Source organism: Thamnophis sirtalis, unplaced genomic scaffold (assembly GCF_051295495.1).
Source record: "Thamnophis sirtalis isolate CommonGarterSnake01/CBP01778 unplaced genomic scaffold, rThaSir2_p1.2 scaffold_3, whole genome shotgun sequence".
In the NCBI taxonomy this organism is placed as follows: Eukaryota; Metazoa; Chordata; class Lepidosauria; order Squamata; family Natricidae; genus Thamnophis; species Thamnophis sirtalis.
In genome coordinates this window covers 23,355,896-23,480,039 of record NW_028261383.1, presented here as the reverse complement: position 1 = coordinate 23,480,039, position 124,144 = coordinate 23,355,896, and the positions used below count along the sequence as shown (strand labels likewise).

At 43.4% G+C, this 124,144-nt stretch overlaps 7 protein-coding genes and 1 pseudogene across 7 annotated transcripts; all 8 read left to right on the top strand.

The window, feature by feature from the left end:
- The first annotated feature begins 10,996 nt into the window (after window positions 1–10,996).
- On the top strand, window positions 10,997–12,821 carry LOC148047603 (uncharacterized). Its single transcript, XM_087708411.1, has one exon. The coding sequence runs from the start codon at window positions 11,413–11,415 to the stop codon at window positions 12,520–12,522; it is 1,110 nt and encodes a 369-aa protein (XP_087564537.1). The 5' UTR covers window positions 10,997–11,412; the 3' UTR covers window positions 12,523–12,821.
- Window positions 12,822–26,322: 13,501 nt separating this feature from the next.
- LOC148047602 (uncharacterized) lies at window positions 26,323–28,025 on the top strand. Its single transcript, XM_087708413.1, is given in 2 exon segments — window positions 26,323–27,379; window positions 27,382–28,025. Coding segments are annotated over 2 exon segments (1,188 nt in total). The 5' UTR covers window positions 26,323–26,337; the 3' UTR covers window positions 27,528–28,025.
- A 2,077-nt stretch (window positions 28,026–30,102) lies between these two features.
- Window positions 30,103–42,580, top strand: LOC148047601 (uncharacterized). Its single transcript, XM_087708089.1, is given in 9 exon segments — window positions 30,103–30,416; window positions 34,215–34,464; window positions 34,466–34,589; window positions 37,654–38,548; window positions 38,550–38,845; window positions 38,848–39,416; window positions 39,418–39,783; window positions 39,844–39,961; window positions 42,393–42,580. Coding segments are annotated over 9 exon segments (3,120 nt in total).
- On the top strand, window positions 42,577–44,426 carry LOC148047600 (uncharacterized). Its single transcript, XM_087708088.1, is given in 4 exon segments — window positions 42,577–42,591; window positions 42,711–42,787; window positions 43,034–43,626; window positions 43,629–44,426. Coding segments are annotated over 4 exon segments (1,140 nt in total). The 3' UTR covers window positions 44,084–44,426.
- A 6,505-nt stretch (window positions 44,427–50,931) lies between these two features.
- Window positions 50,932–56,732, top strand: LOC148047599 (uncharacterized). Its single transcript, XM_087711139.1, has 3 exons — window positions 50,932–50,984; window positions 52,064–53,217; window positions 56,110–56,732. The coding sequence occupies exons 1-3, from the start codon at window positions 50,932–50,934 to the stop codon at window positions 56,730–56,732; spliced, it is 1,830 nt and encodes a 609-aa protein (XP_087567265.1).
- Window positions 56,733–66,137: 9,405 nt separating this feature from the next.
- On the top strand, window positions 66,138–77,642 carry LOC148047598 (uncharacterized). Its single transcript, XM_087708410.1, has 4 exons — window positions 66,138–67,121; window positions 68,838–69,415; window positions 76,358–76,860; window positions 76,945–77,642. Exons 1-4 carry the CDS (start codon window positions 66,306–66,308, stop codon window positions 77,343–77,345), a joined length of 2,298 nt encoding a protein of 765 aa, XP_087564536.1. The 5' UTR covers window positions 66,138–66,305; the 3' UTR covers window positions 77,346–77,642.
- Window positions 69,558–123,283, top strand: LOC106544773 (uncharacterized). Its single transcript, XM_087708087.1, is given in 8 exon segments — window positions 69,558–69,616; window positions 98,097–98,723; window positions 105,431–107,059; window positions 107,061–107,286; window positions 111,840–111,916; window positions 118,491–118,755; window positions 118,959–120,806; window positions 123,248–123,283. Coding segments are annotated over 6 exon segments (3,804 nt in total). The 5' UTR covers window positions 69,558–69,616; window positions 98,097–98,723; window positions 105,431–105,707.
- LOC148047597 (uncharacterized) lies at window positions 79,521–95,247 on the top strand (annotated as a pseudogene).
- Window positions 123,284–124,144: the final 861 nt, after the last annotated feature.

Sequence of the window (124,144 nt, the reverse complement as noted above, 5' to 3'; positions counted from 1 at the left end):
TCTCAAAGCCTCCAAATTTTTATGGTCAGTCCACACCTCAAACGGGTGTTTAGCGCCCTCCAGGAAATGGCGCCATGTGGCTAAAGCCCAACGAACAGCAAACGCTTCTTTCTCCCAGATCGCCCAACGTCTCTCAATGTCCGTGAGTTTATGAGAGGTGTATGCACAAGGTTGTAATTTAGTCTCCTTCTGGTAACTCCTGCATCCAATTCTTCAGAATCCTCTTTTTGCCCAACTCCCAAAGTCCATCGGGGGCGAACCACAGGCTCTTCCACTCTTAGGCCAGCCAGCCTTTCAGGTAAAGATGGGTCTGCAGTTACCCCTTCAGTCTCCTCTTCATCGCTCGCTCGCAATGACATTTTCTTCGTTCCTTCTTGTGAGTACACCCCCCACGGTAGGTTGAAACTCCTGGTGGGGTGTGTGTGAGACTTCGCTTATTGTCAGCACTTTTTCATTGGATAATCAGGAAAGAAAACCACAAGACTCCATTGATAGAAATCAAGTGTACTTTTACTAATTATAAATGAACAGAAGCGTAGCAAAGCGAAGTCTGATTATTTAGGCGTGAAAGCAAATGATATATAGATTAACCCATTCCCCACCCCTTGGCATCCCATGCACAGTCCAATCATAATTCTCCCAAGTGTCAGGTGTGAGATAACTTCGAAAGGCATCACCAAGATGGAATGTCGGTGCCTTTGGCCTTGGCGGGAACCCTCCTCCGCATGCGCAGTAAGACGGGCAGTAGAAACTCCAGAATCTTCCTCCAGCACAATTAGCAGTCCCCTCCCTAAATACCATGCCCTCCCTCCCCGTTTCAATGGCAGCCGCAGCAGCAGCAAAGCAGAGGCTGACAGGTTTTGATCTCCACTGAGAATCACCCATAAGAAAGCTGAAGTGTAATTCTAGAAAACCTTCATGAACTTTTAGGGCTTGGGACATAGCTAATCTTCGTAAGCTGAGCAGCATCCCATTTTAAGGCTAAGTTATGAAGATCAGTTGCTGGAAGTAAAAAACCACTTGATAGCATTTAATCAGTGGAAACCTTTTGCAAACGCCTTAGGTAGAAACTGAAGAAGGGTGTTTTTCTGCCTCCTATCTGGAGATGGTGCGCAGAGCGTCTTTTGTGCTTTTCCCATGGTTGAAGCAGCAGCTGGAAGGTGAGTTGAGGGCGGGTGGGAGGAGAGTCCTGGAAGCAGAGAAGCAACTGGGCTGAAGCATCTCAGCTGCTGCTCCTGCAGGTTCCTTCCCTCCCCGAATTTAAGCCCACTGGTGCTGCAAGCTGTGAAACTGGTGGCTGCAATTTTATTCCCGATGGGAAGATTGGAAAAGTCTCTTCCAAGTGAAGGTGGATTCTTTGGGAATGGCTTCCCTCCAGAGGTTGTGGGTGCTCCCATCACTGGAGGGTTTGTGACAGAGCTGGGAGGGATCTTGCAGGTGTTCTATTCCAACGCCCTGATCAAACAGGAGACCAAATATTTCAGACAAATGGCACAGTAGAAACAGATGTGCACATGGTCCACAACATTTGCGGTAATCCTAGCACTTGTTCCGTGACTACACTTCAATAGTGTGTGGTTTTGAAGGTGCAGGAAAGGGAGTTGCAACAATTCGGGTTCTGCCAAGAGTTGCACATATGTGGTGGCCGCAGCATCGCACACTCATGATCCCCATTTGTGACCTTCCCAGCTAGCTTCTGACAAGCAAAATCAGTGGATATATTGGCAGGAAATTGCAAATCACAGTCATATGAAATTGCCTTGAACAACCCACCGTAGTTTGCTTAACAACTACAGAGGAACAGATGTAAGTTAGCACTGTCATATGACATTATGCTTAATGATTGAGCTGCTTAGTGATGCAAATATCAGTTGCAATTGCAGTAGTTTAAGGACTACTTGAGTTGAGTTTCACCAGAGGGGTTGTAGATAGTATTTTCTTTTCTTATTTGCAGCTGAGGATTTCTATAAGCAAAATGGTCTATACTATTTTTCTTTTTTCACATCATCTCTAACAATTTTATAAACAATTAAAGTTACATTTTTATTTGAATCTTACAGACAAAAAGGATGGCGATGAACGCTCTGGACAACTGAAAATAACAAGCAACCTTTACAAGGGAAGAAAATCAAGCCAGAAATCAGAATATTTTCCATTCTGTCATAAAACCATACAATTCTGATCCTCCTCCAGCAGCTGATAGCCAAAAGAAGGAATAAGCAGATTATGCAGAACTCAGGGATACAATACATGAAAAACTGAAGGGAGAAACCTTATGAATATTCAGATTGTGGGAAAGGTTTCATTAAAAATTCCCATCTCCTGAGACACAAGACCATGCACAGAGGAGAAAAAAACTTTGAATGTCCTGATTGTATCTGTGGGAAAGGTTTCAGTCAGAATTCAAGCCTGGTGACTCATCAAAGGATTCACACCGGAGAGAAACCCTTTGAATGTCCTGATTGTGGGAAATGTTTTCGTGATAATTCCATCCTGGTGAGACACCAGAAGACTCACATAGGAGAGAAAGCCATTGAATGTCCTGATTGTGGGAAAGGTTTCAGTCACACTTCCAGGTTGGTTAGACAAAAGAAGACTCACACAGTAGAAAAACCCATTGAATGACCTGACTGTGGGAAAGGTTTCATTAAGAATTCCAGCCTGGTGAGACACCAGAGGATTCATACAGGAGAGAAACATTTTGAATACATGTCCCCCCTAGTCCTTCCCTTCACTAGACTAGACATACCCAATTCCTGCAACCCTTCTTTATATTTTAGCATCCGGGCCTCTAATCCTCTTTGTTGCTCTTTTCTGCATTCTTTCCAGAGTCTCAATAACTTTTTTATGATATGGTGACCAAACTGTCTGTAATTATCTAAGTGTGGTCTTACTCTTTATAAAGTGGTACTAGTACTTCACATGATCTTGATTCTATCTCTGTTAATGCAGCCTACTATTGTATTGCCTTTTTTGGACCACTGCTCGCCCATATCTAAATGATTGTCCACTAGACTTCAAGGTTTCTCTCATAGTTATTACCTGAGCCCAGTACTACCTATTCTGTACGAGTACATTTGGTTTTTCTTGAATAAGCGTAAAGCCCTTTCTTCCCCTTCATTGAATTTCATTTTGTTAGGTACGGCCCAGTGTGCAAATCTATCAAGATTCTCTATCTTGAGCTTCTGACGTGTTGACTATTCCTGCCAACTTGGTGTTGTTTGCAAATTTGATGTGTTCCGGTTCGACTCCCTCATCAAAGGCATTTATGAAGATATTAAAGAGTATTAAAGCAGAACCTTGGGGTACCCACTGCTTACTTCTCTCCATATAGATATAGCCCCATTAAGGAATACACTTTGAGTGTGATTTGTCAGCCAGTTATGAATCCATCTGTGTGGATTGATGTACCTATCCCACATTTTTCTAATTTACCAAGAAGTAGGTTACTACTTTGTCAACTGCCTTTCGAAATCCAATTATACAATGTATTTGATTGGTCTGCTAATTTAGGCACGTTGTGCAAGAATGATATAATATAGATTTGGAACGATCTGCTTTTGAAAAACCCATGTTGACTTCTGGTTATGTATTTGCTTGCTTCTAGGTGTTTGCAGTTCTTTTGCTTCATTTGCAGTTTTGGGGGCTTTACGGTTCTGGAGATTTTGTGATGATGCATGAGTGGCATTTCGTTTTTATATATATAGATTTTCCAGTATTTCCCACACTCCTTGCACTGTTTTCTCCTTTAGGATTTTAATCCATGAAATTTTGCTTAGGCTCTGAACTTCTTAAAATCAGCTCTTCTAAAGTTTAAGACACTTGTTGGATTATATTCTGTTGCTTGTGTTTGCATTATTTTGACTTCCAGTAAGACGTGGTCACTCTCCCAAGGTTCCAGCAACTTCAACTCCTTCTATCACTCCTCTATTAGTAAGAATTAGGTTGATATAGTTTTTCCTCTAGTTCCCTCCTCTTCTTTTTTGATGACAAACTTGTCAGCTAAGTTGGTTAGGAATCTATTCAATCTCCTACTTGCTGTAGACTTTGTCTCCCAGTTGATATCAGGGTAGTTAAAGTCTCCCATTATATCTTGAAGTTGCCCTCTTGATACAGCTTGTAATCCACACGTGTATTGAAAATGACAGATGAATAAAAGTTTTTTTTTTATTTCCGGGTCTTGCCAATAAATATGGTATTTCCTGCCCCGTCCATGTATTAACCAGGTTCAATTGTGCTTAATCCAGCACTTCCTAAAAAATAGCTATTGGCATCTTTGGTTGCACAGGGAGTCCTCATTTACCACTTTTTCCCTGAGCCTTCGAAGTTACTATGGCACAGTAGAAGCAGACGTGCACCTGGTCCACAAAATTTGCGGTAATCCTAGCACTTGTTCCGTGACTGTCCTTAGCCTCCTACTGCCCGGCTGCCAGCTTTTTGACATGGGAGAGATTGCTGGTTGGAGCAAGAAAACTGTTGTGCTCACCTCCCGTGACTGCTTATGCCAATGCATAGCTAGAATTGGAAGAAAAGTGGGTCGTTGTGGCGGAAAGAGTCAGTGCAATATCTGAGAGCTTGGATGAGAAGGTGCGAGTGAGGCGGCAGATGCTTTCCCTGTTAACTGAGTCCATTAAGCCATTTGGTGTAAGGAGAAAATCAGTGCGGTGGGTTCAGTTACCGCTGAGATCAGCTGCTGCCTCGCTTGGACCTTTTCATCCACGCTGCTTGGTGTTGCTCTGGGTTTTTCCGCCACAGCCACACAGCCATTTCTTCTACCTTTGCCTTGGCACTTGCAACCGTGGGAGCCCAGCTCTGCAGCTCCCTTGCTCCAACCAGCAGCCTCTGTTTGTTTCCAAACGTTTGTGGCCAGGCAGGAGGACGATAAGGATGGTTTCAAGGTGACATGCCACTTCCTTGCCAGTCCGGCTAGCGGGTGGGCAAGCAGGTTGGCTTCAAAGAAAAGTGCTGCACTGGGCGATGCATCCCCTAGTCGCGGGCTAGATGCGAGGCCCCAGGTAGACAGAAGGACAAGAGTGCGACAGATGGTCCAAGCCACCGTGGAAACCAAGAGGCCGGCCTGAAAGGCACAGGCTAAGACTCCAATGGCTTTCTGGCTCATCGAAGCAGAGATGGGCAAGAGGCTGGAGAGCACACAGTGCCCCAATGCAACATTCCCACAGGGGCTGCCTGTTTTCCCTCCACTCCAACCTCAGGCCCTGCATCCAGCCCGTGAGTGGCCAATGCATCACTTCCAGAGTCGTCTGGCTGGCGATCTTCCGCACACTTCCCTTGCAGGCCAGGCTGGCTTCAGAAAACACCAGGGAAGGGCTCCGATGCTGCAATCTCCCATGCCCTTCCCTCAGAAACCAGACTGGCTTGGGGAAACATCCAGGAAACGGTCCGATGGTGCAATCTGCCACACACTTCTTGTGCAGGTCAGGCTGGTTTTGGGGAACACCCATTGAAGGTTCCAATGCCACGGTCTCCCATGCAGGGCAGGGCAGTTTTAGGAAACACCTGGGAAGGGCTCCGAAGTCACGATTTCCTGCACGCTCCCCTACCACCCTGCACACGTCAATCCACCCACCGCATCACCCCTCTGCCAGCATGCCCTCTCCCACCTACCAATCCATGCCCTTTGGCCTTACATTTGCGAGCAGTAATGAGCAGAATTACGTAGATCTGTGGCCAGATTCTGCAAGGTCTATATAAGGCTGATGCCTGAAGGAAGGATGCTGAGGGTGGTGGGAAAAGCCGCCAACACAAGGAGTGGATGGAAAATGAGGGAGCGGGGCTTAATCCCACCACTGCGTGACCTGGATATATTGTGTTGACCGGCTGTGTCTCGCTCGCTGGCCCTAGTTTGAGGACCCCTGATATAAAGCTTCCCCTGGCTGGTTCTTGCTCTGTAGCACTAAGACCCAAGTAGTCCTACCCGGCTGCCAATTCCATGGAGTGGAAGAGCCCCCTCAGTCAATTTCCTCCCTAAAGAGGTAGCAGAAAAGAGATTTCAAAATCCCGTCCTGATTGTGACTCACAAATGATGCTGACCAGTTGCCCAGTAAAGCAAAATATTTTGCACTGGTTATCCACTGCATTAGTAGGAATCCCAGGACTCAGTGTGCAACGTCAAAAATATTCATAGCCTGGCTTGCACACTAGCTGATCTTAATTTGGCCTCACAAATCCTGGATGCAATAAACTAAGGCAGGATCAGAAAACAATCCTTGGGAATGGGCAGCCTTTGATTATGTACTAAGACACAATCATGGCTGCAAAGAATGTTGGGACATATGCTTGCTTTAAACCTGACTAAAAGCTCACAGAAGGTGACATCAGACATCTTAAAAGAATTGGCAAAGAAAATCACATTTCTATTTAAAAGAACTTCTGCCCTTCCTGAGTGGAAAACACTCCTTTTGGGGGCCACTGCCATAATCATGAGAATCCTCTGCTCCCTCCACCGTTGTCCCAGTAGCCTGCAAAATCACCTCCCATTTCAATAGACCCCAAGGAAAGATGCCAGGCAAATATCCCTCATGGTCTGCCAGGTATATAGAATGTACAGAGACCATTTTAATGGTTCATAGGTTGGGCAAAAGGGGGAAATTGTGGGAATTCCCCCCCAGAATGAAATATTTGAGGGATATTAAAAGAGGTAGAATATTATCTTTCTCCAAAGGAGAAATGGGGAAACACTTTCTTAGCGGCAGAAAGCACCCCCCCCCCTTCCTGTCTTTCTTAATAGCCTACAGCAGATGCTCATTAAGAAATCCTGGGCCAGCCTATTCACAAGAAAAATACCTTCACCTCCAGGTAATGGGATTAAGGACAGGACATCCCTTCTCCCCAGTCATGGAAAAAAGTGGAAACAATACAGTTCCATTAAGGAAGGAAGGCTAGAGGCAATAGATAGAAGGATAAAACCAATTACGCATGTCTGACAGGATTGGAAGTGCTAATTAAGACCCATCATGAGCCTTTGGAAAACAAGTAAAAATAATCAAATAATAAAACCCACAAAGGAAACCTCAACATTACAAAATACTGTAAACTGTATAAAAATCCTTGCACTCATCAAGCTAATTTGTCAGCTGTCCCAGAACTGCATGCTGTGCTTCTGCTCCTCAATAAACTGACCTTCTTTCCTAAGCAGCTAACCTCCATTTCATTTCCAGAGCCTCTTTCCTGGCTTGGAACTGAACCAGATGGATTTTTCTTTCAACATCCTGCGATTTTTTCTTCTTGGAGGTGCCTGCTTGTTACCCCGGTGGTAGCACCACCAACATGCTGACAAATTTGTTGCAACAGCCTTGGTTTTGGAGCTGTGAGACAAATTATACGGTGGAAAATGTTTCATTTCTAAAAAAGCATTGTGCTGCTCTTTAAATAGCTTTTGAGAATGAAAGAAATGGCTATTGGCAGCATTTCAATAAATGTGGGAGTGAGATAATGTAATTCTGTCTTCCCAACACATAGGAGATGTTTCAGTTTCTTTCATTCCTCTCAGGGCTTTTTTAAAATTTAAATTTATACATACACACAAGTATATTTCTAATGGGTCACAACGAGGAGCTAAGCTAAGCAGCATCCCATTTCACTAGGCTAAGTTGCAAAGGTCACTTGCTAAACGGATTGATAGCATTTAATCAGTGGAAACTTGTTGCAAGCGCCTTAGGTAGAAAATGGAGAAAGATTTTTTTTTTCTGCCTCCAATCTGGAGATGGTGGTCAAACAGGCATCATCTGTGCCCAGAAAGCGGATAATACCTGCGGTTGAGCTTAAAGGAGTTAAAACCATCGAGTACTGAATTGCTAGAAAGGTTGGAAAGCGACGGGAAGAGTAGAAAGAAAGTCGAATTGCCGTTTGAAAAAAGGACATTTGGGAACAGCTGAACTTCCTGTTCCGGATCAGATGAGGAGAGTGGTGTGCAGAGCGGCTTTTTTGCTCTTCCCATGGTCGAAGCAGCAGCTGGAAGGTGAGTTGAGGGCGGGTGGGAGGAGAGTCCTGGAAGCAGAGAAGCAACTGGGCTGAAGCATCTTAGCTGCTGCTGCTGCAGGTTCCTTCCCTCCCCGAATTTAAGCCCACTGGTGCTGCACGCTATGAAACTGGTGGCTGCAATTTTCCTTCCAGTGGGAAGATTGGAAAAGTCTCTTCCAAGTGAAGGGGGATTCTTTGGGAATGGCTTCCCTCCTGAGGTTGTGGGTATTCAGTGATGGAGCCCCCACAACCTCTGAAGGGAAAAACTTCCACTGGTTCACTGTTCTTAGTCTAAGGAAATTTCTCCTTAGTTCTAAGTTGCTTCTCTCCTTGATTAGTTTCCATCCAGTTTCTTGTCCTGCCTTCAGGGGCTTTGGAGAATAGGTTGACGCCCCTCCCTCTTTTGTGGTAACTTCTCAAGTATTGGAAGATGGCTATCATGTCTCCCCTAGTCCTTCCTTTCACTAGACTAGACATACCCAATTCCTGCAACCTCTTAATTATATTTTAGCCTCCAGCCCCCTAATCCTCTTTGTTGCTCTTTTCTGCCTTCTTTCCAGAGTCTTAACATCTTTTTTATGATATGATGACCAAACTGTCTGCAATTTTCTAAGTGTGGTCTTACACTTTATAAAGTGATACTAGTACTTCACATGATCATGATTCTATCTCTCTGTTAATGCAGCCTAGTACTGTATTGGCTTTTTTTTTGCCGCTGCAATACACAGTTGGCCCATATCTAAATTATTGTCCACTAAGACTTCAAGGTTCCTCTCATAATTATTACTTGAGCCAAGTGCTACCTATTCTATACCAGTACATTTGGTTTTCCTTGCACAAGTGTAAATCCCCTTTCCCCCCTCCATTGAATTTCATTTTGTTAGGTAGGGCCCAGTGTTCTAATCTATCGAGATTCTATTCTCCTGAGCCTAGCTTCTGAGGTGTTGACTATTCCTGCCAACTTTGTGTCATTTGATGCGTTCCTGTTCGATTCCTTCATGTACTATATTCTATTGCTTGTGTTTGGATTATATTGAATTCCAGTAAGAAATGGTCACTTGCCCAACGTTCCAACAACTTCAACTCCTTCTATCGCTTCTCTATTAGTAAGAATTAGGTTGAGTACAATTTTTCCCCTAGTTCCCTCCTCTACCTTTTGGATGATAAAATTGTTTTGTTAAGTAGATTAAGAATCTTTTCAATCTCCTACTAGCTGTAGTTGGTCTCCCAGTTGATATCAGGACAGTTAAAGTCTCCCATAACAACTTGATGTTGCCCTCTTGATATGGTTTGTAATCCATGTTACAGACGTGGATTTTGACTGAAAATGACAGATGAATAACATTTGCAAGTTTTCTTACTTCCATGTCTTACCAATAAATATGGTATTTTTTTCCCCATCCACGTATTAACCAGATTCAATTGTGCTTAATCCATCTTTGGTTGCGCAGGTTGTCCTCATTTACCACTTTTTCCCTGAGCTTTCAAAGTTACTATGGCACAGTAGAAGCAGATGTGCACCTGGTCCATAAAATTTGTGGTAATCCTAGGACTTGTTCCTTGACCGCATGTCAGCAGTGACTGTGGTTTTCAAGGTGCAGGAGAGGCAGTTGCAACAATCCGGGTTCTGCCAAAAGATGCACATTTATGATGGCGGCAGCATCCCACACTCATGATCCCCATTTGTGAACTTCCCAGCTACCTCCTGACAAGCAAAATCAGTAGTTATACTGGCAGGAAATTGCAAGTCACAGTCATATAAAATTGCCTTTAACAACCCACAGTAATTAGCTTAACAACTACAGAGAAGCAGATGTAATTTGGCACTGTCATGGGACATGATGCTTAAGGATTGAGCTGCTTAGTGACAGAAATATCCGTTCTAATTGCGGTAGGTTAAGTAAGGACTACTTGAGTGGGGATGTCACCAGAGGGGTAGTAGGCAGTATTTTCTCCTCTTATTTGCAGCTGAGGACTTCATGAGCAAAAGTGGTTTATACTTTTCGTCTTTTTTCACATCATTTCTAACCAATTAAAATTTATAAACAATTAAAGGTACACTAATTTGGCACTGTCATGGGACATGCTTAAAGATTGAGCTGCTTAGTGAAGAGCCGAGGTGGCGCAGTGGTTAAATGCAGCCCTGCAGGCTACTTCAGCTGACTGCAGTTCTGCAGTTCGGCTGTTCAAATCTCACCGGCTTAGGGTTGACTCAGCCTTCCATCCTTCCAAGGTGGGTAAAATGAGGACCCGGATTTTTGTTGGGGGCAATATGCTGACTCTGTAAACCGCTTAGAGAGGGCTGAAAGCCCTATGAAGCGGTATATAAGTCTAACTGCTATTGCTATTGTTATTGCTATTGCTATTAGTGACAGAAATATCAGTTCTAATTGCGGTAGGTTAAGTAAGGACTACTTGAGTGGGGATGTCACCAGAGGGGTGGTAGACAGTATTTTCTGCTCTTATTTGCAGCTGAGGACTTCATGAGCAAAAGTGTTTTATACTTTTCTTCTTTTTTAACATCATTTCTAACCAATTAAATTTTATAAACAATTAAAGGTACACTATTCTTTGATTCTTACAGACAAACTGGATGGAAATAAAAGCACTTGGAACAACTATAGATAACAATTAATGTTGAAAAGGGAAGAATATCAAGCCAGAAATCAAAATATTTTCCATTTCCTTCAGTAAACCATATAGTTCTGTTCCTCCTCCAGCAGCTTAGGACAAAGAGAAAAAATCAAGAAAGCAGTTATGCAGAACTCAAGGATACATTACATGAAAAGCGAAGGGAGGTTATGTATCATTCAGTAAAAGCGGCAAATATCTGGAAGTCTGTTGGGAGGAAAAGATCCATAGTAAAGCCACATAGAACAGACAGGCCTCTCCCTGTGAGGAAGAAGACGGCTTGAATGAAAGCACCCTAAACAAGGCATTGTCCATATTTTTGACTTCCTCAAGAATATCAGTTGTGCAAAAGTTCTATTGTGGAAAAAGCACAGATGGTAAATCACAGCTGATAATTCACAAGAGGCTCCACGAAGGAGAAAAGCCATACACATTACCTGAATGTGGCAAAAACTATGATCACAACAGCTCCCTTGTGGTTCATGGACGCATCTTCACACAAGAAGAAAGCCACAAAAGCTTCATTAGAAATTTCCATCTCATGAGACACCAGAAGAAGAAGAAAAACCCCTTGAATGTCCTCATTGTGAGAAAGTCACAATTCATGCCTGATGATACAACAGAAGACTCACATAGAGAAATGCTTTGGATGTCCGGATTGTTGGAAAACTTTCAGTCATAATTCCAACTTGGTGATACACCAGAGCAATCATCAATGAGAAAAACCCATTCAATATCCTGACTGTGGGAGAAGTTTCAGTCATAATTCTTCCCTGGTTAATACATCAGAGGATTCACTCAATGGAGAAATCTTATGTCTGTCAAGACTGTGGGAAATGTTTCATCAGAAATTCCCAACTCCTGAGACACAAGATCACGCACACAGGAGAGAAACCCTTTGAATGTCCTATCTGTGGAAAAAGCTTTTCTGCTAATTACAGCGTGGTGACACACCAGAGGATTCACACAGGAGAAAGGCCCTTTGAATGTCCTATCTGTGGGAAAGCTTTCAGTCATCATAGCAATCTGGTGACTCATCAGAGGACTCACACAGGAGAGAAACCCTTTGAATGTCCTGACTGTGGGAAACGTTTCATTACAAATTCCCGCCTCCTGAGACACAAGATCATGCACACAGGAGAGAAACCCTTTGAATGTCCTGACTGTGGGAAACGTTTCATTACACATTTCGACCTCCTGAGACACAAGATCACGCACACAGGAGAGAAACCCTTTGAATGTCCTGATTGTGGGAAAAGTTTCAGTCAAAATTCCCATCTGCTTCTTCATCAGAGGACTCACACAGGAGAGAAACCATTTGAATGTCCTGATTGTGGTAAATGTTTCATTGATAATTCCAAATTAGTTAGACACCAGAGGAGTCACACAGGAGAGAAACCTTTTGAATGTCTCTATTGTGGGAAAAGTTTCAGTCAGAGTTCCTACCTAGTGATACACCAGAAGACTCACACAGGAGAGAAAGCCATTGAATGTCCTGATTGTGGGAAAGGTTTCAGTAAGAAATCCAGATTGGTTAGACACCAGATGATTCACACAGGAGAAAGGCCCTTTAAATGTCCTGATTGTGGGAAAGGTTTCACTGAGAATTCAAGCCTGGTGACTCATCAGAGGATACACACAGGAGAGAAACCCTTTGAATGTCCTACCTGTGGGAAAAGCTTTAGTTATAATTCTAGCCTGGTGAAACACCAGAGGACTCACATAGGAGAGAAGCCTTTTGAATGTCCTATCTGTGGGAAAGGTTTCATTGAGAATTCAAGCCTAGTGACTCATCAGAGGATACACACAGGAGAGAAACCCTTTGAATGTCCTACCTGTGGGAAAAGCTTTAGTTATAATTCTAGCCTGGTGAAACACCAGAGGACTCACATAGGAGAGAAGCCATTTTAATGTCCTATCTGTGGGAAAAGCTTTAGTGATAATTCCAATGTGGTGATACACCAGAGGACTCACACCCGAGAGAAATCTTTCAGTTGGATAGTCTGTGGACATTACTTCAAGCATAAACCATCCCTTATTGCACACAAGGTAATCTATATTAGGAAAAAAGCTGAGTTTAGAGAATGCTTGAATTTCATTTGTGATCTACTGAAAGTATAGGTGAATAATCCCCTTTTGAGTTATTTTATTCTTTTATCTCCATACAACAGCGTCCAGAACCAAAATCCACTATCCTCCCCATCCATGCCTTATTAAATCTGCATTAAAAATGGCATTGCAGGGTGTCTTTCTAAAAAGATTAGCCTGGTGATGAGTTGGCCATGTGGTTTGATGGGCTATTCTATTTTTGCTTCTTTCTTTACATTTTTTTGGGGGGAGGGGAATATTTCTTCTACCATATGTAGGCAGTCAGACCATCCTTCTTAGGCTCCATTTTCTATGCCCTGCTGTATATGTCTCTCTGTGTGACCTAATGGGAGACTTCAGTGCAAGTAAATTTACAGAATTTACACCGGGCATTTAGCAGATATAAAATTTCCTCCTCCAAGAATGAAGCTTGATGTTTGATGCTCTTGGATGCAGCCCTGGCTAGCAGGAGTGAATCTCGATCCCCTGGAGTGTGTGGCCTGATGCTGCTGCCATGCCCTAAAACCCTGGGAGCCACAGGAAATCAGTCATAAAGTGTTGGGGTATTAGAAGAGAGGTTTTGTCAGCACTTCTTCATTGGATAATCAGGAAAGAAAACCACAAGACTCCATTGATAGAAATCAAGTGTACTTTTACTAATTATAAATGAACAGAAGCGTAGCAAAGCGAAGTCTATTTAGGCGCGAAAGCAAATGATATATAGAATAACCCATTCCCCACCCCTTGGCATCCCATGCACAGTCCAATCATAATTCTCCCAAGTGTCAGGTCTGAGATAATTTCGAAAGGCATCACCAAGATGGAATGTTGGTGCTGTTGGCCTTGGCGGGAACTTTCCTCCACATGCGCAGTAAGACGGGCAGTAGAAACTCCAGAATCTTCCTCCAGCACAATTAGCAGTCCCCTCCCAAATACCATGCCCTCCCTCCCCGTTTCAATGGCAGCTGAAGCAGCAGCAAAGCAGAGGCTGACATCCGGCCCTCCTCCGGAAAAAGGTGGTCAGATCTGGAAAACGACAAAACACAAACAAACAGACGAACAACAAAAACGGAGAAAGAAAAACGCGGGGGGGGGGGAGAGAAAAAAGTCAGGAAGTAGGGACAACTAGGGCTTGTCAGGATAAGCAGAATAGAACTGGCAGAGCAGCTGGGGGCCCCGGAGATGGGACTTATCCACCCACTCGGCATGAGACGAGGGAAAATGCTTCCAAGCCACCAGGTACTGAATTCGGTTCCGCCGTTTGTGAGAGTCCAAAATTTCTCGAACCTCAAAATGCTGTTCACCATCAATCAATAGGGGGGCAGGTGGCGGATCCACCGGTGGACGTAAAGACGAAAAACGAACAGGCTTAATGAGATTAAAGTGGAAAACAGGATACACACGGTTGAGGAGCTTGGGCAGCTGCAAGCGAACCGAAACAGGATTGATGACCTTGATGATGGGATATGGGCCCACATACTTAGGCCACAACTTCTTGGATTTTTGTGTAGTTTGAAGGAACTTTGTGGATAGATAAGCTTGATCTCCCACCTTGTATGCATAAGGTGCAGCACGTTTCTTATCAGCCTGCTTCTTATGCTTGCGATGCGCAGCGTCTAAAGCACGAAGCGCCAAAGGCCAAACACGCCGTAAACGCTCACTCCAGTCAGAGATCGAGGAAACCTGTGGCTGCTCAAGAGGAACTTCAGGAATAAGAACAAAGTCCTGGCCAAACACCACTTGGAAAGGGGTGAAACCAGTGCTGCTGTGTACAGAATTATTATAAGCCACCTCCGCGTGCAGCAACAAGTCCACCCAATCATCTTGCTGGTAGTTGATGAAATAACGTAAATATTGCTCCAGAACAGAATTAGTCCTCTCACAAGCCCCATTAGTCTGAGGGTGGTGGGCAGAGCTTAAGCCCTGGGCGGAGCCAATACGCTTAAGAAATTCTTTCCAGAACACAGAGGTGAATTGCACACCCCTATCCGAAATGATGCGCTCAGGCACTCCGTGCAACCGGTAAATGTGAGAAATGAATAGTTTGGCGAGGGCCTTCGCAGAAGGAATCCTTGGGCAAGGTACAAAATGAACTTGTTTGGAGAATAAGTCAGTAACCACCCATATGACTGTGTGCCCCTGGCTCTCAGGAGGTTTGACAATGAAGTCCATAGAAATCTCATTCCACGGAGCGACAGGGCAAGTTACAGTTTGGAGCAACCCCTGTGGTTTTCCAGGCAGGCGTTTAGTGGCCGCACAAACGGGACAGCTGGCAACATGAAGTTCAATGTCCTTTTTCAAAGAGGGCCATCAAAACTGCCGTTTGATAAGATGCAGCGTCTTCACGAATCCAAAGTGCCCCGCTAACTTGGAATCATGAGCCCGTTGGAGGACAACCAGACGAAGAGAGGTAGGGACGTAAAGTTTTGCCCCAATCCATGGCAAATCATCCCTCATGGTGCATTCACTTTGATGTTGCTGGAACCAATCATCCTGAGGAAGGGCCTTCTTGAGGTTGGAAAGAAAATCTTGAGACACGTCTACCTTAGAGCGTCTTTGCTGTCTAGTAACTACAGGAGCAGCGAAGCTTGACATGGGAACAACGGGCTGGACAACGCTGAGCTTAGAGCAGTTGTACTGAGGGAGTCTGGACAAAGCATCAGCCATGAAGTTCTTCCCCCCCGGGATGTATTTCAGGGTGAAATTAAAACGATTGAAATGTTGAGCCCAGCGCATCTGCTTAGGGGAGAGTCTCCTGGGAGTTCTCAAAGCCTCCAAATTTTTATGGTCAGTCCACACCTCAAACGGGTGTTTAGCGCCCTCCAGGAAATGGTGCCATGTGGCTAAAGCCCAACGAACAGCAAACGCTTCTTTCTCCCAGATCGCCCAACGTCTCTCAATGTCCGTGAGTTTATGAGAGGTGTATGCACAAGGTTGTAATTTAGTCTCCTTCTGGTAACTCCTGCATCCAATTCTTCAGAATCCTCTTTTTGCCCAACTCCCAAAGTCCATCGGGGGCGAACCACAGGCTCTTCCACTCTTAGGCCAGCCAGCCTTTCAGGTAAAGATGGGTCTGCAGTTACCCCTTCAGTCTCCTCTTTATCGCTCGCTCGCAATGACATTTTCTTCGTTCCTTCTTGTGAGTACACCCCCCACGGTAGGTTGAAACTCCTGGTGGGGTGTGTGTGAGACTTCGCTTATTGTCAGCACTTTTTCATTGGATAATCAGGAAAGAAAACCACAAGACTCCATTGATAGAAATCAAGTGTACTTTTACTAATTATAAATGAACAGAAGCGTAGCAAAGCGAAGTCTGATTATTTAGGCGTGAAAGCAAATGATATATAGATTAACCCATTCCCCACCCCTTGGCATCCCATGCACAGTCCAATCATAATTCTCCCAAGTGTCAGGTGTGAGATAACTTCGAAAGGCATCACCAAGATGGAATGTCGGTACCTTTGGCCTTGGCGGAAACCCTCCTCCGCATGCGCAGTAAGACGGGCAGTAGAAACTCCAGAATCTTCCTCCAGCACAATTAGCAGTCCCCTCCCAAATACCATGCCCTCCCTCCCCGTTTCAATGGCAGCCGCAGCAGCAGCAAAGCAGAGGCTGACAGGTTTTGATCTCCACTGAGAATCACCCCTAAGAAAGCTGAAGTGTAATTCTAGAAAACCTTCATGAACTTTTAGGGCTTGGCACATAGCTAATCTTCGTAAGCTGAGCAGCATCCCATTTTAAGGCTAAGTTATGAAGATCAGTTGCTGGAAGTAAAAAACCACTTGATAGCATTTAATCAGTGGAAACCTTTTGCAAACGCCTTAGGTAGAAACTGAAGAAGGGTGTTTTTCTGCCTCCTATCTGGAGATGGTGCTCAAACAGGGAAGACCTGTGCCTAGAAAGCGGATAATACCTGTGGTTGAGCTTAAAGGAGTTAAAACCATCGAGTACTGAATTGCTAGAAATGTTGGAAAGCGACTGGAAAAGTAGAAGAAAGAAAGTCCAGATGCCTTTTGAAAAAAGCACTTTTGGGAACAGCTGAACTTCCTCTTCCGGATCACTCATGGGAGAAGAGTGGTGCGCAGAGCGTCTTTTGTGCTTTTCCCATGGTTGAAGCAGCAGCTGGAAGGTGAGTTGAGGGCGGGTGGGAGGAGAGTCCTGGAAGCAGAGAAGCAACTGGGCTGAAGCATCTCAGCTGCTGCTCCTGCAGGTTCCTTCCCTCCCCGAATTTAAGCCCACTGGTGCTGCACGCTGTGAAACTGGTGGCTGCAATTTTATTCCCGGTGGGAAGATTGGAAAAGTCTCTTCCAAGTGAAGGTGGATTCTTTGGGAATGGCTTCCCTCCAGAGGTTGTGGGGGCTCCAATCACTGGAGGGTTTGTGACAGAGCTGGGAGGGACCTTGCAGGTCTTCTATTCCGACGCCCTGATCAAGCAGGAGACCGAATATCATTTCAGACAAATGACACAGTAGAAGCAGATGTGCACATGGTCCACAACATTTGCGGTAATCCTAGCACTTGTTCCGTGACTACACTTCAGTAGTGTGTGGTTTTGAAGGTGCAGGAAAGCGAGTTGCAACAATTCGGGTTCTGCCAAGAGTTGCACATATGTGGTGGCCGCAGCATCACACACTCATGATCCCCATTTGTGACCTTCCCAGCTAGCTTCTGATAAGCAAAATCAGTGGATATATTGGCAGGAAATTGCAAGTCACAGTCATATGAAATTGCCTTGAACAACCCACCGTAGTTTGCTTAACAACTACAGAGGAACAGATGTAAGTTAGCACTGTCATATGACATAATGCTTAATGATTGAGCTGCTTAGTGATGCAAATATCAGTTGCAATTGCAGTAGTTTAAGGACTACTTGAGTTGAGTTTCACCAGAGGGGTTGTAGATAGTATTTTCTTCTCTTATTTGCAGCTGAGGATTTCTATAAGCAAAATGGTCTATACTATTTTTCTTTTTTCACATCATCTCTAACAATTTTATAAACAATTAAAGTTACATTTTTATTTGAATCTTACAGACAAAAAGGATGGCGATGAACGCTCTGGACAACTGAAAATAACAAGCAACCTTGACAAGGGAAGAAAATCAAGCCAGAAATCAGAATATTTTCCATTCTGTCATAAAACCATACAATTCTGATCCTCCTCCAGCAGCTGATAGCCAAAAGAAGGAATAAGCAGATTATGCAGAACTCAGGGATACAATACATGAAAAACTGAAGGGAGAAACCTTATGAATATTCAGATTGTGGGAAAGGTTTCATTAAAAATTCCCATCTCCTGAGATACAAGACCATGCACGCAGAAGAAGAAAACTTTGAATGTCCTGATTGTATCTGTGGGAAAGGTTTCAGTCAGATTTCAAGCCTGGTGACTCATCAAAGGATTCACACCGGAGAGAAACCCTTTGAATGTCCTGATTGTGGGAAATGTTTTCGTGATAATTCCATCCTGGTGAGACACCAGAAGACTCACATAGGAGAGAAAGCCATTGAATGTCCTGATTGTGGGAAAGGTTTCAGTCACACTTCCAGGTTGGTTAGACAAAAGAAGACTCACACAGTAGAAAAACCCATTGAATGACCTGACTGTGGGAAAGGTTTCATTAAGAATTCCAGCCTGGTGAGACACCAGAGGATTCATACAGGAGAGAAACATTTTGAATACATGTCCCCCCTAGTCCTTCCCTTCACTAGACTAGACATACCCAATTCCTGCAACCCTTCTTTATATTTTAGCATCCGGGCCCCTAATCCTCTTTGTTGCTCTTTTCTGCATTCTTTCCAGAGTCTCAATAACTTTTTTATGATATGGTGACCAAACTGTCTGTAATTATCTAAGTGTGGTCTTACTCTTTATAAAGTGGTACTAGTACTTCACATGATCTTGATTCTATCTCTGTTAATGCAGCCTACTCTTGTATTGCCTTTTTTGGACCACTGCTCGCCCATATCTAAATGATTGTCCACTAGACTTCAAGGTTTCTCTCATAGTTATTACCTGAGCCCAGTACTACCTATTCTGTACCAGTACATTTGGTTTTTCTTGAATAAGCGTAAAGCCCTTTCTTCCCCTTCATTGAATTTCATTTTGTTAGGTACGGCCCAGTGTGCAAATCTATCAAGATTCTCTATCTTGAGCTTCTGACGTGTTGACTATTCCTGCCAACTTGGTGTTGTTTGCAAATTTGATGTGTTCCGGTTCGACTCCCTCATCAAAGGCATTTATGAAGATATTAAAGAGTATTAAAGCAGAACCTTGGGGTACCCACTGCTTACTTCTCTCCATATAGGTATAGCCCCATTAAGGAATACACTTTGAGTGTGATTTATCAGCCAGTTATGAATCCATATGTGTGGATTGATGTACCTATCCCACATTTTTCTAATTTACCAAGAAGTAGGTTACTACTTTGTCAACTGCCTTTCGAAATCCAATTATACAATGTATTTGATTAGTCTGCTAATTTAGGAACATTGTGCAAGAATGATATTATATAGGTTTGGAACGATCTGCTTTTGAAAAACCCATGTTGACTTCTGGTTATGTATTTGCTTGCTTCTAGGTGTTTGCAGTTCTTTTGCTTCATTTGCAGTTTTGGGGGCTTTACGGTTCTGGAGATTTTGTGATGATGCATGAGTGGCATTTCGTTTTTATATATATAGATTTTCCAGTATTTCCCACACTCCTTGCATTGTTTTCTCCTTTAGGATTTTTGTCCCATGAAATTTTGCTTAGGCTCTGAACTTCTTAAAATCAGCTCTTCTAAAGTTTAAGACACTTGTTGGATTATATTCTGTTGCTTGTGTTTGCATTATTTTGACTTCCAGTAAGACATGGTCACTCTCCCAAGGTTCCAGCAACTTCAACTCCTTCTATCACTCCTCTATTAGTAAGAATTAGGTTGATATAGTTTTTCCTCTAGTTCCCTCCTCTTCTTTTTTGATGACAAACTTGTCAGCTAAGTTGGTTAGGAATCTATTCAATCTCCTACTTGCTGTATACTTTGTCTCCCAGTTGATATCAGGGTAGTTAAAGTCTCCCATTATATCTTGAAGTAGCCCTCTTGATATAGCTTGTAATCCACACGTGTATTGAAAATGACAGATGAATAAAAGTTTTTTTTTTATTTCCGGGTCTTGCCAATAAATATGGTATTTCCTGCCCCGTCCATGTATTAACCAGGTTCAATTGTGCTTAATCCAGCACTTTCTAAAAAATAACTATTGGCATCTTTGGTTGCACAGGGAGTCCTCATTTACCACTTTTTCCCTGAGCCTTCGAAGTTACTATGGCACAGTAGAAGCAGACGTGCACCTGGTCCACAAAATTTGCAGTAATCCTAGCACTTGTTCCGTGACTGTCCTTAGCCTCCTCCTGCCCGGCTGCCAGCTTTTTGACATGGGAGAGATTGCTGGTTGGAGCAAGAAAACTGTTGTGCTCACCTCCCGTGACTGCTTATGCCAATGCATAGCTAGAATTGGAAGAAAAGTGTGTCGTTGTGGCGGAAAGAGTCAGTGCAACATCTGAGAGCTTGGATGAGAAGGTGCGAGCAAAGCGGCAGCTGCTTTCCCCGTTAACTGAGCTCATCAAGCCAATTGGTGTAAGGAGAAAATCAGTGCGGTGGGTTCAGTTACCGCTGAGATCAGCTGCCGCCTCGCACCTTTTCATCCACGCTGCTTGGTGTTGCTCTGGTTTTTTCCGCTACAGCCACACAGCCTTTTCTTCTCCCTTTCCCTTGGCACTTGCAACCGTGGGAGCCCAACTCTGCAGCTCCTTTGCTCCAGCAGCCTCTGTTTGTTTCCAAACGTTTGTGGCCAGGCAGCAGGAGGATAAGGATGGTTGCAAGGTTTCCCTCCACTCCAACCTCAGGCCCTGCATCCAGCCCGCGAGTGGCCAATGCATCACTTCCAGAGTCGTCTGGCTGGCGATCTTCTGCACACTTCCCTTGCAGGCCAGGCCGGCTTCGGAAAACACCACGGAAGGGGTCCAATGCTGCGATCTCCCACGGCCTTCCCTCACAAGCCAGACCGGCTTTGGGAAACATCCAGGAAAGGGTCCGATGGTGAAATCTGCCACACACTTCTTTTGCAGGTCAGGCTGGCTTTGGGAAACACCCGCTAAAGTTTCCAATGCCACGGTCTCCCATGCAGGTCAGGCCACTTTCAGGAAACACTCGGGAAGGGCTCCGAAGCCACGATCTCCTGCACGATCCCTACTACCCTGCACACGTCAATCCACCCACCGCATCACCCCTCTGCCAGCATGCCCTCCCCCACCCAACAGTCCATGCCCTTTGGCCTTATATTTGCGAGCAGTAATGAGCAGAAGTATGCAGATGTGTGGCCAGATTCTCCAAGGTCTATATAAGGCTGATGCCTGAAGGAGGGATGATGAGGGAGGTGGGAAAAGCTGCCAACGCAAGGAGTGGATGGAAAATGAGGGGGCGGGGCTTAATTTCACCACTGCGTGGCCTGGATATATTGTGTTGACCGGCTGTGTCTGGTTCGCTGGCCCTAGTTTGAGAACCCCTGATATAAAGCTTCCCCTGGCTGGTTCTTGCTCTGTAGCACTAAGACCCAAGTAGTCCTACCCCGCTGCCAATTCCATGGAGTGGAAGAGCCCCCTCAGTCAATTTCCTCCCTAAAGAGGTAGCAGAAAAGAGATTTCAAAATCCCGTCCTGATTGTGACTCACAAATGATGCTGATCAGTTGCCCAGTAAAGCAAAATATTTTGCACTGGTTATCCACTGCATTAGTAGGAATCCCAGGACTCAGTGTGCAAGGTCAAAAATATTCATAGCCTGGCTTGCACACTAGCTGATCTTAATTTGGCCTCACAAATCCTGGATGCAATAAACTAAGGCAGGATCAGAAAACAATCCTTGGGAATGGGCAGCCTTTGATTATGTGCTAAGGCACAATCATGGCTGCAAAGAATGTTGGGACATATGCTTGCTTTAAACTTGACTAAAAGCTCACAGAAGGTGACATCAGACATCTTAAAAGAATTGGCAAAGAAAATCACATTTCTATTTAAAAGAACTTCTGCCCTTCCTGAGTGGAAAACACTCCTTTTGGGGGCCACTGCCATAATCATGAGAATCCTCTGCTCCCTCCACCTTTGTCCCAGTAGCCTGCAAAATCACCTCCCATTTCAATAGACCCCTAGTAAGGATGCCAGGCAAATATCCCTCATGGTCTGCCAGGTATATAGAAAGTACAGAGACCCTTTTAATGGTTCATAGGTTGGGCAATATATGTAAATATATATAGCGCAAAAGGGGGAAATTGTGGGAATCCCACCCGCCCAGAATGAAATATTTGAGGGATATTAAAAGAGGTAGAATATTATATTTCTCCAAAGGAGAAATGGGGAAACACATTCTTAGGGGCAGAAAGCAGCCCCCCTTCCTGTCTTTCTTAATAGCCTACAGCAGATGCTCATTAAGAAATCCTGGGCCAGCCTATTCACAAGCAAAATACCTTCACCTCCAGGTAATGGGATTAAGGACAGGACATCCCTTCTCCCCAGTCATGGAAAAAAGTGGAAACAATACAGTTCCATTAAGGAAGGAAGGCTAGAGGCAATAGATAGCAGGATAAAATCAATTACACATGTCTGACAGGATTGGAAGTGCTAATTAAGACCCATCATGAGCCTTTGGAAAACAAGTAAAAATAATCAAATAATAAAAGCCCACAAAGGAAACCTCAACAGTTTTTGAGAATGAAAGAAATGGCTATTGGCAGCATTTCAATGAATGTGGGAGTGAGATAATATAATTCTGTCTTCCAAACACATAGGAGATGTTTCAGTTTCTTTCATTCCTCTCAGGGCTTTTTTAAAATTTAAATTTATACATACACACAAGTATATTTCTAATGGGTCACAACCAGGAGCTAAGCTAAGCAGCGTCCCATTTCACTAGGCTAAGTTGCAAAGATCACTTGCTAAACGGATTGATAGCATTTAATCAGTGGAAACTTGTTGCTAGCGCCTTAGGTAGAAACTGGAGAAAGATTTTTTTTTCTGCCTCCAATCTGGAGATGGTGGTCAAATAGGCAACATCTGCGCCCAGAAAGCGGATAATACCTGTGGTTGAGCTTAAAGGAGTTAAAACCATCGAGTACTGAATTGCTAGAAAGGTTGGAAGGTGACAGGAGGACAGGAAGAAAGAAAGTCCAGTTGCTTATTGAAAAAAAAGCACCTTTGGGAACAGCTGAACTTCCTCTTCCGGATCACTCATGGGAGGAAGATGGTGTGCAGAGCGGCTTTTCTGCTCTTCCCAGGGTCGAAGCAGCAGCTGGAAGGTGAGTTGAGGGCGGGTGGGAGGAGAGTCCTGGAAGCAGAGAAGCAACCGGGCTGAAGCATCTCAGCTGCTGCTGCTGCAGGTTCCTTCCCTCCCCGAATTTAAGCCCACTGGGGCTGCACGCTGTGAAACTGGTGGCTGCAGTTTTCCTTCCGGTGGGAAGATTGGAAAAGTCTCTTCCAAGTGAAGGTGGATTCTTTGGGAATGGTTTCCCTCCAGAGGTTGTGGGGGCTCCCATCACTGGAGGGTTTGTGACAGAGCTGGGAGGGACCTTGCAGGTCTTCTATTCCGACGCCCTGATCAAGCAGGAGAACCAATATCACTTCACACAAATGGTTGTCCTGTCTCTGATTAAAAGCCACCAGTGATGGAGCCCCCACAACCTCTGAAGGGAAAACCTTCCACTGGTTCACTGTTCTTAGTGTCAGGAAGTTTCTCCTTAGTTCGAAGTTGCTTCTCTCCTTGATTAGTTTCCATCCAGTTCCTTGTGCTGCCTTCAGGGGCTTTGGAGAATAGGTGGACGCCTCTCCCTCTTTTTGGCAACTTCTCAAGTATTGGAAGATGGCTATCATGTCTCCCCTAGTCCTTCCTTTCACTAGATGAGAAATACCCAATTCCTGCAACCTCTTAATTATATTTTAGCCTCCACCCCCTAATCCTCTTTGTTGGTCTTTTTCTGCATTCTTTCCAGAGTCTCAACATCTTTTTTATGATATGGTGACCAAACTGTCTGCAATTTTCTAAGTGTGGTCTTACACTTTATAAATTGATACTAGTACTCCACATGATCACGATTCTGTCTCTCTGTTAATGCGGCCTAGTACTTTTTTTTTTACCGCTGCAATATACAGTTGGCCCATATCTAAATGATTGTTCACTAAGACTTCAAGGTTCCTCTCATAGTTATTACTTGAGCCAAGTGCTACCTATTTTATACCAGTACATTTGGTTTTCATTGCATAAGTGTAAATCCCCTTTCCCCCCTCCATTGAATTTCATTTTGTTAGGTAGGGCCCTGTGTTCTAATCTATCGAGATTCTATTCTCCTGAGCCTAGCTTCTGAGGTGTTGACTATTCCTGCCAACTTTGTGTCATTTGATGCGATCCTGTTCGATTCCTTCATGGACTATATTCTATTGCTTGTGTTTGGATTATATTGAATTCCAGTAAGACATGGTCACTTGCCCAACGTTCCAAGAAATTCAACTCCTTCTATCGCTTCTCTATTAGTAAGAATTAGGTCGAGTACAATTTTTCCCCTAGTTCCCTCCTCCACCTTTTGGATGATAAAATTGTTTGTTAAGTAGGTTAAGAATCTTTTCAATCTCCTACTAGCTGTAGTTGGTCTCCCAGTTGATATCAGGACAGTTAAAGTCTCCCATTACAACTTGATGTTGCCCTCTTGATATGGTTTGTAATCCATGTTACAAACGTGGATTTTGACTGAAAATGACAGATGAATAACATTTGCAAGTTTTCTTACTTCCATGTCTTACCAATAAATATGGTATTTCTTTTCCCATCCACGTATTAACCAGATTCAATTGTGCTTAATCCATCTTTGGTTGCGCAGGTTGTCCTCATTTACCACTTTTTCCCTGAGCTTTCAAAGTTACTATGGCACAGTAGAAGCAGACGTGCACCTGGTCCATAAAATTTGTGGTAATCCTAGGACTTGTTCCTTGACCGCATGTCAGCAGTGACTGTGGTTTTCAAGGTGCAGGAAAAGAAGTTGCACCAATCCGGGTTCTGCCAAAAGTTGCACATTTATGATGGCAGCAGCATCCCACACTCATGATCCCCATTTGTGAACTTCCCAGCTAGCTCCTGACAATCAAAATCAGTGGGTATACTGGCAGGAAATTGCAAGTCACAGTCATATAAAATTGCCTTTAACAACCCACAGTAATTAGCTTAACAACTACAGAGGAGCAGATGTAATTTGGCACTGTCATGGGACATGATGCTTAAGGATTGAGCTGCTTAGTGAAGAGCCGAGGTGGCGCAGTGGTTAAATGCAGCACTGCAGGCTACTTCAGCTGACTGCAGTTCTGCAGTTCGGCTGTTCAAATCTCACCGGCTCAAGGTTGACTCAGCCTTCCATCCTTCCGAGGTGAGTAAAATGAGGAGCTGGATTGTTGGGGGCAATATGCTGACTCTGTAAACCGCTTAGAGAGGGCTGAAAGCCCTATGAAGCGGTATATAAGTCTAACTGCTATTGCTATTGCTATTAGTGACAGAAATATCAGTTCTAATTGCGGTAGGTTAAGTAAGGACTACTTGAGTGGGGATGTCACCAGAGGGGTGGTAGACAGTATTTTCTCCTCTTATTTGCAGCTGAGGACTTCATGAGCAAAAGTGATTTATACTTTTCTTCTTTTTTAACATCATTTCTAACCAATTAAATTTTATAAACAATTAAAAGTACACTATTCTTTGATTCTTACAGACAAACTGGATGGAAATAAAAGCACTTGGAACAACTATAGATAACAATTAATGTTGAAAAGGGAAGAATATCAAGCCAGAAATCAAAATATTTTCCATTTCCTTCAGTAAACCGTATAGTTCTGTTCCTCCTCCAGCAGCTGTTAGACCAAAGAGAGAAAATCAATAAAGAATAAGCAGTTATGCAGAACTCAAGGATACATTACATGAAAAGTGAAGCGAGGTTATATATCATTCAGTAAAAGCGGCAAATATCCATATTAAAGCCACGTAGAACAGGCAGGCCTCTCCCTGTGAGGAAGAAGACGGCTTGAATGAAAGCACCCTAAACAAGGCATTGTCCATATTTTTGACTTCCTCAAGAATATCAGTTGTGCAAAAGTTTCATAGATTTGCCTATTGTGGAAAAAGCACAGATGGCAAATCACAGCTGATAATTCGCAAGAGGCTCCACGAAGGAGAAAAGACATACACATTACCTGAATGTGGCAAAAACTATGATCACAACAGCTCCCTTGTGGTTCATCGACGCATCTTCACACAAGAAGAAAGCCACAAAAGCTTCATTAGAAATTTCCATCTCATGAGACACCAGAAGAAGAAGAAAAACCCCTTGAATGTCCTCATTGTGAGAAAGTCACAATTCATGCCTGATGATACAACAGCAGACTCACATAGAGAAATGCTTTGAATGTCCGGATTGTTGGAAAACTTTCAGTCATAATTCCAACTTGGTGATACACCAGAGCAATCATCAATGAGAAAAACCCATTCAATATCTTGACTGTGGGAGAAGTTTCAGTCATAATTCTTCCCTTGGTCCCTTAACCCTCTGATGGTTAATACATCAGAGGATTCACTCAATGGAGAAATCTTATGTCTGTCAAGATTGTGGGAAACGTTTCATCAGAAATTCCCACCTCCTGAGACACAAGATCACGCACACAGGAGAGAAACCCTTTGAATGTCCTATCTGTGGAAAAAGCTTTTCTGCTAATTACAGCGTGGTGACACACCAGAGGATTCACACAGGAGAGAAACCCTTTGAATGTCCTATCTGTGGAAAAAGCTTTAGCGATAATTCCAAGGTGGTGATACACCAGAGGATACACACAGGAGAAAGGCCCTTTGAATGCCATATCTGTGGGAAAGCTTTCAGGCATAATATCAATTTGGTGACTCATCAGAGGACTCACACAGGAGAGAAACCCTTTGAATGTCCTGATTGTGGAAAATGTTTCAGTGATATTTCCAGTTTGGTTAGACACCAGAGGACTCACAAAGGAGAGAAACCCTTTGAATGTCCTGATTGTGGGAAAAGTTTCAGTCAAAATTCCCATCTGATGATTCATCAGAGGACTCACACAGGAGAGAAACCCTTCGAATGTCCTGATTGTGGGAAAAGTTTCAGTCAAAATTCCCATCTGGTGAGACATCAGAGAACTCACACAGGAGAGAAACCATTTGAATGTTCTGACTGTGGGAAATGTTACAGTCAGAATTCCCACCTGGTGATACACCAGAGGACTCACACAGGAGAGAAACCCTTTGAATGTCCTATCTGTGGAAAAAGCTTTATTGATAATTGCAACCTGTTGACACACCAGAGGATACACACAGGAGAAAGGCCCTTTGAATGTCCTGATTGTGGAAAATGTTTCAGTGATATTTCCAGCTTGGTTAGACACAAGAGGACTCACAAAGGAGAGAAACCATTTGAATGTCCTGATTGTGGGAAAAGTTTCAGTCAAAATTCCCAGCTGGTGAGACATCAGAGGACTCACACAGGAGAGAAGCCATTTGAGTGTTCTATCTGTGGGAAAAGGTTTCGTTACAGTTCCAACGTGGTGGCACATCAGAGGACTCACACAGAAGAGAAACCCTATGAATGTCCTGATAGTGGGAAAGTTTTAATCTGAGTTCCAACCTGATGAAACACCAGGGGACTCACACTGTAAAGAAATCATTGAAATGTCCAAACTGTGGACATTACTTCAAGCATAAATCATCCTTTATTGCACACAAGGTAATCCATATGAAGAAAAGTAGATGACTTTAGAGAATGCTTGAATTTCATTTGAGATCTCCCATTGAAAGTGTAAGTGAGGAATGGATTGATTTAATTTTGGACTGATTCTTTTTGCTCAAACATTCTCAGAATTAAAATCTGTAGGTGGAGAGAAATGGAAAATGGCTAACTACTAATTTCTGGTTATCAGCAGAAACTTCTGGATATTTCCTTTTGCAGAAGTAGTGAAATTTCTCAAAAAGGAATTTTGGGAGGAGCTTTTGTCTGTTGATTGGGGAATTCCCACATGTGGAGTTTCAGCCTTTTATTTTCGTTTCAGCCAGATTGTGACCGCCAGAATTCTGCAGCCAGCATAAAAGTACTTCTCAAAATATAACTAGGATTGGTCTTGAATTACTGTTGCATGTTGCATCGGCTGTTAAGTGAAATTGCTTTCCTTTACTACCTGAATCCCCCTTCTCTCCCTGAGGCAACCCTTAATCAAATTTGCAGGACACTAAGCAGAACTCTCTATACTCAGTGCTGGGGAAAATGCTTGGAGGCCTCGTGCAGGGCCAGGGCTGCCTGCCGTAGGCATCTCTAGGCCTCCCCCACCCTCCAAGGCATTTTGCTTAACCCTTGCATCCCATTGGCCCTTCACTTCCCCCCCCCCAGGGTTTCCTTACACCTGGCTCCAACCCCACCCGACCTCACACCCTCCTCCTTTTTACCTTTTGAAGCTCTCTGAACCTCATGTTGGGGAGGGAGGGAAGGACATCTATCATTGGGCCTCATGACTTTGTCCTGGAAGCAGCCACCATTTTCAGTGGGCCCTGGATTGATCCCTGGTGTGAACTGTGGTAACCGCGCAACATGCCACCTGGCAGTCTGGCGCTAGGGTCAGCATAACAGACGCATACTTGACTCGCATTCTTCTCTGCCTTCTCAGAAGGGAGCCAAGAGTGAAAGAAAATGCAGTCAAACGGAAATGGCTGGAGTGCACTTAGAGGAGTTTAGCCAAAAGGAAAGGGGGAGCTTTTTAAAACATTAGTTCCTCAAAAGAATAATAATCCTCCAGAAGTTAAAAGTGTTTCAATCAGCTGAGAAACAGTTTGGACACAGCTTGCATGGGCTACGTGATACGTTATGCGCTGTCTGGCCGCTAGTGGCTGCAGAAGTCAGACAGGGATGCAAAAGGTGTCAGGGCATGGGGTGCCTACGGGCGATGGTCCTAAGCCCATGATGGCAAACTCTCCACTTGAGTGGAAAGTTGGACTAGATGACCTACAAGGTCCCTTCCAACTCTGTTAATCTGCTGATTCATATCTGCCCAAACGCCAGGCAGCTGATTTTCGGCCTCCCAGAGGTTTGGGGAAGGCCATTTTCGCCCTTCCCAGACTTCAGGAAAGCCTCTGGAGCCTGGGGAGGGCTAGCTCATTGGGCCCATATTTCGCCCTCCCCAATCTCCGGAGGCATTCCTGGAGCCTGGGGAAGGTGAAAATGGCCTCCCCCGGCCCCCTGGAGAAAATTCCAACCTCAGCTTGGAGGCGAGCAGTGCGGCGTATGTGTGTGTTTGTGGGTGTTGTGTGCATGCAGGAGGGTGCTTTACATTATGGGTGCCAGTATGTGCCTATGCCATTGCACATGCTCGCTTGCATTTTTGGCCACCAACAACAAAAAGTTCAGCCATCCCTGTCCTAAGGGAAGCGGGTAGGACATCCCCCGAAACTCAGACCTGGTGCTTATTTTGGGGCCCAAAAGAAAATAAAAGTGGGTCTTATTTTTGGGGAAAACATGGGTATATATATAACATGGGTATATATATATATATATATATATATATATATATATATATATATATATGTATATGTATATGTATATGTATATGTATATGTATATGTATATGTATATGTATATGTATATGTATATGTATATATATGTATATATATGTATATATATGTATATATATGTATATATATGTATATATATGTATATATATATATATATAACATGGGTGATATATATATATATATATCAGAACTTCCAGGTATATTTGATGATAAACTCTTTGGAATTCTATGAACTCATGAATGACCCAAGTCAACAAATTTCATAACTGAATGTATATTTGACATGCATTTGACATGTATATTGAAAATGTAAATAATGAATGTAAGAGGTTAAGTTAGCATTTTGGCATCCTGCCTTTTATTGTAATTGATGTCTTTGGATCTGGTTTTTTTTTAGATATTGTGCAGTCATTTTATAAACCATTATTAAACTAACCGTTTTATGTGAATCTTACAGGCAATAGAATGCCAAAGAGAGCACGATGGAGAACTGAATCACAAGCAGCATTAAAATGCAAAGGAAACTAAGGCAGCAATCAAAATCTTCTTAGTTCTTCGGGAATATCCAAAACTTTTCTTCCCTGGCAGCTTACAGATAAGAAAGACAAAACTAGGAAAAGAGTTTTGAGCTGGACAAAAAACAGAGTATCTGGAAGAAACATATGAAAATATCAAGGGGAATAATTTCCTACTTCAGAAAAAGAGGGAAATATCTGGAAGTCAGTGGAAACGATAAAGGTCACTTGGACAGCCAGATAAGGCAGATCGTAATGCAGGCCTCACCCTGTGAGGAAGGAAACAGTTACTTGAATCAATGCTCCGCCCAGCAAGGGATTGAGAGTATTTTTGATGTCCTTGAGAATCCAAGAATGTCAGTGGTGGAAAAGATCCACAGATCTGCCTATTATGGCAAAAGCCAAGATTATCGATCACAGGCGATCGTGCCTGAGAGGATCCACACTGGAGAAAAGCCATATCAATGTTCTCAATGCAGCAGAAGCTTAAGGCAGAACAGCTTCCCTGTTGTTCATGGAAAGACTCACACCAAAGAAAAGCCCCACCAGTTCTCCCAATGTGACAAAAGGTAAAGCAAGGGGGGCAAGCGGATAGTACACCAGAGGACACTCACAAGAGAGAACCCATATGAATGTCCAGATTGTAAGAAAAAAATCAGTCGAACTTCCAGTTAGGCAATACACCTGAGGGTTTACACAGGATAAAGACCCTTTGGATGTCCTGACTGTCATAATTTTCAATTGGTGATATTATCTCTTGATTCTATCTTTCTGTTAATGCAGCCTAGTATTGTATTGGCTTTTCTTTTGCCACTGCAGTACATTCTGGCTCATATCTAAATGATTGTCCACTAGAGCTTCAAGGGTTCTCTCGTAGCTACTGCTTGAGCCAGGTTCTATCTATTCTGTACCAGTCCATTTGGATTTTCTTGCATAAGTGTAAAACGTTATTTTTCCTCCAACAAATTTAATTTTGTTAAGTAGGGCCCAGTGTTCAAATCTATTGAGATTCTATTCTCTTGAGCCTGTCTTCTGAGGTGTTGGCTATTCCTGCCAACTTGGTGCCATTTGCAAATTTCATGCATTCCTGTTCGATTCCTTCATGGATTATATTCTACTGCTTCTTTTTATATTTTATTGAATTCCAGTAAGTCGTGGTCACTTGCCCAAGGTGCCGACAACTTCTATTCCTTCTGTCGCTTCTCTATTAGTAAGAATTAGGTCGAGTATAGTTTTTCCTCTAATTCCCTCCTCTACCTTTTGGATGACAAAGTTGTCAGCTAAGTTGGTTAGGAGTCTGTTCAATCTCCTACTTGCTGTATAGTTTGTCTCCCAGTTGATATCAGGGCAATTAAAATCTCCCATTACAACTTGTTGTTGCCCTCTTGATATAGTTCGTAATCCACACGGGTACTGAAAATTACAAATGAATAAAATTTACAAGTTTTTTTTACTTCTTGCCAATAAGTGTGGTATTTCTTTCCCCATCCATGTATTAACCAGGTTCAAATGTACTTAATCCATCTTTGGTTGCACAGGGAGTCCTCACTTACCACTTATTCCCCGAGCCTTCAAAGTTACTATGACACAGTAGAAGCAGTCCTGCACCTGGCCCACAACATTTGCGTTAATCCCAGCATTTGTTCCGTGACCACATGTCAGCAGTTTTCAAAGTGCAGGAAAAGAAGTTGCACCAATTCGGGTTCTGCCAAAAGTTGCACATTTATGATGGCGGCAGCATCCCACACTCATGATCCCCATTTGTGACCTTCCAAGATAGCTTCTGACAAGCAAGATCAGTGGGTATACTGGCAGGAAATTGCAAGTTCCATGAGCAAAAGGGGTGGTTCAAAGCAAGCGGAGGCTTTTGGCATCATTTCATCAGTTAAAGCCCCCGCATCTCTAAATTTAGGGCAGAAGGTTTGACTGTAACCATTTTGGGACATTTTGTCAGGCATGAGAGACAGAGATTTCTCCATATATACACGTGTAGGTGCGTATATCTGTACTTCTCTCTGCATATATCTGCAGTTACATAACCTATCCCTAGCACTTCCATATATATTGGATAATAACACTTTGCATTGCTAAGAATTTGTGATTGACCCAACGAAATAACTGAATTTGATTGAATGGATATTTGAACATGGATTTGTCCTATGAATCATCAATAATGTAAGTGATTATTGTAGTGTTGGGGAATGTTTGTTTTTTCATTGTAATATATACTGGTTTTTTTCAGAGTACATGATGCACCAGAGTATAAGATGGACCAAGTTTTTGAAGAGGCAAATTTTTAAAAGGTTTTTGCACTCTGCAGACATCCCCAAAACGGCCCGTTTTTCATCAAAATGGGCCCTTTTTTTTTTGAAAAAGGGTACGCATAGCCTTTAGGAGGCTTGTAGAGTGCTTCTGGGGGCTGGGGGCCCAAAAATGAGAAAAAATGGTCCATTTTTTACAAAAACAGGCCCGTTTCTTGTTGAAAGGCATGCCTAGCCTTTAGGAGGCTTATTGAGTGCTCCTGGGGGTGGGGGGGGGAACTGGCTGTTTTTTGTTCATTTTTGCTCCCCAAGACCACTCTGGAAGCCTTCTAAAGGCTGTGCACGGCAATTTTTGCAAAGGGGGCGGGGTTTCAGGAGGCCAAAAATGTTGTATTCAATGTATAAAACGCATCCAGATTTTCATCTTTTTTGAGGGAAAAAAGGGCATCTTATACTCAAAATACAGTACATTTTTCCTTTTTTCACATCATCTCTATAAACAACTAGCTCATAACCTGGCTTAACCCAGGTATGTATTTATCCCAATCCTGTAATAGAGAGTATTTGCCATACTTGCCATACTTGTGGAGTATGGCAACTCCACCGTGCTGTACAGTAGAAGCCATTTTAAGGCATAACAGGCTCTATCTTAACAGAACTTGAATCCAAAATCACTATCATCAAAATTTCTGTGACTTGACATAATTCAGTCCTTTTAATTTAAGCATCCCAGGCATTCTTGGATTATGCTGGATTATGCTGGAACACAAACGCAGATTGACACACACACAGAGACACAAACTCACTGAGAGGTGTCATGCGTGCCTCCATCAATAAGCAAGAAAGAAGACTCCCAACTCCATTGTTCGTGGAATTAAAATACTTTTACTGGTTATGAAACGATAGCAGTGAAAGTAAACAAAATCTGGGCCAGAAAGGTGCGAACAAGTACATATCAAATGACCCCACCCCAATGTCCAGATGCAAGTGGGTTGCATCTCCAAAAGGCATCATCATGTTGGTATGCAAGACGGTTCACCTTCACCAGGTCCAAAGACCGGCCACCGGCATGCCCAGAAGATGGTGCGAAGAAAACTCCCTTTTCCATATCACCCCCTGTACCATTTATTCCTATCCCAAATACCATGTCCCCACCCTCTCCGTTTTTATGGCAGCTGATAGCAAGTAAGTGAAGCAGAGGCTGACAGGTGTTAGGGATGTCTTACCCCCACAGTATTTGTTTCCAGACGGTAAGTAAGCTGTGTACCAGGTTTGGCTGAAATTGCTCGAGGTGTTCCAGAGTTATGCTGGAATACACACACACAGCCATACATACTGTATATATAAAAGCTACACTTTGAATCTTACAGGCAAACAGGATGGCAATAAGAGCACTTGGGGCAACTGTAAATAAGAAGCAACATTGAAAAGGGAAGAAATCAAAATATTTCCATTTCCTTCAGAAAACCATACAAGGGATGGTTTTCTGAAGGAAAGGGTGGGAGAAAACATATGACTGTGCAGATTGTATATGCATATATACATATACTCTGCATATGACTGTGCAGAATCTGCAGATTGTGCAGATTATAGAGCCGAGGTGGCGCAGTGGTTAAATGCAGCACTGCAGGCTACTTCAGCTGACTGCAGTTCAGCAGTTCGGCTGTTCAAATCTCACCGGCTCAGGGTTGACTCAGCCTTCAATCCTTTCGAGGTGGGTAAAATGAGGACCCGGATTGTTGTTGGGGGCGATATGCTGACTCTGTAAACCGCTTAGAGAGGGCTGAAAGCCCTATGAAGCAGTATATAAGTCTAACTGCTATTGCTATTGCTATTGTGGGAAAGTTTCATCAGAAATTACCAGGTCTTGAGACACTGAAGGACGCAAACAAAGGAATAAAACCATTTGAACATCCTTCTGTGGGAAAAGTTTCAGTGAGAATTCCATCTTGATGAAGCACCCGAGGACTCCCACAAAAGCGAAACCATGTGAATGTCCTGATTGTGGATAAACCTTTAGTCACAATTTCAGAATGGTGATTCATCAATAGTTTGACTCCAAGGAGAAACTGTATGAGTGTCAATTCTAGCCTGGTGACACACTAGAGGATTCACCCAGGAGAAAGGCCCATTGAATGCCATATCTGTGGGAGCTTTCAGTCAGAATATCAATTTGGTGACTCATCAGAGGACTCACACAGGAGAGAAACCCTTTGAATGTCCTGATTGTGGAAAAGGTTTCAGTTATATTTCCAGCTTGGTTAGACACCAGAGGACTCGTGCAAGGGAGAAACCCTTTGAATGTCCTGATTGTGGGAAAGGTTTCAGTCAAAATTCCAGGTTGGTTAGACACCAAAGATTCACACAGAGGAGAGAAACCCTTTGAAGGTCCTCTCTGTGGGAAAAGCTTTAATCATAATTACAACCTGGTGAAACACCAGAGGACTCTCACAAGAGAAAAACCCTTTGAATGTCGAATCTGTAGGAAAAATTTCAGTCAGAATTGCCACCTAGTGATATACCAGAGGACTCACACGGTAGATAAATCTTTGAAATGTCCAGTCTGTGGACATTACTTCTAGCATAAACCATCCCTTATTACACACAAGGTAATCTACATTAGGAAAAGTAGCTGAGTAGAGAGAATGCTAGAATTTCATTTGTGATCTATTGAAAGTATAGGTGAATAAACTCCCTTTGCGGTTATTTTATTCTAGGCTCCTCCATACAACAGATCCCAGAACCAAAATCCACTATCCTCACCATCCATGCCTTATTAAATCTGCATTAAAAATGGCATTGCAGGGTGTCTTATTAAAAAGGTTAGCCTGGTGATCAGTTAGCCATGTGGTTTGATGGACTATTCTATTTTTGCCACTTTTTAACATTTTTTTTGCGGCCGGGGGGGGGATATTTCTTCTACCATGCGTAGGCAGTAAAACTGTCCTTTTTAGGCTGCATTTTCTATGTCCTGCTGTATATGTTTCTCTGTGTGATCTAATGGGAGTCTTCAGTGCAAGTAAATTTGCAGAATGTAGACATGGCATTTAGCAGATATAAAATTTCCTCCTCCAAGAATGAAGCTTGATGGTTGATGCTCTTGGATGCAGCCCTGGCCAGCAAGAGTGAAGCTCGTTCCCCTGGAGTGTCTGGCCTGATGCTGCTGCCATGCCCTAAAATCCTGGGGGCCACAGAGTCATAAAGTTTTGGCATGTAGAGAGGTTTTGATCTCCACTGAGTCACCCCTAAGAAACCTGATTGTGTAATTCTGTAAAAGCTTCATTAACTTTTAGGGCTCGGCACATAGCTAATCTTCACAAGGTTAAGTAACATCACATTTCACTATTTCACTAGGCTCAGCTGCAAAGTCCGTTGCTAGAAGTCAAAAACGACTTGATAGCATTTAATCAGTGGAAACATTTTGCAAACGCCTCAGGTAGAAACTGGAGAAGGATTTTTTTTTCTGCCTCCAATCTGGAGATGGTGCTCAAATAGGCAACACTTGTGCCTAGACAGAGGATAATACTTGGGGTTGAGCTTAAAGGAGTTAAAACCATCGAGTACTGAATTGCTAGAAGGGTTGGAAAGCGACGGGAAAAGTAGAAGAAAGTCAGTTGCCTTTTGAAAAAAGCACCTTTGGGAGCAGCTGAACTTCCCCTTCCGGATCACTCATGGGAGGAGAGTGGTGTGCAGAGCGGCTTTTGTGCTCTTCCAAAGGTCGAAGTAGCAGCTGGAAGGTGAGTTGAGGGCGGGTTGGAGGAGAGTCCTGGAAGCAGAGAAGCAACTGGGCTGAAGCATCTCAGCTGCTGCTGCTGCAGGTTCCTTCCCTCCCCGAATTTAAGCCCACTGGTGCTGCACGCTGCGAAACTGGTGGCTGCAGTTTTCCTTCTGGTGGGAAGATTGGGAAAGTCTCTTCCAAGTGAAGGAGGATTCTTTGGGAATGGCTTCCCTCCAGAGGTTGTGGGGGCTCCCATCACTGGAGGGTTTGTGACAGAGCTGGGAGGGACCTTGCAGCTCTTCTATTCAGACGCTCTGATCATTTGCAGTTTTGGGGGCTTTACGGTTCTGGAGATTTTGTGATAATGCATGAGTGGCATTTCGTTTTTATATATATAGATTTTCCAGTATTTCCCACACTCCGTGCATTATTTTCTCCTTTAGGATTTTTATCCCATGAAATTTTGCTTAGGCTCTGAACTTCTTAAAATCAGCTCTTCTAAAGTTTAAGACACTGGTTGGATTATATTCTGTTGCTTGTGTTTGCATTTTATTGAATTCCAGTAAGACGTGGTCACTTGCCCAAAGTTCCAGCAACTTCAAGTCCTTCTATCGTTTCTTTATTAGTAAGAATTAGGTTGATATAGTTTTTCCTCTAGTTCCCTCCTCTTCTTTTTGGATGACAAAGTTGTCAGCTAAGTTGGTTAGGAATCTGTTGAATCTCCTACTTGCTGTATGCTTTGTCTCTCAGTTGATATCAGAGTAGTTAAAGTCTCCCATTATATCTTGAAGTTGCCCTCTTGATATAGCTTGTAATCCACACGTGTATTGAACATGACAGATGAATAAAAGGTTTTTTTTATTTCCGGGTCTTGCCAATAAATATGGTATTTCCTGTCCCATGCAGGTATTAACCAGGTTCAATTGTGCTTAATCCAGCACTTCTTAAGAAATAGCTATTGGCATCTTTGGTTGCACAGGGAGTCTTCATTTACCACTTCTTCCCTGAGCCTTCGAAGTTACTATGGCACAGTAGAAGCAGACGTGCACCTGGTCCACAACATTTATGTTAATCCCAGCATTTGTTCCGTGACCGCATGTCAGCAGTGTGTGGTTTTGAAGGTGATGTAAAAGGAGTTGCAACAATTTGGGTTCTGCCAATAGTTGCACATTTATGATGGCGGCGGCATCCCACACTCATGATCCCCATTTGTGACCTTCCCAGCTAGCTTCTGACAAGCAAAATCAGTGGGTATACTGGCAGGAAATTGCAAGTCACAGTCATATGAAATTGCCTTGAACAACCCACCGTAATTAGCTTAAAAACTACAGAGGAACAGATCTAAATTAGCACTTTCATGTGACATGATGCTTAATGATTGAACTGCTTAGTGACAGAAATATGAGTTCCAATTGCAGTAGTTTAAATAAGGACTACTTGAGTTGGGTTTCACCAGAAGGGTTGTAGATAGTATTTTCTTCTCTTATTTGCAGCTGAGGACTTCTATAAGCAAAAGTGGTCTATACTATTTTTCTTTTTTCACATCATCTCTAACAATTTTATAAACAATTAAAGTTACATTTTTATTTGAATCTTACAGACAAAAAGGATGGCGATGAACGCTCTGGATAACTGAAAATAACAAGCAACGTTGACAAGGGAAGAAAATCAAGCCAGAAATAAGAATATTTTCCATTCCGTCAGAAAACCATACAATTCTGATCCTCCTCCAGCAGCTGATAGCCAAAAGAAGGAATAAGCAGATTATGCAGAACTCAGGGATATAGTGCATGAAAAAGTGAAGGGAGAAACCTTATGAATATTGAGATTGTGGGAAAGGTTTCATTAAAAATTCCCATCTCCTGAGACACAAGACCATGCACAGAGGAGAGAAAAACTTTCAATGTCCTGATTGTGGGAAAAGTTTTAGTCAGAGTTCCAGGCTGGTGAGACACCAGAGGACTCACACAGGAGAGAAACCCTTTGAATGTCCTATTTGTGGAAAAAGTTTTAGTGATAATTCTAGCCTGGTGAAACACCAGCATATTCACACAGGAGAGAAACCCTTTGAATGTCCTTATTGTGGGAAACATTATAGTCAGAATTCCCACCTGGTGATACACCAGAGGACTCACACAGGAGAGAAACCCTTTGAATGTCCTGTTTGTGGAAAAGGTTTTAGTGCTAATTCTAGCCTGGTGAGACACCAGAGGACTCACACAGGAGAGAAACCATTTGAATGTTCTGACTGTGGGAAACATTATAGTCAGAATTCCCACCTGGTGATACACCAGAGGACTCACACAGGAGAGAAACCCTTTGAATGTCCTATCTGTGGGAAATGTTTCAGTGATAATTCCAACTTGGTGATACACCAGAGGATACACACAGGAGAAAGGCCCTTTGAGTGCCGTATTTGTGGGAAAGGTTTCAATCAGAATATCAATCTGGTAACTCATCAGAGGACTCACACAGGAGAGAAACCCTTTGAATGTCCTGACTGTGGGAAAAGTTTTAGTCAGAATTCCATGTTGCTTATACACCAGAGGTTTCACACAGGAGAAAGGCCCTTTGAATGTCCTATCTGTGGGAAAAGCTATATCAATAATTCCAGCCTTGTGATACACCAGAGGATTCACACAGGAGAAAGGCCCTTTGTATGCTGTATCTGTGGGAAAGGTTTCAGTCAAAATTCCCATCTGGTGATTCATCAAAGAACTCACAGGAGAAAACCCTTTTGAATGTCCTGATTGTGGGAAATGTTTCAGTGATAATTCCAACTTAGTTAGACACCAGAGGACTCACGTAAGAGAGAAACCATTTGAATGTCTCTATTGTGGGAAAAGTTTCAGTCAACATTCCTACCTAGTGATACACCAGAGGACTCACACCGGAGAGAAACCCTTTGAATGTCCTGATTGTGGAAAAGGTTTCAGTCAGAATTCCAAGTTGATTAGACACCAAAGGATTCACACAGGAGAAATGCCCTTTGAATGTCCTGATTGTGGGAAAGGTTTAAGAATTCCAGCCTGGTGAGACACCAGAGGATTCACACAGGAGAAAAACCTTTTGAATGTCCTGATTGTGGGAAATGTTTCAGTGATAATTCCAGCCTAGTGAGACATCAGAAGACTCACACAGTAAAGAAACCCTTTGAATGTCCTGATTGTGGGAAAGGTTTCATTAAGAATTCCAGCCTGGTGAGACACCAGAGGATTCACACAGGAGAAAGGCCCTTTGTATGCTGTATCTGTGGGAAAGGTTTCAGTCAAAATTCCCATCTGGTGGTTCATCAAAGGACTCACACAGGAGAAAAACCCTTTGAATGTCCTTATTGTGGGAAATGTTTCAGTGATAATTCCAACTTAGTTAGACACCAGAGGACTCACGTAAGAGAGAAACCATTTGAATGTCTCTATTGTGGGAAAAGTTTCAGTAAAAATTCCTACCAAGTGATAGACCAGAGGACTCACACCGGAGAGAAACCCTTTGAATGTCCTGATTGTGGAAAAGGTTTCAGTCAGAATTCCAAGTTGATTAGACACCAAAGGATTCACACAGGAGAAATGCCCTTTGAATGTCTTATCTGTGGGAAAAGCTTTTAATGATAATTCCAATCTGGTGAAACACCAGAGGACACACACAAGAGAGAAACCCTTTAAATGTCCTAATTGTGGGAAATGTTTCAGTGATAATTCCAGCCTAATGAGACATCAGAAGACACACACAGTAAAGAAACCCTTTGAATGTCCTGATTGTGGGAAAGGTTTCATTAAGAATTCCAGCCTGGTGAGACACCAGAGGATTCACACAGGAGAAAGGCCCTTTGTATGCTGTATCTGTGGGAAAGGTTTCAGTCAAAATTCCCATCTGGTGATTCATCAAAGGACTCACACAGGAGAAAAACCTTTTGAATGTCCTGATTGTGGGAAATGTTTCAGTGATAATTCCAACTTAGTTAGACTATAGGAGAGAAACATTTTGAATGTCTTATCTGTAGAAAAAGTGTCAAGTCAGAATTTCCACCTAGTGATACACAAGAAGACTCACACCGTGGAGAAATCTTTTAAATATCTGGTCTGTGGACATTGCTTCAAACATAAATCATCCCTTATTGCACACAAGGTAATCCATATGAAGAAAACTAGATGTTAAAGTAGATGAAATTAGAGAATACTTGAATTTCATTTGTGATCTCCCATTGAAAGTGTAGGTGAGAAATTGATTGTTTGAATTTTGGCCTGATTCATTTTGCTCAAACATTTGTCAGGATTAAATTTGTAGGTGGAAAGAAAAGGAAAATGGAAAACGGCTAACTACTAATTTCTACTTATCTGGATATATCCTTTTGCAGAAGTAGGAAAAATTCCTCAAAACGGAATTTTGGATGGAGCTTTTGTATGTTGATTATGGAATTTCCACATGTGGAATTTCAGTCTTCTACCTTGGTTTCACCCAGATTTTGAGCCCCAGAATTCCGTAGAGAGCATAAATGTAGTCCTCAAGATATAAATATGATGGGCCTTGAATTACGGCTGCATATTGCAACGGCTGTTAAATGAAATTGCTTTCCTTTACTACCCAAATCCCCCTTCTCTCCCTGAGGCAGCCATTAATCAAATGTGCGAGTCGCTAAGCAGAACACTGTCTATTCAGAGCTGGGAAAAACCCTTGGAGGCCTTGCGCAGAGCCAGGCTTGCCTGCCATAGGCATCTCCAGGCCTCCCCCACCCTCCAAGACACCCTTGTGCTCTGTATCCTAACCCTTGTGTCCCCTTGGCCCTTCACTCCCTCACCCAGGTTCCCCTTTCACCAGGCTCCCACACACCCCCAGACCTCACACCCTCTTCCTCCTTACCTTTTGAAGACCTCTGAACCTCATGTTGGGGAGGGAGGGAAGGACGTATATCATTTGGTCTCAGGACTTTGTCCTGGAAGCAGCCCCAATTTTCATTGGGCCCCGGATTCATCTGTGGTAATGGTGCAATGGCCACAAGGCATCCTGCTACAAGCGGCAGCATAACATATGCATACTTGACTCACATTCTTCTCTGCCTTTTCAGAAGGGAAGCAAGAGTGAAAGAAAGTGAAGTCAAGTGGAAATGGTTGGAGTGCGCTTAGAGGAGTTTAGCCAAAGGGGAAAAGATAGCTTTTTAAAACATCATTTCCTCAAAAAATAATCCTCCAGAAGTTAACTATTTTTTAATCAGCTGAGAAACAGTTTGGCGATAGCTTGCATGGGCTGCGAGATAAGCTATGCGGTGTCTAGCGGTGAGCAGCCGTAGAAGAAGTCAGGTAGCGGTACAACAGGTGTCAGGGCACGGGCCATTTGGCTGCAATGATCCTAAGGTAAGTAGATAAGATATGCCCTGAAACTAAGAGGTAGTGCTCTACATGGGGCAGCCCTTGAAGAGTATTCGGAGACTTCAGCTTGTCCAGAATGCAGCCGCCCGAGCGATCGTGGGTGTACCTCGGTTCACCCACGTAACACCTATCCTCCGCGAGCTGCACTGGCTGCCTATTGGTCTCCGGATACGCTTCAAGGCGCTAGTCGTCACTTATAAAGCCCTTCATGGTATTGGACCTGGGTACTTGAGAGACCGCCTGCTGCCAATTACCTCCACTAGACCGATTAGATCCCACAGATTAGGCCTCCGAATTCCATCCGTCGGCCAGTGTGAACTGGCGACCACTCGGAGGAGAGCCTTCTCGGTGGCTGCTCCGACCCTCTGGAACGAACTCCCCGTGGAGATTCGGACCCTCACCACCCTCCAGGTCTTCCGCAAAGCCCTTAAAACCTGGCTGTTCCGACAAGCCTGGGGCTAAAGAGCTGCTGCCCCCGTCTCGAATGGTATGACTGTTGTGTGTTTTAAATTATGTATTGTTATGCTTTGTTTTTTTAAATTTGTTGTTTGTATTCCCCTTCCCGGTTTGAGTTGTGAGCCGCCCTGAGTCCCCTTTGGGGGAAAAGGGCAGCATATAAATGTAATAAATTGAATTGAATTGAATTGAATTTTGGGGCCCAAAACAAAAATAAAACTGAGTTGTCTTTTCGGTGAAACACGGGTATGTATATATGTATAATCTGTCCCCAGCACTTCCAGGTATATTCGATGATAAATCTTTGGAATTCTATGAACTCATGATTGACCCAAATCAACAAATTTCATAACTGAATGGGTATTGGACATGTATATTGAAAATGTAAATCATGAATGTAAGAGATTAAATTAGCATTTGGCATCTTTGCGTTTTATTTTAATGGATGCCCCTGGATCTGTTTTTTTTTAAAATATTGTGCATTCATTTTATAAACATATCATTAAATTAATCCTTTTATGTGAATTTTATAGGCAAAAGAATGCCAAAGAGAACACTCTGGAGAACTGAATCACAAGCAGCATTAAAATGCAAAGGGAACCAAGGCAGCAATCAAAATCTTGTTAGTTCTTCTGGAAATCCCCAAAACTCTTCTTCCCCGGCAGCTTACAGATAAGGAAGACAAAACCAGGAAAAGAGTTTTGAGCTGGACAAAATGTAGACTTATCTAGAAGAAACAGATCCATCCTGGAGAAAAGCCATATCAGTGTCCAAATGCAGCAAAAGCTTTAGTCAGAACAGCTTTCCTGTTGCTCATGGAAAGGCTCACACCAGAGAAGAGCCCTACCCAGCTGTCCCAATGTGGCAGAAGCCGCAAACAGTCCAAACTGATAATGAATACTCCAGAGGACTCACACAAGAGAGAGACCGTATGAATGTACAGATTGTAAGAAAAATATCAGTCGAAATTCTAGTTTGGCAATACACCAGAGGATTCACCCAGGAGAAAGACCCTTTGAATGTCCTGACTGGGAAAAGTTTCAGTTATAATTTTGAATACACCAGAGGATTCACAGAGGAGTGAAGCTTTTTGAATGTCCTGACTGTGGGAAAAGGAATGGTATTTGGGAGTGGTTGGTACAGTAAGTCTTCGGGCTTCTGTCTGGAGGAAGGGAGAATTATCAAGAATGTTTATACTATGTTTATACTATTCTATTCAACTGAAAATAACAACCTTGACAAGGGAAGAAAATCAAGCCAGAAATAAGAATATTTTCCATTCCGTCAGAAAACCATACAATTCTGATCCTCCTCCAGCAGCTGATAGCCAAAAGAAGGAATAAGGAGATTATGCAGAACTCAAGGATACAATACATGAAAAAGTGAAGGGAGAAACCTTATGAATATTCAGATTGTGGGAAAGGTTTCATTAAAAATTCCCATCTCCTGAGACACAAGACCATGCACAGAGGAGAGAAAAACATTGAATGTCCTGATTGTGGGAAAAGTTTTAGTCAGAATTCCCACCTGGTGAGACACCAGAGGACTCACACAGAAGAGAAACCATTTGAATGTTCTGACTGTGGGAAACATTATAGTCAGAATTCCCACCTGGTGATACACCAGAGGACTCACACAGGAGAGAAACCCTTTGAATGTCCTATCTGTGGGAAATGTTTCAGTGATAATTCCAGTCTGGTGATACACCAGAGAATACACACAGGAGAAAGGCCCTTTGAATGCCGTATTTGTGGGAAAGGTTTCAGTCAGAATATCAATCTGGTAACTCATCAGAGGACTCACACAGGAGAGAAACCCTTTGAATGTCCTGATTGTGGGAAAAGTTTTAGTCATAATTCCAGCTTGCTTAGACACCAGAGGTTTCACACAGGAGAAAGGCCCTTTGAATGTCCTATCTGTGGGAAAAGCTATATAGATAGTTCCAGCCTAGTGATACACCAGAGGATTCACACAGGAGAAAGGCCCAGTGCTGTATCTGTGGGAAAGGTTTCAGTCAAAATTCCCATCTGGTGCTTCATCAAAGGAATCACACAGGAGAGAAACCCTTTGAATGTCCTGACTGTGGGAAAGGTTTTAATCGAAATTCCCATCTGGTGATACACCAGAGGATTCACACAGGAGAAAGGCCCTTTGAATGCTGTATCTGTGGGAAAGGTTTCCGTCAGAATTCAAGCCTGGTGACTCATCAGAGGATTCACACAGGAGAGAAACCCTTTGAATGTCCTAACTGTGGGAAAGGTTTTAGTGATAGTTCCAGCCTGGTGACACACCAGAAGACTCACACAGGAGAGAGACCATATGAATGTACAGATTGTAAGAAAAATATCAGTCGAAATTCTAGTTTGGCCACACACCAGAGGATTCACCCAGGAGAAAGACCCTTTGAATGTCCTGACTGGGAAAAATTTCAGTCATAATTTTGAATACACCAGAGGATTCACAGAGGAGTGAAGGTTTTTGAATGTCCTGACTGTGGGAAAAGGAATGGTATTTGGGAGTGATTGGCACAGTAAGTCTTCGGGCTTCTGTCTGGAGGAAGGGAGAATTATCAAGAATGTTTATACTATCTGTCTTATTGGAGTATCTGTACATGCACACTATTCAAAGACACACAGAGGCTGTCCCCTTCACCTACCTCCGCATAAACCACGGTCCCTCAAACTTTTTAAACGGAGTCAATTCACGGTCCCTCAAACGTTTGGAAGGATGGACCAGCTGAGTGGGGCGTGGCTAAGTCATCATGTGACTGGGTGGGCGTGGTCCATTAAACAATACATAGCAGCCTCCTTTTCTATTCTTTTTAAGGAGAAGTTTTTGTTGTAGAGTTTTTCCAGGTGCCCAAGAGAAGCACCGGGTGGCTATTTTGAAAGGGGTGGGAGCGATTTATGTGGTGGGCAAGCCGTGGGATACAGTCTGAGCCTCCTCGGTTGGGGCGACTCCCTAGGAACTTCTGCCCGGACTGGGTGTTTGGAAAAACAGGACAGTGTGGAAAGGGGTAGGGGAGAGGAGAAGGGGCCATACCCAGAGGCCAGCTGGCAGATGAAAGTTGCAAGGCTCTGCCATAGTTCTTTTGAGTATGACTTCCATGCACAGCTCTCTGGTCCATGCCCAAACTGGCTCGGAAATGGCATGTCATCTCACATCTGTCCTTAGCCTCCCATTGCCCGGCTGCCAGCTTTTTGACACGGGGAGGGACTGCTGGTTGGAGCAAGGAAACCGTTGTGCTCACCCCCCGTGGCTGCTTATAGCAATAGCAGTTAGACTTATATACCGCTTCATAGGGCTTTCAGCCCTCTCTAAGCAGTTTACAGAGTTAGCATATTGCCCCCACAGTCTGGGTCCTCATTTTTCCCACCTCGGAAGGATGGAAGGCTGAGTCAACCCTGAGCTGGTGAGATTTGAACCACCGAACTGCAGCTTAGCAGTCAGCTGAAGTGGGCTACAGTACTGCACTCTAGCCACTGCCCCAATGCATAGCTAGAATTGGAAGAAAAGTGGGTCGTTGTGGCGGAAAGAGTCAGCGCAACATCTGAGAGCTTGGATGAGAAGGTGCGAGTGAGGCGGCAGCTGCTTTCCCCGTTAACTGAGCCCATTAAGCCAATTGGTGTAAGGAGAAAATCGGTGCGGTGGGTTCAGTTACCGCTGAGATCTGCTGTCTCGCTTGGACCTTTTCATCCATGCTGCTTAATTGTTGCTCTGGTTTTTTCCGCCACAGCCACACAGCCATTTCTTCTACCTTTGCCTTGGGACTTGCAGCCCTGGGATCCCTGCTCTGCAGCTCCCTTGCTCCAGCAGCCTCTGTTTGTTTCCAAAAATTTTCGGCCAGGCAGGAGGACGATAAGGATGGTTGCAAGGTGACATGCCACTTCCTTGCCAGTCCGGCTAGCGGGTGGGCAAGCAGGTTGGCTTCAGAGAAAAGTGCTGCACTGGGCGATGCATCCCCTAGTCGCGGGCTAGATGCGAGGCCCCAGGCAGACAGAAGGACAAGCGTGCAACAGATGTCCCAAGCCACCGTGGAAACCAAGAGGCCGGCCCGAAAGGCACAGGCTAAGACTCCAATGGCTTTCTGGCTCCTCGAAGCAGAGATGGGCAAGAGGCTGGAGAGCACACAATTCCCCAATGGAACATTCCCACAGGGGCTGCCTGTTTTCCCTCCACTCCAACCTCAGGCCCTGCATCCAGCCCGTGAGTGGCCAATGCATCACTTCCAGAGTCGTCTGGCTGGCGATCTTCCGCACACTTCCCTTGCAGGCCAGGCTGGCTTCAGAAAACACCAGGGAAGGGCTCCGATGCTGCAATCTCCCATGCCCTTCCCTCAGAAACCAGACTGGCTTTGGGAAACATCCAGGAAACGGCTTTGGGGAACACCCATTGAAGGTTCCAATGCCACGGTCTCCCATGCAGGGCAAGGCAGTTTTAGGAAACACCCGGGGAGGGCTCTGAAGCCACAATCTCCTGCACGCTCCCCTACCACCCTGCACACATCAATCCACCCACCGCATCACCCCTCTGCCAGCATGCCCTCTCCCACCTACCAATCCATGCCCTTTGGCCTTACATTTGCGAGCAGTAATGAGCAGAAGTACGTAGATCTGTGGCCAGATTCTGCAATGTCTATATAAGGCTGATGCCTGAAGGAAGGATGCTGAGGGTGGTGGGAAAAGCCGCCAACACAAGGAGTGGATGGAAAATGAGGGGGCGGGGCTTAATCCCACCACTGCATGACCTGGATATATTGTGTTGACCGGCTGTGTCTGGCTCGCTGGCCCTAGTTTGAGGACCCCTGATATAAAGCTTCCCCTGGCTGGTTCTTGCTCTGTAGCACTAAGACCCAAGTAGTCCTACCCGGCTGCCAATTCCATGGAGTGGAAGAGCCCCCTCAGTCAATTTCCTCCCTAAAGAGGTAGCAGAAAAGAGATTTCAAAATCCCGTCCTGATTGTGACTCACAAATGATGCTGACCAGTTGCCCAGTAAAGCAAAATATTTTGCACTGGTTATCCACTGCATTAGTAGGAATCCCAGGACTCAGTGTGCAACGTCAAAAATATTCATAGCCTGGCTTGCACACTAGCTGATCTTAATTTGGCTCACAAATCCTGGATGCAATAAACTAAGGCAGGATCAGAAAACTATCCTTGGGAATGGGCAGCCTTTGATTATGTGCTAAGGCACAATCATGGCTGCAAAGAATGTTGGGACATATGCTTGCTTTAAACTTGACTAAAAGCTCACAGAAGGTGACATCAGACATCTTAAAAGAATTGGCAAAGAAAATCACATTTCTATTTAAAAGAACTTCTGCCCTTCCTGAGTGGAAAACACTCCTTTTGGGGGCCACTGCCATAATCATGAGAATCCTCTGCTCCCTCCACCTTTGTCCCAGTAGCCTGCAAAATCACCTCCCATTTCAATAGACCCCTAGTAAGGATGCCAGGCAAATATCCCTCATGCTCTGCCAGGTATAGAGAAAGTACAGAGACCATTTTAATGGTTCATAGGTTGGGCAATATATGTAAATATATATAGCGTAAAAGGGGGAAATTGTGGGAATCCCCCCCCCCCCGAATGAAATATTTGAGGGATATTAAAAGAGGTAGAATATTATATTTCTCCAAAGGAGAAATGGAGAAACACATTCTTAGGGGCAGAAAGTAACACCCCTTCCTGTCTTTCTTAATAGCCTTCAGCAGATGCTCATTAAGAAATCCTGGGCCAGCCTATCCACAAGCAAAATAACTTCACCTCCAGGTAATGGGATTAAGGACAGGACATGCCTTCTCCCCAGTCATGGAAAAAAGTGGAAACAATACAGTTCCATTAAGGAAGGAAGGCTAGAGGCAATAGATAGCAGGATAAAATCAATTACACATGTCTGACAGGTTTGGAAGTGCTAATTAAGACCCATCATGAGCCTTTGGAAAATAAGTAAAAATAATCAAATAATAAAAGCCCACAAAGGAAACCTCAACAGTTTTTGAGAATGAAAGAAATGGCAATTGGCAGTATTTCGATGAATGTGGGAGTGACATAATGTAATTCTGTCTTCCCAACACATAGGAGATGTTTCAGTTTCTTTCATTCCTCTCAGGGCTTTTTTAAAATTTAAATTTATACACACACACAAGTATATTTCTAATGGGTCACAACCAGGAGCTAAGCTAAGCAGCGTCCCATTTCACTAGGCTAAGTTGCAAAGATCACTTGCTAAACGGATTGATAGCATTTAATCAGTGGAAACTTGTTGCAAGCGCCTTAGGTAGAACCTGGAGAAAGATTTTTTTTTCTGCCTCCATCTGGAGATGGTGCTCAAACAGGGAACATCTGTGCCCAGAAAGCGGATAATACCTGTGGCTGAGTTTAAAGGAGTTAAAACCATCGAGTACTGAATTGCTAGAAAGGTTGGAAGGTGACAGGAGGACTAGAAAAAAGAAAGTCCAATTGCCTTTTGAAAAAAGGACATTTGGGAACAGCTGAACTTCCTGTTCCGGATCAGATGAGGAGAGTGGTGTGCAGAGCGGCTTTTGTGCTCTTCCCATGGTCGAAGCAGAAGCTGGAAGGTGAGTTTCGGGCGGGTGGGAGGAGAGTCCTGGAAGCAGAGAAGCAACTGGGCTGAAGCATCTCAGCTGCTGCTGCTGCAGGTTCCTTCCCTCCCCGAATTTAAGCCCACTGGGGCTGCACGCTGTGAAACTGGTGGCTGCAGTTTTCCTTCTGGTGGGAAGATTGGAAAAGTCTCTTCCAAGTGAAGGTGGATTCTTTGGGAATGGCTTCCCTCCAGAGGTTGTGGGGGCTCCCATCACTGGAGGGTTTGTGACAGAGCTGGGAGGGACCTTGCAGGTCTTCTATTCCGACGCCCTGATCAAGCAGGAGACCCAACATCATTTCAGACAAATGGCTGTCCTGTCTCTGATTAAAAGCCACCAGGGATGGAGCCCCCACAACCTCTGAAGGGAAAACCTTCCACTGGTTCACTGTTCTTAGTGTCAGGAAGTTTCTCCTTAGTTCTAAGTTGCTTCTCTCCTTGATTAGTTTCCATCCAGTTCCTTGTCCTGCCTTCAGGGGCTTTGGAGAATAGGTTGACGCCCTCTCTCTTTTGTGGCAACTCCTCAAGTATTGGAAGATGGCTATCATGTCACCCCTAGTCCTTCCTTTCACTAGATGAGAAATACCCAATTCCTGCAACCTCTTAATTATATTTTAGCCTCGAGCCCCCTAATCCTCTTTGTTGCTCTTTTCTGCCTTCTTTCCAGAGTCTTAACATCTTTTTTATGATATGGTGACCAAACTGTCTGCAATTTTCTAAGTGTGGTCTTACACTTTATAAATTGATACTAGTACTTCACATGATCATGATTCTATCTCTCTGTTAATGCAGCCTAGTACTTTTTTTTTTTTACCGCTGCAATATACAGTTGGCCCATATCTAAATGATTGTTCACTAAGACTTCAAGGTTCCTCTCATAGTTATTACTTGAGCCAAGTGCTACCTATTCTATACCAGTACATTTGGTTTTCCTTGCACAAGTGTAAATCCCCTTTCCCCCCTCCATTGAATTTCATTTTGTTAGGTAGGGCCCTGTGTTCTAATCTATCGAGATTCTATTCTCCTAAGCCTAGCTTCTGTGATGTTGACTATTCCTGCCAACTTTGTGTCATTTGATGCGATCCTGTTCGATTCCTTCATGGACTATATTCTATTGCTTGTGTTTGGATTATATTGAATTCCAGTAAGACGTGGTTACTTGCCCAACGTTCCAACAACTTCAACTCCTTCTATCGCTTCTCTATTAGTAAGAATTAGGTCGAGTACAATTTTTCCCCTAGTTCCCTCCTCTACCTTTTCGATGATAAAATTGTTTGTTAAGTAGGTTAAGAATCTTTTCAATCTCCTACTAGCTGTAGTTGGTCTCCCAGTTGATATCAGGACAGTTAAAATCTCCCATTACAACTTGATGTTGCCCTCTTTTTTTTTAACCTTTCAGCATATTTATTATAACATTATCTACTATGTGAACAATCTATGGCAGCCTTAACACTCCACAAATTATTCCATCACTTATATATCACTTACCCACTTTTGTTCTGAAAATTATCTTTATTTGTCAATCAGTGAAGAGCTAAAAAAATATTTGATCTTGTTTTGCTGCAACATTTGGCTTATAGATCAATATACCCCTCTGTCCACTTCTTAATATTTACATATAGAGTACGTCAGTGATTCTCAACCCAGCAAGAGGTGTGGACTGCAACTCCCAGAATTCCCAAGCCAGCAAAGTTCATTGAGGCTCAGAGCTGATTTAATTCTGTCACTGTCAAATATTTATTTTATTTCTTAAAAAAACACACACACAAATATTTCATCATTTGTCAATCATTAAGACATTGAAGTACAATTTTTTTTGTGTGCCCCTCCCTCCCTCCACCCCCCCAACCCCCCCTCCTCCTTCCCTCCCCCCCCCCGACTTCCCAGAACCCGTACACGGTATGGATTTTTAACTAACACAGTCTAAAATCTATTGAGAAAAAAGAAATAAAGAAATTAATGACATTCTACATTGACCTTAGCTTCTTCTTACTGAACTAGCTTTTAACAGTTTAAATCATTTCTGATCTTAAGCATAGGCTAACTGGAATTTCTTGGTCCCATATTTATTTTGTATATAGTCAATCCATTTTTTCCAGTCTCGTTTATATCTCTCATTTGAATGATCTTTAAGATGTGCCGATATTTTAGCCATCTCGACTAAGTTTGTCACTTTCAATGTCCATTCTTGGATTGTAGGCAAGTCTTCCTTTTTCCAATATTGCGCCAACAGTCTTGCTGCAGTTATTAGGTGCAGAATCAAATTAGTCAATATCAAATTGATGTTGCCCTCTTGATAAGTTTGTAATCCATGTTACAAACTTGGATTTTGACTGAAAATGACAGATGAATAACATTTGCAAGTTTTCTTACTTCCATGTCTTACCAATAAATATGGTATTTCTTTTCCCATCCACGTATTAACCAGATTCAATTGTGCTTAATCCATCTTTGGTTGTGCAGGTTGTCCTCATTTACCACTTTTTCCCTGAGCCATCAAAGTTGCTATGGCACAGTAGAAGCAGATGTGCACCTGGTCCATAAAATTTGTGGTAATCCTAGGACTTGTTCCGTGACCGCATGTCAGCAGTGACTGTGGTTTTCAAGGTGCAGGAAAAGAAGTTGCACCAATCCAGGTTCTGCCAAAAGATGCACATTTATGATGGCGGCAGCATCCCACACTCATGATCCCCATTTGTGAACTTCCCAGCTACCTCCTGACAATCAAAATCAGTGGGTATACTGGCAGGAAATTGCAAGTCACAGTCATATGAAATTGCCTTGAACAACCCACCGTAATTAGCTTAACAACTACAGAGGAGCAGATGTAATTTGGCACTGTCATGTGACATGCTTAAAGATTGAGCTGCTTAGTGACAGAAATATCAGTTCTAATTGCGGCAGGTTAAGTAAGGACTACTTGAGTGGGGGTGTCACCAGAGGGGTGGTAGGCACTATTTTCTCCTCTTATTTGCAGCTGAGGACTTCATGAGCAAAAGTGGTTTATACTTTTCGCCTTTTTTCACATCGTTTCTAACCAATTAAATTTTATAAACAATTAAAGGTACACTATTCTTTCATTCTTACAGACAAACTGGATGGAAATAAAAGCACTTGGAACAACTATAGATAACAATTAATGTTGAAAAGGGAAGAATATCAAGCCAGAAATCAAAATATTTTCCATTTCCTTCAGTAAACCGTATAGTTCTGTTCCTCCTCCAGCAGCTGTTAGACCAAAGAGAGAAAATCAATAAAGAATAAGCAGTTATGCAGAACTCAAGGATACATTACATGAAAAGTGAAGCGAGGTTATATATCATTCAGTAAAAGCGGCAAATATCTGGAAAAGATCCATATTAAAGCCACGTAGAACAGGCAGGCCTCTCCCTGTGAGGAAGAAGACGGCTTGAATGAAAGCACCCTAAACAAGGCATTGTCCATATTTTTGACTTCCTCAAGAATATCAGCTGTGCAAAAGTTCCATAGATTGTTGTCCGGGTCTTTTACATCGTATACATAATCCATTTTATATCAGGTTCTTTTTTTCAATTTCAGTCATATTATTGTGGAAAAAGCACAGATGGCAAATCACAGCTGATAATTCGCAAGAGGCTCCACGAAAGAGAAAAGCCATACACATTACCTGAATGTGGCAAAAACTATGATCACAACAGCTCCCTTGTGGTTCATCGACGCATCTTCACACAAGAAGAAAGCCACAAAAGCTTCATTAGAAATTTCCATCTCATGAGACACCAGAAGAAGAAGAAAAACCCCTTGAATGTCCTCATTGTGAGAAAGTCACAATTCCAGCCTGGTGATACACCAGAAGACTCATATAGAGAAATCCTTTGAATGTCCTATCTGTGGAAAAAGCTTTAGTTATAAGTCCAACCTGGTGACACACCAGAGGATACACACGGGAGAAAGGCCCTTTGAATGCCACATCTGTGGGAAAGCTTTCAGGCATAATTACAATCTGTTGAGACACCAGAGGACTCACACAGGAGAGAAACCCTTTGAATGTCCTGAGTGTGGGAAACGTTTCATTAGACATTCCCACCTCCTGAGACACAAGATGACGCACACAGGCGAGAAACCCTTTGAATGTCCTATCTGTGTGAAACGTTTCATTAGACATTCCCACCTCCTGAGACACAAGATGACGCACACAGGAGAGAAACCCTTTGAATGTCCTATCTGTGGGAAAAGCTTTCCTGATAATTACACTGTGGTGACACACCAGAGGATTCACACAGGAGAAAGGCCCTTTGAATGTCCTATCTGTGGGAAAGGTTTCAGTCAGAATGGCAATCTGGTGACTCATCAGAGGACTCACACAGAAGAGAAACCCTTTGAATGTCCTGACTGTGGGAAATGTTTCATTACAAGTTCCCACCTTTTGAGACACAAGATCATGCACACAGGAGAGAAACCCTTTGAATGTCCGGATTGTGGGAAAAGTTTCAGTCAAAATTCCCATCTGCTGCTTCATCAGAGGACTCACACAGGAGAGAAACCATTTGAATGTCCTGATTGTGGTAAATGTTTCAGTAATAATTCCAACTTAGTTAGACACCAGAAGAGTCACACAGGAGAGAAAGCCATTGAATGTCCTGATTGTGGGAAAGGTTTCAGTAAGAAATCCAGATTGGTTAGACACCAGATGATTCACACAGGAGAAAGGCCCTTTAAATGTCCTGATTGTGGGAAAGGTTTCATTGAGAATTCAAGTCTGGTGACTCATCAGAGGATACACACAGGAGAGAAGCCCTTTGAATGTCTTACCTGTGGGAAAAGCTTTAGTTATAATTCAAGCCTGGTGACTCATCAGAGGACTCACATAGGAGAGAAGCCTTTTGAATGTCCTATCTGTGGGAAAGGTTTCATTGAGAATTCAAGCCTGGTGACTCATCACAGGATACACACAGGAGAGAAACCCTTTGAATGTCCTACCTGTGGGAAACGTTTTAGGGATAATTCCAATATGGTGAGACACCAGAGGACACACACAGGAGAGAAGCCATTTTAATGTCCTATCTGTGGGAAAAGCTTTAGTGATAATTCCAATGTGGTGATACACCAGAGGACTCACACCCGAGAGAAATCTTTGAATTGCCTAGTCTGTGGACATTACTTCAAGAATAAACCATCCCTTATTGCACACAAGGTAATCTATATTAGGAAAAGAAGCTGGGTTTAGAGGAATCTTGAATTTCATTTGTGATCTACTGAAAGTATAGGTGAATAATCCCCTTTTGGGTTATTTTATTCTCTTATCTCCATACAACTGCATCCAGAACCAAAATCCACTATCCTCCCCATCCATGCCTTATTAAATGTGCATTAAAAATGGCATTGCAGGGTGTCTTTCTAAAAAGATTAGCCTGGTGATCAGTTGGCCATGTGGCTTGATGGGCTATTCTATTTTTGCTTCTTTTTTTACATTTTTTTGGGGGTGGGGGGAATATTTCTTCTACCATATGTACGCAGTCAGACCATCCTTCTTAGGCTCCATTTTCTATGCCCTGCTGTATGTTTCTCTGTGTGATCTAATGGGAGACGTCAGTGCAAGTAACTTTACAGAATGTATACCTGGCATTTTAGCAGATATAAAATTTCCTCCTCCAAGAATGAAGCTTGATGGTTGATGCTTTTGGATGCAGCCCTGGCCAGCAGGAGTGAAGCTTGTTCCCCTGGAGTGTGTGGCCTGATGCTGCTGCCATGCCCTAAAACCTTGGGAGCGACAGGAAATCAGTCATAAAGTGTTGGGGTATTAGAGAGGTTTTGTCAGCACTTCTTCATTGGATAATCAGGAAAGAAAACCACAAGACTCCATTGATAGAAACCAAGTGTACTTTTACTAATTATAAATGAACAGAAGCGTAGCAAAGCGAAGTCTGATTGTTTAGGCGCGAAAGCAAATGATATATAGATTAACCCATTCCCCACCCCTTGGCATCCCATGCACAGTCCAATCATAATTCTCCCAAGTGTCAGGTGCGAAATAACTTTGAAAGGCATCACCAAGATGGAATGTCAGTGCCTTTGGCCTTGGCGGAAACCCTCCTCCGCATGCGCAGTAAGACGGACAGTAGAAACTCCAGAATCTTCCTCCAGCACAATTAGCAGTCCCCTCCCAAATACCATGCCCTCCCTCCCCGTTTCAATGGCAGCCGAAGCAGCAGCAAAGCAGAGGCTGACAGGTTTTGATCTCCACTGAGAATCACCCCTAAGAAAGCTGAAGTGTAATTCTATAAAACCTTCATGAACTTTTAGGGCTTGGCACATAGCTAATCTTCGTAAGCTGAGCAGCATCCCATTTTAAGGCTAAGTTATGAAGATCAGTTGCTGGAAGTGAAAAACCACTTGATAGCATTTAATCAATGGAAACCTGTTGGAAACGCCTTAGGTAGAAACTGAAGAAGGGTGTTTTTCTGCCTCCTATCTGGAGATGGTGCTCAAACAGGGAACACCTGTGCCTAGAAAGCGGATAATACCTGTGGTTGAGCTTAAAGGAGTTAAAACCATCGAGTACTGAATTGCTAGAAAGGTTGGAAAGCGACGGGAAAAGTAGAAGAAAGTCCAGTTGCCTTTTGAAAAAAGCACCTTTGGGAACAGCTGAACTTCCTCTTCCGGATCACTCATGGGAGAAGAGTGGTGCGCAGAGCGTCTTTTGTGCTTTTCCCATGGTTGAAGCAGCAGCTGGAAGGTGAGTTGAGGGCGGGTGGGAGGAGAGTCCTGGAAGCAGAGAAGCAACTGGGCTGAAGCATCTCAGCTGCTGCTCCTGCAGGTTCCTTCCCTCCTCGAATTTAAGCCCACTGGTGCTGCACGCTGTGAAACTGGTGGCTGCAATTTTATTCCCGGTGGGAAGATTGGAAAAGTCTCTTCCAAGTGAAGGTGGATTCTTTGGGAATGGCTTCCCTCCAGAGGTTGTGGGTGCTCCCATCATTGGAGGGTTTGTGACAGAGCTGGGAGGGATCTTGCAGGTGTTCTATTCCAACGCCCTGATCAAACAGGAGACCAAATATCATTTCAGACAAATGGCACAGTAGAAACAGATGTGCACATGGTCCACAACATTTGCGGTAATCCTAGCACTTGTTCCGTGACTACACTTCAGTAGTGTGTGGTTTTGAAGGTGCAGGAAAGGGAGTTGCAACAATTCGGGTTCTGCCAAGAGTTGCACATATGTGGTGGCCGCAGCATCGCATACTCATGATCCCCATTTGTGACCTTCCCAGCTAGCTTCTGACAAGCAAAATCAGTGGATATATTGGCAGGAAATTGCAAGTCACAGTCATATGAAATTGCCTTGAACAACCCACCGTAGTTTACTTAACAACTACAGAGGAACAGATCTAAATTAGCACTTTCATGTGATATGATGCTTAATGATTGAGCTCCTTAGTGACAGAAATATGAGTTCCAATTGCAGTAGTTTAAATAAGGACTACTTGAGTTGGGTTTCACCAGAAGGGTTGTAGATAGTATTTTCTTCTCTTATATGCAGCTGAGGACTTCTATAAGCAAAAGTGGTCTATACTATTTTTCTTTTTTCACATCATCTCTAACAATTTTATAAACAATTAAAGTTACATTTTTATTTGAATCTTACAGACAAAAAGGATGGCGATGAACGCTCTGGATAACTGAAAATAACAAGCAACGTTGACAAGGGAAGAAAATCAAGCCAGAAATAAGAATATTTTCCATTCCGTCAGAAAACCATACAATTCTGATCCTCCTCCAGCAGCTGATAGCCAAAAGAAGGAATAAGCAGATTATGCAGAACTCAGGGATATAGTGCATGAAAAAGTGAAGGGAGAAACTTTATGAATATTGAGATTGTGGGAAAGGTTTCATTAAAAATTCCCATCTCCTGAGACACAAGACCATGCACAGAGGAGAGAAAAACTTTCAATGTCCTGATTGTGGGAAAAGTTTTAGTCAGAGTTCCAGGCTGGTGAGACACCAGAGGACTCACACAGGAGAGAAACCCTTTGAATGTCCTGTTTGTGGAAAAAGTTTTAGTGATAATTCTAGCCTGGTGAAACACCAGCGGATTCACACAGGAGAGAAACCCTTTGAATGTCCTGTTTGTGGGAAACATTATAGTCAGAATTCCCACCTGGTGATACACCAGAGGACTCACACAGGAGAGAAACCCTTTGAATGTCCTGTTTGTGGAAAAAGTTTTAGTGCTAATTCTAGCCTGGTGAGACACCAGAGGACTCACATAGGAGAGAAACCATTTGAATGTTCTGACTGTGGGAAACGTTATAGTCAGAATTCCCACCTGGTGATACACCAGAGGACTCACACAGGAGAAAGGCCCTTTGTATGCTGTATCTGTGGGAAAGGTTTCAGTCAAAATTCCCATCTGGTGATTCATCAAAGGACTCACACAGGAGAAAAACCTTTTGAATGTGCTGATTGTGGGAAATGTTTCAGTGATAATTCCAACTTAGTTAGACTATAGGAGAGAAACATTTTGAATGTCTTATCTGTAGAAAAAGTGTCAAGTCAGAATTTCCACCTAGTGATACACAAGAAGACTCACACCGTGGAGAAATCTTTTAAATATCTGGTCTGTGGACATTGCTTCAAACATAAATCATCCCTTATTGCACACAAGGTAATCCATATGAAGAAAACTAGATGTTAAAGTAGATGAAATTTGAGAATACTTGAATTTCATTTGTGATCTCCCATTGAAAGTGTAGGTGAGAAATTGATTGTTTGAATTTTGGCCTGATTCATTTTGCTCAAACATTTGTCAGGATTAAATTTGTAGGTGGAAAGAAAAGGAAAATGGAAAATGGCTAACTACTAATTTCTAGTTATCTGCATATATCCTTTTGCAGAAGTAGGAAAAATTCCTCAAGACGGAATTTTGGATGGAGCTTTTGTATGTTGATTATGGAATTTCCACATGTGGAATTTCAGTCTTCTACCTTGGTTTCACCCAGATTTTGAGCCCCAGAATTCCGTAGAGAGCATAAATGTTGTCCTCAAGATATAACTATGATGGGCCTTGAATTACGGCTGCATATTGCAACGGCTGTTAAATGAAATTGCTTTCCTTTACGACCCAAATCCCCCTTCTCACCCTGAGGCAGCCATTAATCAAATGTGCGAGTCGCTAAGCAGAACACTGTCTATTCAGAGCTGGGGAAAACCCTTGGAGGCCTTGCGCAGAGCCAGGCTTGCCTGCCATAGGCATCTCCAGGCCTCCCCCACCCTCCAAGACACCCTTGTGCTCTGTATCCTAACCCTTGTGTCCTCTTGGCCCTTCACTCCCTCACCCAGGTTCCCCTTGCACCAGGCTCCCACCCCCCCAGACCTCACACCCTCTTCCTCCTTACCTTTTGAAGACCTCTGAACCTCATGTTGGGGAGGGAGGGAAGGACGTATATCATTTGGTCTCAGGACTTTGTCCTGGAAGCAGCCCCAATTTTCATTGGGCCCCGGATTCATCTGTGGTAATGGTGCAATGGCCACACGGCATCCTGCTACAAGCGGCAGCATAACATACGCATACTTGACTCACATTCTTCTCTGCCTTCTCAGAAGGGAAGCAAGAGTGAAAGAAAGTGAAGTCAAGTGGAAATGGTTGGAGTGCGCTTAGAGGAGTTTAGCCAAAGGGGAAAGGATAGCTTTTTAAAACATCATTTCCTCAAAAGATAATCCTCCAGAAGTTAACTATTTTTAAATCAGCTGAGAAACAGTTTGGAGATAGCTTGCATGGACTGCGAGATAAGCTATGCGGTGTCTAGCGGTGAGCAGCTGTAGAAGAAGTCAGGTGGCGGTGCAACAATAGCAATAGCAGCAATAGCAGTTAGACTTATATACCGCTTCATAGGCCTTTCAGGCCTCTCTAAGCGGTTTACAGAGAGTCAGCATATTGCCCCCACAGTCTGGGTCCTCATTTCACCCACCTCGGAAGGATGGAAGGCTGAGTCAACCCTGAGCCGGTGAGATTTGAACCGCTGAACTGCTGATCTAGCAGTAGCCTGCAGTGCTGCATTTAACCACTGCGCCACCAGGCGGCCCACGCCTTGACAGGTGTCAAGGCGTGGGCCGCCTGGCTGTAATGATCGTAAGGTAAGCAGATAAGATATGCCCTGAAACTAAGACCTAGTGCTTATTTTGGGGCCCAAAACGAAAATAAAACTGAGTTGTCTTTTCGGTGAAACACGGATATGTATATATGTATAATCTGTCCCCAGCACTTCCAGGTATATTCGATGATAAATCTTTGGAATTCTATGAACTCATGATTGACCCAAATCAACAAATTTCATAACTGAATGGGTATTTGACATGTATATTGAAAATGTAAATCATGAATGTAAGAGATTAAATTAGCATTTTGGCATCTTTGCGTTTTATTTTAATGGATGCCCTTGGATCTGTTTTTTAAAAAAATATTGTGCATTCATTTTATAAGCCATCATTAAATTAATCCTTTTATGTGAATCTTATAGGCAAAAGAATGCCAAAGAGAACACTCTGGAGAACTGAATCACAAGCAGCATTAAAATGAAAAGGAAACCAAGGCAGCAATCAAAATCTTGTTATTTCTTCTGGAAATCCCCAAAACTCTTCTTCCCCGGCAGCTTACAGATAAGGAAGACAAAACCAGGAAAAGAGTTTTGAGCTGGACAAAATGTAGACTATCTGGAAGAAACAGATCCACCCTGGAGAAAGCCATATCAGTGTCCAAATGCAACAAAAGCTTTAGTCAGAACAGCTTCCCTGTTGCTCACAGAAAGGCTCACACCAGAGAAGAGCCCTACCCAGCTGTTCCAATGTGGCAGAAGCCGCAAACAGTCCAAACTGATAATGAATACTCCAGAGGACTCACACAAGGGAGAGACCATATCAAAGTCCAGATTGTAAGAAAAATATCAGTCGAAATTCTAGTTTGGCAACACACCAGAGGATTCACCCAGGAGAAAGACCCTTTGAATGTCCTGACTGTGGGAAAAGTTTCAGTCATAATTTTGAATACACCAGAGGATTCACAGAGGAGTGAAGCTTTTTGAATGTCCTGACTGTGGGAAAAGGAATGGTATTTGGGAGTGGTTGGTACAGTAAGTCTTCGGGCTTCTGTCTGGAGGAAGGGAGAATTATCAAGAATGTTTATACTATCTGTCTTATTGGAGTATCTGTACACGCACACTATTCAAAAACACACAGAGGCTGTCCCCTTCACCTACCTCCGCATAAACCACGGTCCCTCAAACTTTTTAAACTGAGTCAATTCACGGTCCCTCAAACGTTTGGAAGGATGGACCAGCTGAGTGGGGCGTGGCTAAGTCGTTATGTGACTGGGTGGGCGTGGTCCATTAAACAATACATAGCAGCCTCCTTTTCTATTCTTTTTAAGGAGAAGTTTTTGTTGTAGAGTTTTTACCAGGTGCCCAAGAGAAGCACCTGGTGGCCATATTGAAAGGGGTGGGAGCGATTTATGTGGTGGGCAACCCGCGGGATACAGTCTGAGCCTCCTCGGTTGGGGCGGCTCCTTGGAAACTGCTGCCCGGATTGGGTGTTTGGAAAAACAAGACAGTGCGGAAAGGAGAGGAGGAGGGGCCATACCCAAGACCAGCTGGCAGATGAAAGTTGCAAGGTTCTACCATTGTTCTTTTGGGTATGACTTCCCCGCAGAAGTCTCCGGTCCATGCCCAAACTGGCCCGGAGATGGCATGTCATCTCGCATCTGTCCTTAGCCGCCTCCTGCCCGGCTGCCAGCTTTTTGACACGGGGAGGGGCTGCTGGTTGGAGCAAGGGAACCGTTGTGCTCACCTCCCGTGGCTGCTTATGGCAATGCATAGCTAGAATCGGAAGAAAAGTGGGTCGTTGTGGCGGAAAGAGTCAGTGCAACATCTGAGAGCTTGGATGAGAAGGTGTGAGCGAAGCGGCAGTTGCTTTCCCCGTTAACTGAGATCATTAAGCCAATTGGTGTAAGGAGAAAATCGGTGCGGTGGGTTCAGTTACCGCTGAGAGCAGCTGCCGCCTCACACCTTTTCATCCACGCTGCTTGGTGTTGCTCTGGTTTTTTCCGCCACAGCCACACAGCCTTTTCTTCTCCCTTTCCCTTGGCACTTGCAACCGTGGGAGCCCAGCTCTGCAGCTCCCTTGCTCCAGCAGCCTCTGTTTGTTTCCAAACGTTTGTGGCCAGGCAGGAGGAGGATAAGGATGGTTGCAAGGTTTCCCTCCACTCCAACCTCAGGCCCTGCATCCAGCCCACGAGTGGCCAATGCATCACTTCCAGAGTCATCTGGCTGGCGATCTTCTGCACACTTCCCTTGCAGGCCAGGCCCGCTTCGGAAAACACCACGGAAGGGGTCCGATGCTGCGATCTCCCACGCTCTTCCCTCACAAGCCAGACCGGCTTTGGGAAACATCCAGGAAAGGGTCCGATGGTGAAATCTGCCACACACTTCTTTTGCAGGTCAGGCTGGCTTTGGGGAACAGCCATTGAAGGTTCCAATGTCACAGTCTCCCATGCAGGTCAGGCCAGTTTCAGGAAACACTCGGGAAGGGCTCCAAAGCCACGATCTCCTGCACGCTCCCCTACCACCCTGCACACGTCAATCCACCCACCGCATCACCCCACTGCCAGCATGCCCTCCCCCACCCACCAATCCATGCCCTTTGGCCTTACATTTGCGAGCAGTAATGAGCAGAAGTACGCAGATGTGTGGCCAGATTCTGCAAGGTATATATAAGGCTGATGCCTGAAGGAGGGATGATGATGGGGGTGGGAAAAGCCGCCAACACAAGGAGTGGATGGAAAATGAGAGGGCGGGGTTTAATGCCACCACTGCGTGGCCTGGATATATTGTGTTGACCGGCTGTGTCTGGCTCGCAGGGCCTAGTTTGAGAACCCTGACATAAAGCTTCCCCTGGCTGGTTCTTGCTCTGTAGCACTAAGGCCCAAGTAGTCCTACTCGGCTGCCAATTCCATGGAGAGGGGGCATGCCCCCTCAGTCAATTTCCTTCCTAAAGAGGTAGCATAAAAGAGATTTCCAAACCCCGTCCTGATTGTGACTCACAAATGATGCTGACCAGTTGCCCAGTAAAGCAAAATATTTTGCACTGGTTATCCACTGCATTAGTAGGAATCCCAGGACTCAGTGTGCAACGTCAAAAATATTAATAGCCTGGCTTGCACACTAGCTGATCTTAATTTGGCCTCACAAATCCTGGATGCAATAAACTAAGGCAGGATCAGAAAACTATCCTTGGGAATGGGCAGCCTTTGATTATGTACTAAGGCACAATCATGGCTGCAAAGAATGTTGGGACATATGCTTGCTTTAAACCTGACTAAAAGCTCACAGAAAGTGACATCAGACATCTTAAAAGAATTGGCACAGAAAATCACATTTCTATTTAAAAGAACTTCTGCCCTTCCTGAGTGGAAAACACTCCTTTTGGGGGCCACTGCCATAATCATGAGAATCCTCTGCTCCCTCCACTGTTGTCCCAGTAGCCTGCAAAATCACCTCCCATTTCAATAGACCCCTAGTAAGGATGCCAGGCAAATATCCCTCTTGGTCTGCCAGGTATATAGAAAGTACAGAGACCATTTTAATGGTTCATAGGTTGGGCAATATATGTAAATATATATAGCGCAAAAGGGGGAAATTGTGGGAATTCCCCCCCAGAATGAAATATTTGAGGGATATTAAAAGAGGTAGAATATTATATTTCTCCAAAGGAAAAATGGGGAAACACATTCTTAGGGGCAGAAAGCAGCCCCCCTTCCTGTCTCTCTTAATAGCCTACAGCAGATGCTCATTAAGAAATCCTGGACCAGCCTATTCACAAGCAAAATACCTTCATCTCCAGGTAATGGGATTAAGGACAGGACATCCCTTCTCCCCAGTCATGGAAAAAAGTGGAAACAATACAGTTCCATTAAGGAAGGAAGGCTAGAGGCAATAGATAGCAGGATAAAATCAATTACACATGTCTGACAGGATTGGAAGTGCTAATTAAGACCCATCATGAGCCTTTGGAAAACAAGTAAAAATAATCAAATAATAAAACCCACAAAGGAAACCTCAACATTACAAAATACTGTAAACTGTATAAAAAATCCTTGCACTCATCAAGGTAATTTGTCAGCTGTCCCAGAACTGTATGCTGTGCTTCTGCTCCTCAATAAACTGACCTTCTTTCCTAAGCACCTAACCTCCATTTAATTTCCAGAGCCTCTTTCCTGGCTTGGAACTGAACCAGATGGATTTTTCTTTCAACATCCTGCGATTTTTTCTTCTTGGAGGTGCCTGCTTGTTACCCCGGTGGTAGCAGCACCAACATGCTGACAAATTTGTTGCAACAGCCTTGGTTTTGGAGCTGTGAGACAAATTATACGGTGGAAAATGTTTCATTTTTAAAAAGCATTGTGCTGCTCTTTAAATAGCTTTTGAGAATGAAAGAAATGGCCATTGGCAGCATTTCAATGAATGTGGGAGTGAGATAATGTAATTCTGTCTTCCCAACACATAGGAGATGTTTCAGTTTCTTTCATTCCTCTCAGGGCTTTTTTAAAATTTAAATTTATACATACACACAAGTATATTTCTAATGGGTCACAACCAGGAGCTAAGCTAAGCAGCATCCCATTTCACTAGGCTAAGTTGCAAAGATCACTTGCTAAACGGATTGATAGCATTTAATCAGTGGAAACTTGTTGCAAGCGCCTTAGGTAGAAACTGGAGAAAGATTTTTTTTTTCTGCCTCCAATCTGGAGATGGTGGTCAAACAGGCATCATCTGTGCCCAGAAAGCGGATAATACCTGCGGTTGAGCTTAAAGGAGTTAAAACCATCGAGTACTGAATTGCTAGAAAGGTTGGAAAGCGACGGGAAGAGTAGAAAGAAAGTCGAATTGCCGTTTGAAAAAAGCACATTTGGGAACAGCTGAACTTCCTGTTCCGGATCAGATGAGGAGAGTGGTGTGCAGAGCGGCTTTTGTGCTCTTCCCAGGGTCGAAGCAGCAGCTGGAAGGTGAGTTGAGGGCGGGTGGGAGGAGAGTCCTGGAAGCAGAGAAGCAACTGGGCTGAAGCATCTTAGCTGCTGCTGCTGCAGGTTCCTTCCCTCCCCGAATTTAAGCCCACTGGGGCTGCACGCTGTGAAACTGGTGGCTGCAGTTTTCCCTCTGGTGGGAAGATTGGAAAAGTCTCTTCCAAGTGAAGGTGGATCCTTTGGGAATGGCTTCCCTCCTGAGGTTGTGGGTGCCCCCATCACTAGATTGACGCCCCTCCCTCTTTTTGTGGCAACTTCTCAAGTATTGGAAGATGGCTATCATGTCTCCCCTAGTCCTTCCTTTCACTAGACTAGACATACCCAATTCCTGCAACCTCTTAATTATATTTTAGCTTTCAGCCCCCTAATCCTCTTTGTTGCTCTTTTCTGCCTTCTTTCCAGAGTCTTAACATCTTTTTTATGATATGGTGACCAAACTGTCTGCAATTTTCTAAGTGTGGTCTTACACTTTATAAAGTGATACTAGTACTTCACATGATCATGATTCTGTCTCTCTGTTAATGCAGCCTAGTACTGTATTGGCTTTTTTTTTTGCCGCTGCAATATACAGTTGGCCCATATCTAAATGATTGTCCACTAAGACTTCAAGGTTCCTCTCATAGTTATTACTTGAGCCAAGTGGTACCTATTCTGTACCAGTACATTTGGTTTTCCTTGCATAAGTGTAAATCCCCTTCCCCCCCTCCATTGAATTTCATTTTGTTAGGTAGGGCCCAGTGTTCTAATCTATCGAGATTCTATTCTCCTGAGCCTTCTGAGGTGTTGACTATTCCTGCCAACTTTGTGTCATTTGATGCGTTCCTGTTCGATTCCTTCATGTACTATATTCTATTGCTTGTGTTTGGATTATATTGAATTCCAGTAAGAAATGGTCACTTGCCCAATGTTCCAACAACTTCAACTCCTTCTATCGTTTCTCTATTAGTAAGAATTAGGTCGAGTACAATTTTTCCCCTAGTTCCCTCCTCCACCTTTTGGATGATAAAATTGTTTGTTAAGTAGGTTAAGAATCTTTTCAATCTCCTACTAGCTGTAGTTGGTCTCCCAGTTGATATCAGGACAGTTAAAGTCTCCCATTACAACTTGATGTTGCCCTCTTGATATGGTTTGTAATCCATGTTACAAACGTGGATTTTGACTGAAAATGACAGATGAATAACATTTGCAAGTTTTCTTACTTCCATGTCTTACCAATAAATATGGTATTTCTTTTCCCATCCACGTATTAACCAGATTCAATTGTGCTTAATCCATCTTTGGTTGCGCAGGTTGTCCTCATTTACCACTTTTCCTCAGCTTTCAAAGTTACTATGGCACAGTAGAAGCAGATGTGCACCTGGTCAAGAGCCAAGGTGGCACAGTGGTTAAATGCAGCACTGCAAGCTACTGCTAGATCAGCAGGTCAGCGGTTCAAATCTCACCGGCTCAGGGTTGACTCAGCCTTCCATCCTTCCGAGGTGGGTAAAATGAGGACCCAGATTGTTGTTGGGGGCAATATGCTGACTCTCTGTAAACCGCTTAGAGAGGCCTGAAAGGCCTATGAAGCGGTATATAAGTCTACTGCTATTGCTATTGGTCCATAAAATTTGTGGTAATCCTAGGACTTGTTCCTTGACCGCATGTCAGCAGTCACTGTGGTTTTCAAGGTGCAGGAAAAGAAGTTGCACCAATCCGGGTTCTGCCAAAAGATGCACATTTATGATGGCGGCAGCATCCCACACTCATGATCCCCATTTGTGAACTTCCCAGCTACCTCCTGACAATCAAAATCAGTGGGTATACTGGCAGGAAATTGCAAGTCACAGTCATATAAAATTGCCTTTAACAACCCACAGTAATTAGCTTAACAACTACAGAGGAGCAGATGTAATTTGGCCCTGTCATGGGACATGATGCTTAAGGATTGATCTGCTTAGTGACAGAAATATCAGTTCTAATTGCGGTAGGTTAAGTAAGGACTACTTGAGTGTGGGTGTCACCAGAGGGGTGGTAGGCACTATTTTCTCCTCTTATTTGCAGCTGAGGATTTCATGAGCAAAAGTGGTTTATACTTTTTGTCTTTTTTTCACATCGTTTCTAACCAATTAAATTTTATAAACAATTAAAGGTACACTATTCTTTGATTCTTACAGACAAACTGGATGGAAATAAAAGCACTTGGAACAACTATAGATAACAATGTTGAAAAGGGAACAATATCAAGCCTGAAATCAAAATATTTTCCATTTCCTTCAGTAAACCGTATAGTTCTGTTCCTCCTCCAGCAGCTGTTAGGACAAAGAGAGAAAATCAAGAAAGAATAAGCAATTATGCAAAACTCAAGGATACATTACATGAAAAGCTAAGGGAGGTTATGTATCATTCAGTAAAAGCGGCAAATATCTGGAAGTCTGTTGGGAGGAAAAGATCCATAGTAAAGCCACATAGACAGGCCTCTCCCTGTGAGGAAGAAGACGGCTTGAATGAAAGCACCCTAAACAAGGCATTGTCCATATTTTTGACCTCCTCAAGAATATCAGTTGTGCAAAAGTTCCATAGATTTGCCTATTGTGGAAAAAGCACAGATGGTAAATCACAGCTGATAATTCACAAGAGGCTCCACGAAGGAGAAAAACCATACACATTACCTGAATGTGGCAAAAACTATGATCACAACAGCTCCCTTGTGGTTCATCGACGCATCTTCACACAAGAAGAAAGCCACAAAAGCTTCATTAGAAATTTCCATCTCATGAGACACCAGAAGAAGAAGAAAAACCCCTTGAATTTCCTCATTGTGAGAAAGTCACAATTCATTACTGATGATACAACAGAAGACTCACATAGAGAAATGCTTTGGATGTCCGGATTGTTGGAAAACTTTCAGTCATAATTCCAACTTGGTGATACACCAGAGCAATCATCAATGAGAAAAACCCATTCAATATCCTGACTGTGGGAGAAGTTTCAGTCATAATTCTTCCCTGGTTAATACATCAGAGGATTCACTCAATGGAGAAATCTTATGTCTGTCAAGACTGTGGGAAACGTTTCATCAGAAATTCCCAACTCCTGAGACACAAGATCACGCACACAGGAGAGAAACCCTTTGAATGTCCTATCTGTGGAAAAAGCTTTTCTGATAATTACAGCGTGGTGACACACCAGAGGATTCACACAGGAGAAAGGCCCTTTGAATGTCCTATCTGTGGGAAAGCTTTCAGTCATCATAGCAATCTGGTGACTCATCAGAGGACTCACACAGGAGAGAAACCCTTTGAATGTCCTGACTGTGGGAAACGTTTCATTACAAATTCCCGCCTCCTGAGACACAAGATCACGCACACAGGAGAGAAACCCTTTGAATGTCCTGATTGTGGGAAAAGTTTCAGTCAAAATTCCCATCTGCTGCTTCATCAGAGGACTCACACAGGAGAGAAACCATTTGAATGTCCTGATTGTGGTAAATGTTTCAGTGATAATTCCAACTTAGTTAGACACCAGAGGAGTCACACAGGAGAGAAACCTTTTGAATGTCTCTATTGTGGAAAAAGTTTCAGTCAGAGTTCCTACCTAGTGATACACCAGAAGACTCACACAGGAGAGAAAGCCATTGAATGTCCTGATTGTGGGAAAGGTTTCAGTAAGAAATCCAGATTGGTTAGACACCAGATGATTCACACAGGAGAAAGGCCCTTTAAATGTCCTGATTGTGGGAAAGGTTTCACTGAGAATTCAAGCCTGGTGACTCATCAGAGGATACACACAGGAGAGAAACCCTTTGAATGTCCTATCTGTGGGAAACGTTTTAGGGATAATTCCAATCAGGTGAGACACCAGAGGACACACACAGGAGAGAAGCCATTTTAATGTCCTATCTGTGGGAAAAGCTTTAGTGATAATTCCAATGTGGTGATACACCAGAGGACTCACACCCGAGAGAAATCTTTGAATTGGCTGGTCTGTGGACATTACTTCAAGAATAAACCATCCCTTATTGCACACAAGGTAATCTACTTTAGGAAAAGAAGCTGGGTTTAGAGAAATCTTGAATTTCATTTGTGATCTATTGAAAGTATAGATGAATAATCCCCTTTTGGGTTATTTTATTCTCTTATCTCCATACAACAGCATCCAGAACCAAAATCCACTATCCTCCCCATCCATGCCTTATTAAATGTGCATTAAAAATGGCATTGCAGGGTGTCTTTCTAAAAAGATTAGCCTGGTGATCAGTTAGCCATGTTGTTTGATGAGCTATTCTATTTTTGTGTCTCTTTTTTTACATTTTTTTGGGGGGGAGGGGAATATTTCTTCTACCATATGTAGGCAGTCAGACCATCCTTCTTAGGCTCCATTTTCTATGCCCTGCTGTATGTTTCTCTGTTTGATTTAATGGGAGACTTCAGTGCAAGTAACTTTACAGAATGTCTACATGGCATTTTAGCAGATATAAAATTTCCTCCTCCAAGAATGAAGCTTGATGGTTGATGCTCTTGGATGCAGCCCTGACCAGCAGGAGTGAAGCTCGTTCCCCTGGAGTGTGTGACCTGATGCTGCCGCCATGCCCTAAAACCCTGGGAGCCACAGGAAATCAGTCATAAAGTGTTGGGGTATTAGAGAGGTTTTGCCAGCACCTCTTCATTGGATAATCAGGAAAGAAAACCACAAGACTCCATTGATAGAAACCAAGTGTACTTTTACTAATTATAAATGAACAGAAGCGTAGCAAAGTGAAGTCTGATTGTTTAGGCGCGAAAGCAAATGATATATAGATTAACCCATTCCCCACTCCTTGGCATCCCATGCACAGTCGAATCATAATTCTCCCGTGTCAGGTGCGAGATAACTTTGAAAGGCATCACCAAGATGGAATGTCAGTGCCGTTGGCCTTGGCGGGAACCCTCCTCCGCATGCGCAGTAAGACGGGCAGTAGAAACTCCAGAATCTTCTTCCAGCACAATTAGCAGTCCCCTCCCAAATACCATGCCCTCCCTCCCCGTTTCAATGGCAGCCGCAGCAGCAGCAAAGCAGAGGCTGACAGGTTTTGATCTCCACTGAGAATCACCCCTAAGAAAGCTGAAGTGGAAAAGAAGTTGCCCCAATCCGGGTTCTGCCAATAGTTGCATATTTATGATGGCGGCGGCATCGCACACTCATGATCCCCATTTGTGACCTTCCCAGCTAGCTTCTGACAAGCAAAATCAGTGGGTATACTGGCAGGAAATTGCAAGTCACAGTCATATGAAATTGCCTTTAACAACCCACCATAATTAGCTTAACAACTACAGAGGAACAGATGTAAATTACCACTTTCATGTGATATGATGCTTAATGATTGAGCTGCTTAGTGACAGAAATATGAGTTCCAATTGCAGTAGTTTAAATAAGGACTACTTGAGTTGGGTTTCACCAGAGGGGTTGTAGATAGTATTTTCTTCTCTTATTTGCAGCTGAGGACTTCTATAAGCAAAATGGTCTATACTATTTTTCTTTTTTCACATCATCTCTAACAATTTTATAAACAATTAAAGTTACAGTCAGAATTCAAGCCTGGTGACTCATCAGAGGATTCACACAGGAGAGAAACCCTTTGAATGTCCTATCTGTGGGAAAATGTTTAGTCAGAGTTCCAGCCTGGTAAATCACCAGAGGACTCACACAGGAGAGAAACCATTTGAATGTTCTGACTGTGGGAAACGTTACAGTGAGAATTCCCACCTGGTGATACACCAGAGGACTCACACAGGAGAGAAACCATTTGAGTGTCCTATCTGTGGGAAACGTTACAGTCAGAATTCCTACCTGGTGAGACACCAAAGGACTCACACAGGAGAGAAACCCTTTGAATGTCCTATCTGTGGAAAAAGCTTTATTGATAATTGCAACCTGTTGACACACCAGAGGATACACTCAGGAGAAAGGCCCTTTGAATGTCCTGATTGTGGAAAATGTTTCAGTGATATTTCCAGCTTGGTTACACGCAAGAGGACTCACAAAGGAGAGAAACCATTTGAATGTCCTGATTGTGGGAAAAGTTTCAGTCAAAATTCCCATCTGGTGAGACATCAGAGGACTCACACAGGAGAGAAGCCATTTGAGTGTTCTATCTGTGGGAAAAGGTTTTGTTACAGTTCCAACGTGGTGGCACATCAGAGGACTCACACAGAAGAGAAATCCTATGAATGTCCTGATAGTGGGAAAGTTTTAATCTGAGTTCCAACCTGATGAAACACCAGGGGACTCACACTGTAAAGAAATCATTGAAATGTCCAATTTGTGGACATTACTTCAAGCATAAATCATCCTTTATTGCACACAAGGTAATCCATATGAAGAAAAGTAGATGACTTTAGAGAATGCTTGAATTTCATTTGCGATCCAAACGTTTGTGGCCAGGCAGGAGGACGATAAGGATGGTTGCAAGGTGACATGCCACTTCCTTGCCAGTCCGGCTAGCGGGTGGGCAAGCAGGTTGGCTTCAAAGAAAAGTGCTGCACTGGGCGATGCATCCCCTAGTCGCAGGCTAGATGCGAGGCCCCAGGTAGACAGAAGGACAAGAGTGCGACAGATGGTCCAAGCCACCGTGGAAACCAAGAGGCCGGCCCGAAAGGCACAGGCTAAGACTCCTATGGCTTTCTGGCTCATCGAAGCAGAGATGGGCAAGAGGCTGGAGAGCACACAGTGCTCCAATGCAACATTCCCACAGGGGCTGCCTGTTTTCCCTCCACTCCAACCTCAGGCCCTGCATCCAGCCTGTGAGTGGCCAATGCATCACTTCCAGAGTCGTCTGGCTGGCGATCTTCCGCACACTTCCCTTGCAGGCCAGGCTGGCTTCAGAAAACACCAGGGAAGGGCTCCGGTGCTGCAATCTCCCATGCCCTTCCCTCAGAAGCCAGACCGGCTTGGGGAAACATCCAGGAAAGGGTCTGATGGTGCAATCTGCCACACGCTTCTTGTGCAGGTCAGGCTGGTTTTGGGGAACACCCATTGAAGGTTCCAATGCCACGGTCTCCCATGCAGGGCAGGGCAGTTTTAGGAAACACCCGGGAAGGGCTCCGAAGCCACGATTTCCTGCACGCTCCCCTACCACCCTGCACACGTCAATCGACCCACCGCATCACCCCTCTGCCAGCATGCCCTCCCCCACCCACCGGTCCATGCCCTTTGGCCTTACGTTTGTGAGCAGTAATGAATAGAAGTATGCAGATGTGTGGCCAGATTCTGCAAGGTCTATATAAGGCTGATGCCTGAAGGAAGGATGAAGAGGGTGGCTGGAAAAGCCACCAATGCAAGGAGTGGATGGAAAATGAGGGGGCGGGGCTTAATTCCACCACTGCGTGGCCTGGATATATTGTGTTGACCGGCTGTGTCTGGTTCGCTGGCCCTAGTTTGAGGACCCCTGATATAAAGCTTCCCCTGGCTGGTTCTTGCTCTGTAGCACTAAGACCCAAGTAGTCCTACCCCGCTGCCAATTCCATGGAGAGGAAGAGCCCCCTCAGTCAATTTCCTCCCTAAAGAGGTAGCAGAAAAGAGATTTCAAAATCCCGTCCTGATTGTGACTCACAAATGATGCTGACCAGTTGCCCAGTAAAGCAAAATATTTTACACTGGTTATCCACTGCATTAGTAGGAATCCCAGGACTCAGTGTGCAACGTCAAAAATATTCATAGCCTGGCTTGCACACTAGCTGATCTTAATTTGGCCTCACAAATCCTGGATGCAATAAACTAAGGCAGGATCAGAAAACAATCCTTGGGAATGGGCAGCCTTTGATTATGTGCTAAGGCACAATCATGGCTGCAAAGAATGTTGGGACATGTGCTTGCTTTAAACCTGACTAAAAGCTCACAGAAGGTGACATCAGACATCTTAAAAGAATTGGCAAAGAAAATCACATTTCTATTTAAAAGAACTTCTGCCCTTCCTGAGTGGAAAACACTCCTTTTGGGGGCCACTGCCATAATCATGAGAATCCTCTGCTCCCTCCACCGTTGTCCCAGTAGCCTGCAAAATCACCTCCCATTTCAATAGACCCCAAGGAAAGATGCCAGGCAAATATCCCTCATGGTCTGCCAGGTATATAGAATGTACAGAGACCATTTTAATGGTTCATAGGTTGGGCAAAAGGGGGAAATTGTGGGAATTCCCCCCCAGAATGAAATATTTGAGGGATATTAAAAGAGGTAGAATATTATCTTTCTCCAAAGGAGAAATGGGGAAACACTTTCTTAGCTGCAGAAAGCACCCCCCCCCCTTCCTGTCTTTCTTAATAGCCTACAGCAGATGCTCATTAAGAAATCCTGGGCCAGCCTATTCACAAGAAAAATACCTTCACCTCCAGGTAATGGGATTAAGGACAGGACATCCCTTCTCCCCAGTCATGGAAAAGAGTGGAAACAATACAGTTCCATTAAGGAAGGAAGGCTAGAGGCAATAGATAGAAGGATAAAACCAATTACGCATGTCTGACAGGATTGGAAGTGCTAATCAAGACCCATCATGAGCCTTTGGAAAACAAGTAAAAATAATCAAATAATAAAACCCACAAAGGAAACCTCAACATTACAAAATACTGTAAACTGTATAAAAATCCTTGCACTCATCAAGCTAATTTGTCAGCTGTCCCAGAACTGCATGCTATGCTTCTGCTCCTCAATAAACTGACCTTCTTTCCTAAGCAGCTAACCTCCATTTCATTTCCAGAGCCTCTTTCCTGGCTTGGAACTGAACCAGATGGATTTTTCTTTCAACATCCTGCGATTTTTTCTTCTTGGAGGTGCCTGCTTGTTACCCCGGTGGTAGCACCACCAACATGCTGACAAATTTGTTGCAACAGACTTGGTTTTGGAGCTGTGAGACAAATTATACGGTGGAAAATGTTTCATTTCTAAAAAAGCATTGTGCTGCTCTTTAAATAGCTTTTGAGAATGAAAGAAATGGCTATTGGCAGCATTTCAATAAATGTGGGAGTGAGATAATGTAATTCTGTCTTCCCAACACATAGGAGATGTTTCAGTTTCTTTCATTCCTCTCAGGGCTTTTTTAAAATTTAAATTTATACATACACACAAGTATATTTCTAATGGGTCACAACGAGGAGCTAAGCTAAGCAGCATCCCATTTCACTAGGCTAAGTTGCAAAGGTCACTTGCTAAACGGATTGATAGCATTTAATCAGTGGAAACTTGTTGCAAGCGCCTTAGGTAGAAAATGGAGAAAGATTTTTTTTTTTCTGCCTCCAATCTGGAGATGGTGGTCAAACAGGCATCATCTGTGCCCAGAAAGCGGATAATACCTGCGGTTGAGCTTAAAGGAGTTAAAACCATCGAGTACTGAATTGCTAGAAAGGTTGGAAAGCGACGGGAAGAGTAGAAAGAAAGTCGAATTGCCGTTTGAAAAAAGGACATTTGGGAACAGCTGAACTTCCTGTTCCGGATCAGATGAGGAGAGTGGTGTGCAGAGCGGCTTTTTTGCTCTTCCCATGGTTGAAGCAGCAGCTGGAAGGTGAGTTGAGGGCGGGTGGGAGGAGAGTCCTGGAAGCAGAGAAGCAACTGGGCTGAAGCATCTTAGCTGCTGCTGCTGCAGGTTCCTTCCCTCCCCGAATTTAAGCCCACTGGTGCTGCACGCTATGAAACTGGTGGCTGCAATTTTCCCTCTGGTGGGAAGATTGGAAAAGTCTCTTCCAAGTGAAGGGGGATTCTTTGGGAATGGCTTCCCTCCTGAGGTTGTGGGTATTCAGTGATGGAGCCCCCACAACCTCTGAAGGGAAAACCTTCCACTGGTTCACTGTTCTTAGTCTAAGGAAATTTCTCCTTAGTTCTAAGTTGCTTCTCTCCTTGATTAGTTTCCATCCAGTTTCTTGTCCTGCCTTCAGGGGCTTTGGAGAATAGGTTGACGCCCCTCCCTCTTTTGTGGTAACTTCTCAAGTATTGGAAGATGGCTTTCATGTCTCCCCTAGTCCTTCCTTTCACTAGACTAGACATACCCAATTCCTGCAACCTCTTAATTATATTTTAGCCTCCAGCCCCCTAATCCTCTTTGTTGCTCTTTTCTGCCTTCTTTCCAGAGTCTTAACATCTTTTTTATGATATGATGACCAAACTGTCTGCAATTTTCTAAGTGTGGTCTTACACTTTATAAAGTGATACTAGTACTTCACATGATCATGATTCTATCTCTCTGTTAATGCAGCCTAGTACTGTATTGGCTTTTTTTTTGCCGCTGCAATACACAGTTGGCCCATATCTAAATTATTGTCCACTAAGACTTCAAGGTTCCTCTCATAATTATTACTTGAGCCAAGTGCTACCTATTCTATACCAGTACATTTGGTTTTCCTTGCACAAGTGTAAATCCCCTTTCCCCCCTCCATTGAATTTCATTTTGTTAGGTAGGGCCCAGTGTTCTAATCTATCGAGATTCTATTCTCCTGAGCCTAGCTTCTGAGGTGTTGACTATTCCTGCCAACTTTGTGTCATTTGATGCGTTCCTGTTCGATTCCTTCATGTACTATATTCTATTGCTTGTGTTTGGATTATATTGAATTCCAGTAAGAAATGGTCACTTGCCCAACGTTCCAACAACTTCAACTCCTTCTATCGCTTCTCTATTAGTAAGAATTAGGTTGAGTACAATTTTTCCCCTAGTTCCCTCCTCTACCTTTTGGATGATAAAATTGTTTTGTTAAGTAGATTAAGAATCTTTTCAATCTCCTACTAGCTGTAGTTGGTCTCCCAGTTGATATCAGGACAGTTAAAGTCTCCCATAACAACTTGATGTTGCCCTCTTGATATGGTTTGTAATCCATGTTACAGACGTGGATTTTGACTGAAAATGACAGATGAATAACATTTGCAAGTTTTCTTACTTCCATGTTTTACCAATAAATATGGTATTTTTTTCCCCATCCACGTATTAACCAGATTCAATTGTGCTTAATCCATCTTTGGTTGCGCAGGTTGTCCTCATTTACCACTTTTTCCCTGAGCTTTCAAAGTTACTATGGCACAGTAGAAGCAGATGTGCACCTGGTCCATAAAATTTGTGGTAATCCTAGGACTTGTTCCTTGACCGCATGTCAGCAGTGACTGTGGTTTTCAAGGTGCAGGAGAGGCAGTTGCAACAATCCGGGTTCTGCCAAAAGATGCACATTTATGATGGCGGCAGCATCCCACACTCATGATCCCCATTTGTGAACTTCCCAGCTACCTCCTGACAAGCAAAATCAGTAGTTATACTGGCAGGAAATTGCAAGTCACAGTCATATAAAATTGCCTTTAACAACCCACAGTAATTAGCTTAACAACTACAGAGAAGCAGATGTAATTTGGCACTGTCATGGGACATGATGCTTAAGGATTGAGCTGCTTAGTGACAGAAATATCCGTTCTAATTGCGGTAGGTTAAGTAAGGACTACTTGAGTGGGGATGTCACCAGAGGGGTAGTAGGCAGTATTTTCTCCTCTTATTTGCAGCTGAGGACTTCATGAGCAAAAGTGGTTTATACTTTTCGTCTTTTTTCACATCATTTCTAACCAATTAAAATTTATAAACAATTAAAGGTACACTAATTTGGCACTGTCATGGGACATGCTTAAAGATTGAGCTGCTTAGTGAAGAGCCGAGGTGGCGCAGTGGTTAAATGCAGCCCTGCAGGCTACTTCAGCTGACTGCAGTTCTGCAGTTCGGCTGTTCAAATCTCACCGGCTTAGGGTTGACTCAGCCTTCCATCCTTCCAAGGTGGGTAAAATGAGGACCCGGATTTTTGTTGGGGGCAATATGCTGACTCTGTAAACCGCTTAGAGAGGGCTGAAAGCCCTATGAAGCGGTATATAAGTCTAACTGCTATTGCTATTGTTATTGCTATTGCTATTAGTGACAGAAATATCAGTTCTAATTGCGGTAGGTTAAGTAAGGACTACTTGAGTGGGGATGTCACCAGAGGGGTGGTAGACAGTATTTTCTGCTCTTATTTGCAGCTGAGGACTTCATGAGCAAAAGTGTTTTATACTTTTCTTCTTTTTTAACATCATTTCTAACCAATTAAATTTTATAAACAATTAAAGGTACACTATTCTTTGATTCTTACAGACAAACTGGATGGAAATAAAAGCACTTGGAACAACTATAGATAACAATTAATGTTGAAAAGGGAAGAATATCAAGCCAGAAATCAAAATATTTTCCATTTCCTTCAGTAAACCATATAGTTCTGTTCCTCCTCCAGCAGCTTAGGACAAAGACAAAAAATCAAGAAAGCAGTTATGCAGAACTCAAGGATACATTACATGAAAAGCGAAGGGAGGTTATGTATCATTCAGTAAAAGCGGCAAATATCTGGAAGTCTGTTGGGAGGAAAAGATCCATAGTAAAGCCACATAGAACAGACAGGCCTCTCCCTGTGAGGAAGAAGACGGCTTGAATGAAAGCACCCTAAACAAGGCATTGTCCATATTTTTGACTTCCTCAAGAATATCAGTTGTGCAAAAGTTCTATTGTGGAAAAAGCACAGATGGTAAATCACAGCTGATAATTCACAAGAGGCTCCACGAAGGAGAAAAGCCATACACATTACCTGAATGTGGCAAAAACTATGATCACAACAGCTCCCTTGTGGTTCATGGACGCATCTTCACACAAGAAGAAAGCCACAAAAGCTTCATTAGAAATTTCCATCTCATGAGACACCAGAAGAAGAAGAAAAACCCCTTGAATGTCCTCATTGTGAGAAAGTCACAATTCATGCCTGATGATACAACAGAAGACTCACATAGAGAAATGCTTTGGATGTCCGGATTGTTGGAAAACTTTCAGTCATAATTCCAACTTGGTGATACACCAGAGCAATCATCAATGAGAAAAACCCATTCAATATCCTGACTGTGGGAGAAGTTTCAGTCATAATTCTTCCCTGGTTAATACATCAGAGGATTCACTCAATGGAGAAATCTTATGTCTGTCAAGACTGTGGGAAATGTTTCATCAGAAATTCCCACCTCCTGAGACACAAGATCACGCACACAGGAGAGAAACCCTTTGAATGTCCTATCTGTGGAAAAAGCTTTTCTGATAATTACAGCGTGGTGACACACCAGAGGATTCACACAGGAGAAAGGCCCTTTGAATGTCCTATCTGTGGGAAAGCTTTCAGTCATCATAGCAATCTGGTGACTCATCAGAGGACTCACACAGGAGAGAAACCCTTTGAATGTCCTGACTGTGGGAAACGTTTCATTACAAATTCCCGCCTCCTGAGACACAAGATCATGCACACAGGAGAGAAACCCTTTGAATGTCCTGACTGTGGGAAACGTTTCATTACACATTTCGACCTCCTGAGACACAAGATCACGCACACAGGAGAGAAACCCTTTGAATGTCCTGATTGTGGGAAAAGTTTCAGTCAAAATTCCCATCTGCTTCTTCATCAGAGGACTCACACAGGAGAGAAACCATTTGAATGTCCTGATTGTGGTAAATGTTTCATTGATAATTCCAAATTAGTTAGACACCAGAGGAGTCACACAGGAGAGAAACCTTTTGAATGTCTCTATTGTGGGAAAAGTTTCAGTCAGAGTTCCTACCTAGTGATACACCAGAAGACTCACACAGGAGAGAAAGCCATTGAATGTCCTGATTGTGGGAAAGGTTTCAGTAAGAAATCCAGATTGGTTAGACACCAGATGATTCACACAGGAGAAAGGCCCTTTAAATGTCCTGATTGTGGGAAAGGTTTCACTGAGAATTCAAGCCTGGTGACTCATCAGAGGATACACACAGGAGAGAAACCCTTTGAATGTCCTACCTGTGGGAAAAGCTTTAGTTATAATTCTAGCCTGGTGAAACACCAGAGGACTCACATAGGAGAGAAGCCTTTTGAATGTCCTATCTGTGGGAAAGGTTTCATTGAGAATTCAAGCCTAGTGACTCATCAGAGGATACACACAGGAGAGAAACCCTTTGAATGTCCTACCTGTGGGAAAAGCTTTAGTTATAATTCTAGCCTGGTGAAACACCAGAGGACTCACATAGGAGAGAAGCCATTTTAATGTCCTATCTGTGGGAAAAGCTTTAGTGATAATTCCAATGTGGTGATACACCAGAGGACTCACACCCGAGAGAAATCTTTCAGTTGGATAGTCTGTGGACATTACTTCAAGCATAAACCATCCCTTATTGCACACAAGGTAATCTATATTAGGAAAAAAGCTGAGTTTAGAGAATGCTTGAATTTCATTTGTGATCTACTGAAAGTATAGGTGAATAATCCCCTTTTGAGTTATTTTATTCTTTTATCTCCATACAACAGCGTCCAGAACCAAAATCCACTATCCTCCCCATCCATGCCTTATTAAATCTGCATTAAAAATGGCATTGCAGGGTGTCTTTCTAAAAAGATTAGCCTGGTGATTAGTTGGCCATGTGGTTTGATGGGCTATTCTATTTTTGCTTCTTTCTTTACATTTTTTTGGGGGGAGGGGAATATTTCTTCTACCATATGTAGGCAGTCAGACCATCCTTCTTAGGCTCCATTTTCTATGCCCTGCTGTATATGTCTCTCTGTGTGACCTAATGGGAGACTTCAGTGCAAGTAAATTTACAGAATTTACACCGGGCATTTAGCAGATATAAAATTTCCTCCTCCAAGAATGAAGCTTGATGGTTGATGCTCTTGGATGCAGCCCTGGCTAGCAGGAGTGAATCTCGATCCCCTGGAGTGTGTGGCCTGATGCTGCTGCCATGCCCTAAAACCCTGGGAGCCACAGGAAATCAGTCATAAAGTGTTGGGGTATTAGAAGAGAGGTTTTGTCAGCACTTCTTCATTGGATAATCAGGAAAGAAAACCACAAGACTCCATTGATAGAAATCAAGTGTACTTTTACTAATTATAAATGAACAGAAGCGTAGCAAAGCGAAGTCTATTTAGGCGCGAAAGCAAATGATATATAGAATAACCTATTCCCCATCCCTTGGCATCCCATGCACAGTCCAATCATAATTCTCCCAAGTGTCAGGTGTGAGATAACTTCGAAAGGCATCACCAAGATGGAATGTTGGTGCTGTTGGCCTTGGCGGGAACTTTCCTCCACATGCGCAGTAAGACGGGCAGTAGAAACTCCAGAATCTTCCTCCAGCACAATTAGCAGTCCCCTCCCAAATACCATGCCCTCCCTCCCCGTTTCAATGGCAGCTGAAGCAGCAGCAAAGCAGAGGCTGACATCCGGCCCTCCTCCGGAAAAAAGTGGTCAGATCTGGAAAATGACAAAACACAAACAAACAGACGAACAACAAAAACGGAGAAAGAAAAACGCGGGGTGGGGGGGAGAGAGAGAAAAAAGTCAGGAAGTAGGGACAACTAGGGCTTGTCAGGATAAGCAGAATAGAACTGGCGGAGCAGCTGGGGGCCCCGGAGATGGGACTTATCCACCCACTCGGCATGTGACGGGGGAAAATGCTTCCAAGCCACCAGGTACTGAATTCGGTTCCGCCGTTTGTGAGAGTCCAAAATTTCTCGAACCTCAAAATGCTGTTCACCATCAATCAATAGGGGGGCTGGTGGCGGATCCACCGGTGGACGTAAAGACGAAAAACGAACAGGCTTAATGAGATTAACGTGGAAAACAGGATACACACGGTTGAGGTGCTTGGGCAGCTGCAAGCGAACCGAAACAGGATTGATGACCTTGATGATGGGAAATGGGCCCACATACTTAGGCCACAACTTCTTGGATTTTTGTGTAGTTTGAAGGAACTTTGTGGATAGATAAGCTTGATCTCCCACCTTGTATTCATAAGGTGCAGCACGTTTCTTATCAGCCTGCTTCTTATGCTTGCGATGCGCAGCGTCTAAAGCACGAAGCGCCAAAGGCCAAACACGCCATAAACGCTCACTCCAGTCAGAGATCGAGGAAACCTGTGGCTGCTCAAGAGGAACTTCAGGAATAAGAACAAAGTCCTGGCCAAACACCACTTGGAAAGGGGTGAAACCAGTGCTGCTGTGTACAGAATTATTATAAGCCACCTCCGCGTGCAGCAACAAGTCCACCCAATCATCTTGCTGGTAGTTGATGAAACAACGTAAATATTGCTCCAGAACAGAATTAGTCCTCTCACAAGCCCCATTAGTCTGAGGGTGGTGGGCAGAGCTTAAGCCCTGGGCGGAGCCAATACGCTTAAGAAATTCTTTCCAGAACACAGAGGTGAATTGCACACCCCTATCCGAAATGATGCGCTCAGGCACTCCGTGCAACCGGTAAATGTGAGAAATGAATAGTTTGGCGAGGGCCTTCGCAGAAGGAATCCTCGGGCAAGGTACAAAATGAACTTGTTTGGAGAATAAGTCAGTAAACACCCATATGACTGTGTGCCCCTGGCTCTCAGGAGGTTCGACAATGAAGTCCATAGAAATCTCATTCCACGGAGCGACAGGGCAAGTTACAGTTTGGAGCAACCCCTGTGGTTTTCCAGGCGGGCGTTTAGTGGCCGCACAAACGGGACAGCTGGCAACATGAAGTTCAATGTCCTTTTTCAAAGAGGGCCACCAAAACTGCCGTTTGATAAGATGCAGCGTCTTCACGAATCCAAAGTGCCCCGCTAACTTGGAATCATGAGCCCGTTGGAGGACAACCAGACGAAGAGAGGTAGGGACGTAAAGTTTTGCCCCAATCCATGGCAAATCATCCCTCATGGTGCATTCACTTTGATGTTGCTGGAACCAATCATCCTGAGGAAGGGCCTTCTTGAGGTTGGAAAGAAAATCTTGAGACACGTCTACCTTAGAGCGTCTTTGCTGTCTAGTAACTACAGGAGCAGCGAAGCTTGACATGGGAACAACGGGCTGGACAACGCTGAGCTTAGAGCAGTTGTACTGAGGGAGTCTGGACAAAGCATCAGCCATGAAGTTCTTCCCCCCCGGGATGTATTTCAGGGTGAAATTAAAACGATTGAAATGTTGAGCCCAGCGCATCTGCTTAGGGGAGAGTCTCCTGGGAGTTCTCAAAGCCTCCAAATTTTTATGGTCAGTCCACACCTCAAACGGGTGTTTAGCGCCCTCCAGGAAATGGCGCCATGTGGCTAAAGCCCAACGAACAGCAAACGCTTCTTTCTCCCAGATCGCCCAACGTCTCTCAATGTCCGTGAGTTTATGAGAGGTGTATGCACAAGGTTGTAATTTAGTCTCCTTCTGGTAACTCCTGCATCCAATTCTTCAGAATCCTCTTTTTGCCCAACTCCCAAAGTCCATCGGGGGCGAACCACAGGCTCTTCCACTCTTAGGCCAGCCAGCCTTTCAGGTAAAGATGGGTCTGCAGTTACCCCTTCAGTCTCCTCTTCATCGCTCGCTCGCAATGACATTTTCTTCGTTCCTTCTTGTGAGTACATCCCCCACGGTAGGTTGAAACTCCTGGTGGGGTGTGTGTGAGACTTCGCTTATTGTCAGCACTTTTTCATTGGATAATCAGGAAAGAAAACCACAAGACTCCATTGATAGAAATCAAGTGTACTTTTACTAATTATAAATGAACAGAAGCGTAGCAAAGCGAAGTCTGATTATTTAGGCGTGAAAGCAAATGATATATAGATTAACCCATTCCCCACCCCTTGGCATCCCATGCACAGTCCAATCATAATTCTCCCAAGTGTCAGGTGTGAGATAACTTCGAAAGGCATCACCAAGATGGAATGTCGGTGCCTTTGGCCTTGGCGGGAACCCTCCTCCGCATGCGCAGTAAGACGGGCAGTAGAAACTCCAGAATCTTCCTCCAGCACAATTAGCAGTCCCCTCCCAAATACCATGCCCTCCCTCCCCGTTTCAATGGCAGCCACAGCAACAGCAAAGCAGAGGCTGACAGGTTTTGATCTCCACTGAGAATCACCCCTAAGAAAGCTGAAGTGTAATTCTAGAAAACCTTCATGAACTTTTAGGGCTTGGCACATAAGCTAATCTTCGTAAGCTGAGCAGCATCCCATTTTAAGGCTAAGTTATGAAGATCAGTTGCTGGAAGTAAAAAACCACTTGATAGCATTTAATCAGTGGAAACCTTTTGCAAACGCCTTAGGTAGAAACTGAAGAAGGGTGTTTTTCTGCCTCCTATCTGGAGATGGTGCTCAAACAGGGAACACCTGTGCCTAGAAAGCGGATAATACCTGTGGTTGAGCTTAAAGGAGTTAAAACCATCGAGTACTGAATTGCTAGAAATGTTGGAAAGCGACTGGAAAAGTAGAAGAAAGAAAGTCCAGATGCCTTTTGAAAAAAGCACCTTTGGGAACAGCTGAACTTCCTGTCCCGGATCACTCATGGGAGAAGAGTGGTGCGCAGAGCGTCTTTTGTGCTTTTCCCATGGTTGAAGCAGCAGCTGGAAGGTGAGCTGGAAGCAGAGAAGCAACTGGGCTGAAGCATCTCAGCTGCTGCTCCTGCAGGTTCCTTCCCTCCCCGAATTTAAGCCCACTGGTGCTGCACGCTGTGAAACTGGTGGCTGCAATTTTATTCCCGGTGGGAAGATTGGAAAAGTCTCTTCCAAGTGAAGGTGGATTCTTTGGGAATGGCTTCCCTCCAGAGGTTGTGGGGGCTCCCATCACTGGAGGGTTTGTGACAGAGCTGGGAGGGATCTTGCAGGTGTTCTATTCCGATGCCCTGATCAAGCAGGAGACCGAATATCATTTCAGACAAATGGCACAGTAGAAACAGATGTGCACATGGTCCACAACATTTGCGGTAATCCTAGCACTTGTTCCGTGACTACACTTCAGTAGTGTGTGGTTTTGAAGGTGCAGGAAAGGGAGTTGCAACAATTCGGGTTCTGCCAAGAGTTGCACATATGTGGTGGCCGCAGCATCGCACACTCATGATCCCCATTTGTGAGCTTCCCAGCTAGCTTCTGACAAGCAAAATCAGTGGATATATTGGCAGGAAATTGCAAGTCACAGTCATATGAAATTGCCTTGAACAACCCACTGTAGTTTGCTTAACAACTACAGAGGAACAGATGTAAGTTAGCACTGTCATATGACATTATGCTTAATGATTGAGCTGCTTAGTGATGCAAATATCAGTTGCAATTGCAGTAGTTTAAGGACTACTTGAGTTGAGTTTCACCAGAGGGGTTGTAGATAGTATTTTCTTCTCTTATTTGCAGCTGAGGATTTCTATAAGCAAAATGGTCTATACTATTTTTCTTTTTTCACATCATCTCTAACAATTTTATAAACAATTAAAGTTACATTTTTATTTGAATCTTACAGACAAAAAGGATGGCGATGAACGCTCTGGACAACTGAAAATAACAAGCAACCTTGACAAGGGAAGAAAATCAAGCCAGAAATCAGAATATTTTCCATTCTGTCATAAAACCATACAATTCTGATCCTCCTCCAGCAGCTGATAGCCAAAAGAAGGAATAAGCAGATTATGCAGAACTCAGGGATACAATACATGAAAAACTGAAGGGAGAAACCTTATGAATATTCAGATTGTGGGAAAGGTTTCATTAAAAATTCCCATCTCCTGAGACACAAGACCATGCACAGAGGAGAGAAAAACTTTGAATGTCCTGATTGTATCTGTGGGAAAGGTTTCAGTCAGAATTCAAGCCTGGTGACTCATCAAAGGATTCACACCGGAGAGAAACCCTTTGAATGTCCTGATTGTGGGAAATGTTTTCGTGATAATTCCATCCTGGTGAGACACCAGAAGACTCACATAGGAGAGAAAGCCATTGAATGTCCTGATTGTGGGAAAGGTTTCAGTCACACTTCCAGGTTGGTTAGACAAAAGAAGACTCACACAGTAGAAAAACCCATTGAATGACCTGACTGTGGGAAAGGTTTCATTAAGAATTCCAGCCTGGTGAGACACCAGATGATTCATACAGGAGAGAAACATTTTGAATACATGTCCCCCCTAGTCCTTCCCTTCACTAGACTAGACATACCCAATTCCTGCAACCCTTCTTTATATTTTAGCATCCGGGCCCCTAATCCTCTTTGTTGCTCTTTTCTGCATTCTTTCCAGAGTCTCAATAACTTTTTTATGATATGGTGACCAAACTGTCTGTAATTATCTAAGTGTGGTCTTACTCTTTATAAAGTGGTACTAGTACTTCACATGATCTTGATTCTATCTCTGTTAATGCAGCCTACTATTGTATTGCCTTTTTTGGACCACTGCTCGCCCATATCTAAATGATTGTCCTCTAGACTTCAAGGTTTCTCTCATAGTTATTACCTGAGCCCAGTACTACCTATTCTGTACCAGTACATTTGGTTTTTCTTGAATAAGCGTAAAGCCCTTTCTTCCCCTTCATTGAATTTCATTTTGTTAGGTACGGCCCAGTGTGCAAATCTATCAAGATTCTCTATCTTGAGCTTCTGACGTGTTGACTATTCCTGCCAACTTGGTGTTGTTTGCAAATTTGATGTGTTCCGGTTCGACTCCCTCATCAAAGGCATTTATGAAGATATTAAAGAGTATTAAAGCAGAACCTTGGGGTACCCACTGCTTACTTCTCTCCATATAGGTATAGCCCCATTAAGGAATACACTTTGAGTGTGATTGTCAGCCAGTTATGAATCCATCTCTGTGGATTGATGTACCTATCCCACATTTTTCTAATTTACCAAGAAGTAGGTTACTACTTTGTCAACTGCCTTTCGAAATCCAATTATACAATGTATTTGATTGGTCCGCTAATTTAGGCACGTTGTGCAAGAATGATATAATATAGGTTTGGAACGATCTGCTTTTGAAAAACCCATGTTGACTTCTGGTTATGTATTTGCTTGCTTCTAGGTGTTTGCAGTTCTTTTGCTTCATTTGCAGTTTTGGGGGCTTTACGGTTCTGGAGATTTTGTGATGATGCATGAGTGGCATTTCGTTTATATATATATAGATTTTCCAGTATTTCCCACACTCCTTGCACTGTTTTCTCCTTTAGGATTTTAATCCATGAAATTTTGCTTAGGCTCTGAACTTCTTAAAATCAGCTCTTCTAAAGTTTAAGACACTTGTTGGATTATATTCTGTTGCTTGTGTTTGCATTATTTTGACTTCCAGTAAGATGTGGTCACTCTCCCAAGTTTCCAGCAACTTCAACTCCTTCTATCACTCCTCTATTAGTAAGAATTAGGTTGATATAGTTTTTCCTCTAGTTCCCTCCTCTTCTTTTTTGATGACAAACTTGTCAGCTAAGTTGGTTAGGAATCTATTCAATCTCCTACTTGCTGTATACTTTGTCTCCCAGTTGATATCAGGGTAGTTAAAGTCTCCCATTATATCTTGAAGTTGCCCTCTTGATATAGCTTGTAATCCACACGGGTATTGAAAATGACAGATGAATAAAAGTTTTTTTTTATTTCCGGGTCTTGCCAATAAATATGGTATTTCCTGCCCCGTCCATGTATTAACCAGGTTCAATTGTGCTTAATCCAGCACTTCCTAAAAAATAGCTATTGGCATCTTTGGTTGCACAGGGAGTCCTCATTTACCACTTTTTCCCTGAGCCTTCGAAGTTACTATGGCACAGTAGAAGCAGACGTGCACCTGGTCCACAAAATTTGCGGTAATCCTAGCACTTGTTCCGTGACTGTCCTTAGCCTCCTCCTGCCCGGCTGCCAGCTTTTTGACATTGGAGAGATTGCTGGTTGGAGCAAGAAAACTGTTGTGCTCACCTCCCGTGACTGCTTATGCCAATGCATAGCTAGAATTGGAAGAAAAGTGGGTCGTTGTGGCGGAAAGAGTCAGTGCAATATCTGAGAGCTTGGATGAGAAGGTGCGAGTGAGGCGGCAGATGCTTTCCCTGTTAACTGAGTCCATTAAGCCATTTGGTGTAAGGAGGAAATCAGTGCGGTGGGTTCAGTTACCGCTGAGATCAGCTGCTGCCTCGCTTGGACCTTTTCATCCACGCTGCTTGGTGTTGCTCTGGTTTTTTCTGCCACAGCCACACAGCCATTTCTTCTACCTTTGCCTTGGCACTTGCAACCGTGGGAGCCCAGCTCTGCAGCTCCCTTGCTCCAACCAGCAGCCTCTGTTTGTTTCCAAACGTTTGTGGCCAGGCAGGAGGCCGATAAGGATGGTTTCAAGGTGACATGCCACTTCCTTGCCAGTCCGGCTAGCGGGTGGGCAAGCAGGTTGGCTTCAAAGAAAAGTGCTGCACTGGGCGATGCATCCCCTAGTCGCGGGCTAGATGCGAGGCCCCAGGCAGACAGAAGGACAAGAGTGCGACAGATGGTCCAAGCCACCGTGGAAACCAAGAGGCCGGCCTGAAAGGCACAGGCTAAGACTCCAATGGCTTTCTGGCTCATCGAAGCAGAGATGGGCAAGAGGCTGGAGAGCACACAGTGCCCCAATGCAACATTCCCACAGGGGCTGCCTGTTTTCCCTCCACTCCAACCTCAGGCCCTGCATCCAGCCCGTGAGTGGCCAATGCATCACTTCCAGAGTCGTCTGGCTGGCGATCTTCCGCACACTTCCCTTGCAGGCCAGGCTGGCTTCAGAAAACACCAGGGAAGGGCTCCAATGCTGCAATCTCCCGTGCCCTTCCCTCAGAAACCAGACTGGCTTTGGGAAACATCCAGGAAACGGTCGGATGGTGCAATCTGCCACACACTTCTTGTGCAGGTCAGGCTGGTTTTGGGGAACACCCATTGAAGGTTCCAATGCCACGGTCTCCCATGCAGGTCAGGCCAGTTTCAGGAAACACTCGGGAAGGGCTCCGAAGCCACAATCTCCTGCACGCTCCCCTACCACCCTGCACACATCAATCCACCCACCGCATCACCCCTCTGCCAGCATGCCCTCTCCCACCTACGAATCCATGCCCTTTGGCCTTACATTTGCGAGCAGTAATGAACAGAAGTACGCAGATGTGTGGCCAGATTCTGCAAGGTCTATATAAGGCTGATGCCTGAAGGAGGGATGATGATGGAGGTGGGAAAAGCCGCCAACACAAGGAGTGGATGGAAAATGAGGGGGCGGGGTTTAATGCCACCACTGCGTGGCCTGGATATATTGTGTTGACCGGCTGTGTCTGGCTCGCAGGGCCTAGTTTGAGAACCCTGACATAAAGCTTCCCCTGGCTGGTTCTTGCTCTGTAGCACTAAGGCCCAAGTAGTCCTACCCGGCTGCCAATTCCATAGAGAGGGGGCATGCCCCCTCGGTCAATTTCCTTCCTAAAGAGGTAGCATAAAAGAGATTTCCAAACCCCGTCCTGATTGTGACTCGCAAATGATGCTGACCAGTTGCCCAGTAAAGCAAAATATTTTGCACTGGTTATCCACTGCATTAGTAGGAATCCCAGGACTCAGTGTGCAACGTCAAAAATATTCATAGCCTGGCTTGCACACTAGCTGATCTTAATTTGGCCTCACAAATCCTGGATGCAATAAACTAAGGCAGGATCAGAAAACTATCCTTGGGAATGGGCAGCCTTTGATTATGTACTAAGGCACAATCATGGCTGCAAAGAATGTTGGGACATATGCTTGCTTTAAATCTGACTAAAAGCTCACAGAAGGTGACATCAGACATCTTAAAAGAATTGGCACAGAAAATCACATTTCTATTTAAAAGAACTTCTGCCCTTCCTGAGTGGAAAACACTCCTTTTGGGGGCCACTGCCATAATCATGAGAATCCTCTGCTCCCTCCACCTTTGTCCCAGTAGCCTGCAAAATCACCTCCCATTTCAATAGACCCCTAGTAAGGATGCCAGGCAAATATCCCTCTTGGTCTGCCAGGTATATAGAAAGTACAGAGACCATTTTAATGGTTCATAGGTTGGGCAATATATGTAAATATATATAGCGTAAAAGGGGGAAATTGTGGGAATCCCCCCCCCCCCCAGAATGAAATATTTGAGGGATATTAAAAGAGATAGAATATTATATTTCTGCAAAGGAGAAATGGGGAAACATATTCTTAGGGGCAGAAAGCAGCCCCCCTTCCTGTCTTTCTTAATAGCCTACAGCAGATGCTCATTAAGAAATCCTGGGCCAGCCTATTCACAAGCAAAATAACTTCACCTCCAGGTAATGGGATTAAGGACAGGACATGCCTTCTCCCCAGTCATGGAAAAAAGTGGAAACAATACAGTTCCATTAAGGAAGGAAGGAAGGCTAGAGGCAATAGATAGCAGGATAAAATCAATTACACATGTCTGACAGGTTTGGAAGTGCTAATTAAGACCCATCATGAGCCTTTGGAAAACAAGTAAAAATAATCAAATAATAAAAGCCCACAAAGGAAACCTCAACAGTTTTTGAGAATGAAAGAAATGGCAATTGGCAGTATTTCGATGAATGTGGGAGTGAGATAATGTAATTCTGTCTTCCCAACACATAGGAGATGTTTCAGTTTCTTTCATTCCGCTCAGGGCTTTTTTAAAATTTAAATTTATACATACAGACAAGTATATTTCTAATGGGTCACAACCAGGAGCTAAGCTAAGCAGCGTCCCATTTCACTAGGCTAAGTTGCAAAGATCACTTGCTAAACGGATTGATAGCATTTAATCAGTGGAAACTTGTTGCAAGCGCCTTAGGTAGAAACTGGAGAAAGATTTTTTTTCTGCCTCCAATCTGGAGATGGTGGTCAAACAGGCAACATCTGTGCCCAGAAAGCGGATAATACCTGTGGTTGAGTTTAAAAGAGTTAAAACCATCGAGTACTGAATTGCTAGAAAGGTTGGAAGGTGACAGGAGGACTAGAAAAAAGAAAGTCCAGTTGCCTTTTGAAAAAAGCACCTTTGGGACAGCTGAACTTCCTCTTCCGGATCGCTCATAGGAGGGGAGTGGTGTGCAGAGCGGCTTTTCTGCTCTTCCCAGGGTCGAAGCAGAAGCTGGAAGGTGAGTTGAGGGCGGGTGGGAGGAGAGTCCTGGAAGCAGAGAAGCAACTGGGCTGAAGCATCTCAGCTGCTGCTGCTGCAGGTTCCTTCCCTCCCCGAATTTAAGCCCACTGGGGCTGCACGCTGTGAAACTGGTGGCTGCAATTTTCCTTCCGGTGGGAAGATTGGAAAAGTCTCTTCCAAGTGAAGGTGGATTCTTTGGGAATGGCTTCCCTCCAGAGGTTGTGGGGGCTCCCATCACTGGAGGGTTTGTGACAGAGCTGGGAGGGACCTTGCAGGGCTTCTATTCCGACGCCCTGATCAAGCAGGAGACCCAACATCATTTCAGACAAGTGGCTGTCCTGCCTCTGATTAAAAGCCACCAGGGATGGAGCCCCCACAACCTCTGAAGGGAAAACCTTCCACTGGTTCACTGTTCTTAGTGTCAGGAAGTTTCTCCTTAGTTCGGAGTTGCTTCTCTCCTTGATGAGTTTCCATCCAGTTCCTTGTCCTGCCTTCAGGGGCTTTGGAGAATAGGTTGACGCCCCTCCCTCTTTTGTGGCAACTCCTCAAGTATTGGAAGATGGCTATCATGTCACCCGTAGTCCTTCCTTTCACTAGATGAGAAATACCCAATTCCTGCAACCTCTTAATTATATTTTAGCCTCCACCCCCTAATCCTCTTTGTTGCTCTTTTCTGTCTTCTTTCCAGAGTCTTAACATCTTTTTTATGATATGGTGACCAAACTGTCTGCAATTTTTTAAGTGTGGTCTTACACTTTATAAAGTGATACTAGTACTTCACATGGTCATGATTCTGTCTCTCTGTTAATGCAGCCTAGTACTTTTTTTTTTTACCGCTGCAATATACAGTTGGCCCATATCTAAATGATTGTTCACTAAGACTTCAAGGTTCCTCTCATAGTTATTACTTGAGCCAAGTGCTACCTATTTTATACCAGTACATTTGGTTTTCCTTGCATAAGTGTAAATCCCCTATCCCCCCTGCATTGAATTTCATTTTGTTAGGTAGGACCCTGTGTTCTAATCTATCGAGATTCTATTCTCCTGAGCCTAGCTTCTGAGGTGTTGACTATTCCTGCCAACTTTGTGTCATTTGATGCGTTCCTGTTCGATTCCTTCATGGATTATATTCTATTGCTTGTGTTTGGATTATATTGAATTCCAGTAAGACATGGTCACTTGCCCAACGTTCCAACAACTTCTACTCCTTCTATCGCTTCTCTATTAGTAAGAATTAGGTCGAGTACAATTTTTCCCCTACTTCCCTCCTCCACCTTTTGGATGATAAAATTGTTTTGTTAAGTAGGTTAAGAATCTAGCTGTAGTTGGTCTCCCAGTTGATATCAGGACAGTTAAAGTCTCCCATAACAACTTGATGTTGCCCTCTTGATATGGTTTGTAATCCATGTTACAAACGTGGATTTTGACTGAAAATGACAGATGAATAACATTTGCAAGTTTTCTTACTTCCATGTTTTACCAATAAATATGGTATTTCTTTTCCCATCCACGTATTAACCAGATTCAATTGTGCTTAATCCATCTTTGGTTGCGCAGGTTGTCCTCATTTACCACTTTTTCCCTGAGCTTTCAAAGTTACTATGGCACAGTAGAAGCAGACGTGCACCTGGTCCATAAAATTTGTGGTAATCCTAGGACTTGTTCCGTGACCGCATGTCAGCAGTGACTGTGGTTTTCAAGGTGCAGGAAAAGAAGTTGCACCAATCCGGGTTCTGCCAAAAGATGCACATTTATGATGGCGGCAGCATCCCACACTCATGATCCCCATTTGTGACCCTCCCAGCTATCTCCTGACAAGCAAAATCAGTAGTTATACTGGAAGGAAATTGCAAGTCACAGTCATATAAAATTGCCTTTAACAACCCACAGTAATTAGCTTAACAACTACAGAGGAGCAGATGTAATTTGGCACTGTCATGGGACATGATGCTTAAGGATTGATCTGCTTAGTGACAGAAATATCAGTTCTAATTGCGGTAGGTTAAGTAAGGACTACTTGAGTGGGGGTGTCACCAGAGGGGTGGTAGGCACTATTTTCTCCTCTTATTTGCAGCTGAGGACTTCATGAGCAAAAGTGGTTTATACTTTTCGTCTTTTTTCACATCGTTTCTAACCAATTAAATTTTATAAAAAATTAAAGGTACACTATTCTTTGATTCTTACAGACAAACTGGATGGAAATAAAAGCACTTGGAACAACTATAGATAACAATTAATGTTGAAAAGGGAACAATATCAAGCCAGAAATCAAAATATTTTCCATTTCCTTCAGTAAACCATGTAGTTCTGTTCCTCCTCCAGCAGCTGTTAGGACAAAGAGAGAAAATCAAGAAAGAATAAGCAGTTATGCAGAACTCAAGGATACATTACATGAAAAGCGAAGAGAGGTTATGTATCATTCAGTAAAAGCGGCAAATATCTGGAAGTCTGTTGGGAGGAAAAGATCCATAGTAAAGCCACGTAGAACAGACAGGCCTCTCCCCGTGAGGAAGAAGACGGCTTGAATGAAAGCACCCTAAACAAGGCATTGTCCATATTTTTGACCTGCTCAAGAATATCAGCTGTGCAAAAGTTCCATAGATTTGCCTATTGTGGAAAAAGCACAGATGGGAAATCACAGCTGATTATTCGCAAGAGGAGCCACGAATGAGAAATGACATACAAATTACCTGAATGTGACAAAAACTATGATCACAACAGCTCCCTTGTGGTTCATTGACACATCTTCACACAAGAAGAAAGCCACAAAAGCTTCATTAGAAATTTCCATCTCATGAGACACCAGAAGAAGAAGAAAAACCACTTGTCCTCGTTGTGGGAAAGTCACAATTCCAGCCTGGTGATACACCAGAGGACTCACATAGAGAAACCATTTGAATGTCCTATCTGTGGAAAAACCTTTAGTTATAGTTCCAACCTGGTGACACACCAGAGGATACACACAGGAGAAAGGCTCTTTGAATGCCATATCTGTGGGAAAGCTTTCAGGCATAATTACAATCTGTTGAGACACCAGAGGACTCACACAGGAGAGAAACCCTTTGAATGTCCTATCTGTGGGAAAAGCTTTCCTGATAATTACAGCGTGGTGACACACCAGAGGATTCACACAGGAGAAAGGCCCTTTGAATACCATATCTGTGGGAAAGCTTTCAGTCAGAATAGCAATCTGGTGACTCATCAGAGGAATCACACAGAATGAAACCCTTTGAATGTCCTGCTTGTGGGAAAGATTTCAGTCATATTTCCAGCTTGGTTAGACACCAGAGGACTCATTCAAGGGAGAAACCATTCGAATGTCCTGATTGTGGGAAAAGTTTCAGTCAAAATTCCCATCTGCTGCTTCATCAGAGGACTCACACAGGAGAGAAACCATTTGAATGTCCTGATTGTGGTAAATGTTTCAGTGATAATTCCAACTTAGTTAGACACCAGAGGACTCACACAGGAGAGAAACCTTTTGAATGTCTCTATTGTGGGAAAACTTTCAATCAGAGTTCCCACCTAGTGATACACCAGAAGACTCACACGGGAGAGAAACCCTTTGAATGTCTCTATTGTGGGAAAAGTTTCAGTCAGAATTCCTACCTAGTGATACACCAGAAGACTCACACAGGAGAGAAAGCCATTGAATGTCCTGATTGTGGGAAAGGTTTCAGTAAGAAATCCAGATTGGTTAGACACCAGATGATTCACACAGGAGAAAGGCCCTTTAAATGTCCTGATTGTGGGAGAGGTTTCATTGATAATTCAAGCCTGGTGACTCATCACAGGACACACACAGGAGAGAAACCCTTTGAATGTCCTACCTGTGGGAAAAGCTGTAGTAATAATTCTAGCCTGGTGACACACCAGAGGACTCACATAGGAGAGAAGCCTTTTGAATGTCCTATCTGTGGGAAAAGTTTTAGTGAAAATTCCAGCCAGGTGAGACACCAGAGGACTCACACAGGAGAGAAGCCTTTTGAATGTCCTATCTGTGGGAAAAGCTTTAGTTATAATTCAAGCCTGGTGACTCATCAGAGGACTCACATAGGAGAGAAGTCTTTTGAATGTCCTATCTGTGGGAAAGGTTTCATTGAGAATTCAAGCCTGGTGACTCATCAGAGGATACACACAGGAGAGAAACCCTTTGAATGTCCTACCTGTGGGAAACGTTTTAGGGATAATTCCAGTCAGGTGAGACACCAGAGGACACACACAGGAGAGAAGCCATTTTAATGTCCTATCTGTGGGAAAAGCTTTAGTGATAATTCCAATGTGGTGATACACCAGAGGACTCACACCTGAGAGAAATCTTTGAATTGGCTAGTCTGTGGACATTACTTCAAGCATAAACCATCCCTTATTGCACACAAGGTAATCTATATTAGGAAAAGAAGCTGGGTTTAGAGAATGCTTGAATTTCATTTGTGATCTATTGAAAGTATAGGTGAATAATCTCCTTTTGGGTTATTTTATTCTCTTATCTCTATACAACAGCGTCCAGAACAAAAATCCACTATCTTCCCCATCCATGCCTTTCTTTTTTTTACATTTTTTTGAGGAAGTGGGAAATATTTCTTCTGTCCTATAGAGGCAATCACGCCGTCTTTCTTAGGCTCCATTTCTAGGCCCTGCTATATATGTTTCTCTGTATGATCTAACGGGAGGCTTCAGTGCAAGTAAATTTACAGAATTTACACTGGGCATTTAGCAGATATAAAATTTCCTCTTCCAAGAATGAATCTTGATGGTTGATGCTCTTGGATGCAGCCCTGGCCAGCAGGAGTGAAGCTTGTTCCCCTGGAGTGTGTGGCCTGATGCTGCTGCCATGCCCTAAAATCCTGGGGGCAACAGTGATAAAGTTTTGGCATGTAGAGAGGTTTTGATCTCCATTGAGAATCACCCCTAAGAAAGCTGAAGTGTAATTCTATAAAACGTTCATGAACTTTTAGGGCTTGGCACATAGCTAATCTTCGTAAGCTGAGCAGCATCCCATTTTAAGGCTAAGTTACAAAGATCGGTTGCTAGAAGTCAAAAACGATTTCATGGCATTTAATCAGTGGAAACATGTTGCAAATGCCTTAGGTAGAAACTGGAGAAGGATGTTTTTCTGCCTCCTATCTGGAGATGGTGGTCAAACAGGCAACACCTGTTCCTAGAAAGAGGAATCCTGAGAATCCTGGAAGCAGAGAAGCAACTGGACTGAAGCATCTCAGCTACTGCTGCTGCAGGTTCCTTCCCTCCCCGAATTTAAGCCTGTTGGTGCTGCACGCTGTGAAACTGGTGGCTGCAATTTTCTTCCCGGTGGGAAGATTGGAAAAGTCTCTTCCAAGTGAAGGTGGATTCTTTGGGAATGGCTTTCCTCCTGATCAAACAGGAGACCGAATATTATTTCAGACAAATGGCACAGTAGAAGCAGATGTGCACATGGTCCACAACATTTGCGGTAATCCTAGCACTTGTTCCGTGACTGCACTTCAGCAGTGTGTGGTTTTGAATTTGATATAAAAGGAGTTGCAACAATTCAGGTTCTGCCAATAGTTGCACATTTATGATGGCGGTGGCATCCCACACTCATGATCCCCATTTGTGATCTTCCCAGCTAGCTTCTGACAAGCAAAATCAGTGGGTATACTGGCAGGAAATTGCAAGTCACAGTCATATGAAATTGCCTTGAATAACCCACCGTAATTTGCTTAAAAACTACAGAGGAACAGATCTAAATTAGCACTTTCATGTGACATGATGCTTAATGATTGAGCTGCTTAGTGACAGAAATATGAGTTCCAATTGCAGTAGTTTAAATAAGGTCTACTTGAGTTGAGTTTCACCAGAGGGGTTGTAGATAGTATTTTCTTCTCTTATTTGCAGCTGAGGACTTCTATAAGCAAAATGGTCTATACTATTTTTCTTTTTTCACATCATCTCTAACAATTTTATAAACAATTAAAGTTACATTTTTATTTGAATCTTACAGACAAAAAGGATGGCGATGAACGCTCTGGACAACTGAAAATAACAAGCAACCTTGACAAGGGAAGAAAATCAAGCCAGAAATCAGAATATTTTCCATTCCTTCAGAAAACCATACAATTCTGATCCACCTCCAGCAGCTGATAGTCAAAAGAAGGAATAAGGAGATTATGCAGAACTCAGGGATACAGTGCATGAAAAAGTGAAGGGAGAAACCTTATGAATATTCAGATTGTGGGAAAGGTTTCATTAAAAATTCCCATCTCCTGAGACACAAGACCATGCACAGAGGAGAGAAAAACTTTCAATGTCCTGATTGTGGGAAAAGTTTTAGTCGGAGTTCCAACCTGGTGAGACACCAGAGGACTCACACAGGAGAAAGGCCCTTCGAATGTGCTATCTGTGGGGAAAGCTATATCGATTATTCCCACCTGGTGATACACCAGAGGACTCACACTGGAGAGAAACCCTTTGTCCTATCTGTGGGAAATGTTTCAGTGATAATTCCAGTCTGGTGATACACCAGAGAATACACACAGGAGAAAGGCCCTTTGAATGTCCTATCTGTGGGAAAGCTTTCAGTCAGAATATCAATTTGGTGACTCATCAGAGGACTCACACAGGAGAGAAACCCTTTGAATGTCCTGATTGTGGAAAATGTTTCAGTGATATTTCCAGCTTGATTAGACACAAGAGGACTCAGAAAGGAGAGAAACCATTTGAATGTCCTGATTGTGGGAAAAGTTTCAGTCAAAATCCCCATCTGGTGATTCATCAGAGGACTCACACAGGAGAGAAACCCTTCAAATGTCCTGATTGTGGGAAAAGTTTCAGTCAAAATTCCCATCTGGTGAGACATCAGAGGACTCACACAGGAGAGAAGCCATTTGAGTCTCCTATCTGTGGGAAAAGGTTTTGTTATAGTTCCAACGTGGTGGCACATCAGAGGACTCACACAGAAGAGAAACCCTATGAATGTCCTGATAGTGGGAAAGTTTCAGTCTGAGTTTCAACCTGATGAAAAATCAGAAGACTCACACTGTAAAGAAATCTTTGAAATGTCCAATCTGTGGAGATTACTTCAAGCATAAATCATCCTTTATTGCACACAAGGTAATCCATATGAAGAAAAGTAGATGACTTTAGAGAATGCTTGAATTTCATTTGCGATCTCCCATTGAAAGTGTAAGTGAGGAATGGATTGATTTAATTTTCGACTGATTCTTTTTGCTCAAACATTCTCAGAATTAAAATCTGTAGGTGGAGAGAAATGGAAAATGGCTAACTACTAATTTCTGGTTATCAGCAGAAGATATTTCCTTTTGCAGAAGTAGTGAAATTCCTCAAAAAGGAATTTTGGGAGGAGCTTTTGTCTGTTGATTGTGGAATTCCCACGTGTGGAGATTCACTCTTTTATCTTCGTTTCAGCCAGATTGTGAGCGCCAGAATTCTGCAGCCAGCACAAAAGTAGTTCTCAAAATATAACTATGATGGGTCTTGAATTACCGTTGCATGTTGCATCGCTGTTAAGTGAAATTGCTTTCCTTTACTACCTGAATCCCCCTTCTCTCCCTGAGGCAACCCTTAATCAAATTTGCAGGTCACTAAGCAGAACTCTGTATACTCAGTGCTGGGGAAAATGCTTGGAGGCCTCGTGCAGGGCCAGGGCTGCCTGCCGTAGGCATCTCTAGGCCTCCCACACCCTCCAAGACATTTTGCTTAACCCTTGCATCCCACTGGCCCTTCACTTCCCCCCCCTCCCAGGGTTCCCTTACACCTGGCTCCAACCCCACCCGACCTCACACCCTCCTCCTTTTTACCTTTTGAAGCTCTCTGAACCTCATGTTGGGGAGGGAGGGAAGGACATCTATCATTGGGCCTCATGACTTTGTCCTGGAAGCAGCCACCATTTTCAGTGGGCCCTGGATTGATCCCTGGTGTGAACTGTGGTAACCGCGCAACATGCCACATGGCGTCCTAGCGCAAGCGTCAACATAACAGACACATGCTTGACTCGCATTCTTCTCTGCTTTCTCAGAAGGGAACCGAGTGAAAGAAAATGCAGTCAAGTGGAAATGGCTGGAGTGCACTTAGAGGAGTTTAGCCAAAAGGAAAGGGGGAGCCAATGGGAGCTTTTTAAAATATTAGTTCCTCAAAGGAATAATAATCCTCCAGAAATTAAAAGTGTTTTAATCAGCTGAGAAACAGTTTGGACACAGCTTGCATGGGCTACGTGATACGTTATGCGCTGTCTGGCTGCTAGTGGCTGCAGAAGTCAGACAGGGATGCAAAAGGTGGCAGGGCATGGGGTGCCTACGGGCGATGGTCCTAAGCCCATGATGGCGAACTCTCCACTTGAGTGGAAAGTTGGACTAGATGACCTACAAGGTCCCTTCCAACTCTGTTAATCTGTTGATTCATATCTGCCCAAACGCCAGGCAGCTGATTTTCGGCCTCCCAGAGGTTTGGGGAAGGCCATTTTCGCCCTTCCCAGACTTCAGGAAAGCCTCTGGAGCCTGGGGAGGGCTAGCTCATTGGGCCCATATTTCGCCCTCCCCAATCTCCGGAGGCATTCCTGGAGCCTGGGGAAGGTGAAAATGGCCTCTCCCGCCCCCCTGGAGAAAATTCCAACCTCAGCTTGGAGGTGAGCAGTGTGGCGTGTGGGTGTGTGTTGTGCGCGCATGCAGGAGGGCGCTTTACATTATGGGTGCCAGTATGTGCCTATGCCATTGCACATGCTCGCTTGCATTTTTGGCCACTAACAACAAAAAGTTCAGCCATCCCTGTCCTAAGGGAAGCAGGTAGGACATACCCCGAAACTCAGACCTGGTGCTTATTTTGGGGCCCAAAAGAAAATAAAAGTGGGTCTTATTTTGGGGAAAACATGGGTATATATATATATATGAACTCAATGACCCAAGTCAAATATATATATATATATATATATATATATATATATATATATATATATATATATATATATATATATATATATATATATATATATATATATATATGTTTTTATTTGTGCTGATAAATAAATAAAGGAAGACTAGTATAGATCTATTTCAAGCTATTTAGCTCTCATCAGCTAGCCATATCCTTACTGGGATGGCTAGCTGATGAGAGCTAAATAGCTTGAAATAGATCTATACTAGTCTTCCTTTATTTATTTATCAGCACAAATAAAAACACAAATATAACAAAGGCAACAGTAAAAATATTGGGTTTCTGTCTGGATGGACTCTTGTGACGAGCCTAATGACAGAGAGTGGAAGTGTGACCTTCCTCCCACACTTGGGCATACCAGGGGTTGTGACTTTAAGTGTATATATATATATATATATATATATATATATATATATATATATATATATATATATATATATATATATATATATATATATATATATATATATATATATATATATATATATATATATATATATATATATATATATATATATATATATATATATATATATATATATATTTGACTTGGGTCATTCATGAGTTCATATATATATATATACCCATGTTTTCCCCAAAATAAGACCCACTTTTATTTTTATATTTTATAAAATAAGACCCACTTTTATATATATATATATATATTTGACTTGGGTCATTCATGAGTTCATAGAATTCCAAAGAGTTATCATCAAATATACCTGGAAGTTCTGAGATATATATATATATATATCTCAGAACTTCCAGGTATATTTGATGATAAACTCTTTGGAATTCTATGAACTCATGAATGACCCAAGTCAACAAATAAATTTCATAACTGAATGTATATTTGACATGCATTTGACATGCATTTTGAAAATGTAAATAATGAATGTAAGAGGTTAAGTTAGCATTTTGGCATCCTGCCTTTTATTGTAATTGATGTCTTTGGATCTGGTTTTTTTTTTAGATATTGTGCAGTCATTTTATAAACCATTATTAAACTAACCGTTTTATGTGAATCTTACAGGCAAAAGAATGCCAAAGAGAGCACGATGGAGAACTGAATCACAAGCAGCATTAAAATGCAAAGGAAACCAAGGCAGCAATCAAAATCTTCTTAGTTCTTCGGGAATATCCAAAACTTTTCTTCCCTGGCAGCTTACAGATAAGAAAGACAAAACTAGGAAAAGAGTTTTGAGCTGGACAAAAAACAGAGTATCTGGAAGAAACATATGAAAATATCAAGGGGAATAATTTCCTACTTCAGAAAAAGAGGGAAATATCTGGAAGTCAGTGGAAACGATAAAGGTCACTTGGACAGCCAGATAAGGCAGATCGTAATGCAGGCCTCACCCTGGGAGGAAGGAAACAGTTACTTGAATCAATGCTCCATCCAACAACGGATTGAGAGTATTTTTGATGTCCTTGAGAATCCAAGAATGTCAGTGGTGGAAAAGATCCACAGATCTGCCTATTATGGCAAAAGCCAAGATTATCGATCACAGGCGATCGTGCCCGAGAGGATCCACACTGGAGAAAAGCCATATCAATGTTCTCAATGCAGCAGAAGCTTGAGGCAGAACAGCTTCCCTGTTGTTCATGGAAAGACTCACACCAGAGAAAAGCCCCACCAGTTCTCCCAATGTGACAAAAGGTAAAGCAAGGGGGGCAAGCGGATAGTACACCAGAGGACACTCACAAGAGAGAACCCATATGAATGTCCAGATTGTAAGAAAAAAATCAGTCGAACTTCCAGTTAGGCAATACACCTGAGGGTTAACACAGGATAAAGACCCTTTGGATGTCCTGACTGTCGTAATTTTCAATTGGTGATATTATCTCTTGATTCTATCTTTCTGTTAATGCAGCCTAGTATTGTATTGGCTTTTCTTTTGCCACTGCAGTACATTCTGGCTCATATCTAAATGATTGTCCACTAGAGCTTCAAGGGTTCTCTCGTAGCTACTGCTTGAGCCAGGTTCTATCTATTCTGTACCAGTCCATTTGGATTTTCTTGCATAAGTGTAAAATGTTATTTTTCCTCCAACAAATTTAATTTTGTTAAGTAGGGCCCAGTGTTCAAATCTATTGAGATTCTATTCTCTTGAGCCTATTTTCTGAGGTGTTGGCTATTCCTGCCAACTTGGTGCCATTTGCAAATTTCATGCATTCCTGTTCGATTCCTTCATGGATTATATTCTACTGCTTCTTTTTATATTTTATTGAATTCCAGTAAGTCGTGGTCACTTGCCCAAGGTGCCGACAACTTCTATTTCTTCTGTCGCTTCTCTATTAGTAAGAATTAGGTCGAGTATAGTTTTTCCTCTAATTCCCTCCTCTACCTTTTGGATGACAAAGTTGTCAGCTAAGTTGGTTAGGAGTCTGTTCAATCTCCTACTTGCTGTATAGTTTGTCTCCCAGTTGAAATCAGGGCAATTAAAATCTCCCATTAAAACTTGTTGTTGCCCTCTTGATATCGTTCGTAATCCACACGGGTACTGAAAATTACAAATGAATAAAATTTACAAGTTTTTTTACTTCTTGCCAATAAGTGTGGTATTTCTTTCCCCATCCATGTATTAACCGGGTTCAATTGTGCTTAATCCATCTTTGATTGCACAGGGAGTCCTCACTTACCACTTATTCCCCGAGCCTTCAAAGTTACTATGGCACAGTAGAAGCAGTCCTGCACCTGGCCCACAACATTTGTGTTAATCCCAGCATTTGTTCCGTGACCGCATGTCAGCAGTTTTGAAGGTGCAGAAAAAGAAGTTGCACCAATTCGGGTTCTGCCAAAAGGTGCACATTTATGATGGCGGCAGCATCCCACACTCATGATCCCCATTTGTGACCTTCCAAGATAGCTTCTGACAAGCAAGATCAGTGGGTATACTGGCAGGAAATTGAAAGTTCCATGAGCAAAAGGGGTGGTTCAAAGCAAGCGGAGGCTTTTGGCATCATTTCATCAGTTAAAGCCCCCGCATCTCTAAATTTAGGGCAGAAGGTTTGACTGTAACCATTTTGGGACATATTGTCAGGCATGAGAGACAGAGATTTTCTCCATATATACACGTGTAGGTGGGTGTATCTGTATTTCTCTCTATGCATATATCTGCAGCTACCTAACCTATCCCTAGCACTTCCATATATATTGGATAATAACACTTTGCATTGCTAAGAATTTGTGATTGACCCAACGAAATAACTGAATTTGATTGAATGGATATTTGAACATGGATTTGTCATATGAATCATCAATCATCAATAATGTAAGTGATTATTGTAGTGTTGGGGAATGTTTGTTTTTTCATTGTAATATATACTGGTTTTTTTCAGAGTACATGATGCACCAGAGTATAAGATGGACCAAGTTTTTGAAGAGGCAAATTTTTAAAAGGTTTTTGCACTCTGCAGACATCCCCAAAACGGCCCGTTTTTCATCAAAATGGGCCCTTTTTTTTTTTTGAAAAAGGGTACGCATAGCCTTTAGGAGGCTTGTAGAGTGCTTCTGGGGGCCCAAAAACGAGAAAAAAATGGTCCGTTTTTTACAAAAACAGGCCCGTTTCTTGTCGAAAGGCATGCCTAGCCTTTAGGAGGCTTATTGAGTGCTCCTGGGGGTGGGGTGGGGGGAACTGGCTGTTTTTTGTTCATTTTTGCTCCCCAAGACCACTCTGGAAGCCTTCTAAAGGCTGTGCACGGCAATTTTTGCAAAGGGGGCGGGGTTTCAGGAGGCCAAAAATGTTGTATTCAATGTATAAAACACACCCAGATTTTCATCCTCTTTTTTGAGGGAAAAAAGGGCATCTTATACTCCAAAAAATACGGCACATTTTTCCTTTTTTTACATCATCTCTATAAACAACTAGGTCATAACCTGGCGTAACCCAGGTATGTATTTATCCCAATCCTGTAATAGAGAGAGCCCCCTTGTGGAGTATGGCAACTCCACCGTGCTGTACAGTAGAAGCCATTTTAAGGCATAACAGGCTCTATCTTAACAGAACTTGAATCCAAAATCACTATCATCAAAATTTCTGTGACTTGACATAATTCAGTCCTTTTAATTTAAGCATCCCAGGCGTTCTTGGATTATGCTGAAACACAAACGCAGATTGACACACACACAGAGACACAAACACACTGAGAGGTGTCATGCGTGCCTCCATCAATAAGCAAGAAAGAAGACTCCCAACTCCATTATTCGTGGAATTAAAATACTTTTACTGGTTATGAAACGATAGCAGTGAAAGTAAACAAAATCTGGGCCAGAAAGGCGCGAACAAGTACATATCAAATGACCCCACCCCAATGTCCCATCTGCAACTCCCTAAGGTGTCAAGTGGGTTGCATCTCCAAAAGGCATCATCATGTTGGTATGCAAGACGGTTCACCTTCACCAGGTCCAAAGACCGGCCACCGGCATGCCCAGAAGATGGTGCAAAGAAAACTCCCTTTTCCATATCACCCCCTGTACCATTTATTCCCATCCCAAATACCATGCCCCCACCCTCTCCATTTTTATGGCAGCTGATAGCAAGTAAGTGAAGCAGAGGCTGACAGGTGTTAGGGATGTCTTACCCACACAGTATTTGTTTCCAGACAGTAAGTAAGCTGTGTACCAGGTTTGGCTGAAATTGCTCGAGGTGTTCCAGAGTTATGCTGGAATACACACACACAGCCATACATACTGTATATATAAAAGCTACACTTTGAATCTTACAGGCAAACAGGATGGCAATAAGAGCACTTGGGGCAACTGTAAATAAGAAGCAACATTGAAAAGGGAAGAAATCAAAATATTTCCATTTCCTTCAGAAAACCATACAAGGGATGGTTTTCTGAAGGAAAGGGTGGGAGAAAACATATGACTGTGCAGATTGTGGGAAAGTTTCATCAGAAATTACCAGGTCTTGAGACACTGAAGGACGCAAACAAAGGAATAAAACCATTTGAACATCCTTCTGTGGGAAAAGTTTCAGTGAGAATTCCATCTTGATGAAGCACCTGAGGACTCCCACAAAAGCGAAACCATGTGAATGTCCTGATTGTGGATAAACCTTTAGTCACAATTTCAGAATGGTGATTCATCAATAGTTTGACTCCAAGGAGAAACTGTATGAGTGTCAATTCTAGCCTGGTGACACACCAGAGGATTCACCCAGGAGAAAGGCCCTTTGAATGCCATATCTGTGGGAGCTTTCAGTCAGAATATCAATTTGGTGACTCATCAGAGGACTCACACAGGAGAGAAACCCTTTGAATGTCCTGATTGTGGAAAAGGTTTCAGTTATATTTCCAGCTTGGTTAGACACCAGAGGACTCGTGCAAGGGAGAAACCCTTTGAATGTCCTGATTGTGGGAAAGGTTTCAGTCAGAATTCCAGGTTGGTTAGACACCAAAGATTCACACAGAGGAGAGAAACCCTTTGAAGGTCCTCTCTGTGGGAAAAGCTTTAATCATAATTACAACCTGGTGAAACACCAGAGGACTCACACAAGAAAAAAACCCTTTGAATGTCGAATCTGTAGGAAAAGTTTCAGTCAGAATTGCCACCTAGTGATACACCAGAGGACTCACACGGTAGATAAATCTTTGAAATGTCCAGTTTGTGGACATTACTTCTAGCATAAACCATCCCTTATTACACACAAGGTAATCTACATTAGGAAAAGTAGCTGAGTAGAGAGAATGCTAGAATTTCATTTGTGATCTATTGAAAGTATAGGTGAATAAACTCCCTTTGCGGTTATTTTATTCTAGGCTCCTCCATACAACAGATCCCAGAACCAAAATCCACTATCCTCACCATCCATGCCTTATTAAATCTGCATTAAAAATGGCATTGCAGGGTGTCTTATTAAAAAGATTAGCCTGGTGATCAGTTAGCCATGTGGTTTGATGGACTATTCTATTTTTGCCACTTTTTAACATTTTTTTTGCGGCGGGGGGGGGGAGATATTTCTTCTACCATGCGTAGGCAGTAAAACCGTCCTTTTTAGGCTGCATTTTCTATGTCCTGCTGTATATGTTTCTCTGTGTGATCTAATGGGAGTCTTCAGTGCAAGTAAATTTGCAGAATGTAGACATGGCATTTAGCAGATATAAAATTTCCTCCTCCAAGAATGAAACTTGATGGTTGATGCTCTTGGATGCAGCCCTGGCCAGCAGGAGTGAAGCTCGTTCCCCTGGAGTGTGTGGCCTGATGCTGCTGCCATGCCCTAAAATCCTGGGGGCCACAGAGTCATAAAGTTTTGGCATGTAGAGAGGTTTTGATCTCCACTGAGTCACCCCTAAGAAACCTGATTGTGTAATTCTGTAAAAGCTTCATGAACTTTTAGGGCTCGGCACATAGCTAATCTTCACAAGGTTAAGTGACATCACATTTCACTATTTCACTAGGCTCAGCTGCAAAGTCCGTTGCTAGAAGTCAAAAACGACTTGATAGCATTTAATCAGTGGAAACATTTTGCAAACGCCTCAGGTAGAAACTGGAGAAGGATTTTTTTTTTCTGCCTCCAATCTGGAGATGGTGCTCAAATAGGCAACACTTGTGCCTAGACAGAGGATAATACTTGGGGTTGAGCTTAAAGGAGTTAAAACCATCGAGTACCGAATTGCTAGAAGGGTTGGAAAGCGACGGGAAAAGTAGAAGAAAGTCAGTTGCCTTTTGAAAAAAGCACCTTTGGGAATAGCTGAACTTCCTGTTCCGGATCACTCATGGGAGGAGAGTGGTGTGCAGAGCGGCTTTTCTGCTCTTCCCAGGGTCGAAGCAGCAGCTGGAAGGTGAGTTGAGGGCGGGTGGGAGGAGAGTCCTGGAAGCAGAGAAGCAACTGGGCTGAAACATCTCAGCTGCTGCTGCTGCAGGTTCCTTCCCTCCCCGAATTTAAGCCCACTGGTTCTGCACGCTGTGAAACTGGTCGCTGCCGTTTTCCTTCTGGTGGGAAGATTGGAAAAGTCTCTTCCAAGTGAAGGTGGATTCTTTGGGAATGGCTTCCCTCCAGAGGTTGTGGGGGCTCCCATCACTGGAGGGTTTGTGACAGAGCTGGGAGGGACCTTGCAGGTCTTCTATTCCGACGCTCTGGTCATTTGCAGTTTTGGGGGCTTTACGCTTCTGGAGATTTTGTGATGATGCATGAGTGGCATTTCGTTTTTATATATATAGATTTTCCAGTATTTCCCACACTCCTTGCATTGTTTTCTCCTTTAGGGTTTTTATCCATGAAATTTTGCTTAGGCTCTGAACTTCTTAAAATCAGCTCTTCTAAAGTTTAAGACACCGGTTGGATTATATTCTATTGCTTGTGGTTTGCATTTTATTGAATTCCAGTAAGACGTGGTCACTCTCCCAAGGTTCCAGCAACTTCAACTCCTTCTATCGTTTCTTTATTAGTAAGAATTAGGTTGATATAGTTTTTCCTCTAGTTCCCTCCTCTTCTTTTTGGATGACAAAGTTGTCAGCTAAGTTGGTTAGGAATCTATTCAATCTCCTATTTGCTGTATACTTTGTCTCTGTTGATATCAGGGTAGTTAAAGTCTCCCATTATATCTTGAAGTTGCCCTCTTGATATAGCTTGTAATCCACACGTGTATTGAACATGACAGATGAATAAAAGTTTTTTTTTATTTCCGTGTCCTGCCAATAAGTATGGTATTTCCTGTCCCATGCAGGTATTAACCAGGTTCAATTGTGCTTAATCCAGCACTTCTTAAGAAATAGCTATTGGCATCTTTGGTTGCACAGGGAGTCTTCATTTACCACTTCTTCCCTGAGCCTTCGAAGTTACTATGGCACAGTAGAAGCAGACGTGCACCTGGTTCACAAAATTTATGTTAATCCCAGCATTTGTTCCGTGACCGCATGTCAGCAGTGTGTGGTTTTGAAGGTGATGTAAAAGGAGTTGCAACAATTTGGGTTCTGCCAATAGTTGCACATTTATGATGCCGGCGGCATCCCACACTCATGATCCCCATTTGTGACCTTCCCAGCTAGCTTCTGACAAGCAAAATCAGTGGGTATACTGGCAGGAAATTGCAAGTCACAGTCATATGAAATTACCTTGAACAACCCACCGTAATTTGCTTAACAACTGCAGAGGAACAGATCTAAATTAGCACTTTCATGTGATATGATGCTTAATGATTGAGCTGCTTAGTGACAGAAATATGAGTTCCAATTGCAGTAGTTTAAATAAGGACTACTTGAGTTGGGTTTCACCAGAGGGCTTGTAGATAGTATTTTCTTCTCTTATTTGCAGCTGAGGACTTCTATAAGCAAAATGGTCTATACTATTTTTCTTTTTTCACATCATCTCTAACAATTTTATAAACAATTAAAGTTACATTTTTATTTGAATCTTACAGACAAAAAGGATGGCGATGAACGCTCTGGACAACTGAAAATAACAAGCAACCTTGACAAGGGAAGAAAATCAAGCCAGAAATAAGAATATTTTCCATTCCGTCAGAAAACCATACAATTCTGATCCTCCTCCAGCAGCTGATAGTCAAAAGAAGGAATAAGCAGATTATGCAGAACTCAGGGATACAGTGCATGAAAAAGTGAAGGGAGAAACCTTATGAATATTCAGATTGTGGGAAAGGTTTCATTAAAAATTCCCATCTCCTGAGACACAAGACCATGCACAGAGGAGAGAAAAACTTGGAATGTCCTGATTGTGGGAAAAGTTTTAGTCAGAGTTCCAGCCTGGTGAAACACCAGAGGACTCACACAGGAGAGAAACCTTTTGAATGTCCTATCTGTGGGAAATGTTTCAGTGATAATTCCAATCTGGTGATACACCAGAGAATACACACAGGAGAAAGGCCCTTTGAATGCCGTATTTGTGGGAAAAGTTTTAGTCAGAGTTCCAGCCTGGTGAAACACCAGAGGACTCACACAGGAGAGAAACCATTTGAATGTTCTGACTGTGGGAAACGTTACAGTCAGAATTCCCACCTGGTGATACACCTGAGGACTCACACAGGAGAGAAACCCTTTGAATGTTCTGACTGTGGGAAATGTTACAGTCAGAATTCCCACCTGGTGATACACCAGAGGACTCACACAGGAGAGAAACCCTTTGAATGTCCTATCTGTGGGAAATGTTTCAGTGATAATTCCAATCTGGTGATACACCAGAGAATACACACAGGAGAAAGGCCCTTTGAATGCCGTATTTGTGGGAAAGGTTTCAGTCGGAATATCAATCTGGTGACTCATCAGAGGACTCACACAGGAGAGAAACCCTTTGAATGTCCTGATTGTGGGAAAAGTTTTAGTCAGAATTCCATGTTGCTTATACACCAGAGGTTTCACACAGGAGAAAGGCCCTTTGAATGTCCTATCTGTGGGAAAAGCTATATCAATAATTCCAGCCTTGTGATACACCAGAGGATTCACACAGGAGAAAGGCCCTTTGTATGCTGTATCTGTGAGAAAGGTTTCAGTCAAAATTCCCATCTGGTGATTTATCAAAGGACTCACACAGGAGAAAAACCTTTTGAATGTCCTGATTGTAGGAAATGTTTCAGTGATAATTCCAACTTAGTTAGACACCAGAGGACTCACGTAAGAGAGAAACCATTTGAATGTCTCTATTGTGGGAAAAGTTTCAGTAAAAATTCCTACCTAGTGATACACCAGAGGACTCACACCGGAGAGAAACCCTTTGAATGTCCTGATTGTGGGAAATGTTTCAGTGATAATTCCAACTTAGTTAGACACCAGAGGACTCACGTAAGAGAGAAACCATTTGAATGTCTCTATTGTGGGAAAAGTTTCAGTAAAAATTCCTACCTAGTGATACACCAGAGGACTCACACCGGAGAGAAACCCTTTGAATGTCCTGATTGTGGGAAAGGTTTCAGTCAGAATTCCAAGTTGATTAGACACCAAAGGATTCACACAGGAGAAATGCCCTTTGAATGTCCTGATTGTGGGAAAAGCTTTAACGATAATTCCAATCTGGTGAAACACCAGAGGACTCACACGAGAGAAACCCTTTAAATGTCCTAAATGTGGGAAACGTTTTAGTGATAATTCCAGCCTGGTGAGACACCAGAGGATTCACACAGGAGAAAGGCCCTTTGTATGCTGTATCTGTGGGAAAGGTTTCAGTCAAAATTCCCATCTGGTGATTCATCAAAGGACTCACACAGGAGAAAAACCTTTTGAATGTCCTGATTGTGGGAAATGTTTCAGTGATAATTCCAACTTAGTTAGACTATAGGAGAGAAACATTTTGAATGTCTTATCTGTAGAAAAAGTGTCAAGTCAGAATTTCCACCTAGTGATACACGAGAAGACTCACACCGTGGAGAAATCTTTTAAATATCTGGTCTGTGGACATTGCTTCAAACATAAATCATCCCTTATTGCACACAAGGTAATCCATATGAAGAAAACTAGATGTTAAAGTAGATGAAATTAGAGAATACTTGAATTTCATTTGTGATCTCCCATTGAAAGTGTTGGTGAGAAATTGATTGTTTGAATTTTGGCCTGATTCATTTTGCTCAAACATTTGTCAGGATTAAATTTGTAGGTGGAAAGAAAAGGAAAATGGAAAATGGCTAACTACTAATTTCTACTTATCTGGATATATCCTTTTGCAGAAGTAGGAAAAATTCCTCAAAACGGAATTTTGGATGGAGCTTTTGTATGTTGATTATGGAATTTCCACATGTGGAATTTCAGTCTTCTACCTTGGTTTCACCCAGATTTTAAGCCCCAGAATTCTGTAGAGAGCATGTTGTCCTCAAGATATAACTATGATGGACCTTGAATTACAGCTGCATATTGCAATGGCTGTTAATTGAAATTGCTTTCCTTTACTATCCAAATCCCCCTTTTCTCCCTGAGGCAGCCATTAATCAAATGTGCGAGTCGCTAAGCAGAACACTGTCTATTCAGAGCTGGGGAAAACCCTTGGAGGCCTTGCACAGAGCCAGGCTTGCCTGCCATAGGCATCTCCAGGCCTTCCCCACCCTCCAAGACACCCTTGTGCTCTGTATCCTAACCCTTGTGTCCCCTTGGCCCTTCACTCCCTCACCCAGGTTCCCCTTTCACCAGGCTCCCACCAAGCCAGACCTCACACCCTCTTCCTCCTTACCTTTTGAAGACCTCTGAACCTCATGTTGGGGAGGGAGGGAAGGACGTATATCATTTGGTCTCAGGACTTTGTCCTGGAAGCAGCCCCAATTTTCATTGGGCCCCGGATTCATCTGTGGTAATGGTGCAATGGCCACACGGCATCCTGCTACAAGCAGCAGCATAACATATGCATACTTGACTCACATTCTTCTCTGCCTTCTCAGAAGGGAAGCAAGAGTGAAAGAAAGTGAAGTCAAGTGGAAATGGTTGGAGTGCACTTAGAGGAGTTTAGCCAAAGGGGAAAAGATAGCTTTTTAAAACATCATTTCCTCAAAAAATAATCCTCCAGAAGTTAACTATTTTTTAATCAGCTGAGAAACAGTTTGGCGATAGCTTGCATGGGCTGCGAGATAAGCTATGCGGTGTCTAGCGGTGAGCAGCCGTAGAAGAAGTCAGGTAGCGGTACAACAGGTGTCAGGGCACGGGCCATTTGGCTGCAATGATCCTAAGGTAAGTAGATAAGATATGCCCTGAAACTAAGAGGTAGTGCTCTACATGGGGCAGCCCTTGAAGAGTATTCAGAGACTTCAGCTTGTCCAGAATGCAGCCGCCCGAGCGATCGTGGGTGTACCTCGGTTCACCCACGTAACACCTATCCTCCACGAGCTGCACTGGCTGCCTATTGGTCTCCGGATACGCTTCAAGGCGCTAGTCGTCACTTATAAAGCCCTTCATGGTATTGGACCTGGGTACTTGAGAGACCACCTGCTGCCAATTATCTCCACTAGACCGATTAGATCCCACAGATTGGGCCTCCTCCGAATTCCATCCGCCGGCCAATGTGAACTGGCGACCACTCGGAGGAGAGCCTTCTCGGTGGCTGCTCCGACCCTCTGGAACGAACTCCCCGTGGAGATTCGGACCCTCACCACCCTCCAGGTCTTCCGCAAAGCCCTTAAAACCTGGCTGTTCCGACAGGCCTGGGGCTAAAGAGCTGCTGCCCCCGTCTCGAATGGTATGACTGTTGTGTGTTTTAAATTATGTATTGTTATGCTTTGTTTTTTTAAATTTGTTGTTTGTATTCCCCTTCCCGGTTTGAGTTGTGAGCCGCCCTGAGTCCCCTTCGGGGGAAAAGGGCAGCATATAAATGTAATAAATTGAATTGAATTGAATTGAATTTTGGGGCCCAAAACGAAGATAAAATTGGGTCGTATTTTCGGTGAAACACGGGTATGTATATATGTATAATCTGTCCCCAGCACTTCCAGGTATAATCGATGATAACTCTTTGGAATTCTATGAACTCATGATTGACCCAAATCAACAAATTTCATAACTGAATGGGTATTTGACATGTATATTGAAAATGTAAATCATGAATGTAAGAGATTAAATTAGCATTTTGGCATCTTTGCGTTTTATTTTAATGGATGCCCCTGGATCTGTTTTTTAAAAAAATATTGTGCATTCATTTTATAAACCATCATTAAATTAATCCTTTTATGTGAATTTTATAGGCAAAAGAATGCCAAAGAGAACACTCTGGAGAACTGAATCACAAGCAGCATTAAAATGCAAAGGGAACCAAGGCAGCAATCAAAATCTTGTTAGTTCTTCTGGAAATCCCCAAAACTCTTCTTCCCCGGCAGCTTACAGATAAGGAAGACAAAACCAGGAAAAGAGTTTTGAGCTGGACAAAATGTAGACTCATCTGGAAGAAACAGATCCACCCTGGAGAAAAGCCATATCAGTGTCCAAATGCAGCAAAAGCTTTAGTCAGAACAGCTTCCCTGTTGCTCATGGAAAGGCTCACACCAGAGAAGAGCCCTACACAGCTGTTCCAATGTGGCAGAAGCCGCAAACAGTCCAAACTGATAATGAATACTCCAGAGGACTCACACAAAAGAGAGACCATATCAATGTCCAGATTGTAAGAAAAATATCAGTCGAAATTCTAGTTTGGCAACACACCAGAGGATTCACCCAGGAGAAAGACCCTTTGAATGTCCTGACTGGGAAAAAATTCAGTCATAATTTTGAATACACCAGAGGATTCACAGAGGAGTGAAGCTTTTTGAATGTCCTGACTGTGGGAAAAGGAATGGTATTTGGGAGTGGTTGGTACAGTAAGTCTTCGGGCTTCTGTCTGGAGGAAGGGAGAGTTATCAAGAATGTTTATACTATGTTTATACTATTCTATTCAACTGAAAATAACAAGCAACCTTGACAAGGGAAGAATATCAAGCCAGAAATCAGAATATTTTCCATTCCGTCAGAAAACCATACAATTCTGATCCTCCTCCAGCAGCTGATAGCCAAAAGAAGGAATAAGGAGATTATGCAGAACTCAAGGATACACTACATGAAAAAGTGAAGGGAGAAACCTTATGAATATTCAGATTGTGGGAAAGGTTTCATTAAAAATTCCCATCTCCTGAGAGACAAGACCATGCAAGAGGAGAGAAAAACTTTGAATGTCCTGATTGTGGGAAAAGTTTTAGTCAGAATTCCCACCTGGTGAGACACCAGAGGACTCACACAGGAGAGAAACCATTTGAATGTTCTGACTGTGGGAAACATTATAGTCAGAATTCCCACCTGGTGATACACCAGAGGACTCACACAGGAGAGAAACCCTTTGAATGTCCTATCTGTGGGAAATGTTTCAGTGATAATTCCAATCTGGTGATACACCAGAGAATACACACAGGAGAAAGGCCCTTTGAATGCCGTATTTGTGGGAAAGGTTTCAGTCAGAATATCAATCTGGTAACTCATCAGAGGACTCACACAGGAGAGAAACCCTTTGAATGTCCTGATTGTTGGAAAAGTTTTAGTCATAATTCCAGCTTGCTTAGACACCAGAGGTTTCACACAGGAGAAAGGCCCTTTGAATGTCCTATCTGTGGGAAAAGCTATATCGATAATTCCAGCCTAGTGATACACCAGAGGATTCACACAGGAGAAAGGCCCTGTGCTGTATCTGTGGGAAAGGTTTCAGTCAAAATTCCCATCTGGTGGTTCATCAAAGGACTCACACAGGAGAGAAACCCTTTGAATGTCCTGATTGTGGGAATTGTTTCAGTGACAATTCCAACTTAGTTAGACACCAGAGGACTCACGTAAGAGAGAAACCATTTGAATGTCTTTATTGTGGGAAAAGTTTCAGTCAACATTCCTACCTAGTGATACACCAGAGGACTCATACCGGAGAGAAGCCCTTTGAATGTCCTGACTTTGGGAAAGGTTTTAATCGAAATTCCCATCTGGTGAGACACCAGAGGACTCACACAGGAGAGAAACCCTTTGAAGGTCCTATCTGTGGGAAAAGCTTTAACCACAATTCCAGTCTGGTGATACACCAGAGGATTCACACAGGAGAAAGGCCCTTTGAATGCTGTATCTGTGGAAAAGGTTTCCGTCAGAATTCAAGCCTGGTGACTCATCAGAGGATTCACACAGGAGAGAAACCCTTTGAATGTCCTAACTGTGGGAAAGGTTTTAGTGATAGTTCCAGCCTGGTGACACACCAGAAGACTCACACAGGAGAGAGACCATATGAATGTACAGATTGTAAGAAAAATATCAGTCAAAATACACCAGAGGATTCACCCAGGAGAAAGACCCTTTGAATGTCCTGACTGGGAAAAAATTCAGTCATAATTTTGAATACACCAGAGGATTCACAGAGGAGTGAAGCTTTTTGAATGTCCTGACTGTGGGAAAAGGAATGGTATTTGGGAGTGGTTGGCACAGTAAGTCTTCGGGCTTCTGTCTGGAGGAAGGGAGAATTATCAAGAATGTTTATACTATCTGTCTTATTGGAGTATCTGTACATGCACACTATTCAAAGACACACAGAGGCTGTCCCCTTCACCTACCTCCGCATAAACCACGGTCCCTCAAACTTTTTAAACGGAGTCAATTCACGGTCCCGCAAACGTTTGGAAGGATGGACCAGCTGAGTGGGGCGTGGCTAAGTCATCATGTGACTGGGTGGGCGTGGTCCATTAAACAATACATAGCAGCCTCCTTTTCTTTTTAAGGAGAAGTTTTTGTTGTAGAGTTTTTCCAGGTGCCCAAGAGAAGCACCGGGTGGCTATTTTGAAAGGGGTGGGAGCGATTTATGTGGTGGGCAAGCCGTGGGATACAGTCTGAGCCTCCTCGGTTGGGGCGACTCCCTAGGAACTTCTGCCCGGACTGGGTGTTTGGAAAAACAGGGCAGTGTGGAAAGGGGTAGGGGAGAGGAGAAGGGGCCATACCCAGAGGCCAGCTGGCAGATGAAAGTTGCAAGGCTCTGCCATTGTTCTTTTGAGTATGACTTCCATGCACAGCTCTCTGGTCCATGCCCAAACTGGCTCGGAAATGGCATGTCATCTCACATCTGTCCTTAGCCTCCCGTTGCCCGGCTGCCAGCTTTTTGACACGGGGAGGGGCTGCTGGTTGGAGCAAGGAAACCGTTGTGCTCACCCCCCGTGGCTGCTTATAGCAATAGCAGTTAGACTTATATACCGCTTCATAGGGCTTTCAGCCCTCTCTAAGCGGTTTACAGAGTTAGCATATTGCCCCCACAGTCTGGGTCCTCATTTTTCCCACCTCGGAAGGATGGAAGGCTGAGTCAACCCTGAGCTGGTGAGATTTGAACCACCGAACTGCAGCTTAGCAGTCAGCTGAAGTGGCTGCAGTACTGCACTCTAGCCACTGCCCCAATGCATAGCTAGAATTGGAAGAAAAGTGGGTCGTTGTGGCGGAAAGAGTCAGCGCAACATCTGATAGCTTGGATGAGAAGGTGCGAGCGAGGCGGCAGCTGTTTTCCCCGTTAACTGAGCCCATTAAGCCAATTGGTGTAAGGAGAAAATCGGTGCGGTGGGTTCAGTTACCGCTGAGATCAACTGCTGCCTCGCTTGGACCTTTTCATCCACGCTGCTTGGTGTTGCTCTGGTTTTTTCCGCCACAGCCACACAGCCATTTCTTCTACCTTTGCCTTGGACTTGCAGCCCTGGGATCCCAGCTCTGCAGCTCCCTTGCTCCAGCAGCCTCTGTTTGTTTCCAAAAATTTGCGGCCAGGAAGGAGGACGATAAGGATGGTTGCAAGGTGACATGCCACTTCCTTGCCAGTCCGGCTAGCGGGTGGGCAAGCAGGTTGGCTTCAGAGAAAAGTGCTGCACTGGGCGATGCATCCCGCGGGCTAGATGCAAGGCCCCAGGCAGACAGAAGGACAAGAGTGCGACAGATGTACCAAGACAACGTGGAAACCAAGAGGCCGGCCCGAAAGGCACAGGCTAAGACTCCAATGGCTTTCTGGCTCATCGAAGCAGAGATGGGCAAAACGCTGGAGAGCACACAGTGCCACAATGCAACATTCCCACAGGGGCTGCCCGTTTTTCCTCCACTCCAACCTCAGGCCCTGCATCCAGCCCGCGAGTGGCCAATGCACCACTTCCAGACTCGTCTGGCTGGCGATCTCCCACGCTCTTTCCTCACAAGCCAGCCCGGCTTCGGGAAACACCCAGGAAAGGGTCCGATGGTGCAATCTGCCACACACTTATTTTGCAGGTCAGGCTGGCTTTGGGGAACACCCATTGAAGGTTCCAATGTCACGGTCTCCCATGCAAGTCAGGCCAGTTTCAGGAAACACTTGGGAAGGGCTCCGAAGCCACAATCTCCTGCACGCTCCCCTACCACCCTGCACACGTCAATCCACCCACCGCATCACCCCTCTGCCAGCATGCCCTCTCCCACCCACCAGTCCATGCCCTTTGGCCTTACATTTGCGAGCAGTAATGAGCAGAAGTACACAGATGTGTGGCCAGATTCTGCAAGGTCTATATAAGGCTGATGCCTGAAGGAAGGATGATGAGGGTGGTGGGAAAAGCCGCCAACGCAAGGAGTGGATGGAAAATGAGGGGCGGGGCTTAATTCCACCACTGCGTGGCCTGGATATATTGTGTTGACCGGCTGTGTCTGGTTCGCTGGCCCTAGTTTGAGGACCCCTGATATAAAGCTTCCCCTGGCTGGTTCTTGCTCTGTAGCACTAAGACCCAAGTAGTCCTACCCCGCTGCCAATTCCATGGAGTGGAAGAGCCTCCTCAGTCAATTTCCTCCCTAAAGAGGTAGCAGAAAAGAGATTTCAAAAATATTCATAGCCTGGCTTGCACACTAGCTGATCTTAATTTGGCCTCACAAATCCTGGATGCAATAAACTAAGGCAGGATCAGAAAACAATCCTTGGGAATGGGCAGCCTTTGATTATGTACTAAGGCACAATCGTGGCTGCAAAGAATGTTGGGACATATGCTTGCTTTAAACCTGACTAAAAGCTCACAGAAGGTGACATCAGACATCTTAAAAGAATTGGCACAGAAAATCACATTTCTATTTAAAAGAACTTCTGCCCTTCCTGAGTGGAAAACACTCCTTTTGGGGGCCACTGCCATAATCATGAGAATCCTCTGCTCCCTCCACCGTTGTCCCAGTAGCCTGCAAAATCACCTCCCATTTCAATAAACCCCTAGTAAGGATGCCAGGCAAATATCCCTCATGGTCTGCCAGGTATATAGAAAGTACAGAGACCATTTTAATGGTTCATAGGTTGGGCAATATATGTAAATAGCGTAAAAGGGGGAAATTGTGGGAATCCCCCCCCCCCCCAGAATGAAATATTTGAGGGATATTAAAAGAGGTAGAATATTATATTTCTCCAAAGGAGAAATGGGGAAACACATTCTTAGGGGCAGAAAGCAGCCCCCCTTCCTGTCTTTCTTAATAGCCTACAGCAGATGCTCATTAAGAAATCCTGGGCCAGCCTATTCACAAGCAAAATACCTTCACCTCCAGGTAATGGGATAAAGGACAGGACATCCCTTCTCCCCAGTCATTGAAAAAAGTGGAAACAATACAGTTCCATTAAGGAAGGAAGGCTAGAGGCAATAGATAGCAGGATAAAATCAATTACACATGTCTGACAGGATTGGAAGTGCTAATTAAGACCCATCATGAGCCTTTGGAAAACAAGTAAAAATAATCAAATAATAAAACCCACAAAGGAAACCTCAACATTACAAAATACTGTAAACTGTATAAAAATCCTTGCGCTCATCAAGCTAATTTGTCAGCTGTCCCAGAACTGCATGCTGTGCTTCTGCTCCTCAATAAACTGACCTTCTTTCCTAAGCACCTAACCTCCATTTAATTTCCAGAGCCTCTTTCCTGGCTTGGAACTTAACCAGATGGATTTTTCTTTCAACATCCTGCGATTTTTTCTTCTTGGAGGTGCCTGCTTGTTACCCCGGTGGTAGCAGCACCAACATGCTGACAAATTTGTTGCAACAGCCTTGATTTTGGAGCTGTGAGACAAATTATACGGTGGAAAATGTTTCATTTCTAAAAAAGCATTGTGCTGCTCTTTAAATAGCTTTTGAGAATGAAAGAAATGGCCATTGGCAGCATTTCAATGAATGTGGGAGTGAGATAATGTAATTCTGTCTTCCCAACACATAGGAGATGTTTCAGTTTCTTTCATTCCTCTCAGGGCTTTTTTAAAATTTAAATTTATACATACACACAAGTATATTTCTAATGGGTCACAACGAGGAGCTAAGCTAAGCAGCATCCCATTTCACTAGGCTAAGTTGCAAAGATCACTTGCTAAACGGATTGATAGCATTTAATCAGTGGAAACTTGTTGCAAGCGCCTTAGGTAGAAACTGGAGAAAGATTTTTTTTTTCTGCCTCCAATCTGGAGATGGTGGTCAAACAGGCATCATCTGTGCCCAGAAAGCGGATAATACCTGCGGTTGAGCTTAAAGGAGTTAAAACCATCGAGTACTGAATTGCTAGAAAGGTTGGAAAGCGACGGGAAGAGTAGAAAGAAAGTGGAATTGCCGTTTGAAAAAAGCACATTTGGGAACAGCTGAACTTCCTGTTCCTGATAGCTCATGGGAGAAGAGTGGTGTGCAGAGCGGCTTTTGTGCTCTTCCCATGGTCGAAGCAGCAGCTGGAAGGTGAGTTGAGGGCGGGTGGGAGGAGAGTCCTGGAAGCAGAGAAGCAACTGGGCTGAAGCATCTCTGCTGCTGCTGCTGCAGGTTCCTTCCCTCCCCGAATTTAAGCCCACTGGGGCTGCACGCTGTGAAACTGGTGGCTGCAGTTTTCCTTCCGGTGGGAAGATAGGAAAAGTCTCTTCCAAGTGAAGGTGGATCCTTTGGGAATGGCTTCCCTCCAGAGGTTGTGGGGGCTCCCATCACTAGATTGACGCCCCTCCCTCTTTTTGTGGCAACTTCTCAAGTATTGGAAGATGGCTATCATGTCTCCCCTAGTCCTTCCTTTCACTAGATGAGAAATATCCAATTCCTGCAACCTCTTAATTATATTTTAGCCTCCACCCCCTAATCCTCTTTGTTGCTCTTTTCTGCCTTCTTTCCAGAGTCTTAACATCTTTTTTATGATATGGTGACCAAACTGTCTGCAATTTTCTAAGTGTGGTCTTACACTTTATAAAGTGATACTAGTACTTCACATGATCATGATTCTGTCTCTCTGTTAATGCAGCCTAGTACTGTATTGGCTTTTTTTTTGCCACTGCAATATACAGTTGGCCCATATCTAAATGATTGTCCACTAAGACTTCAAGGTTCCTCTCATAGTTATTACTTGAGCCAAGTGCTACCTATTTTATACCAGTACATTTGGTTTTCCTTGCATAAGTGTAAATCCCCTTTCCCCCCTCCATTGAATTTCATTTTGTTAGGTAGGGCCCTGTGTTCTAATCTATCGAGATTCTATTCTCCTGAGCCTAGCTTCTGAGGTGTTGATTATTCCTGCCAACTTTGTGTCATTTGATGCGTTCCTGTTCGATTCCTTCATGGATTATATTCTATTGCTTGTGTTTGGATTATATTGAATTCCAGTAAGACATGGTCACTTGCCCAACGTTCCAACAACTTCAACTCCTTCTATCGCTTCTCTATTAGTAAGAATTAGGTCGAGTACAATTTTTCCCCTAGTTCCCTCCTCCACCTTTTGGATGATAAAATTGTTTGTTAAGTAGGTTAAGAATCTTTTCAATCTCCTACTAGCTGTAGTTGGTCTCCCAGTTGATATCAGGACAGTTAAAGTCTCCCATTACAACTTGACGTTGCCCTCTTGATATGGTTTGTAATCCATGTTACAAACGTGGATTTTGACTGAAAATGACAGATGAATAACATTTGCAAGTTTTCTTATTTCCATGTCTTACCAATAAATATGGTATTTCTTTTCCCAACCACGTATTAACCAGATTCAATTGTGCTTAATCCATCTTTGGTTGCGCAGGTTGTCCTCATTTACCACTTTTTCCCTGAGCTTTCAAAGTTACTATGGCACAGTAGAAGCAGATGTGCACCTGGTCCATAAAATTTGTGGTAATCCTAGGACTTGTTCCTTGACCGCATGTCAGCAGTGACTGTGGTTTTCAAGGTGCAGGAAAAGAAGTTGCACCAATCCGGGTTCTGCCAAAAGTTGCACATTTATGATGGCGGCGGCATCCCACACTCATGATCCCCATTTGTGAACTTCCCAGCTAGCTCCTGACAATCAAAATCAGTGGGTATACTGGCAGGAAATTGCAAGTCACAGTCATATAAAATTGCCTTTAACAACCCACAGTAATTAGCTTAACAACTACAGAGGAGCAGATGTAATTTGGCACTGTCATGGGACATTATGCTTAAGGATTGAGCTGCTTAGTGACAGAAATATCAGTTCTAATTGCGGTAGGTTAAGTAAGGACTACTTGAGTGGGGATGTCACCAGAGGGGTGGTAGGCACTATTTTCTCCTCTTATTTGCAGCTGAGGACTTCATGAGCAAAAGTGGTTTATACTTTTTGTCTTTTTTCACATCGTTTCTAACCAATTAAATTTTATAAACAATTAAAGGTACACTATTCTTTGATTCTTACAGACAAACTGGATGGAAATAAAAGCACTTGGAACAACTATAGATAACAATTAATGTTGAAAAGGGAACAACATCAAGCCAGAAATCAAAATATTTTCCAATTCCTTCAGTAAACCGTATAGTTCTGTTCCTCCTCCAGCAGCTGTTAGACCAAAGAGAGAAAATCAATAAAGAATAAGCAGTTATGCAGAACTCAAGGATACATTACATGAAAAGCGAAGGGAGGTTATATATCATTCAGTAAAAGCGGCAAATATCTGGAAGTCTGTTGGGAGGAAAAGATCCATAGTAAAGCCACGTAGAACAGACAGGCCTCTCCCCGTGAGGAAGAAGACGGCTTGAATGAAAGCACCCTAAACAAGGCATTGTCCATATTTTTGACTTCCTCAAGAATATCAGTTGTGCAAAAGTTTCATAGATTTGCCTATTGTGGAAAAAGCACAGATGGCAAATCACAGCTGATAATTCGCAAGAGGCTCCACGAAGGAGAAAAGACATACACATTACCTGAATGTGGCAAAAACTATGATCACAACAGCTCCCTTGTGGTTCATCGACGCATCTTCACACAAGAAGAAAGCCACAAAAGCTTCATTAGAAATTTCCATCTCATGAGACACCAGAAGAAGAAGAAAAACCCCTTGAATGTCCTCATTGTGAGAAAGTCACAATTCATGCCTGATGATACAACAGAAGACTCACATAGAGAAATGCTTTGGATGTCCGGATTGTTGGAAAACTTTCAGTCATAATTCCAACTTGGTGATACACCAGAGCAATCATCAATGAGAAAAACCCATTCAATATCCTGACTGTGGGAGAAGTTTCAGTCATAATTCTTCCCTGGTTAATACATCAGAGGATTCGCTCAATGGAGAAATCTTATAAGTGTCAAAATTGTGGGGAAGGTTTCATCAGAAATTCCCAACTCCTGAGACACAAGATCACGCACAGAGGAGAGAAACCCTTTGAATGTCCTATCTGTGGAAAAAGCTTTTCTGATAATTACAGCGTGGTGACACACCAGAGGATTCACACAGGAGAAAGGCCCTTTGAATGTCCTATCTGTGGGAAAGCTTTCAGTCATCATATCAATCTGGTGACTCATCAGAGGACTCACACAGGAGAGAAACCCTTTGAATGTCCTGACTGTGGGAAACGTTTCATTACAAATTCCCGCCTCCTGAGACACAAGATCACGCACACAGGAGAGAAACCCTTTGAATGTCCTGACTGTGGGAAACGTTTCATTACACATTTCGACCTCCTGAGACACAAGATCACGCACACAGGAGAGAAACCCTTTGAATGTCCTGATTGTGGGAAAAGTTTCAGTCAAAATTCCCATCTGCTGCTTCATCAGAGGACTCACACAGGAGAGAAACCATTTGAATGTCCTGATTGTGGTAAATGTTTCAGTGATAATTCCAACTTAGTTAGACACCAGAGGAGTCACACAGCAGAGAAACCTTTTGAATGTCTCTATTGTGGGAAAAGTTTCAGTCAGAGTTCCTACCTAGTGATACACCAGAAGACTCACACAGGAGAGAAAGCCATTGAATGTCCTGATTGTGGGAAAGGTTTCAGTAAGAAATCCAGATTGGTTAGACACCAGATGATTCACACAGGAGAAAGGCCCTTTAAATGTCCTGATTGTGGGAAAGGTTTCATTGAGAATTCAAGCCTGGTGACTCATCAGAGGATACACACAGGAGAGAAACCCTTTGAATGTCCTACCTGTGGGAAAAGCTTTTCTGATAATTACAGTGTAGTGACACACCAGAGGATTCACACAGGAGAAAGGCCCTTTGAATGTCCTATCTGTGGGAAAGCTTTCAGTCATCATAGCAATCTGGTGACTCATCAGAGGACTCACACAGGAGAGAAACCCTTTGAATGTCCTGACTGTGGGAAACGTTTCATTACAAATTCCCGCCTCCTGAGACACAAGATCACGCACACAGGAGAGAAACCCTTTGAATGTCCTGACTGTGGGAAACGTTTCATTACACATTTCGACCTCCTGAGACACAAGATCACGCACACAGGAGAGAAACCCTTTGAATGTCCTGATTGTGGGAAAAGTTTCAGTCAAAATTCCCATCTGCTGCTTCATCAGAGGACTCACACAGGAGAGAAACCATTTGAATGTCCTGATTGTGGTAAATGTTTCAGTGATAATTCCAACTTAGTTAGACACCAGAGGAGTCACACAGGAGAGAAACCTTTTGAATGTCTCTATTGTGGGAAAAGTTTCAGTCAGCGTTCCTACCTAGTGATACACCAGAAGACTCACACAGGAGAGAAAGCCATTGAATGTCCTGATTGTGGGAAAGGTTTCAGTAAGAAATCCAGATTGGTTAGACACCAGATGATTCACACAGGAGAAAGGCCCTTTAAATGTCCTGATTGTGGGAAAGGTTTCACTGAGAATTCAAGCCTGGTGACTCATCAGAGGATACACACAGGAGAGAAACCCTTTGAATGTCCTATCTGTGGGAAACGTTTTAGGGATAATTCCAATCAGGTGAGACACCAGAGGACACACACAGGAGATAAGCCATTTTAATGTCCTATCTGTGGGAAAAGTTTTAGTGATAATTCCAATGTGGTGATACACCAGAGGACTCACACCCGAGAGAAATCTTTGAATTGGCTGGTCTGTGGACATTACTTCAAGAATAAACCATCCCTTATTGCACACAAGGTAATCTACTTTAGGAAAAGAAGCTGGGTTTAGAGAAATCTTGAATTTCATTTGTGATCTATTGAAAGTATAGGTGTATAATCCCCTTTTGGGTTATTTTATTCTCTTATCTCCATACAACAGCATCCAGAACCAAAATCCACTATCCTCCCCATCCATGCCTTATAAAATGTGCATTAAAAATGGCATTGCAGGGTGTCTTTCTAAAAAGATTAGCCTGGTGATCAGTTAGCCATCTGGTTTGATGGGCTATTCTATTTTTGCTTCTTTTTTTACATTTTTTGGGGGGGGAGGGGAATATTTCTTCTACCATATGTAGGCAGTCAGACCATCCTTCTTAGGCTCCATTTTCTATGCCCTGCTGTATATGTTTCTCTGCGTGACCTAATGGGAGACTTCAGTGCAAGTAAATTTACAGAATTTACACCGGGCATTTAGCAGATATAAAATTTCCTCCTCCAAGAATGAAGCTTTGATGTTTGATGCTCTTGGATGCAGCCCTGGCTAGCAGGAGTGAAGCTTGTTCCCCTGGAGTGTGTAGCCTGATGCTGCTGCCATGCCCTAAAACCCTGGGAGCCACAGGAAATCAGTCATAAAGTGTTGGGTATTAGAGAGGTTTTGTCAGCACTTCTTCATTGGATAATCAGGAAAGAAAACCACAAGACTCCATTGATAGAAATCAAGTGTACTTTTACTAATTATAAATGAACAGAAGCGTAGCAAAGCGAAGTCTATTTAGGCGCGAAAGTAAATGATATATAGAATAACCCCCACCCCTTGGCATCCCATGCACAGTCCAATCATAATTCTCCCCAGTGTCAGGTGTGAGATAACTTCGAAAGGCATCACCAAGATGGAATGTCAGTGCCTTTGGCCTTGGCGGGAACCCTCCTCCGCATGTGCAGTAAGACGGGCAGTAGAAGCTCCAGAATCTTCCTCCAGCACAATTAGCAGTCCCCTCCCAAATACCATGCCCTCCCTCCCCGTTTCAATGGCAGCCGAAGCAGCAGCAAAGCAGAGGCTGACAGGTTTTGATCTCCACTGAGAATCACCCCTAAGAAAGCTGAAGTGTAATTCTAGAAAACCTTCATGAACTTTTAGGGCTTGGCACATAGCTAATCTTCGTAAGCTGAGCAGCATCCCATTTTAAGGCTAAGTTATGAAGATCAGTTGCTGGAAGTAAAAAACCACTTGATAGCATTTAATCAGTGGAAACCTGTTGCAAACGCCTTGGGTAGAAACTGAAGAAGGGTGTTTTTCTGCCTCCTATCTGGAGATGGTGCTCAAACAGGGAACACCTGTGCCTAGAAAGCGGATAATACCTGTGGTTGAGCTTAAAGGAGTTAAAACCATCGAGTACTGAATTGCTAGAAAGGTTGGAAAGCGACGGGAAAAGTAGAAGAAAGAAGGTCCAGTTGCCTTTTGAAAAAAGCGCCTTTGGGAACAGCTGAACTTCCTCTTCCGGATCACTCATGGGAGGAGAGTGGTGTGCAGAGCGGCTTTTGTGCTCTTCCCATGGTCAAAGCAGCAGCTGGAAGGTGAGTTGAGGCCGGGTGGGAGGAGAGTCCTGGAAGCAGAGAAGCAACTGGGCTGAAGCATCTCAGCTGCTGCTGCTGCAGGTTCCTTCCCTCCCCGAATTTAAGCCCACTGGGGCTGCACGCTGTGAAACTGGTGGCTGCAATTTTACTCCCGGTGGGAAGATTGGAAAAGTCTCTTCCAAGTGAAGGTGGATTCTTTGGGAATGGCTTCCCTCCAGAGGTTGTGAGGGCTCCCATCACTGGAGGGTTTGTGACAGAGCTGGGAGGGACCTTGCAGGTCTTCTATTCCGACGCCCTGATCAAGCAGGAGACCAAATATCATTTCAGACAAATGGCACAGTAGAAGCAGATGTGCACATGGTCCACAACATTTGCGGTAATCCTAGCACTTGTTCCGTGACTACACTTCAGCAGTGTGTGGTTTTTAAGGTGCAGGAAAGGGAGTTGCAACAATTCGGGTTCTGCCAAGAGTTGCACATATGTGGTGGCCGCAGCATCCCACACTCATGATCCCCATTTGTGACCTTCCCAGCCAACTTCTGACAAACAAAATCAGTGGATATATTGGCAGGAAATTGCAAGTCACAGTCATATGAAATTGCCTTTAACAACCCACCGTAGTTTGCTTAACAACTACAGAGGAACAGATGTAAGTTAGCACTGTCATATGACATTATGCTTAATGATTGAGCTGCTTAGTGATGCAAATATCAGTTGCAATTGCAGTAGTTTAAGGACTACTTGAGTTGAGTTTCACCAGAGGGGTTGTAGATAGTATTTTCTTCTCTTATTTGCCGCTGAGGATTTCTATAAGCAAAATGGTCTATACTATTTTTCTTTTTTCACATCATCTCTAACAATTTTATAAACAATTAAAGTTACATTTTTATTTGAATCTTACAGACAAAAAGGATGGCGATGAACGCTCTGGACAACTGAAAATAACAAGCAACCTTGACAAGGGAAGAAAATCAAGCCAGAAATAAGAATATTTTCCATTCCGTCAGAAAACCATACAATTCTGATCCTCCTCCAGCAGCTGATAGCCAAAAGAAGGAATAAGAAGATTATGCAGAACTCAGGGATACAATACATGAAAAACTGAAGGGAGAAACCTTATGAATATTCAGATTGTGGGAAAGGTTTCATTAAAAATTCCCATCTCCTAAGATACAAGACCATGCACGCAGAAGAAAAAAACTTTGAATGTCCTGATTGTATCTGTGGGAAAGGTTTCAGTCAGAATTCAAGCCTGGTGACTCATCAAAGGATTCACACAGGAGAGAAACCCTTTGAATGTCCTAAATGTGGGAAACGTTTTTGTGATAATTCCATCCTGGTGAGACACCAGAAGACTCACACAGGAGAGAAAGCCATTGAATGTCCTGATTGTGGGAAAGGTTTCAGTCACACTTCCAGGTTGGTTAGACAAAAGAAGACTCACACAGTAGAAAAACCCACTGAATGACCTGACTGTGGGAAAGGTTTCATTAAGAATTCCAGCCTGGTGAGACACCAGAGGATTCATACAGGAGAGAAACATTTTGAATACATGTCCCCCCTGGTCCTTCCCTTCACTAGACTAGACATAATCAATTCCTGCAACCCTTCTTTATATTTTAGCATCCGGGCCCCTAATCCTCTTTGTTGCTCTTTTCTGCATTCTTTCCAGAGTCTCAATAACTTTTTTATGATATGGTGACCAAACTGTCTGTAATTATCTAAGTGTGGTCTTACTCTTTATAAAGTGGTACTAGTACTTCACATGATCTTGATTCTATCTCTGTTAATGCAGCCTAC

Bases quoted from the DNA above. Each gene is read 5' to 3' on its own strand.
- LOC148047603 (XM_087708411.1), top strand. From the start codon at position 11,413: ATGGAGAAATCTTATGTCTGTCAAGACTGTGGGAAATGTTTCATCAGA.
- LOC148047599 (XM_087711139.1), top strand. From the start codon at position 50,932: ATGATCCCCATTTGTGAACTTCCCAGCTACCTCCTGACAATCAAAATC. The intron at 50,985-52,063 runs GTATACTGGCAG...TCACAATTCCAG, and splicing joins CTGACAATCAAAATCAGTGG to CCTGGTGATACACCAGAAGA. The intron at 53,218-56,109 runs GTTTTAGGGATA...ATTGTGGGAAAG, and splicing joins ATGTCCTACCTGTGGGAAAC to GTTTCATTAAAAATTCCCAT.
- LOC148047598 (XM_087708410.1), top strand. From the start codon at position 66,306: ATGGAGAAATCTTATGTCTGTCAAGACTGTGGGAAACGTTTCATCAGA. The intron at 69,416-76,357 runs GTTTTGTTACAG...CTGTGGAAAAAG, and splicing joins TGTTCTATCTGTGGGAAAAG to CTTTTCTGATAATTACAGCG. The intron at 76,861-76,944 runs GTTTCAGTCAGA...ATTGTGGGAAAG, and splicing joins ATGTCTCTATTGTGGGAAAA to GTTTCAGTAAGAAATCCAGA.